At 47.4% G+C, this 106881-nt stretch overlaps 4 protein-coding genes across 6 annotated transcripts; 1 reads left to right on the forward strand and 3 right to left on the reverse strand.

The window, feature by feature from the left end:
* The first annotated feature begins 2763 nt into the window (after window positions 1-2763).
* Window positions 2764-15873, forward strand: LOC144094547 (uncharacterized). The gene is made up of 2 exons (XM_077628464.1): window positions 2764-2897; window positions 13563-15873. Exons 1-2 carry the CDS (start codon window positions 2874-2876, stop codon window positions 13953-13955), a joined length of 417 nt encoding a protein of 138 aa, XP_077484590.1. The 5' UTR covers window positions 2764-2873; the 3' UTR covers window positions 13956-15873.
* Window positions 15874-16195: 322 nt separating this feature from the next.
* On the reverse strand, window positions 16196-36488 carry LOC144136282 (beta-alanine transporter-like). Its single transcript, XM_077668502.1, has 10 exons — window positions 36302-36488; window positions 32086-32500; window positions 30045-30148; window positions 29168-29322; window positions 27393-27561; window positions 26587-26713; window positions 25662-25759; window positions 22476-22687; window positions 18517-18698; window positions 16196-17086 (listed from the first exon to the last, which is right to left on the reverse strand). Exons 2-10 carry the CDS (start codon window positions 32488-32490, stop codon window positions 16829-16831), a joined length of 1710 nt encoding a protein of 569 aa, XP_077524628.1. The 5' UTR covers window positions 32491-32500; window positions 36302-36488; the 3' UTR covers window positions 16196-16828.
* A 2351-nt stretch (window positions 36489-38839) lies between these two features.
* LOC144094467 (uncharacterized) lies at window positions 38840-51119 on the reverse strand. The gene is made up of 8 exons (XM_077628397.1): window positions 50984-51119; window positions 47785-47957; window positions 47070-47249; window positions 45357-45470; window positions 45010-45196; window positions 44323-44412; window positions 42364-42422; window positions 38840-39084 (listed from the first exon to the last, which is right to left on the reverse strand). The coding sequence occupies exons 1-8, from the start codon at window positions 51117-51119 to the stop codon at window positions 38878-38880; spliced, it is 1146 nt and encodes a 381-aa protein (XP_077484523.1). The 3' UTR covers window positions 38840-38877.
* Window positions 51120-56834: 5715 nt separating this feature from the next.
* Window positions 56835-95616, reverse strand: LOC144136283 (arylsulfatase B-like). 3 transcript variants are annotated; one of them, XM_077668504.1, is made up of 11 exons: window positions 95337-95616; window positions 94594-94725; window positions 89904-90063; window positions 85900-86009; window positions 82073-82183; window positions 77632-77757; window positions 72020-72146; window positions 63854-64150; window positions 60816-61006; window positions 57829-58083; window positions 56835-57117 (listed from the first exon to the last, which is right to left on the reverse strand). In XM_077668504.1, the coding sequence occupies exons 2-11, from the start codon at window positions 94690-94692 to the stop codon at window positions 56989-56991; spliced, it is 1605 nt and encodes a 534-aa protein (XP_077524630.1). In that variant the 5' UTR covers window positions 94693-94725; window positions 95337-95616; the 3' UTR covers window positions 56835-56988. The 3 variants fall into 3 exon arrangements, with proteins under 3 accessions (XP_077524630.1, XP_077524629.1, XP_077524631.1); XM_077668503.1 differs by having other exon boundaries at window positions 95273-95616; XM_077668505.1 differs by lacking the exons at window positions 94594-94725; window positions 95337-95616 and adding an exon at window positions 93303-93415.
* Window positions 95617-106881: the final 11265 nt, after the last annotated feature.

Genomic DNA, 106881 nt, shown 5'->3' on the forward strand with positions numbered 1-106881 from the left:
TCTTTCAATGCGCATGTATTTTGGCACAATGTAGCCAGTATTTTTGGGGTCACAGTGCCAAGGGTAACCACGTTTTCGAAATTCTAAAAACTTATATTAGTATTCCTAATTACCGGCTACAAATTTTATTGCAACCGGGTGTTTAAGGGTAATAGTTAAAAAGCTAATTATCAAACTACTTTACCGACTAACTACTTAACTTTGTTCGCCTGCTTTCTGATGGCCACCAACGCAGGTCTTACTGTGCTGCAGAAGCTGCCTTCATACCTCAAAAAGCCTATTTTTAAAATTTCTGGTTCACTTTCACTGAAGGAGTCGGTATATTGGTTCGTATTTGGTAAATATGCTGGCTGATGTCTCCTCGGTCAGCGCCGATTGTGATGCGGGGTGCTCTTTGTACGAAGAGATAACTCGTAGTGTTTGATATGCGGACCATTAATTTGTGATTCTTAAAGATCAACCTGACGTGATAAACACGGTATCGTGGGTGAGGTACTATCGGTTTTTAAACGACAAGGACTTGTAACATTTACCCACAAGTCATCACACCGTAATAAGTTGCAGTTTTTAGATCTTAACCTGGCTTTAACACCATGTCACGTATATTGCATATACAGGACGTTTCACCTAAGACTTTACACAACTAAAAAAAAAAGTCTTCTAGTTAGAAGAGAGCTTTTTCGGCGTAGCATTGTCAGCGGCGTAGTTATTTTTTAGAGAATGCCGGTGTAGCCTAGCCTCAGGGATCCGCGATCCGGATAAATGAGGCTAGGCTACACCGAAATTCTCTAACAAACGGTGATCATAATGTTCTTTACGGTCACAAGTTCAAATCAAGTGCTCTATTCCATATTGACATCTTTATCATACATGGCACGAAAATCGATATGGCTTATTTCGCCACGTAACAAGTTATAGTCAACCTTTGTAATAGCCATCCCACTGAAAGGTATAGAAATGAGAGGCTCAGTTTTGATGGAAACAAAGGTGCGTAAGTGGTCGGCCACCGGAACAGAAGCATACCAGTGCACACACCATTATTAACATTGCATGGGGCATGGTCAATAAGGGTACTTAACGTGTTAGAGATACGGAACAGAATAAGACAGCGCAACGGAACGAGGACAAGATAGAAGAAACGCGTAACACAGGACGGGCGTATTTCTTACGTGTTTCTTCTATCTTGTCCTCGTTCCGTTGCGCTGTGTTAATCTGTCTCGTTGAAAGCATGAACCAACTAGCCCACACCAGAATCCTCATAGAGATACGGGTAGGCTCTGTTATTACATTGTGTAAGTTGAAAGATTTCAAGAGAAGCCTGTATTCGTTCAAGGTACCGCCAGACAAGTCAATATTGAATTCTTCGACAACCTCAATGTGATTGCAGTGCATGCAGGAAACACTCACAAACACAGGCTCAAATTCCTTCAGAAACGTTTCGATCGAAGATCCTGGCGGGCGGTACACAACACTAATGACTGGTCCTCCTTCAGTCTTGGTAAAAAGTGTTTCTAGAGTTGCATTAGTAACAGATGCATCAATTATGACATTGCACACGATATTCTCTCGTACAAACAAGGCAACTCCGCCTCCTCGCGCACGCGAGTTCCGTGGTTGCAGCAACAGCCGGAAACCCTGCAAACTGACTGTCTCGTCAGTCTTCAACCATGTTTCGCTTACAGCAATAATGTCGATAGTAACATCAAGACGCGTGATATAGGTGGCCAGGGCATTTAGATTCCTACGCAGACTTCGCACATTGAAGTGGAAAACTGAAAACATTATTACATTCCTGAGGTTCAGCATATTGAAGGATAGATAGATAGGTGCTCAGCACGAGGACGTACACAATTTTCGCAAGGTCACCTTCACACTGAATGTATAGAACCGTGGAGTTTTCAGATTTCTGGATCAGAATCCGGTCCGGTGATATCCATGCGAACTTCAGTTTTTTCTATGTTTTCGCATCACGAGTTTCTTAAACAGTATCTTAATTTATAAGCGAAGATGCTCATTGGTGTAGATAGGGTTAGTGTTCTCCAGGGCCAGATGGCTAAGGACACAGGACTTACATGCAGTCTTTGAACATCCTGTGTTTGAGGGTGCGAGAGTTTTGCGTGAGTTTTCCGCTTCATGTTTATCGTCATCCGGAGAAGCTTTCCAAGCAATTTAACTTACGTCTCCTCATCATCAGCCTTATTACGCCCGCTTCAGGAGAAAGGCCTCTCCCATATCTCTCCAATTAACCCTCTCCTGTGCCAGCTGCGGCCACACGATCCCCGCAAACTTATTAATCTCATCCGCCCACCTAACTTTTTGTCGACCTTTGCTACGCTTTCCGTCCCTTGGAATCCATTACGTTACCCTTGACGACTATCGGTTATCTTGCCTTCCCATTAAATACCCTGTCCAAGCCCATTTCTTCTTTCTGATTTCGAGTCGGATGTCGTTAACCCGTCCCTGACCCACTCTGCCCTGCTCCTGTCCTTTAACATTACACCTATCATTTTCCTTTCCATAGATCGCTGCGTTGTCCCCAATTAAAGTTAAACCCTTTTCGGTAAGCTCCACGTTTTCGCCCCATAGGTTAGCACCGGCAAGATACAGCTGTTATATACTTTTTTCTTTAGACACATTGGTAGGCTCCCATTCATGATCTGAGAGAACCTCCAGTAACTACTGAAGAGCGCCTCCTACTCGCGCTCATCATCAAGGAAAGGAAAAGCCAGCAGATGAAGAAGAAAATTCGGGCGCCGGCCACAGCAGCGCTGTAGTAGCAGCTGAGCGTGCACAAAAGAAGGCGAGGATAACAATCGGCAAGCAAAATCTGCTGCCTCTGCTGTTCTCTTGAAAAGAACAGGAAGCAAGGCACCATGGACCCTGCCTTGGAATTTGCGGTAAGAAACTGGCATCCACCGAATATTCTGTCACGTTCCTGCTGCCTAACAGCATTGAGAGGCCTTTAAGAGCTTAGTACCTTGAATTTGTATCGAAGACACTGATACTTTCTTGTCGACGGTGGAGGCGCAGATTAGCTCATTAGGGAGCCCTAATATCGCTGATCCGGATTATGAGAGGGGAACTAACTAGAAGTAGAAGAATAAGAATGGGATGGAGTGCATATGGCATTGAGTAAAGCAGAAATTTGGGCGAGTCGGTACGTGCTCACAGCGTAACAAAGACTGCACGAAAGACGAACAAGCTCTTGTTCATCTTTACCTTCGTCTTTCGTGCAGTCTTTGTAGCGCTGTGAGCAATAGGTGCATATGGCAGTTTCTCTAACGAAAAGGGTTAAGCTCAAATTGAGGACAACGCAGCGAGCTATGGAAAGACAAATGATAGGTGTAACGTAAGAGACTGGAAGCGGGCTGAGCGGGTGAGGAAGTAAACACGGCTTAGTGATTTAGTAGTCGAAATCAAGAGGAAGAAATGGGTTTGGGCAGGGCATGTAATGCGAAGGGAAGATAGCCGTTGGTTCTCAAGGGATTCCATGAGAACGCAAGCGTACCATGGGGCGGCAGAAAGTTAGGTGGGCGGATGAGATCAAGAAGTTTGCAGGGCTACGGTGGCCGCAGCTGGCAAATGACAGGGTTATTTGGAGAGACATGAGAGAGGCCGTTGCCCTTCACTGGGCATAGTCAGGCTGATGTTGAAAGTCACTGCTGTGCCCACGAAACGCCTCTATGGAAATTTGGGACTTGGTATTAATACTAGAATTGGTGCTGCCTGTTTCTGTTGGGACATGGGTTCATGTAAATGTTGGCACGCTAGTATTAGGGCGCTGTAAGGAGATACACAGAGTGTCGATTAACGTGTACAGCGTTCTCTTATTCCCTGTAAATGCAGCCGAAGGCTCAGTGATGCATGCATCGTGGTCGGCCCTTGCGCTTCAGGCCCCTCAGCAAAATCACGACATAACCGAGAACATGTACTTGCGAAATTTTAATACGGTACTGAGGCGGTTTGACAGACACCAGCACAACAGACGGAGTTGAGCTTCCGGCTGTGAGCCGAGCAGCGCGGTTTCCCGCCGCTCCGGAAATTTGAGTTCCGCGTATGGTGGCGCGGGTTTGTTTGCGCAGGTTCGATAGGTGCGAGTGAAGTCCGCTTTGGGGTAGCCGCATAAGTGGCAGTTTGGTGTTTGGTAAGGTTGTGCGTCGGAAGAGCTTGAAATTGGCTTGAAATTGACGCCAAGCGACTTGCTTGGCCTGATTTAGTGTGTGATCAGAGGGAGGGTAGACTAGGCGCTATTACCGGTAGTGAAGGGTGCAACAAGGCAGGCTTACGGCCCTGACCACCGTATTTTGACACAATTTCGCGGCCTCCACCCGGCAAATCACCCTCATTTGGGTTCCTGCGCACTGCGACCATCCGTGGACCACAATAGACCTCTCCCTGCCGACGTCCCGGATGACGCTTCGAAGGAGGTGCAAAAGACGTGGCTTGTAGTGGTGTGGCGGCGTGGTGCAGTGGATTTGATGTCGTGTAGTGACGATTTTCTGTGTTTTTCTCAAAGTCGTTGAGTTTTCGCGTGGTGTAATGCGCTAGTGGAGTGAAGACGGCCAGCCGCATATACTCCTTCCGCTTTCCGAATAGCGAAAACCGCCCAAAAATGGGTTTCGGAGCCGTGCAAGGAGCAAAAGTGACCGACGTCAAGCTCTACCAGCATCTGAGGCGAGCATCTGATTGTAAGCAGATGTATTTGATTACCCATGCTCCCATGTACTTTTGTGTGAAAAAGCCAGCTCTTAGTTTAATTTATTATCGTCCCGAACGAATTGCGCTGAAATCATGACCGATCCAGCTGTTTAAGGCCCGGATGGCATGCGACTGCTGGAAGTAGTCTAAGAACACCTGGATAAGCATTTGTAATTCATTCCAGTGCGGCAGATCGTCTACAAGAAACTAGCTTCCGTCACGAGACCGCTCGCAGGGGTATGCCAGCACCTTGGCCGTTAAGTACAACAGCATTTCAACCATGAATCGTATAACATACTGCGCTTGGTCAAGCGTTGTCGTGTCTGAGTCGAGAAGGGGTTTCGTTTGCGTCATTAGTGAGTGCGTTCACTCAATGTTAGTGCGTTCTGTACGAACATTATGCCGTGTTGTGAAAAACGCGGTTAATTACCCTGCTGTTTTGCTTGCAGCCGGTTATGGCGATGCGCATCGCATTGGTTCCGCATTACACGTAGCCTGGATGATATACGTGCTAGCAATGGTATCATGTGTTCGTCAGTCGGAGGGCAATCTAAACGCGACGAAATAGAAGCTCCCATACTTGAGAGAAAAATCGGCCAGCCAAGCACTGTGCTCGTGCACACGCTGCTGTGTTCGCTCACGAGGACCCGCCTGCGTTTCGTAGGGCTCTGCAGTCGCTTCTGTGAAGAGCGTTTACGATGCATTAACTGGCGTCGAAGTCTGAAATAACCTCCTTGTCAACGTGTCGTTCCATTGCGGGGGCATATATGCTTTTCAGGCGGTTGGCGGGCTCTCAGTGCCTGCGCACTGCAAGAGTGAGGCTTGTTCTAACTAGGCGCACATAAATATCTCTGAAGGGCACATTTGCCTTACGCTTAAAATAATGTTTCCAGATTTCAGTCGCTAACAGGTCGGGTTACTGAAGCGTCTTATACTTAGGTCTTAATTAAATGTATTTAGTGCGCACTTTCAGGCAGAAAATGCACGTCGTCAGACAGCTCGCGACGCTCCGCACAGCAGGCAGACCGGACAGGAAAGGCTGCTTTTGCCAACCAAGCTTGTTTTCTTTCGGCGCGCCAACTTACCATGTGATCCCTTGACAGGGAGAGGCCTATCAGCCACGACTGCTGTCCGAGAACTCTTCAACCGGCCCGAGGGAGGCTACCTCCCGTTCGCAGCGCCAAGGAATGTGTGTTCACCGGCGCATTCCTGGGAGAATTTCGCGCTCGCGCGGGAAATGCTGGATCCTGTAGTACTACCATGAATCATTCATTTAGTGAACGCCCGGTGCGTTTGGTAATCAAACAGCGCAAAAATGCTAGCTACCAATATCGAAATCAACAGCTGCCCGTCGGCCCTGGGCGGTCCTCCTGACCCTCTTCCAAGGCTACTTCACGCGACGTTGTAGCTTATATGGGCAATATAGGGGACTTGTAGAACTTTTTCTCTACATATACAGAGCCCCACCAGCATGTATCAGCACGCTTGTCCACAGTCCACAAGATGCAACCTTACCCGTAAGGAGCCCGTCGGTGTAGCGACAGCTGCAGACAGACACGTATACCCCACTAACCTGTTGTACTCCTACATCCATCACTCCCCTAACCCACTGCGGTGACCTAACTTCGGAAAACGTTCCTACCTCTGCAATATGGCCTGGAAATGCCAAGCCATTCCTGATCTCCTCATTCCACCAGTACCTCCGAGGAGCAGCGGCTAACCGACCGCAAGGCCACTGGTCAGCAATGGCTGAGGGAGTGTGCGGTGGCGGTGGCCGCAGCGTATGGGGTCCCGGAGTAGGGGCACCCCCTGAGGGGGCGTTATTTTCCTTCCACAAATATCTATTTACTAATACTAATTTTCGTCTCCTCGGGCATGACGCCAAGCCACGGGCGCCGATGTCGCTAATTCAGTCCCAACGACCGTCATCTTTGTCGCGCACTAAGTGACCGTCACGCGAGGAAACATTTCTTGGCCCGTTTAAGCCGGAACGAACGTGACAATCTCGAAATCGCGCTAGACTGTAAAACATGTGTACGAGACCAGACGATGCAGCAGTCTGGGCGTCAGTACGTTTGAAGCCGATGTGACCAGGGTTGCTGCTCTTGCATATGTCTGATGTCATCGCACAACCCGGCTGTCAGAAATCGAAACCGGCTTCGCGTAGTTAAAAAAATGCTATAACACACTACTAACTGCCCATGTATATATTGCTACGGTTGTGCTTGTGCTTGGAACGCTCGTGCTTGGTGCGCTCGCGCTTGGAACGCGAAGAGGACGAAGTGCGTTTCTGCTGCTGGGCTTCGCGTGCCCGGTTGTTCGGCTGCGTGGCTGTAAGCTGTTTCCCTGTAAATATATTTTTCCCTTTTGGTGTGCACATCTTCACGTTACATTATTGGTGTGAGGTGCTGGGTACAGCCACAGCAAGCACGGAACTTCGCAGCGGTCGTCAGCTCGCCGGCTCTTCAACCATGACCAGCGAAGGGGCCGCTCCGTCGGCGTCCGCCAACCCGGCGTTCATCATTGCCCATCCGAGAGATCCTGGGACCTTCAACGGAACGGACGGCGTCGACGTGGAGGACTGGCTCGCAATGTACGAGCGCGTGAGCACACACAACAGGTGGGACCCGACCCTAAAGTTGGCCAACGTCATCTTCTACCTGACGGGCACTGCCAGGGTATGGTTCGAGACCCACGAGGATGAACTCACCAGCTGGGATCTCTGCAAGCGCAAGCTTTGTGACCTGTTTGGTAAGCCATTCGGGCGTCAGCTCGCTGCGAAGAAGGAGCTCGCATGCCGTGCACAAACGTCCACAGAGTCCTATGTATCATACATTCAGGACATATTAGCTCTCTGCATGAAAGTCGACGCCACTATGTCAGAGTGCGACAAAGTAGGTCACGTGCTCAAAGGCATCGCAGATGACGCCTTTAACCTTCTTGTATACAAGGACTGCGGAACGGTTGACGCAATCATCAAGGAATGCCGCCGGTTCGAACAAGCGAAGAGCCGCCGAATTTCTCCGCAGTTCACGCGGTTGCCGAATACGACTGCGACGTCGTCCTGTGTAGACCCGACTCCACCGAGCCGTCTGCCGACATCTGAGAGCCTGACACGACTTGTGCGCCAAGAAGTAGAGGCAATGTCCCCCGTTGCGTTTCATCCACCCGCAACAGACAGTACTCCAGCAGTATCCCTTATACAGGCTGTCGTTCGCAAAGAATTTGCCAATCTTGGGATTCAACCTGTTTGCTCAGTTAGTGCCCCATATGCTCGCCGCATGTCCCCGGAGCTCGGTTCTGAACGTGCATACTACCCTCGACGCAGCCGCAATCCAGATGAATGGAGAACACCTGATGACAGGCCCATCTGCTTTAACTGCTCCCGAGTTGGCCACATATCTCGACACTGCCGAAGCCGTCCGTCCTCGACCTACAGCCGCTACCCGCCGGGTTATGCATATTCCCGCCGCTCTCCCTCGCCTTCGGAAACGACCTCTTCTGGCCACAACGCTCAGACCCCGCTTACCAACCGTTCGTCGTCACCTCAGCGCCGTCGATCTCCATCGCCCCGACCTCGCCGCCCTTCGTCGCCGGCCCCATATGCCCGCTCCCGGTCGGAAAACTGATGGCTGCAGCGTCTGGGGGTGATGCTGCTCTGCCGACCCGACCAGAAAACCCTCCTTTAACTCTTCATGCTCATCGGAACATCCTTAACGTCGACGTGGACGGGGTCCCTGTTACCGCTCTGATCGACACTGGAGCGCACGTCTCAGTCATGAATGCTCGTCTTCGCCGTCGCCTAAGGAAAGTGCTCACTCCTGCCCCCTCAACTGTGGTCCGTGTTGCAGATGGCGGTATGTCTATTGTCGTCGGAATGTGTACTGCTCGTGTTTCAATAGCCGGCCGCCATACTTCTGTGCTCTTCACTGTCCTCGAACACTGCCCTCATGACATCATTCTCGGCCTTGACTTTCTCACCGACCATTCCGCCCTTATAGATTGCGCCACAAGCATCGTTCAACTCGCTCTACCTGTTCCTTCAGAGCCACCGGATCCAATTGTTCACCGACTGTGCACCGCCGACTTTGTCCGCCTGGACCCCGATGCCGCCACTTATGTCCGTTTCTCCTCGGTCCCGCCAGTTCCCGATGGTGACTACATCATTACTCCGGTTCCTGATGTGCCCTTTACACGCAGTGTTGCCCTTGCGCATACAGTTGTCACCATGTCGGCAAATCAAGCGTCCCTTCCGGTTCTCAACTTTGCCTCTTACGTTCAGCCGCTCCCACAAGGTATGTCGCTCGCCACGCTGTGCCCTGCTGCCGAATGCGTCGTATCGGCGGTGAGAAGCGTCCCACCCTCGTCGAACTGCCGCGACTCTGACGTCCCACCACCTGATGAATGTGCAAAAATGATTGCTGCTGACCTCTTACCAGGGCAAGCTCACGACCTTCGGTATCTTCTGTCGTCTTTTCGCGACATCTTTGACTTCGATGACCGCCCTTTGGCTCGAACATCTGTGGTCACGCATCGCATCAACACCGGTGACGCAGCTCCTATTCACAGACGACCCTACAGAGTGTCCAGTACAGAACGCACCATCATACAGCAAGAGGTGGACAAGATGCTCAGTAAAGACATCATAGAGCCCTCGTCGAGCCCTTGGGCCTCACCAGTTGTGTTGGTTAAAAAGAAGGACGGCAGCTGGCGCTTTTGCGTTGATTACCGGCACCTAAACAACATAACAAAAAAAGACGTCTATCCACTCCCAAGAATACACGATGCTTTGGACTGCCTTCACGGAGCCAAATTTTTCTCTTCAATTGACCTTCGGTCCGGGTATTGGCAAATCTCTGTTGATGACAATGACCGCGAAAAGACGGCATTCGTCACACCGGACGGCTTATATCAGTTTAAAGTTATGCCATTCGGTCTCTGTAATGCGCCAGCTACCTTCGAAAGAATGATGGACTCCTTGCTTCGCGGCTTTAAATGGTCCACATGTCTATGTTACCTCGACGATGTTGTGGTTTTTTCGCCCACGTTTACCACGCACCTCGAAAGACTGGCGAGCATTCTTTCTGTCTTCCGTCGAGCCGGGCTACAGCTCAATTCGTCGAAATGTCAATTCGGTCGCCGCCAACTCACCATTCTCGGACATCTAGTCGACGCTTCTGGTGTCCGCCCGGATCTTGTTAAAGTTAAAGCCGTCAAGGACTTCCCTATTCCCCAGTCGTCTACGGATGGGCGCAGCTTCGTCGGCCTCTGCTCGTACTTCCGCCGTTTCATCAAAAATTTTGCCGGCACCGCTCGCCCCCTGACCGACCTTCTAAAGAAAGACACCCCTTTTACCTGGGGCCCTGCCCAAGAGGAGGCCTTTTCTTCGCTAGTCGACTTACTCACCTCCCCACCTATTCTGGCCCATTTTGATCCGTCGGCTCCGACTGAAGTTCGCACAGACGCCTGCGGTTATGGGATTGGCGCCGTGCTAGCCCAACGTCACCAAGGGCAAGAACGCGTTATTGCATATGCCAGCCGCCTCCTTTCTACAGCTGAGCGAAATTACTCAATTACAGAGCGCGAGTGTCTAGCTCTTGTTTGGGCCGTAGCTAAGTTCCGATCGTACCTGTTTGGCCGTCCATTCTCCGTAGTGACCGATCACCACGCCCTTTGTTGGCTGTCTTCACTGAAAGACCCCACAGGCCGGCTCGGACGTTGGACGTTGCGCCTCCAAGAGTATTCTTACACTGTTCATTACAAGTCAGGGCGTTTCCATCAAGACGCCGACTGCCTGTCTCGGCACCCTGTAGAGCCGCCTGATCCTGGAGACAACGACCTCGGCCCGTGCCTCTTCGCTATCTCCGATCTGGTTAACATCGCGGACGAGCAGCGACAAGACTCTTCCTTGCGTATTCTCATTGATCGCCTCAACTGTGCCAGCCGAGATCCTTCATTGCAACTGTTCGTCATTCAGGATGGCGTCCTATACCGCCGCAACCTTCGTCCTGACGGACCTACGCTCCTGCTAGTCGTTCCCCAGCGTCTCCGTTCATCTGTCCTAGCGGAACTACACGACCTACCGACCGCAGGCCACCTCGGCGTCTCCCGCACATACGATCGGGTCCGACGCCGCTTCTTTTGGCCTGGTCTGTACCGCTCTGTTCGGCGTTACGTTGCCTCCTGCGACCTCTGTCAACGCAGGAAGAGACCATCAACGTTGCCTGCTGGCCTTCTACAGCCTATTGACGTACCTCTCGAACCATTCTACCGTGTTGGACTCGACCTTCTCGGACCTTTCCCGACGTCCTGCTCCGGCAACCGTTGGATTGCTGTCGCGACCGACTATGCGACCCGGTACGCTATCACGCGTGCGTTACCAACAAGTTGCGCAACCGATGTCGCCGACTTCCTATTGCAGAACGTAATCCTTCACCACGGCGCTCCACACCAATTGCTGACGGACCGCGGCCGCTACTTTTTGTCCCGAGTAGTTAACGATATCCTCCGGTCCTGTGGCACGCAGCATAAGCTCACTACAGCTTACCATCCCCAGACGAACGGGCTTACCGAGCGCCTCAACAGGACTCTGACCGATATGATATCCATGTATGTCTCGCCCGACCACCGCGATTGGGACGTTGCCTTGCCTTATGTAACATTTGCTTATAATTCGTCGCGGCATGATACCACCGGCTATTCTCCTTTCTACCTTCTGTTTGGTCGGCATCCTGCGCTGCCATTGGATACATTACTACCGAGTTCTACTGCCTCGACCACAGAGTATGCACGTGACGCCATCTCCCGAGCAACTATGGCCCGTGAAATCGCCCGAGACCGGCTCACCGCATCTCAGACCTACCAGAAGTCAGTTTACGACCGCCGGCATCGCCCAGTACACTATCCGCCGGGCTCACTCGTCCTCCTTTGGTCTCCTTATCGCCATGTCGGTCTCTCTGAGAAACTTCTACGTCAGTACAGTGGCCCTTATCGAGTTCTCCGTCAGGTGACCGACGTGACCTACGAGATTACACCTCTTCATGCTCCGACGTCGTCCACTAGCCCTTTGACTGACGTCGTTCATGTAGTCCGTCTCAAACCGTACCACACGCCTGCTACATCATCCACTTAGCACCGGGACGGTGCTTTTGCCGCCGGGAGTTATGCTACGGTTGTGCTTGTGCTTGGAACGCTCGTGCTTGGTGCGCTCGCGCTTGGAACGCGAAGAGGACGAAGTGCGTTTCTGCTGCTGGGCTTCGCGTGCCCGGTTGTTCGGCTGCGTGGCTGTAAGCTGTTTCCCTGTAAATATATTTTTCCTTTTTGGTGTGCACATCTTCACGTTACAATATCTTTCACAGTGTAACATTAATACTGGAGCAATACGCAACGTTTGAAACAAAGAACGCGAAAACCAGAAATTTCCTGACTTCACCCCTGTAATCTGGCTGCATTCGCTTGAGACCTCGGCGCAACAATTACCATGCTAAAAAACGCGGTAAAGGATCGTGTACTGTAGTCTTTACGGCCACCAAATGCCGAAAGGACCTGACAGGCTTTGCGTATCCTGTGGTTGCAATGTGATAATCTTTCTTTGCCTTTGTACTATAAAATTGGTGGTGAAGTTGGGTTCTGGAAAGATCTTGCTTCCGAGGATGATTTTCTGCTGATTTGCACGCCTTTGTTTGGGTTAAATAGTAGGGACTTGCGCCATTTAGGCTCAGTGGCACAACTTCTTCAGGTTTGCCTGGCTGGTTTGCCTACTCGTTGCATTTTCATGATGTGAAAACCAAATGCTGCCACTGGTCTGCTTTTTTTTTGTACTGTGCGCGAGAAAGAAATGGTAATAAAGAAATCGCGCGCAAAAAGTGTTGGCTCTTGCTCTAAAACTTCCATCTACTGCCAAGCATTGAAAACAGTCTAGTTGCGCCCCTCTGCGGTGGCTCAGTGGTTAGCGGCCGTCAAAAGAAGAGTCAAAGTGCTTGAGAACCACCGGGCACAGCAGGGTGTTTGTAAAGAGCCTAAGGAGAGTTCGTTTGCCAGCTTTAGCCAGTCCCTTCATAGGAACCGGGTAGCGCCGGTCTTCGGCATGATAGTGGTCAGTAATATCTTTAGAAGAAAAAAGACGGCTGTGATCTGGGCGCAGGTCCTCCCAAGGGACGCCTGGTGCCCGGTAAGTGAGTGCGCTGGCTTCGTCATGGGCGGCTTCGTTATCTGGCATGCCTTGGTGGCCGGGGACCCATATGATTGAGCAATGAGTTGGATCGCAGTCACGAGTACTGTGGTGTAGGGGCGAGACACACTAGGGGCCTCTCCCCGAGCACCTCTCTGTATATATAGCTAAATAAATGCTTTTCACCACCACCACCAGTGGTTAGCGAGCTCGGCAGTTCAGCCTCAGGACGGGGGTTCAATCCAGGCCGTGGCGGCCGCGTTTCGATGGCGGTGTCCTTCCGGAGCCCTTCACTACGACGTCCCTCAGCCCATGTCGCTTTGGCACGTTAAAGCTACATATACGGTACCATGTACCAAACCAGTCTGGTTGCCTCACCCGGCGTGGCCCTGTAGCTTCCAGTGCTCAAGGCGGAAAGCTGCATTGTAGGCTAAGGATGACTAATAACGTTAGAGGAGATAGTCCTTTAGGCATTAACTGCACTGCCACAGCCCCACGGCCCTCTTGGATACTAACTGCAAACGAGAATTCTTCGCGGATTAGCCTTTCATCTCGAGCAGGAAGTCTCATTTCACATAATTTTATTTGGGTCCGAATGCAGCCTCAGATGGTAACAAGCATGACGAGAAGTTTTTCGCTGCTTTAGATTTCTGATCGCAATGGTTTCGGTGTCTTCTTCCTCTCCTGCGCGCAGGCCTTCCAACACAACCCGGAGATCCAGTATCATCCGGGTGTCCAGGCACCCGCAGAAACCCACCAGAGCTCGCCTTCTCAGGAAACTGCCGTGAGCATGAGCGAAGGGTCTCGCGCTCGCCGAACCCCTTGGTGGAGGCGCGAAATTTTTTGGGTGCTGGTTGTCGGCGCCTGCATGATTGTGCTGATCGCGGTGGCCGCCTTCCGACTGCGGCCCTCACTAAGCCAATTTCACTTCCTCAACGTCACCACCACCACCCTCACCGGCACCACCACCACCACCTCCTCCAAAGCCAGCGTCACCACCGCTAGCTCCACCGCCGCCACCACCATCACTTCCACCGCTGCGACCGTCAGTAACTTCACTGCCAATGACAGCCTGGTGCTTTTCTAATGACGCTCACACGAGTGTGTCTTGAGGTCCTGACCGACACAGAAGCCTTCATACTGACCCAAACAGTTCGTGACATTGTCATCGCTATTGTGTGTTGTGCGGTGCATGTCCCCCGGCCACGCAGTCGCCACAGACGGTGGACAAGCAGCAACAGTGGGCGTATGGAATCGAAGCTATTCTGGAACCACTGCTCATACTGTATACCACAATTTTAAAGACAGAACTGTGCGAGATTGAACGGGCATTAAAATCAAATTAAAAACCAAAGCTACAAAGCTGTTTAGCTGGACATGTTGGAATGTACTTGTTGAGCGTATTTTGCTCAAAGCATGCAAACAGCAGGGGAATAGAAAACTGTGGGTCAAAGCACACCAGAAAAAACACGAAAGGAGGAGGATGAGAACGAACACCAAAAAAAAAAGATGGTCGATATGCGTTGGTCATTCTCTCTTTTACATTCACAGATCCCTAGGAGTGGTCATACCACTTCTGGCGCAGTGGTGCAGCGGTTATGCGATGCTCCACTGTCCTTATTTTCTACGGCAGGTGCTACCATCGGTGGGACTTGGGTTGCTTGGGTTAGGTTTCGACCCAGGTGGCTCCTCCCGAACGGTCTCTCGCGATTAATTGAGCTGCCACCTAACATGGTGGGCAGGTTGCTATGTATATATGCCCACCGAATAGTGGACAGGTGAGCAACCTGCACACATGGAATGGAATCGGCATTTGGCCGTCAGGCGTGGTGCAGGTGTTAACAAATTTGGTGAGGTTTAACTCTTCTAAACCTAGTTATACAGAGCGAAAGCAACGTTCCATTGCTCCTCGGTTTCAGCGGCTCGTTTAGCTCGCGTCGTTTACAGTACACCTTCTCGGCGAGCTATATCGACTGGATGATATGACGTGGCCTGATGGCGACGTCAGAGTTGACACACTAGGTCCGGCGCGCACCTCATTCATGGCGGAACTGATGGAGAAATCGCCAACGTAGCAACCGCTACACCCTCTCCTAGTCACGTGGTATCAACAGGGAAGCCGGCTAGCGCGCGGAGCTGCGCCTCTCCCAGCCTGCCCTCTCCTAATCATGTGGTACCACAGCGGCGGAGCCGGCGAGCGCGCGCAAGTGCGTCTCTGCTTGGCGAGTCACGTGCTTTGCCTGAGCTCCGGGGCCTCAAGGTCAAACGCGCATCTAGATTGATCTTGGGAGACATGGAGTAATAGATATTTTGCTCTAAATCGTGTGTTATTCCCAGCCGCTGGTAGGTTCCTACTGTAGTTCTGCTGGTTGAAAGCAGACAAAACACTTTTTTAAGTTTAGTAAATTGCTCGCAGCCTTTTCTTAGCGCGGCGATGAACGGCCTTTTTTTCCCTCTTTCACACTATTTCATCCAGAAATATTTTCTTATGGTTTTCAAGCGGGTGGAATGTCAAGGTGCTACAACATGTGCTCGCATAAAATATTCCATAAAATCAGAATTCTGGCAGTGCACATATGAACCGCTTTTAAAATATTGTGTGTCGAGTAAGTATACAACTCTATAGAAGGGTGATATGCTCCGAGAAAGCTGTTGAGACCACTGAGGACACCAGCTTTAAGAGCATTGCATATCAGTTCACTCGCGACACTGTTTCAGTTATGTGCATTCGTTATGCTATGAGACAGCGAAAAACACGATGTTGAAATTTTAGCTCCTCTTTTGTTCGCACTATATGGCCTGTAAAGCGAAAAAATATTGGGAGACAAAAGTCCAATGCAGGCACAGGCGGTCTACTTCTGGGACGCATACAGACACGCAGCTATTTAAATATGCAGCTTTAATGGTCTGCGCCCGTGTCGTCTTTCCTTTCTGCGTATCATCGTTGTCGAGCAAATCCTTAAAATGAATTTAAACCAACTAGCCCAATACAGCGAAATACAGAAATTAAAAAAAGAGTGTTCTATTTTTTGCTCCTGAATCTGGTAGCGGAGATTTGTCTTTATTTGACAATTCTCGTAGAACTGAGACCCTTCCACTTTTTTTGGCGCTGGGTGGACTTAAAATGGCTCAAATTTGCTACATATACGCGGGCACAGCTTGAAGGTAAACTAAAACAAGCGGCCGTTCCGCACTTTGACCCGCGGCCCCCTATTTCACAAGTGGCCTGAGAGGACTGCCACGATTTTCGGCCTTCCTCGGGCTGTAGGAGTGCAGAGTAGATCGCACTTAGCGGAGACACTTCAGCGCATGGTTCCACGGCTTGAGTAGCGTCATATTCAAGACGGCATGAATATATAGTCCACCAGGGCTCAGTCACTGAGCCAGTGCTGGAGATGGGATGGGCTTTATTCGCTTTGACGTAGGCGCTACCTTACGCCAGTACTAACCTTCCACGTTGCGCGTGTACAACGTTCTCACCTCCTACCGGCCGAGGGCGAACAGAACGTTTACATGTCACACGCGTTCATTAATCTCCTCTGCCTTGACGGTGGTTCTGGCGGTGCCTTAAAAGCAGTCGGCAATTTGCTCTCATCCTGTGGTCTTGCTTTCTGCAGAGCTCCAGCGTATGAGAGAGAATGATTGGGTTTCCTTCGAACAGGAGCTATGAGTCTACAAATAAAACCAGCATGACTTCTAAAGAAAGCTAAATGGCTGAGCAAAAATTAATCCTGCTCTCAGGATAGAACTTGGGGCTGGTAGCTGCCCAGAAGTGTCCCTGGACCAATCTTTTATCAGCTGCGAAGCTTACCTTTAGGAAATCAAGCTGGTTTTCACTTTGACTCCAAGGCTGCAATTAATTACATGAAAGAGAATTTCCCCCTTTCCTCAAGCTGCCTACATCTTGCGGGCTCTCCGCCAACCTAACGGACCACCCAACCTGTCCGCATGCAAGCCCCACTAATGCGGACTGACGCTGTCTATGGTGGCAGCCGACAGGGTGGACATGCTGCGCCCCCTTGAGTCCGTTCCACGGCGCTCCTTCTTTTGTGCCAGGCAGGGGAACCATGGCTTGGGCAGGTCGCGCATCGCTTCCCCTTCTTCGAGCGTCTCTGGCAGCCGCTGGTTGTTGGTTTCCGGCAGCGGGAGCGTGATCAGCGCCGACGCGCACGACAGACCGCCCAGGACAAACAGGGGTAAGAAGCGGCCGTAGAACGCCTGCCAAGAGCACACAATAAATTGGATCCGTGAAAATTACGGGAATGATACAGAATAGAATGAGCAACGGTCCATAAAGGAAGAATGCCGGGAGACGTCCTCGCACTAGAGATCAGTAGGCAGCCCAGTTCAAAGAGCCATAAAATTTTGTCAGTCCCAAAAGACAACAAGAAGAGCTATCAAACATGCAGAGCACCGCATGCGACATGCGTTGGTCGTGAGTTCGCATCCCACCAGTGGCGTTCGTCTCTCTTCTGCTTTGTGTTCAATAACATTTTACCTACAAAGATTACACTCTTAATTTCTCATTTTCAAACGCGACTAATAAAGAAAATGAGGCGTTCCTCTGTGCTTTCCTTCGTTTCAATGGCTCTGGGCTTCCTTTATATGTATGTCGTAGCAAAAAGCCCTTCAGTTCCCTATCCAACAGAGTTCAACACACACCGGAACCATGGATCATAGCGGATGTTTTTTTAGTCTGTGGTGTTCATCAGTGAGAGATTAATAAGCAATTATATTAAAAATAATTCATTAGAAAGCCGAAGAAAAACAACCACGTGCAGCCGGTGGGATGCGAACCCACGACCTTCGAAACTTTTAAACTTACCGATACGCGACGTTATCAATAAAATCTCGACACTCCGCGACGCGCGTGCCATGCGACAATCTCAGCCCCGCCCAGTTCTTCACTGCTCCCCATTCCTCGCCGCTTCGCTGCTCCAGCGCGGGCGGGGCAGAAACTGTCACGCTGTACGTGCGTCACGAAGTGTCGTGATTTGATTGAAATCGCTCTGCGGCCTCTCCGACAAGCGCGCGGCTTTTGAATGACGAGAGATATGGATATCGACCAAATTATACGAGCCACAGAGGCGAGGGTAATCGCGTATTAAAAAAAAACAATAAAACGAACCTATTATGGCTGTTACTAACGGCTGGCTACAAATCTCTGATTTCAATCAGGTGGCTGTCGCTAATATTTAGAATGGTACCTATTTTAATTTAGTTAACCATTTTACTAGTTAAATGATTTGCCTGTTTTTTGACGTCTGGCAACCTTGGTATTACTATGGTGCAAAAAGCTTCTCTTTACCTAAAAAACACTATTTGTCAAAATTAGCGGCCGGCTTTCCTGAAACAACTGGTGTATATATACTTACAGAATGAAGGGGTTTCTACTTGTGCAATTATTTCGGTTTATTCAACAGTTTCGGACGGTGGATCTTCCTTCATCTGGGTAAGAACTGCATCTTATGTCGCCTGTGCTTAATTACTGTAACATTAAGGAGGAAATACCTAAGGTAGTTAGAAGCAAAAATTAGGAACCTTCATAGAAGTTGAAAGTTTGTTTAAAAACACAAAGAAAAAGCCATCAGAACTGCACCATACACTATAATAAATGGCTTCTATCATAAACACATGATTCCGCTCACCAGTTGGACGACCTGCGAGCTGAGGAATTTTCCAAGCGATCCGAAAGCCTGCCGGATGGATAGGGCCTGCGATCGTATTTCAGTGGGGTAGATCTCTGCGGCGTACAGGTAGCCGACGTTGTACGCGGTGGTAAGCGCGAAGCGGCCAAGCATGAGGACAGCGAATATTGCTGCCGATTTTCCTGAAAACAAAAAACAACAGCGAGCAAGGACTTTCCGGGCACTGCAGAAAGAACGAGCTAAAAGGAAAAAAAAAGGCTAGTGGCACAACAAACAAAACAAAGAAATCAATGAACAAATAAATATATAAATTTGCATCGAACAATGGTTATGCTGGGGGCGCGATCAAGAAGTTAACGAGGCCGTTGGTTTCACAGGGACCACGCATCCGTTTACATTTTTGCCTGGAGCAGCAGAAGCGAAAAAAACGGGAGCAAAGAACATAGATTGGCATTAGCATTCACATAATGTTCTCTATCTAAAAGCGAAACGAAAAGCGTAGGCATATTTCAAGCGCAAATTATATGCGAAGACATAACTGTATCAAGTGTTAACACGAAAAGCGGTTGCGCATGTAAATTGTATGCTTTAAAGTAACAAATGAAAGCATCATCCAACCAGCATTAAAGTAGCGTACAGTGGTATACAATAGAAAAATAAATGACACAAGAAAAAAATCTATTTCAAGCGAGGAGTACCTGGGCTAAACGGCTGTAGCGCATTGTTGGAAGCATATCTGAAGCACTGCCATTTCCAAGAACGGGCGACGTAAGTGTGTCATTGCAGACGTGTGCTGTAAGTAGTGTGCATTTACTAACACTGGTAACTGGTGTCGTAATCAGTAATGACCAGTATGGCGCGCAGCGACACTGTTTTGTTTAAATGCTTTGTGTTGGTCTGCAGTTTCTTCCTGATGTCTTCTGGGCATCTTTCTTTGATGAATGACAGGATGAAGGTGCATGTACAGCTGACTGATTGGCACGACAATAATTGGTACGATATTAAGTTGCTCGAAAAAACCTTCTTTGGATGAGTCACAATGGCTGGTTGTTATCATGCACAGTGCCTTTTTTGCAGGACCTGTAATTGATTAATGTTTGTCAGTGTTGTTTCACATACAAGCAAACCTTAATTTCAATGACTAGGAAAAGGGGAGTTGTAAATTAACAGCTTTATTTTTGAAGCAGAATGTCACTGAATTTCGTTATCACACTGGCAGCTTTGGAAAGTTTATACCTTAGTGTGGTCCACATCTTCAATCCGCGAGAAATGATAGTCAAGGTGACATTTAGCGTATTTATGCCCAATACGCACCGTTAGTGCTGAAATCTGGAAACACGTCTGCAGCAGTTTGTTTAATTCGAAACACCAGCCGCCGCAGTGGCTCAGTGGTTACGGCGCTCAGCTGCCGGCCCGAAAGACGCGTGTTCGATCCCGGCCGCGGTGGTCGCATTTCGATGGAGGCGAAATTCTAGAGGCCCCTGTGCTGTGCGATGTCAGTGCACGTTAAAGAACCCCTGGCGGTCGAAATCTCCCTCACCACGGAGTCCCTCATAGCCTGAGTCGCTTTGGGAAGTTAAACCCCCATGAACCAAACGAAACCAAACCTAATTCGAAACACTGCAGCGAAAGACTTTTTCGTGTTGATAACTAAATAGTTGCCACAGCCTAATTCATCGAGATATTGAAGAGCGGTGTTGTCAGTCTGGACGAGTTCTTGGTTAGCAGGGGCGCTAGAGATAGTGTGGCATCATTGGAAAAAAATGATAAAGTTTACTGTTGAGGTGATCATAGTCAGATCATCGATGTAAACACTGAAAAAAGTGGGCCAAAATTTTTTACTTGAGGTATTCTGGCCAGTAGGAACAGGAGGAAAACTGAACTGTGTTTTAGCAGCCGTTACACACTTTCTGCGCAATACTAAGTAGCTTTCAATTAATTCTAGAAGGATTACACTCAAATACTGTCGATCGAGATTTTAAAGAGTATTCGTGTTGTTTATTCTATAAGGTGCCTTAAAAAAAATTAACTAAGATTCCCCAGATAAGTAACCTCCATTAAAAATTATGTTGTGTTATCACTTCATTCGAAAAAGCGCATGAGTAACGGGACATGCAGATGAAGCACCTATTGAGCTCTAGAAAAAAAACTGAATATTTCTGGCAAAATGCTGTCAGTGTGGTATATAATACATCTTTTAAGTCTGAAAAAAAATGTTACGGGTCTTATTGTTACGGGTCTGTAATGTGAGGGATTGTATTGTCATCACTTTTATGTATAGCGCTTATTTCCGCTATCAGAAGTTTCAGGGGACCTCCCTGAAGAAAAACAAAGATTACACCTATGCGTTCGGAAAGCGTTGTTGAGTCTTTGCATGCTTAACAGATTGTAGATTAGGTTAATTGTAAGTATAACAATTTGTGTTTTGAGAAATCTGGTATGCGGAAAGCATTTCTTCCTTAGCACACTGAAGATGAAGCGTGTGCTGTTCGTGGTCGGGAAGATCGTTATCAGGAATTTGGAACTGCTACTGGCGTGCACGGCAAAACCTTGTGGCCTATTGCGCTTCAGTGAAAGAAGTCGATATTTTTCGGTACAACTAATAATGCAGATAATGGACGGGGTTTTCTCGCATGATTCAGCTCTGGGTGGTCTCCCGCACACGTCAAATGTAGGAGTGTTTTGAATAAATGTGCGTCTATAGAAACGACGAAACGACCTTTGACGCGACAAATACACGAATACTGAGCAATGTACATCTCCGGTCGAGTTTTGTTTTTTTTGCGGGTTTAAAAAGATCAGTAACTGGACTATTAATGTTGATGCCATGTTTGTCGAAACAAACAAAAAAATTGACGAAAACTAGCATTTTTACAACATGGTTGCGCCATCGCACGCTGCGGGGTGCTATAAGCCAGTGCGTTTCACACGCGCGTATAGGCAACGCCGTTTCCGAGTTGTCTAGCGCTACGCTTTACAGATAAAGAGGTTCTCATATCTAACCAATTCTACCGCGGTCGTTTATTTTTTTCCAAGCAAAAAAAAAAATACAGCTATTTGTTTGTTGTCATACATGGTTACGAAACAAGTGAACTAGTCACTGTTCCGAATTCCTGGTGTCGATTTCGACATTGTGTACCTAAAAGTATTACCTGCTAAATTTGCCCGAATTCCTGCCCATCGTAAATATGCAGCAGTGCTATAGTTACTCGTGTTCTGTACATTAAATTAACAACACGAGTGCCCCTTCAGTGCTTGAAAAAGATGTCCAGCACCCAAAACAGCGCGTCGAAAAATGCGCTTCCACTACCAAACGTGATACCATTTCTGCAGGCCGTATTCTGAACAAAGTGATTTGCGTTGTCACCTGCCGCCTATTGCTCTGATGGCAAAGGCATTGATTTTTTTTTTATTTTGGTTTCAAGCAACAGTAGGCATCACGCTGAGCTTAAATTTTAAGCACAGGCTAATATGTCTGCAGGTTATATATGCATAGTACATGCTTATACGTGGTGAAAGTGATTTTGAAAGCTGATTTTGGATCATTGCGCCTCCAATATAGGGTGTGGCACACCACTGATACGATCATAAACACGCCTCTTCGGGAAGGATCATTATACTAAATCGGTCGAAGGATGTGCAAATCCGCGAACACTTTAGTTCAAATAAAAATAGTTCTCTAAGTCTCTTTTCGCGGAATTCGCGAAGCTTGTGCGGTTCATATTTGCATTTAGAACATTTTTCCACTTCAGTTGACATCCATCTCATAATAAAAATTTGCCCTCGCTTCCATTAAATTGCCACCAACACGCTTGTCCCGATCTCTTCCAAACACCGGGCACACCTTGATTACGCTGACTAGTCCGTGCCTTCCGGTATATACAGCTGGGCGCCATATGTTCTCGATCGAAACGCGCCATACACGCGAATACCTTGCTTAGTTTAGTCACTCAGCTCACCGTAGAAGCCGGCCACGCCGATGTAGCAGAGCGCGGCGAGGCCATAGGCGCACACCATGCTAGGTCGCCGGCCCCACTTGTCGGCGAGCGGAAGGGCCAACGCAGTGGCCAGGATGTCCATTGCGTTTGTAGTCGACGTCATCACGAACGGGTCGTCGGTCGCCGTGGCCGCGTACAGCTGACCCGCCGAGTACGTCAGGCATGACATCAGCCTGCAGAGAAAATTCGTTGGTCGTGTGCGCTGCCTGCGAACCAGCTGCCCATTGCCTAGTGACAATGTTCAGCTGGAGAATTCTCAAGGTATGCTTTTCACGCTACATAACAACCGACCAACAAATACAAAACAATAACGACGAAGATTGGTTGCGCATGTCCAACGAACTTCAGTGTGAAAGAGAACCCAATATGAGGAACTCAGCCAGCGATTGCTCTATAATCATAAGAGTCAAGCACAACTTTTTTCTCTTTTCAAAGTATTTCTGCTCCGGACGTATAATAAGTAAAAGACACTTTGAACTTTTATGTCGGCATAAGAACACAGTCTATTATTTTATGCAAACTGACTCTGTCTTTTCGTATTGGAGTTAACACTACTATTTTCTCGAGTGAATGAGAGCTTGAACTTGAGCTCTGAGAACATTCATCTATCATATTTCTCTACAGTGCGACGCAAGCACTCATTATTTATAACACTGCCTTTTATTAAAGCACTTTGCAGGCTCTAAAATGCAGAAAAAATGCTCAACACTTCCACACCTACTCGCAAAGCAGGTCGAAATTACCGCGCATAACCCGCTCTTTTCAGTAGCGCACAAACACGAGGAAAACTTTTCCCGCGTCAAGCGGGACTTGAATGGAGAGTTTCTCTGGATGATTCGTTGGTTTCAGCACGTGGTAATCGCGTGCTACACGGGCATTCATGACGAAATCACCGCACGCGTCAGCGGCACGCATCGGCTTTAGCGCTTAGAAAACGGAGATGAATATTCCAAATAGGTCTCTCCCTACCCTCTACGAAGAAGACAAGTCCACTTGTCGAAACGTTGGCAAGCACCCTGAGTCTTTCCCCTTCCTTCTTCACTTCGTGATTATCAAAAACCATCTGCCCAACCTCTCTCTACGATACCCTGTACGACGTTATTCCTGGAAGACCACTTTTCCACGAGCTGAAGCCCATGGGGGCTGAGGAAAAAATGGGCGCGAGTTGGCAAGGGGTACATATTCCGTTGGTATACGAATATTAAGCCATGCATGTGGCGGTCGGTGCGCGTTTTGAAATTCCCCTCAACGCACACCGCCTGAGAAGAAACGGCAGCTATATGGTCCTCGGTATACACGGCGGCAGATAAGCCTGGTGGCATGCTGTACTTGCGGTCAAGGACGTGCGCCGCTGTAAGGAACTAACGCCTATAACGAATAAATCGCGAGGTCCCATCCGCTCCGTTGCAACGAGGCTCACCGGTGCTGGCAGAAGAAAAAGCAATGAACTTTTTCTCGTTATGTACTTCAGAGCTGTCAGCGCTCTAAATGCTCAGCCACAATGCAAATATTCCTATTAAGACAACAGTAGTAATGTGCACCTATCGCAAAAGTGAGCAAGTAGTCTTTTCGCTGATAATTGTTCCGTTTCTTCTAACGATCGAGCAACTAGAGCTATATGGCAAGCACAGGCTGGGTTATTCAATTTGGAGATACTAGAGAGTTACAGCATATCGTTACCGTGTTTACGTTACCGTGTTACCGGACGCCGGACTTTCCGGTTAGCGCGGCGCACGGCAGAAGACGTTTTAGCGTACCGTCTCTCCCGTAACGATTTACCGTAAGGCTAAAACGAGTGATGATGATGGCAGATGCCCAGCTTTTAATGAAAAAAAAAATACGGATGCATTGCAATCATTTCTATGAAGTTAGATGCTACCCTTTAATAATCTTTTTCTCTGCATATAAAGACGTACCGACTACACTTAAGCTAGCTAACAGCCGACTCAGCGGCTTTTCAAATGTGCCCGTGAAGCTAGACACCTTTGCCCACCCTGGCCAGTAGACAATTTCACTACGTAGACCTCAGTAAGCTTGCATACACAGCGCACGTTACGTTGCAAGCGCTGTAAAAAAGCACAACTACGACACCTGTTTGCCGTGTTACATCGTCGCTTCTTGGCGTGTGTGGATGTAAACACAGTGGCGCCATCTAGTGGCAATAAGTTAAAGCGCGCCGACTCCGGGTCGGAGAAACTTTTTATTTTCTGCAATTATGATGAAAATAGTAAGAGAATTACCCTTTTTTTTCGAGGAAGAAAATCGCTAAAATATAGAAAAAATGTTAAAGCTGGCAACAAACTGAAGAGCTGCAGTGTAGGGGTTGTTATTTGGCTATGCACACTACATATAGTGACGAAAGAAGAAGGCGCCGACCAAAAGAAAAGACAGGATGACGTTTCGGCTCCCGCACGGGAGCCTTGTTCACAATGAGGCATAACGTAGCTTCGTCCTTTATTTATACACGGCGCATGAGCGACTACAGACACCTGGCGTAGACATATAGTCAGGCTTAACTGCTCAAAAATCGGCAAATGATATCAAAAACATGGCCTAGTTGTTACTCAACTTCAATGTATGAGTGAGAGTTTGCAAATTAAAAGCGAATTCATTCATGTATAGCGAGAAATGGCGCCGAGGAACGCGGCGGCGGTGCTGTATTTGGTCCGAAGAGGCCGTGCAGGGCGCCGCCATACTTGTTTACGAGCGAACGCTAATTCTCCGCAACGTTAAAAGAGATTCCGTAAAGTGCTTGCGGACCGGTAAGTGGCGGCGCATGCTCAGACGTCGCTTGCCGGGCCTGGTAAATGGTAACGTAAACACGGTAACGATATGCTATAACTCTCTACTAACGCGATACCTCCTTGTGTGTAATTGTGTTACTGCTCGCTCGGTAACTAATACAACGATAAGAGAAAATAACTGCGCTTCGCAGCTCATGAATTAAACTTTTGTGGTTTTTTTCACGCGAAATTTAATTTTTTTTACAATTTTTTTTACTTGCCTTAAGAGAAACTACGTCAGTGCATATGACACGCCACTGGCCATTGGCAGCCTTAAGAAATCGTCATTTTTTTCAGCTTTAAGGACAAGGGCACGCAATACGGTGAAAGAACGCAGCTCGTGCCTGCGCTTGTTTCAACTCACCAAAGGAAAAGAGTTATTAGGAAACTCCTGCGCAGTGTGGGATACCGGAATACATCCGTTGTAGATGACCTCTTGGAGGCATCGCCCTTGTTCGGCAGCTGCAAGATCGTATGTCTCTGTAAGTTATGTCTATGCATACTCAAGAGACAGGCATCAAAAACATTTGTATGGTGGCATCTTAAGTCACCCAAGACCGACTATTTGTTTCTTATTAGAAAGTTGAGCAGCGATTAGTGTGCACTCATGGGAGCCGTATTTTATTCTGCGACTTAAAAACTCACTTGTGGAGTCACCTGCGTAGCTATTTCCAACCAAACGGTGATCCTTTTCCGAAGCAGAAAACAAATCCGCCTGTCTTTTCAGTGGCGACAGAAACCACCGAATTAAAAAAGTCAAATTTTGTCTTCTACGTGTACTCTTCTAAGTGAATGCTGCTAATCTGTTGCACTTAACCCCTTATTGCATTGCATCAGACCGCAGCGGTGGCGAAATGGTAGAGCATCCGCCTCTCATGCGGGATGTTCGGGGTTTGATCCCCATTGCTGCCTGATACCCACCGGTGACACAATGTGTACAAGCTTTCCCCTGATCCGGTTCTCGGCTTATTTAGGGTGAAATGCTTGGAGAAATGAGTCTTTGACCCCACCTTGAGCAAAAGGAAAATACATTGGGCCATGGGGCTCTCTGTCGACAGATACCCTTGCGCCATAAAAATTCATCATCATCATCATCATCATCAGCAGCATTGTATTGCAATATTATGTTCTAATGCAGCAATTTGTTTCCAATTAATTTTCGCGTGCTTCATTGCTACTTCTGTCCTTTCATGCTCATCTGAGCGTTAGCGGTGAAATAAAAAGAATGGGGCTCAAGTTGCCTCTATATACTTGCAAGAAAGGCACCCACTGTCTTAAGAGCCACTAACCTCGAGAGAGTCGAGTGCAGAGCTTTCCACCTGCTTGCCGTTAACCCTGGCGACACGCAAAAGGATATTCTTCGCTCTGTCCGTTTTTCCCTTCGAGAGCAGCCACCGCGTGGATTCAGGTATAAAACTGCGGATTACAAGGACAAGTGTCAGCGTCAACAGTAACGTTATTCCGAGTTTGTAACAGCCACTTGTTTTGTATAAAAACGGCATCCATGTATCGTTTTGTGCAGAACAATAGTATGTGTACTCTTTATGCGCTGTTCAAATATGAATCAGCACTCTTTATGAAACAAAACAAAAATGTACAGTTCTTTAAATGCCTATTATATGAAGCACGCCATCTGTTCCCCGCTGATAAAAACAGCGCAGGTGCACCTTAGGTTTTACTAGTCAATAATAGTACGAACTTTATGGCCCACATTAAGGAAGGATATTCAAGTCTATCCATGCGAATATTGGTTAATGTTAGTTCTCTTTACTTGTATTAGCTAAGGTGCACTAGCATATTTTTCTTTCATAGACATTGTGCAAGCTTCACTGTCACAGCCGGACTTTTCAACTTCTCGGCCTCCATTATGGCAAAGGAGAGACACCGAAAGCGCTCAATGACAGACATAGCTCTTTCTCATCTCGCTGCCAGTAATTGCTAACAGTGGCGACCCTGCCGAATAGCAGTCAGCGTATCGCGTTCCACGCGTCACATACATCGAATAGGAAGGAAGGGTCAGTAAGACCGTCGCAACCCCCCCCCCCCCTCCACCCAAGAAAAAAAAGAGAGAAAAACACGCGAGTACAGCGCTCACATGGAGACCACTGGGCCGACGAGGCAGGGTAGAACCACGACGGCGTTGAGGAGGCGCCAGTGCGCGAGTGCGTAGGCCACCCACGGCATGCAGACGCCCAGCACAGGGTAGGCGAACCGGAAGGCGCTCAGCACCAGCATCCGCTTCTGCGCCGGCACGTACTCCAGCGCTGAAAAAAAACCACGCTGGCCGACCTCAGCGCCATTCATGTGGCTCAGCTCACGGCAGCAGTGATGCAGGCTCCTTTGCTAAAGTTACTGGTGCAGTAGCAGTGAAATCTATTATTCATCAAATACAGAGTCATACGAAACTTGTTTTCAAAGCTCTAAATCTTGCCTAATATTTCAAAGCTGTTATCTTCAGTTCGAGGTACGTGTTCCAATCTCTTAAGAGGCTAGAAATGACCGAGTTGGTTACATGCGCTTCCTTCACAAGAAGCAAGGAACGGTGATATAGCAATACTGTCTTATAAAAAAAAAATTTAAGCTGTTCAAGTTTTCTGCATGAAGTAAAGATATGATCTACACTCACTGAAACTTCAAAATGATCACATATAAGCTTCCCGTCTTTTATTATGAAAAGTTGTGTGTGTAGTGTACACAGAGAACTAGAATTTTATAATGCGCACCACGTGTTCGTCTAGTACGTAGTCAGTACAAAATACCCCGAAGAAACGCTTTTTGTAGAATGTTGGCTGCAACTAAGGCTCATCCTAGCAACGGCAATGAAATGACATCTTTCGAACACGTGCCAGCAATAGTGATTCAAGGGCGCATCACACAGCTTTGGCTGCTGCAGGAGGCTTTCATGGCCACGTGCTGGCAGCATACTTCGCGTTCCGCATAATTTCATCAGTTGCTAAACTGACGACCACTTAAAGCCCTAATTTTTTAAGCAAGGTATTTATATAGTCCTATTTGTTTATTCGCTCAAAGGAATGTAAATAACTGTAAGGAAAGAACGTTACTCAGAAAAAAACAATGCTCGTTGACACTTGTTCCAGAACGCCTGTTCGTTTCCGCTCAACTTTCTTTTACCTTTAGCTTATTTTTACTTATGCAGATACAGGCATCATGTTAAACCTATTCTCTATTTCTTTCTCCGTCCTTTTTTACCGAGCAATGTCTCAGGAAGACTCCAATTATGCTGTAACATGTATATTTAAAAAGAAAGTTGTCACAACAAGAAAAAAAAACTTTTCCTGACGTCGTTAGCCGGAACTCTATAGGAATCAGGCTGCCTCGACTTCCTGCATCGTCAGAACCAGAACTGTTTGCATTTTGCTTACTGTATGCAAAAAAAATCTTTCATATAGTCGAATAAGAACAAAGATATTTAGCAGAGCGGTGAAAATTTGTTTTTTTTTTTGTGCAGATCAACTGGAGCGACGATGAAACGAAGTGAAAAGGAACTGACAGTCATCGTCATCATCATCACGGTGCATCCCAGTCGTGCACACTGTTCCTCAAGGTTGCTTAGAGTGAAAACAGCCCTACAGTAGCTCATCCACCAAATTAGCGTCGGTAAGTGTGATCTTTCTATCTGGCTTCGTAGTAATTGGCCAAAAAGTGGAAGTTGTAAGAATACGACTGTTGCAGCGACAAACCAAATAAAATACTTTGCTCACTGCCATACGCGTCTAATGCTCAACATTTAAAACAGAATTGCTGAAAAACGTACTCGACAACCACAGCGCAGCCATCAGGCGCTGCTATGCCTTTTCCGACCTCTTGGTAATTTTTGAGACCCTGTACAACCGAAGACCTGGCACTCACCAAGAACGAAAGGTATGATGCTGATGGAGAGGAGGACGCCTCCCTGGATGATGCGCGTGACTAGGAAGAGGTAGAAGTCTTGCGCGAAGTAAGTGGTCACGGCTCCCACGCCTGCCAGGACGTAGATTGTAATCATCACGGGAACACGGCCGATTCTGCCGGAAAAAATGATTTCCATGCAAACGACACTGACTCGATGGATGTCATCATCAATTAGTTCAGCCGCTCAAGAGTCAATTCTCCCCATACCAGCAAAGTGATCGAAGAGTTGCGTGTTCATCAAGCAATCGCTGAAGAGCAGTCTTGAAACTGAATGATAACTTTGTTGACCACTTGCCACCTTCGTCCCATGACCTCATGACGTCATCACAACCTGCTATGTATGTGTTCGTGAGTTGCACCTGCTACAAGCAGGCTTAGACAGACAAACATCGCCGAAATCAGAGAGTGGGGGTTTTAGCGCTATCGAACGAAAACATTTTCTTTTATTCTTTGCTCGCGTGACGTTCTTTAAATGAGCGGGTGGATAACGAAACTCCGCAGCCACTCTCTGTACACCGTGCAATCTTTAATAACATGTGACGAAGACGTGATCAGCAATTAATGAATTTCAAAATGTATCCCTGCATCACCGTATTTCCACGACTGTGTGCGCTGTTCGATTTTTCAAAAGGAAGCACAAGATGTAACTTTGGTTACCTGCGACGAAATGGCTGATACAAATTAACGCAGGGGCTATTAAAACGTATTTTCGCCCAAGTCGAGGAACAATTACATTTCGTCACAGTATGCAGCGTGGGCCTCTCAGTTGTCGAGGTTCTAGAACGCTGCTGCTTTGTCAGGTTAAAACGTCGAGGCAAAGGCGAATAACACTTACTTGTCGCTCAGAGCACCAAACCCAATGACCCCGATCGACATGGCGCCAAAGAAGATCGAGTTTGAGACATACGCTTTCCATGTCTCGCCGCACACCCAATCCCTCTGCAAGGAATGAGGGAGAACATCCAACATGGAGATCGCAGGCTTAGTAAACGTTGGATACTAAAGGAAACCAAATGTCTGTGGTAGTCGTGAGTAAGTTTGTTGTAACAGTTTTTCTTATGTGGGGTCATTTACTTTCGGTTTAATTCTGGAAACGATAACCGTTTTTAAACAGGCCACGAAAAGGGACCTCGACCGCATGCCAGCCTTAACCTTTCCTCAGTCTGTTTATGGTATCCTGAAAGATACAGATGCAACCAGTGCTACTGAAAATGGTATGAAAGGCACATGCAAGACAAAGCGGGCGCAGATTCTGTCTAGCATGTGCATTTAATGTCACATTTTAGTCACACTGGTTTCTTCTTTGCAACATGAACTAATCAAATCAAAGCAAATCAAATCAACCCATTTGCCACGTATAAATTTCCAGTGGAGGGGATCTGCAAGAAAAAGTTTCCCTTGGACCGCTTTATTGGCCCACAACACCCAGTTTGGCACAGCGGCAGCGTCCGTTGCAATCGCACGCGCACATTAAGGAAGATAACTCAGAATACAGCGTTACAGCACAATAAGGTCACTCATAATTGAAAATTTAAAGCCAGAACAATCATACTGAAACAATATTGTATACAAAGTAAAAAAGGAAAGAAACTCCGACACACGCACACACACACACACACACACACACACACATGAAAACATCCAAACGTCACAAAATAAACTAAAATACACTTGTACCAAGCACTTTATCTTCTAGTTGTTGCTTCTTCTGTTGAATGTCAAGTTTGCTGAATTAGAGTACATTATGCAGTACGAAATATTTTTCTACTCTAAAGGAATCAAGGAAACGCTAGAGATTAAACTGTCATGATTCACTTTTAGCCAGTTCTGCAATGTAATATTTTTTTCTCTCTGCATAGTTAAAGAAATAGCACCATACGGAGGAGGTTTAGTGAACCACATCTCACCAACGTGCGTTTCGTGATCAAATAGCGTTTTGATCTCCACTATCATGACTCATCGTCTCTTTTGTTGCTACGACGGGCTAGCCATTCGCTTACCACTGCCAGGGGAGGAAGTGTTGTGATATTACGTGTGAACTCCTGATCTGAACACGACGCCGTAATACGTATTCGTATTTTCCCTTACATTATGTGCAGCTGGAAATAGGATAAGTGCGCTCACCCGGAAGCTCCAGGTTTTTCTTTTTTTTTGTTGAGCTTCAAATTTCCGGCACTTTGTTTTCTTCGGTAAACTTACATTTTTTAGGATCTGTGAAGCAAGCTGATCACAACGATAAAAGCATCCACTTAAAGGGCCTCTATGTCTTCTACACCAGAGCAATCTCAGAGAATTTGTTGAGCTTGTTCGCCTTGTTCTCGTGCACATAGTTTGCTCAGCGCATTCAGAAACTACATGCTCGCCTTTCCGTCTATCACAGTTTACACAAGTCCTGCACGTAGCTTTGACTGTGCAGATGTGGCGACTACTGGCAGCATAACCTGGGTCATGGGTGATCACTGGAGATACATTTGTAGAAGCCTAAATATAAGCTATTGGGTCACAAGCTTAGTGACGCTCGCCTCTGCCAGATACGTTGCTTGTTATGTTACAGACATGCCTTCTCACTGTGAGGCTGAAGAAAAGGGGAGGAGAATGGAGATAAACTGCTGGTACAGCCACACAGTGTCATTCCAATTGCTTCCATAACCACCGTACCGCACATGTATTGTAAACCTTTGATGAAGCGCCGACTACGCCGGCATGCTCCGTATAGCACTTTAGATGCGTATGGCGTTCTCGCCACCCTTCTGTCAATGCGTGCTTAGGATAAATTTGCAGCAATGATTTCACGACGCCGCCGCAGCCGTCAATGTCATGCCTCATACGCATTAGTGTAAGTGTTTCACAAACTTTTCAAACGACTTGGAGCCCACCTCGGACACGACGGTCGGGTAGATGACAGAGTGGTCGTAGTGCCAGCCGGACTGGCAGGGCACCACAGGCAGCAGCTCCCTGGGCGGCAGGGTCTCGTTCGGTTGCTCGCCGGGAGACCAGAGACCTTGCAGGGCGGTCCAGTTGAACTCGTACATAGAACACTTGCTCCAGGTCCCGTCCTTCTCGCGCGGTACTCCCAGTTCGCGCGCCTCCTCTCGCGTCAGGTTGAACAGCTCCTCGAGCTCTGGCTGACGGCACCAGTGCGGAGGCTCGAGCAGAGTGAAGATGTGCGCGAACAGCGGGATCACACGCATCGGAGCCACGAACACCACGAGGTACAGGATGAGAAGCCACTGGAACACGCCGAAGTCGCCGACCAGCTTGAGTGCCTCTTCGAACAGCATTGTTCAGCTCCTGCGTTAGCGTGGGTTACAGGAAGGCGGCCACACCTTAAGCTTTCCATCTATGACACTTGATTCGCCGAGTGCACGACAGTGTGACATGGGTCGCTTAACGTCCCGAAGCTGTGCGTGGGCTATGAGAGACACCCTCGTGGATGGCATCGCAATAATTTCGACCATCTGGGCAACGGCATCACACAGCTCAGGGACGATGGCGCGAACTTGTGCTCATCGGCCGACCACCATAGCCACTGAGTCGTCGCGGGGGATCGCGAGAGTGAAACTTTAAAATGTTGAAGGGAACGCGGCCAGTGGTCCGCAAGAAAAACCTGCAGCACAGTCTTACACAAGGCATGAAATCAAACTTGTGTAAAGTCAGTGTCCTCCGCGACGCAGCGCGATGTTCAGTGGCGGTCGCTTGGAGTCCTGAGCGTTGTGCAAACAGTGACCTCGTTCTCGTAGCGTCTGGCGCGTCTGAGCAGCACTTCCACTCTTTCCGTCAATCAGCGAGCCCTTCGAGCTCCTCGAGGAATGGAGGTTAGAATATGGGCACTGAATAGCATTCTCTTGGGTTCGGAGGAGGACGGGGCAGCTTCAAGTTTGAACCGACTACGCTGCTCGTTATCCCGCAGAAAGCTACAGCAGCCGTTGTGAACGCAGCCTTCCTATTTGGTGCGGTGCATGCGCTCTCTAAATTGTGGAAAATCAAGCTTTTAATTTTTTTTTAGAGCTAAAGCTGTCTCGGCTTTGATTTAATCGTATTGCCTGCATTTTACCGGTGAGTCTACAGTGTCAGCCATGAGACCTCAATTATATAGGTAATTAATTTAATTCAAAATAATTATTAAAGCACAATCTAACTTAATTCAAAATAATTGCCACTTGCCAGTTGACTTGTGGCAGGTGGCAAAGTGGGGAGAGTAAAATACCCCTGTTCACTTTTAGAAGAGAGGGGGTAGAAGAAACGGGCGACAGGGAAGAGAGGTGGGGCCTCGTGGCTTGGAGGGTTGTGGCGAAGGTGGAGGAATGCTCAGCCGGAAGGTGGCTGCCCCGGGAAGAGCCCAGAGGGCCGTGGGAGGAGAAGGTTATTGCGAGGGCGGAGGGATGTGCAAACTGGGAATGGTTTCACGACAGAGTGCAGGGCCATATGGCTAAATCAGCTCTATAACAGCTTTTGCTGATTCATGCGCTAAGCTGGTAAGCCTATCTCTACAAATGTTTCGTTCTACAGGTTTGCCGCGTCTTTGAGATTTGCTTTTAAAGATAACAGTCGTTTATTAACTCAATTCTTTTTTATTTATGAGAGCACACGTAGGGGACGCATTTCTTCCACGTCTCCCGCATTCTTCTGCACTGGAAATACCGAAATCGCAAGATAGATGGTGAGGTAAAAAAATGCCTCGCCTTCCGTTTGGTGAAGAAGTGAGATACACAGCTGTGCTGTTTCCCATAACACAAAAATTCACCGAGGCACCTAATTCCGTTATGTGCTGGCAACGCGATGACATTAGCAGATGTTTGCGACTTCACCGGAAGTGACGTCATTATTGCTCTGGGGTATTCACTTCCTTCCAGGAGGGTGGTGACATCACTACTCTCCAACCAAGGGGCTAAGTTTATGACCGACGACGGATTTTGGCACCATTGAGCTTGTAATGCTATCCAAGCAATAAACGGTCACTGCCTAACTTCACCGACCAGCGCCATAAAGTGCGCGTACTGTGATAAGCGAGGTTATTGGCGATTTTCGAGAAATAAAGGTTACACCTCGGCGGGTCTACGAAGTAGTCCAAGAAGGACCGGTGCGCGCAGAACCATGTCGTTAGCTACCTTGTCTGAGTGGTTCGCCGACATATTAAGACACTGTTATCACTTTAGGTATAAAGATATGTCTTAGGAACGCTGTTACATAAATGTTTGAGTGCTGAGATAAAAATGCTGCTAAGTGTCACTGATGATTTTTCTGATGCGAGAACTATAGCGAGAGCACAGGAACAGGAAGTTTCCACGCTGTAACGGAACGCTTGGAGGACCATGACAGCGCAGTTATTATTAAACACTCAACTTATATTTCAAAAACAGATGATTGGCCTGGAGTAGGGGGAAATACACATATACGAGGCACTTCCTGTTAAGAAACGCCTGAGTCCACACGTCTCTGAGTGCTTGACTGTCGCTGCAGTTGTATGACTTATTACGGCACGCGTGTATGGTATTATAATCCTTTGTCATCCATTGATAAGTTGGGGTGATATCTATTTCAATCGAATTCTTGAAGTCCAGGATACTTGGACATCAATTTTAATTGTGAGGCAACTGCGGAATATTGTAAGGTACTGTTATTCAAATATTGACGTTAATGGGTCATTCTTGCGATGCGTAGCAAAATATTTTTCTTAAAGTTCGTCCGTCGCTAACATCGAGTAGCTAAGACTGCCACAGAAAACCAAAGGCGAACATTTTTGACGGCAGAAAAAAAACGTTAGTAGCAAAAAAAAAAATGCAAGCCTGCCGATGAGAGATCTGCGCATATATTGATTTTTGTAGTGGAATATTACGAAAAATGTGAGTTCACAAATAGGTTGGCGTTACAAAATGCGCTTGCGTAGGATTATTGGGTAAGTTTCATTGTGATGCTTCGTGTAGCTCTATTCCGTCGTGGTCTGGTTGTCACTGGAATCAGCCAGCCAGACGGGTGGATGGACGGTAAGAATCAAATTGAGAGCGCAAAGAGCGGTTAATTGCCCCGCGAACACAGCGCGTGAAAGAAGGTGGTCCCCCTGTTCTTACTTACCATCTATAGAAACAGTTAGAAGCCGATATTCATATTTAAAGTAGCACATAGTTAAAAACATTGCATAGCGCGAGAAAACGCAAAAGGGAACACTTTTATCAGCAAAAACTGAGGCTACAGTGACTGGCAGACTTTTATTAGGTGTTTCATTGAAAATCGATTCTTATCGTTTATCTGCTAAACTGAATGGAAGAAGTTGGGTCTTTACTTTTTTTTTCTTTTTCCCATTTAACAAAAGTATGCACAGTCGATAGCGATTTCATCTTTGCCTCTAGTTTATTTCTTTACACCCTCGAGAAATAACGTTGTTTGGATCACACAATGTTGCAACCATGGTTACAGAAATTCGACTTCATGAAATTTAAAGACAAACAAGATTCCAACTCGGCTGACCCCACAAGAAGCCCTCCGTAAAGTAGTCGGATTGGATCGACTGAGGCGCCCCCTCTATGTCCTCAAAACTGCCGAAGCGAAATGCGTTTCTGCGGCGTTTCTAAGAGGCCGAGCTGCACATATGTCTTCAGCAGATATCTCCAGTGAGTAGTGAGGGGTTATTGTCGATGGCAAAATAATTCTTCTGCAGCCAAAGCAGTAATCTTAAAATACCCTTCTTGTAACGCTTTGCATGAATATTTATATAAAAAAAGTCTCACATACCAGACTGCTTCAAGTGGTCTTCTTAGGACTTGATATTTGTCACGAACTGATGGGTTAATTCGAAGTTCGTTTATCCAAGTCGGAGCTCACTGTTCCATAAGCAGAAGCGGAGAGATAAACTTGTCGAGACATAGAGCCAAGGGTGCTTCTTGCGTTTTCAAGTCAGTCTGCGGCTGGCAGTTTTTTTGCACCGATCTCCCGCCCGTGTCGAGTTGCAGCCGCGTGCGTCCGGATTTTCGACGTAATCGAATAGCCCACGTGCACTGCCGGGAACGCGGATTTTCGCACGCGCTCTCATCGTGCCTCAGTGCCTATTTTGGCGTTATAGCGGGGTTACTGGATTGCGAGCATACCACTACTTACTTGAGCACTTTTTTCTTGGCGCCAGACTTGTTGGCAATGTGCAACAGCCGCTCTTGAAAGCCAGTGGCACCTTGTAGTGCCCGTGTATGCACACGGGTTCTTTTTGCCAGAGCAAACGCACCGCCGTTCTTTCACGGCTTGCTCTGCAGAAGAGGTTCCACTCCTTACAGTGGGAGCTTCATCGACGACCGGGTCTCTCGGCCGATTGCTTTACTGCTTGCATCGTGATAAGGGACACACTCAGACGTGGAGCGTGCCGAGTTTATGGCGGTTATCAGCCATGACCGCACGCGCACAGACGGCCTCATGCACCGTGGCACGAGAGTTCATTAGGCAGCGGCGCCACCGAAGGGAATTACATCACGGCGGAATTGGGCGGCTACTGCACCTCAACAGCCCGTGACTGTAGCGCCACCAGCGGTGGCATGCGCACCATGCACTACCTTTCATTGTCTTCAGTAGCGGCTCTGCTGACCGGCACTTTACCTCAGCGCAATGGGAACCCAGCTTCGGACGGAAGGTTTGTGACTATAGGTCTTCTGAGGTTTGGTATGAACTTGTTTTCACTTGTTAGTGGCTAGACAGCTTTTTTCATTCATTTTCCTCCTTTTTGCGTTCTCTCAGAATATGCGAAATAACAACTTTGTGCACCAAAAGTTTTGAAATCGAAGTCCTTTTTTAGGTGCCCGCCTGAAGCGCTTAGAAGTGCTAATAAGTTATTAGACCACTACGTCAATGGCGAAAGGGATTATTTGCTGCTTTCTACCGGGCTCTGAAGCACACAATGCAAATTTCATAACTGCTTTACCAGAAGCGTCACTGGAATTCGTACACAAACAAATATTTCGCACTAAAAAATTACGTCCTATTCATGCCTTGCCCTCGAAACAAACACTCGATAAAGAACAGTGCACTGGAGTCGGAAGCTTTCCGAGCTGCGCAAGGCATCTTCACTCCTTTTGCGCTGACGGCGTCATCACCCGTTCACTCAGATAGCGAGATGCCTCCATCAAAGCGCAACTTTACGGGCGACTGTCTGCCTCCCATAAAGCGAATATGACAGACGGCACAGTAGCACAGTGGCGTAAAGGGGCCGTTGGCAGGTGCTCTCGCTCTTTGCTGCCCCCGCTTGAGTATTGCTCCGCCGTCCCACTCGGACTGCGCTGCTCTGCGGGGGCTAAAGATGACACCGACTGACCAGATTCACAAAAACTTTGACAAGCAGAGACGGTTTGCGAAAATGCAGCCCCTGCGCGTTTGCGAACCATGGTAACAGGAGACACCACAAGCAAAGCGTCGAGCAGCGACGAGCTTCTTTTTACATGGCAAGAGCTTGTGAGACCCTCTCATTACCTGATGCCGGTTCCACAAGTCACTGTGCTGTATAGTTTTTAAGGGACACGGTCTGGGTACCCTAGCTTACGCTGTACGACCTTGTTCGCTTTTTATCTTTTTTTGCGCACGTGCGTGTGTGTGTGCCTAGCAGGCAGGCTCATTCCTTCCGCTCTGACCCCTGCCATTCTGCCTGTGGTTCCTCCTCCCGCACTGCAAGGCTGTAAAATGGATTTTACTTCCCGTTAACTTCTCACCTTTTCTTCTTCGCCATCTCTTAGGTTTTCTTCTTCAGCAGCACTAAATCTCAGTGACGGGCTGTCAATATCGAGTCCGGAACCTTCATAAAGAAAACAGCACTCAGAGAAAGAGAGAGAGAGAGAGAACTTTATTGTCAGGAAGATGATTATCTTCTTGGGTTGCTTCAGCCGCTCCAGGTGGCTGGCAGATTCAGTCTTTCGGCGGCCTCCTGTGCTCTTTCCGCGGCCCTGAACTGACCGTCCGGGCAAGTGCAATTACTATTGCGTTATCCAGACCAAAAATTTTGGCACCGTGGTGCAATTTGTGTGAAGCTTTATATTGTTTGTTTGCTCATGCTCGAGGCCACCTCCACGCGGATTTACCACTTTGTGACGCGAGCAACCAAATTTATCTGGAATGAATTCAGCCGATTGCAACTGGTTCTATGTTATTCGAGTTTGCAGTAGGCGGTTGCCGCAGCTTATTTCGAAAGTTGTTCGCCAGCTTTAATTTGAGCGCGGCCGGTAGCAGCGGCGATTCTGTTCTTCGACGATCGCCGAGCGTAATTGTTGTCACCACCGCGTTACTATATCATATGGCATGCCGCCTTTGGGCACATCGAAACAAGGGCCGTGAACATAAATATAGCGCATAGAGGAAAGAAGCTGCGCCAATGAAATGTATTTGCCAGTCCATGCTTGACATCAGGCAGCATAATTCTTGAATTTTTGTGAATTTTTACCCCTTCTATACCATGCTACCATTACACGCATGTCGGCTGGAAAGGTCACTGATATGCAGTGTTCTCTCTAAAAAAACAGAGATTCTGGCAAAGGCTAGCTCTTGGTTCCTAGTTCGGCATTTCGAATGTGTCCACCTTCTTTTTGGAAGTCTTCAATTTGACAGCCTTTACACCGTTAGCACAGGGGATCTTCAGAGTCAGGGAGCGTTCTAGCGCCGGTCCGGTGGCCCACAGCGCCCGATGTTGGATGGTGTGGTCTCCGTTAGAACTTATTGAGGGCTTCTGCTCCGTTTCGCTGTTCTCCGGTGGCGGTGCACTGCCAGTGCAGGTGCCTCGCGCACAGCAGCGCCACTTGTCGGCATGCGGCCCAGTCCGTGTCCTCAGGAAAGAGGCACGTCTCGCCCGAGGGCGTGGCCACGGCACGCGCTGGCTTGTCTCCTTCAAGTCTCTCGATCCCGCTGAACAGCACCTGCCGCGCATGCGACAACAGCGGCCCCTGGAGAAGTGACGCTTTCTCACAATAATACTTCTTTTCACACTCTGTCCGCTCAGATTTCCCCTGGAGACAACGACTTACCAACCGTCCTCTGTCATTTAGTACGTGCACTGTTCTGGAACAGTAACCGAACGAACCCACAATTACGGCAAGTGCAGGGGAGTCACAACCAGGCCTGCAGCCCTGCATGATACAGCGAAGAGGTCCAAGCATCACCAAGGCCCGGGAACATCTTAACAAATGATAACCAGCTGACTGCGTTATCGCCTTTCAGGTGAATTTATCTTACGAAGTAGTTAGCGGTCCGTCAAAGAAATAAGCGAAAAGAAAGAATGACACGGTACACCACTGAAGCAATTCAGACCGACACAAAAAGAGCGACTACAAAATGACCAGGTATAAAATCCAAACATATCGCTACAGTTATTCCTCCCCAACACAATGATGGGCTCTGCTTACGTATTTACTGCCTGCGCAGTACTGAAAATTGAAAATTGCTTTTGAGGAAACGAAAGGCGCATTAACTGTCTGACTTCCTGATGGACGCCTTAACCGAGTCGTGAGTGAGGGGAGGAAGGTGGGAGTGAAAGAGAAAAGAGAGGAAGAGGTGCAGTAGTGGAAGGCCCGGGAATAATTTCGATCACCTGGGGATCATTAGCGTGCACTGACATCGCATGACATCGTGCACCATGCCTACGCAATATAAAAAGCGGGTTCCTGGACGGCTACATAACGTGAACAGAATATTGCTCTTGCGTCTACTTATGCAAAAAAAGTGCAATTTAACACTTTAGTGCGACTCAGTTCAAGCCGACTCAAACGCGCTCACTAAAGCGTCAGCCACTGCTTCTATCTAGCGTGCTCAACGTCAACACAAAAAACGAGCCTTGGCACAAATTACAGGTTAACAAACTCGACTTTTTTTTCTTTTTTTAGAAGAAAGCGTGCCGACATGGGGCAGTGACGGCCCAAACCAAATTGTGCTTTGAAAGAACGGAAACTTTCCGATGAGTGGCAAAAAAAATATATATCATTCAGTGAACAGATATATTTACGACGATACTTCTACGGTGGACCATCGGTGAAGTAAATAGACTCACCGTCGCCATCGTAGTAAGCCATAACTAAACATTTGGCAAACACCTGCTTGCAAATGAGAATATTACTCATCTGTGCCCCAGAATGGGAGGTGGAGGAAGCAGGAAGTAAATATAACCTTTATTCAAGGCCACGACTAAGGCTCAGTCAAAAAGCGCTCTCTGGATGGCATACCATAAGCTCACCTCTTCGTAGTAATGTCGTCCGAGTGTACATTGAAGCCTTCATTAAGCGCGCGGGACTGCACCGCGGTCGTCGCTGTTACTTATTTGGCCTGAAGAGAGGTTAAAAGTCCGAGAAGGTTTCTTTCTTCTGTATCCTCGTTACGGTATTATCTCGAGAACTCTCAAGGCAGCCACCACGACCGCCCGCACAGTGGATCGAAAAACCAGGGATAATTCAAACTGAGTAAACTGAGATCGTTTGCTCAAATTGAGTAGCGAGATTAAAGATGATTTACAGGCACGCACTAATGGAGCGAATGTGAGGAGATATCTGTTTTCAATACCGCCTGCGCATACAGAGTCAAGATGTCGCGCCTGAAAGGAATTACCGCATGAGGTTTTGACGGAGTATTCCGACCTCAGGTTTCTGCTCGTACCTTGCGCTGTTTCTTCACGCAGTCTTCAGCGAGTTTCTCTGGTTGCCAGCGGATGGTGAAAAAGCGTCGGCTGGGTTGGCACGCTAGCCTCGTCGGCCTTCCGAGCAGCCCCTCATGCGCCTCCTGCAAAGGGACGCGAAGAAGCTGACTGAACATCTAAGATACCGTATCGAAATAAAAAGGAAAATAAGAGAAGGTTAGCAATAGATTTCCTGCAAATGGCACTACTCGAGTGAGCTCCGTGGACTTCCTTATACGTACTTGCGAAATAGTTGCGCACTTTTTGGAAGTAACCTTAAAATGCTCCAGTTTACTCGCAGAAAATCACACCTTTAAGTCTGCATAATTCTCTTTTACAGTGTTATCTGTTACTAACTCTTACACTAGTTTCTAGGCGTCGTTGTCGGCGTTGGCGTCCGCACCGCAACCAGCCACGCTGATTGGTCAACACGCAGTGGGATCACGCATGACTTCACTACAACACGACATGAGAATCCGAAGAAGACATAATTATTACCCTTTTCTACGCCAGGTATGGCAGAAGAACTTTCGTGTTACTCAGTTTCTTAAATTTTCGGGCATACAGAACTAGTGGCGATTAGGGCGCCAAGAGCCGCTGGTCATGCTCTCGCTAGAAGCATATACTCTGAAGTCCATACATTGCGCTTACTGAAGTACCCCATAGCTTATGTCGAGTTATGCTTATTGTTCGTATACAGTATTGCTTCAATAGACACTCGAGGCCTAGACAACCACGCCTGCGTCACAGATGTCGCTATCATTTCCTCACTCCGGTAGGAATGTGGAAATTCTGGACGTCCTTTAGGACGGCCAGCTGGCGATTCTGTCACATTGATCACGTGTTTCATGCCGCATACAGTTTTCAGCGCTACAGATAACTAAAGGGTTGAACGTTGAAAATAAGTTTTATGTGTCGTCTCTCCTCGCGTGTTTGTGTTCAGTCCGGTTATCCTGGCAAAATTTTGGACGAAGTGAAGCTGCACGAACATGTCCTTAACTGCAAGGAAAAGAGAACCTTTAGCGAGCATTATCAGCTTGTTGTGGAAGTTAGACGAGAACTAAAACTGCATTGCACGGCTGCACTGATTTAAGGAGATTATCGAAATGTTTAGCGGACGGCCTACGCACGAAAGCGATGAAAACATTTTACCAGTTGTCGTTCAAGAACTGTGATGCTCGCACATTTCGGAGGTTATTAACTGAAAGCTGCATAAATTTTGAACGACGGCGCGGAATGCCAAGCTCTGTAGCAGTTGTAACGTCTACACGGCCTCGTGGGCTGCGTAAACTACACCTCAGTCGCACTATTAAAACTAGATCGTCTATGAAAATGTGCTTATGGGTGGCTCAGTGGCTTGCTCTCAAATCAGAAAATACTTTAATATCGTCAGAACTGAGAGCAGAGTGTTTCTGAATTGAACTACAAGCATCTCCTTGCAGTCAAGTAATATCGAAAACGTTGAGCTGCGAAATCTACTGTATTCTACTGAGACCACGGCTCGCAGTACACCGTGTTGCCGTTGCACACTTACCTTGCTCGTAGTGCGAATGATGTCCAAACAACTGCAGCCTTGAGGTTCTGCTCTGTCGACTGCGAATGCAAAGTACAACGATACGGCATGTGTAGGAAGCTCTAGCTATCGTATGCCTGCATTCAAAAAGTGTGGGCGATGAAGACATCATTTGATTTCATTCCCTCACATTAGCCAAAGAGCGACGTTTGAAAAATAAATATTGAGCCCATGAATGAACGCGAGGCCAGGTAACCTAGGGTGAAACACTTGCTTCGTTTCATTTATCCAGCGGGACAAGTTGCTTCGAGCGCCATTGTTGTTGTTGCGACTGATGCAAGGTGTCTCAAAGCTCCGTAGTGGGAAGGCAGGTAAACGTTGAGGGGATCTGCGCCTCAACCCCGCACATTGCGGAAGTTTGACAGGGACAAACGGAAACGGCATGAAGCCAATGAACACAGTAACCAGAGCTGATTCACGATTGGCTTTTTGTTTTCAAAACACAAACTTGTACACAACAGTCAAGCGAACTCACAAAAGCCTCGCGCAGAGCACATTCAATGTGTGTTCTCTTATGCATCCTCATCAGGGTCAGATGTGGGAAACCCGCCCTCCGAGATACTCATAAGACTCTATCAGGATGCTTAGGGAGTGCACGCTGACTGTGCTGTGCGAAGGAACGCGAGGCCCTTGTAAGGTCACATGACTTCTGTGTATAAATCTATGCATTCCTTTAAAAAAAATTCAATTGTGAATCAGCGCTCATCTGTCTTTATTTATTCTCATTTTCCGTGCTTGACCGGGTCCTGTCTACGATGAACAGTTACCGACCAGCCCAACTCTCCATCCTACTTAATTTAATAGGTAGTTAACGACGAACACACCATCGCCATCGCAGCTTACCATTAGCAAACTCTTCACGCATTCCGTCATCATTTCGCAATTCATTTCGAGCAGCAGCTAGCGCCCGTTAATCGCCGTACCATTCGGTTAAGCGCCTGTAATTTCACTGTGGTCACTGAAATTGAACAGTGACTCTTCTTATTTCTTTCCTGCAAAACTGCGGGGGTACCACTACTACACCGAGTTTTTGCATTGAAGTCGGTCTTGGCTTTGGTCCTGTAGTGCAGCAGTGCAGATGGTTCGGAAGAGCGTGAAAAAGTCGGTCAGCGAGTGAGCTCATCCGTTGCCAAATGCTTTACTTTTCAATTTTCGTTCTTTGCATTTTATTTTAGGTACCATGTAGTGCCTGTTACACAAATACACTTTCGTGAAGACCGCATCTTCACACGCTCTTCATTAGTATCACCGCTGCTTCTCAAAACCAATAATCGTGGATGAATTCCTGTGTGATCGGTCTTTATCTGCTTGCTTGCAAACGAATAAAAAAAGAGAGAAAAATGATTTCAGAACAATTTGCAATGCCTTCGCATATGTTCGTTGCTTAAACTTGCGAACCCAAGCTTGCATGAAAGGGTCGACTTCAACAAAAAAGTGCGCGTTTGTAATCATAACCTTCTTGAATCAAAAGCGTCCCCACATACTCGGGCAATCTTAGACTCCAGCTCTTCACATATGTGGCAGAAACGAGACGTTCATAAATTTTTAAAGCCAGATAAATTGGTTTTTCTTGCCTCGTAACATGCAAAGCAGTAGACTGCAATGTGCAGAAGTAGAATATACAAGACTTCAACGTCCGCACGAGCGCTTAGTGGAAGCGCGCGGCCAGATGCGAAACCAGAGAACCCGCTTACAAAGATGGCGCCTGCTGGCCAGCGGCACCGAGCATGGCCCCGAGTGTAAGCTCTCCGCATCTCCTTCTCTATGTCGCAGTAGGAGCTTAGATGACCGCCAGGTGCCGGCAGCGTATGACTGCGCCCGAGTCACATGTGAAGCTATCGCGTCGTGCCCTAGCGGCGAGATTGTAGCACCGTCAATGGTCGCTCTGCGCTACCTCGGTGGCCTCACATTTACGCTCACTTGGAGAAGTAGCGGGCGACCCGATGCCTTGCTTGGGGCTGCTTTGCAGGATCACGTTGGAACGGCTCGGCCGCCTTTTGCTCTTGGTGGCTGCGCAGAGGTCACACAAGGATCACATTGAGAGAATTATACCAAGACAAGTAAAAGTAGTTTACCTTTAATTTGCAAACGGGTTTCAACATATTTTCATGATTAGCGACATTGTAAATCGCAACGGGATTGGCCCTGACAGTGAAAGAAGTGCAGAGCTCGATGAATAAAGAACGTATACCGACGAATTGACAAAGTATGAAGTCTCTTCATTCACTATGCCCACACATACCTATCGCAAGGGCGCTTTTTGTTTGTTTGTTAGTTTGTTTGTTTGTTTGTTCGGTATGCGTGCATGCGTACGTGTGTACGCGTGCGTCTGTGTAGAGGGGGTGCGTGCGCATATAAAATGCTAAATACAAAACATGTCGAAAAACAAGATATATTTTTTAGTCAGTGCACAACCATCAGCGAGGTGAATCATTTGGAAGACATATATTTCGAAAAATATTTAGCTACGCTTTCAGGTAATTTTAGCGGCCCTGAACAGAAAAAGGGTTCGATGTCTTCAAGCATTTAGAACCAGAAGTGAGTTAAGCTGCGTTTAGGCAGTGGCGTCTCGTTTCTATTTCATATGAGCACCACTTCGGGCGTTACCAGGTGAGAAGATGAGGTTCGGGTCTAGCGTGCAGCGCGGGACGAATCCCAGCGAAACCAGGAAGTCGACCAGCTGCTCGGACACGAGGCTGGGGTCGCGAGGCACGGCCGCCGTCACGAGCCGGTTGGCCTCCCGGAAGTACTGGAGCAGGTCATGCACGTTCTCCGTGTACTCCTGGTATCGTTTCTGCAAAGACGGTCCCCACAACTCCTACGCTGCCTTTTCTGCCTCGAGCATGGCTTTCGGCAGCATTTACTGAAGCTTATTCCATCCCCACCAATGTGACCTGTTGCGAGTAGAGTTGTTTCCAGGAAACGTCGTGTAATTTTGTCGTTAGTTCTGTCACCTTTGTCTTCGCGGTGTCCTTTTCGTCCCCAAGTTTAGACGTCCTGGAGCGGGATGCAGGGAGGCCCAAGCGGGTCTCTGGCACACACAGGCTTAGCGCGAACAGGCACGGCCACTGCTCAGAATACGCGAGAGAGGCGAAGGGCACCGGTGAGGCGGGCTCTCGCTCTTTGCGCAAAGCAAGCGCGACAGTTGCGAAGGTCCCTAAAGCTACGTAGGAAGCCTCACCGAATGCTCGCACATTCTCTCTTGGGTGCTCATCTTGAACAAAAGTAGAATGAAATATTTTTTGCTCTCCATGGCACCGCTCTTGCTTCAGCACCTTACTATGGGAGTATGCTCATTATTTGCTTTTCGATAAGCACAAAGATTAATATGGAATAGGAAGGGTTCTAAACTGGTTGCGAGATAAAAAATTGCAAGAAGGCAGACGAACACGACGAATCAGTGTGATACTGCATATTATCGCCTCGTAATCAACTTGAAAGGAAGTCATTTTTCATACTACGTCGTATGAACAAGTCCTGCCCAAGGATTGTTTGATAAGCGCATGAATAATTACAGAACTGATGTGCTGTTTACTGCACGTTTATATCTCCCAGTTCCCGATGTCATTCGGCAATACTATACGCGGGGTACAAGTTCCGTTCAGCGCCATATTTCCTCGCCTCACCACCCACTTCGTTTTGTGCTGCTTTGCCAGTTGGCACTTGAGTTATCTTGAAGCAGGTTTGACTTCTAGTTACGCCTCCCCTTAAATGTGAAAAACTCATTCAAAGTTTATTGAAAACTTTTAGTTCACCTCACCATGCCCACTTTACTGCCCGTGAAACTGGCTGCAAGCGTGAAAGAAAACTTTCTACAGCATATAACGTCTAAAAATTTGTTCGCTCCCCCCTCTCCTTGTAGCGCCGGGAAGTGTAAACTTTGTGCTTGGGTTCACTAGCAATTGGTCGAAAAGAAAGATTAACTTAAAATAATACAGCTTTTTGTCTATGTAAAGAACTTAGAAATTCTTTAATAACTGCCACATGCTCCTGTAATGCCGAGCATTTACCTGCAATAACTTTATGAAAGGATTGAAACGCGTACTGTTAAAGGTACACCGAGGAGAAATGCATCCACGTATTTTTCTCAGTAAAGCTATCGTCAGGCTTTTTCCAAGTGTGTGCACGTTTTTATGGCAACAAACGTCATACTTACGGCTTACAAAATGGTATTTAAAACTTTCCTCACACTCGATTCCAACTCTTGAAGTCTGCCGCGAAAAAGACTCCGTGATAGCCGCTTAGAAGGAAAGGGCGGCGTAGCGGTGCCTGTGAGATCAGCGTCCGGAAATCGATGTCAACGCACACAAACTACTTGCGAAATCGTGAGGTGATAAAGTCACCTGTATTTCGTTTCCTTTGTCTCTTCTAGCTTACAAAAGCTTCTCTTTCGGCGATAGTTGCCGCATCCTTTCGGTACAAGTAATTTGTGCTCAGTGTCCCATTTATAGAGTTTAGTCATCGCACAGTGAGGAGAACCGTGGCGTAGATGGGTTTAAGAAACTAAATCGGCATTTATGCCGGGCACTAGCAAAGCTAAGCACGAAGTTCGCATTTGCTGGCATTCCCGTGGTGGATGTAATGTTCTCCAAGGAACTTTCAAAGTCAATGGCTCCCTTTTTTCTCTATATGTCAATTTGTGAAACTCTATGCACCATAGCACATGCCTGTTTCTCGAAGAGCTGCATGTCGCGCTGGCAGCGTCGCAGTTGCCTCTTGCTGGGTAGCATGTAACGCAGGTTCGGCACAGGGTCGGCAAGGAACACGGCACCCGGACGCCATCGCGAGTCCAGCTCTTGTCCCAACAGTTCCAGCAAGAGCCACAGGCTCACCAGACTGGGGTCACCCTGGGAGATCGGTCAAGCTCACGGTGGGAATCATTTCTTGCCGTCTCGTCTGTATTCTCGCGCGTCTACTTCAGCACAAATACGTGTCTGTTAAAGAACTCGGCGCTTCTTCTATGTGGTGAACTACAGACATAGATGAGTCAATTTACAACCACTGAGAACCGTGAACTCTAGCAAGTCTCTAAAAGAGGCAGAGAAAGTCTTGGGACACGAAGAAGTGCAGCCTAGCCTGGTGTGCTTGGCTTCCGCGGCTTTTCTTTACGACAGGTCTTAACCCGGCACCGTCTTACTCTCTTCGAAGAAAGATACAAGACCATGCGCACAATGAAAATGAACGTTGTGGCAGTGCCGAAAATCAAGGCCTGTCCGAGGCAGCATTCTTATGAAAACATTGATTCTGACTCTTCAAAAAGAGCAGTCCTTTGTTGACTACAAAACCTCCCTTTTAACAATAGCCTGGTCCGCATACTAAGAAATGAAGTGTCTTCCTCAATGCCATCGTGCCGGAAACAGGTCCTGTTATGTGACCACTTACCTTGAGCATTTCCTCCACGCGCTGAGCAGTTTCCAGGGGTGCTGTGTCGTAATTATCTAAGTGCAGGTGGCGAGCGAAATACGCCATAACCAGCTTCTCGGCACTGATCATTTCGAATCCGAAGCAGCCCGCCAGGTCGTTCACAATCTGTCCTTTGCGGGAGCCAGGGCCACCTGCGAAAATGCTCATTGCTCAGCCGTGATACTTGCTTGAGAAGGAATGACAACAAGAAGTTAATAAAGACTGATCATCTGATATAAGCTTAGACTCTGTGCGTTCTAAATTTCCGCCCATATCTTTCACTTTAACTTGGTTTCCCGAAGCGAGACTGGCTATTGGTCATTAACACCGGAAATTCGCGTTCCATCATCTCCATCAGGACAATTTATCTACTTTTTTTAACTACCACTGTTATGCACCTTTGCGGGTGTAACTAGCTGGTGCACACTTACAAAGCAGAATCCTGCTATAAAATGCTCGTGGAATGTACCATCAACGAATTGCGGTCCTCTTAATGTGTCAAGGCAGAAGCTCGAGCGAGTTGGTACAACATTCTAAAGAAGGCTAAACCAGCGCAAAACACGGGCCGAAGGAAGAAAACAATGTTTTCTTTCTTCGCTGGTTTACCTTTATTTACAATGTTGTACCAACTTGCCCGAGCTTCTGCCTTGACACAGTTAATTTCTAGTTCTTTGGACCATTTCCATGATTGTGCAGCGTGCTATAAGTCGTTTTCTTCCTTCGTCCCCTGTTTCGCGCTGGTTTACCTTTCTTTCTCTTAATGTGGTTCCACGGTGAAAAATAAGTGTGGCTTCTTTCGTGTGATTCACTTCCACATTAATGTGGTCCACGCGTATGATGCACACATCACGAGCTTATGTACGCGTGGCTTCAATATAGAAGCTAACACATCATCCGCACTGAACCAATGAGTACAAATTAAATATGAGTGAAGAGCAGTTTTTCTCCTTTGTTATCAATACTTCTCCCTTGGACGGATAAAGCCATGAGGCATTTTCAACTTCAGTGCGCAAGTATCTACAGTAAGCTGGTACACAGAAAAGGTTGAACGGCGCAACATGAAGTTCTAAAACTATGTATGTTTCTAACTAACAAGGCCATGACATGAATAAAAACAGTGGAAGCCTTGTCGCGCATTGAAGCTTTGTCGAGAATTGAAGCCTTGTCGAACTCATTGAAGCTGGGTCGACTTTCTTCAAAAATGGTCATCAGAAACTGGGCGAATCAACCTACATGCAGAGTCGACGTATTTCAGAAGTGTACGACCTGTTTGTGAGATCTCCGACTGATGGCATTCATTGCGATTGCATCGTTGTACAAATGTTGCTTTTAAGCGCTTACTTCATTGACACCTGCTAGGCGCGCGCACCACGTTGTTGCGCGCCCAGCGCCACCCGCGTCAGCCATCGGTGAGGGGTCCATACCATCCTCACGTGCCTCGTGCCAGTTCCCTCTCGTGCTTGATTAGCGAAATTAACGCGGGAAAGAGCCGCAGTGGCAGCTGCACTCAGTTAAGGCTCGTCCCGCAGAAGTCAAAGGAGCCGCGTGTCCTCCAACTGATGCACGCCGCCGCGCCGGTACCAGCGCGTGCGCACCGCGGGGGGCGCGGCCAGAGGCACCTGGCAGGTGAAGATCTTGCGCAGCATGAGCAGACCGGCTCCGTCATACGCGCATGCGCACAGGCACGCGGCGCATACGCCTAGGAAATGTCCATGAAGCCGGGTTTTTGCTGCGCGCGCGCCACGGTGCCTTCCTGTTGGGGGTACGATGAACCGGAACCACACGTGACAATGGTTCCGGAATCATTGTTCGCTTGAGACGGATGCCTCGAGCTTTCGAATTCCAAAAATTCATATAGAATCGAATATCGAACACTTTACTATTCTATCGGATATTCGCAATTGTGTACAAAAACAGCGTTCTTTGCCTTATGTATTGGAGCTGCCTGAGATTTATTTTCCAGCCGGCTGATGCATTCACAATAAACCAAGGGAGCTACACCAATTCGGAAACAGATATTAGATGAGTAGCAGGTTGGCGGGGAATTACCAGCTGCGTGATTGTAATATGAAGTTGCCAAATATGCAGTGCCTTGTCCAATAATGCGGCAGATACTGCTATTGTACCCGTTCCTTCATTGTGCAGGCGGTTATCACTTGCTTATCGTTGACAGCATAATTAAAAGATAATTATCTCCCCAACCACAGCACGCGCGATGAGAGATGCTCCAATGAAGGGCTGCGAGGTAATTTTGGTCATCCTGGGGCTTTTTAGCGGGCTTTGGAAAAGTGCTACACGAAAGTCACCCGCTAAACAGGAGAGAGCCAGCTTAAAGTTAACCTAGTGTAACACGCGGTGGTAGTGTGTTATATTCTCCAGCTTGGCAGTCGCGGTATGAACGGAACTGCGACAATTTTTTCGCAAAATCAATGACACGTAGAAATTTTGAGGACAGCATTGAAAAATGTTCCCTACCGGCTCCATGGCTCATAGGAACAAAAGACAGGATTGCAAGTGATGCTGTGAATACGAACCGTTGGCGCAGCAAGGACACGTTCTGTTTTCCTTTATTTATTGAACGTAAAAATATTTTTAAAAAATGCGCCATTTTCTCGTCGTGAAAAGTAAAGTGGACGAAGCTAGCGCTACGGTGTATTTGACGGGTGTAGTGCCTGAGTAATTATCACATTCTGGAGTCGAAACAAGTTTTTGCACCAGCCTAAGAAACATTCTCCACGTGCCTTTGTCTGATACAAGCAGAATGGAGACCATTCGTGTAATTCGCGTGCGACGCAGTCAGAAAAGTAAGAATATGGTTCTCGACTGCACATGATGCATGGCATCCGCACCTCAGCTTCCATCGCAGAGTCGCATAAAAGCTACAGCCGATTCATGCCAAATTTAGTATGGTAAGCTAATGAAATCAAAACATACTTCTTCGCTTCTTTTAATGCTAAGCACCTGTTCGGCGCATGTGAACATATCAGCAAACACCCGTCTTTGATAGAAAACTATGCGGAGGTTCGCGGTTCTTTACGGTCATCATCTATGGCTCTGTTCACGTGCAGGCCTCCGGTGCCTGAGATTGCATCCACGATGCTTCGGAGGACATCACTCTCTTCTCAGAAATCCTCCGCGAATAGCTTTCGCAGTAAACGATGTCGACCAACCGACTTACCGAAAACAAAGATCACCTTCTTCTCCGACGGAAGTGCCGCCGTTGCACTCACTCTGCTGCCGACGACCAAGTCAACCAGCGGACCTGTTTGTCGCCGACGGGCGCTGAATGGGACCCTGAGCGCTGCGCACCCCATCGACACCTTCCCTGTTGCTCGCTCAAGCGACCCCGACACTGAGGACCGCGCCGCGCAGGTGAAGCGCTTGGCCTCCCGGAGGCGGCGCCTTGTCGTGCTGCTAATGGTCAGACGCGTTCGTCACGAAAGTGCTGGGCGGCACGCCATTTGATATTATTTTTAGCGACGCGGGCGCTACTCGCAGTCGCGGTTATTCGGTGACCAAGTGAAATCAGAGAACTATTTTCGCTGCGCTGTAGCACAGTGAGAGCGCTGTATCGACCCAACATTTTCGAAAGAGACACGGAAGCCTTGTCCGCCCGATTCTGGACCCTTTTACATCCCCTTGGTTAGCCCTGCCAATGCCCACCTGACGTGGCTCGCCTATTACAAGCACAACGGGAAGGCACGGCCTTTTAGTACAAGATGCAGGTGGAATCTTCCATTTCTTTCTTGGCACTTGCACTCTTGCACCAACGATTAAGCATCAGACACTTACCTGTTCAAGTTGCCTTGTTTCCTCAGTGACCCACTGAAGAAATGAGTAAAAGTTAGGTCGGAGCATCTATCATTCGTTATGCGTGTTTTTGCTGCGCAAATTCTAATATTTATCATCAACAGCCAGACTACACCCTAATTACGGCTCGGGTTAATCGAGCAGCTTTCTTCAAAACCCTCCTTGGGCACAAAATGTTGGAAGAGGTGTTTCACGCGACAACGCTCAGCTCTGCGTGGGACCTCTCTCAAATTCTGCTCAACCGAAGCTCTGCGTAATCTTGTGCAAAGATAGAAACACCTCAATTGCTTTGATGCACAACTTGCAGAATTGATTATTTTTTCTCTTCATTACCCAATACACCACATTTATCCCAAAAAGTCAAATTTCAGAAGACCCCAAACAGTCATTGGCGTTTCGTTTCCTTCGCCTGTCTCGCAGTACATGGCCTTGAAGGCGTGAACACGATGAGAGAAAAAGGCGACTACTCGCGCACGATCTCGTAACATTAGATTAGTTTTCTCGCGTTGGTTACTTAGCAAAGACAAATAAAATGGGTAGACACTCAAGACATTTGTGCATGAATAAAATATTGTGTGTACCGCGTGTAAAATGTGCATGTAGCTGCATATAAACTATTCGACGATGCCTTTCCTGTTATCCAAGATGGGGACTGACGGCGGAGATACCTTTATCATAGAGCTGTGATAGTCGGATCATATTTCCAGTCGCTCTCGGAAGCACGCTTGCAGAGAGCGCTTGGGTTAGTTCGTACTCTTTACAGGCACGGTCTTGGACATGATTTCGTGAAACCGCATGCCTATGCTCCGTTTAGACTCCGGATCCTCTTGGGGCAATGACGCGGAGTTCCGGTCGCGCCCTCTAAGGATTCCTCTGGGCAGCTCGCCGTTCACAGCGCAAATTCAATGAGCCACCATTCGATCAGGTAGAGCTCGAAATAGTGCATTAATCACGCAGTGTGAACGACTTTGCGCATGGATTTGGCGCACCGAGGATTGTCGCTGGAACCAGGCCTGAACTGCGGCAGTGATGATGCGAAAAATCCGATCCTCCTCTTGTATGGGCGCAAACCTCCAAGCGTGCTGTCGAGTAGAAAGGGTCTAGTGTAGTCTAAACGGCGACCCACACCGAAAGTCTTGTAACAGTAGCTTGGTTTGGGCTAGTTGGTAACAGTTCTTAGAAAACATAGCGCAAAAAGGACACGGACGACACAGAAGTGGACAGGACAGGCGCCTGTCCTGTCCACTTCTGTGTCGTCCGTGTCCTTTTTGCGCTATGTTTTCTAAGAAAGTCTTGTGTTGGGTTACATGTGGAATAACGTGGGTTCTCGATGCACCAGCCTTGTAGACAACCGGAAATGACCGTTCCCTCCAAAAATCTGGGGCAAAGTGCATCCCGCGTTTGGTGCAGCTCCGCGAGTTTTTCTTGACGCGTTTTCTTCACTTTATGCTTGCTGTGGAGCCTTTCGGCAGATACTGTAATGTTTGCGGTGCCTGCAGGGTAGGAGGTGCGTATTGCGTGGGCAGAAGTATTTCCCTTCGATGGGTGCCACGTGGAGGATCGTTGCCGCAGTCGAAGTCATAAGCACATCACTTGCCGCATACGTCGAAATCAATGTATTTCTGATTTCTGTCGCACCCGAGGCAACAAGCTTGCGAGGCTGAAATGAGTATTCTCCTTCTTGCAAGAAGGGCTCACAACTGCAGATGTTTCTTTGTCTTCGGCGGCAGTGCCTTCATTGAACTTATTAATGGCGCGTTCCTTCGACAGTTTATCTGCCGGTTCGGCGGTCGGCTGCGGTTCCTTGCTAATTGCGTTCTCGTGGCGAGGCGTCTCCTTCCAAGCCATGAGTAATTGAGGCAGCATTTTGCCAAAGTTTTTTCGCACTAGGTTCGGGGCGGTAGGCAGTGCTGCGTTGCCCAGGCTACCGTGCGTGCCGTGATGGGGTACGATGCTGCGTAGGATTTTTAGCAGCGGGTGCTTTGAGGAAAGCCACAAGAAGTTGCTGCAGCCCTGGCGTCCATGCATCTGTGACCACTAGAGCCCGCCCACTGCTTGCATCCCAGGACAGCCTCCACCAGGGCTTCTCTGTCTACTTCTTCCACCGAGGCCACACCGCCAATAGAGGGCACAGCCCCATTCGAGAGGGACCACTCTGAGCCCCTCCAAATTTTTGCGACCATGGCGAACCTTATTAAAAGATGCCGCAGGCAAACGAGGTGGTTTTTGGGGAGCGGTAGGAGTCCCATGAACACCGCATTCATGCCGCTCTCCACCCGGCACCTGAGCAAGAACTTGGCGATAGGCAGCGACAACAGAGGTGTATGTAGCAGCTTAAGCCACTCCTTCAGCACAGCCACCAGAGTGTTCGCGGCAGAAGGCTCGAACTTCTCCCTTTCGGTGTCCAGAGATACAGCGTGCTTCACAGAAATATTGAACACCCACAGCCTTTTTTGAGGCGTGTTCCTTCGAAATAGCCACGCCCTCGATGCCTGTAAGAGTAAGTCTGTCGCTGACTGTTGCAGGAACCGCGACACACGGTGTCTTGGTTCCTGCGACTGCTGGCTCAGCTGCACCCCGAATATGGGCAACACATTAGGTTGCCGCGTCGTCAACGTTGCTGGTGTTATCTTGATCCTGGGCGGCTTTAACTTGCAGAGTCGAGACACCGCCAGACGTTTCTTCTTGCCACTGGTTTGAGGATGTCTTGGGGTGGGCAGGATTACCTTCGATGGCATTTTTTTTTTCTGAACGAAAAAGTAGCGTTTTGTTTAACTCGGCGGCTCACTGGCAACCTTTCGTCTTTTCTCTCGCGACACGCAGCCGCCTTTAGAACCGCCAAATAAATATTTTGGTCGTGGCAGGCGTGCCGTATTAAATCATGCTCGTTTTCGAACTTCAGTCAAAGAAAAATCTGCGTAGAGTGCATTAGATAATGAAAAACAAAAATTAGATTATGTTGCTCTAGTCTTCATTTACTAGCAGCAGCATCGTGAACACGGAGCTATGTGGTGAATTGTAGCCCCACAGCAGTTCTGTTAGCGCAGAAGACCTGGGTACTAGCGAGCAGGGGAGAGCCTCTGGCTTGAATTAGGCTGTTCGACGCGGTCAGCGATACATGCCTAGGCAGAGAGTTTGAACGCAATCTTGAAGTTGAACTACGTCCTGCACGCGTGATGGCGAAGAAAACACGGGCAGCAGGTAAGCTGGAAGCTTCTCCTGGAAAGAGACTGACGCTGCACGAAGATGAGTAAAATCTCCGTCGGGCACTAAGGTGATAGCGTTGACGGCAGCGTGAGAAACGAGCGCCAGTTAATTCTTTACGAAAGACGGACTGCTGTGACGTAGTAGAAGCCACGGCACGCTGGCCGAGAACCACATCCGCGTGCCGGTCCAACAACAGGTATTCGCTCTGGCTCTATTTCTTGCACCGCAGAATCATTGTGTTATTCCTCCATTGTAGCAAGGAGGATGGGACCTTCGCTCGTAACGCAGTCATTTCAAGGCTTCACGCATACAGACTTTCTTTATGCTTGGGGTACAGCAACGAAGGTAATGCTTGTCCCGCCAGAAGCTTTTCCGCGGTTGCGAATATCTTCCGATGTTTCAAGCTATCGTAGCCGTCAAAATGCGCCCTAATTTCGCGCTCGTCCACAGTTATCACATGACACATTTAATTGGAGAGCTCCATAAACGCATCTTCATCTTATTTGGCTGCGAAAACCCACACAACGTTCGAATGGTACTTCTGGAACTGGGTCACTGTTTTAACTACCTGTTTCAGAATAAGATTTTTTGCAGGCAAAATAAGAGTGCTTGGCAGTGTAAAATGGGCGCCCTGTGTAAAGAGCCGCGTTAAATTTTTGTAACAACTGTTTCGTTCCAAGCAAATTCATAACGTTGCAGGAAAGGGGAAGGCAACTTGGAACCAAGAAACGCTCTCATTTGATTAGCAACAAAGGGTACTGAGTTTTCAGTCGCGGGTCTGCGCTTTTTATGCCCTCCTCGTCCCTGTATGTGAGTGCGCTTTTTGATAATGTTTTACCGACTCGCCCAACGACGCACTCTATTAAGCTTTCATTTGACGGGTCGTGATTGCGACGTACCAGTCCCAGTTTGTAACACAAGAGACCGGCTGCGGCAACTTCAGTTGCTCTTCGCGTCCAAATAATTAAGAATACTTGCAATGGTTAAGTGAAACAAGGCGTATCTGGCACGTGCGTCTTACAGATAATTAATATTTTAAAAAAGTGCTGGAACACCCTTTTCATTACCATAAACGCGACTTGTTGCTCCTGGAAGTGCGTGACATGCACGCCTAAAATGACGCCAAAAGCGAATCGCCTCGTGCCGTTTTCACTATCGCACGCTTGCCCCACGTAGCGATCGACCTCTTAGATCCTTCATTTCAGACCATAGTGCTAATTACCTTATCTGGTGACGTATATGGTACCTTATCTGGTGATGGAACAAAGGGTAGCACTAGTACTGTCAAATTCACCCTCGTCTCAGCCTGCGCCATTGCCTCTGCGGCGGTCATGTTCGTCGCAACACGCTAGAAGCATTCACCACCCCTCCATAATCTTTATCGCCAGCCCGGTTAAGTACTACGTGCACTGTAGGAGCCTGCTACTGGTTTCCGGCGTTGTCTTTCGCCTGTCGTGGCCAGTGTGTACCTATACCCCTGCAAATTCCTCTCTCTCCCGCCTCCATTCACTCTCCCAGGATGTCTTGTTGTATCGCATGTCCCGCTTCTCCCTTTTTTCTTGACAATTGCCGCGCGCTTCTAATGGTATCGTTAGCCTTTTATCCTAACCGCAAAATATCTTGGGGCGAAATGGCGCTAATGTCGCGAAAACGCAGAACAAAAAACTTTTTCAAGGCTTTCAGCAACGTAAACTCAGGAGGGAGCCGAAAATCGCTTTTCGCCACTTTCGTCCATTCTCCCCCTCCATCTTTTAAACAACACGCTGGTGGCCCCTACTCTCCGCCTGCATGGACATGAGACTTTTCTGCGGCCAGTGGCATACACCATTTTGGGCTGCCATGCGGCGCTTCACCCGACGAGCTCGGAACAGCTCCGCCATTCAGTTATAGTGTGCTGTTCTGGAGGAAATGGAGGCTGGCGGCAATGCCATTGGAGAGTCGCTTGCCATTGATTCAGCGTCGGCGCTAGGGCCCAAGAAAGAACTCGCGGGAGCTCTTCTTCATTTTCGCTGTACATAGTTTTATTTACAGTTGACATGTAGCTTCATAACACATATTCCAGTGGGAAGAGGCACGGAAAAAACTTTGGAAAGCATCCGGCTTTCTTGACGTCTCCGTGATGGCGGGGGCTTACGCAAAAGTAGTGCTGGGCGAGTCCTGCCGGCTTCAGACGACCCAAGGCGCCCAAATTCCATTGTTGTTTTCGGGCAGTCCCCTGGGGTCTAGCGGGACGACGATCGGCGGCCTCGCTGTTTCGGCGTATGCAGTCAATTTGTCCACCAAGAAAGACAGGAGCTGGAAGCGGAACGAAACCTCAGGTTAACAAAAGAGGCGGTACCACCGAGAGTCCACTGACTTTGATAGCGTGAAAACTGTTGTCCAGTCAAGCTTCACGTAATATAATTTGTGACCAATGAAGCAAATTTCAGACATTCACTACGCTGCCGGAACATGCATTACTTCTGTTGTGTCGCCACTATGACGGGCTTTTGATGAAGGTAAATTTTCTGGTTTCTTCTTGTGGTTGTCTCAAGAAATGATCACAGAACTGTCAAGTAGGTTTCGCAAGTGTACAAGCAAAAAAAAAAGAATAAATTCTTTCCTGCTAAAAAAAAGTCATTACATATTTTGCAGAACATTCATTCAAGTAGATATCCCTAGCTTCCTTGCGAACGTAAGATTTACGCTCAACGCTTGATTTAAAAAAGCTCAGTCGTGGCTTCTACGAAATAGATTAAAATCTTTGCTAATATGGAACAAGTTGGAAGAACGGAAAAGGTGGCGCCGAACGCAATGCACGCCTCCGTTCCATTCCCTTCTCTCCATCCATCGTGATCTCCGTTTTCATGTATATTATTTTTCGTCGTGGCAAGAATATGCAGCCGCAATAATGACACTGCGCCTATCCAAGACCAATTCAGAACCTAAGAACACCGACCAAGCAACATCCTCAGACCATTCCAAAATCTTCAGTCCAAGTGAATCCAGTCCAATACAAGCTCTCACCGCCGGCCTCTTGTCAGCCAAGTTGCGCAGCTCGCAGGGATCAGCGGCGAGGTCGAAGAGGTAGTACTTCTGGCCCGACTCGAAGTTGGTGTTCTGCTCGCCCTTGCATCCGACGGTCGCTGCGATCCTCCATATCTTCTCGTAACCGCGCTCAAAGAGCCGTGGGTCGCCGTACAGACGGCGGAGCACGGCCGCTGCTGTGCAGTTCCGTAGAAGCACGTCCAGGTCACGGTACGGCCGGCTTCCCCCGATCACCTGCGTCCCCCGGTTGCCATCACTACACTTCCGTGGTCGCTCAGGCCACGCCTTTTCACGAACTTCCTTGGAACTCATCTCAGCCTTTCAGAAAAATTTCAAATTGCTATCGCAACGTTCGTGTAATTTTGAGAGGGCTGGCCAATTCTGTGAGCAGCTCCATGGTTGGCTGCTGCGGACGTTATAACGAAGGGAAACACGACTACAAATAATCTCGCTTACGCCAGTCAGCACTGTAGGTGCTGTAAGTGCGGCTAAACTCCAGTAGCGTTGTGAACGCTACCGCTGGCGCCAGTGAATCGTGGATTGAGTTCGCAAAGCTGGGACCACTCGCCAGAAACATCTTCCAAGGACAAAATTCATTCGAGGATAAAACAGACGCTAGTCTTCACATCAGCATTGTCACGTCCCTATCAACTGCGTCGCATAAGTCCGAAACAATGGTCCGCACTGCTTTCTACGTCTTCTCCAGCGATAACGGCGGTGTACGCGGAATGGCAGTTAGTTTTCTCTGTGACTAACACACACAGAAAGGTATTTATAAGCTGTTTTCTTGTCCGGAACTCGGTAGATGCAAAGTGCTAATGCTTAAGCCCGAGACTGGCTAAAGCCCGGGTGTACACCGAAACGTAAAGAATATCAGCCAAGCCGCACTCAAGAAGACATCTCAGCTGAACGCGTGTTTTCTCTACAACCAAACATATGAAGTCGAGCCCACAACATAACGGTCGCGCAGATAGCTTTCGTTGAATCCGAGGTTTGCTGTAAGTGGACTTCTCATATTATAGCCAAAAATACAGTCAGAGAAAAGTAGCATTAATTTCTCTAAAAATTCTGCTATGTGCGTCTGCTTCTTTAAAGTAGACCCTATCAGGGCGCTCTCCATGCTGTCCAGCACGGCCATGCGCTCCTCGTCGAGGCTGCCAACAAAGTGCTTTAGGGACGCGCTATAAATAATCGCAAGTTCAAGCGTTCACGGGTATAGGTGGGCCTCCTTGTCATCGTCTTAATCAGAATAATGATAGTCGGGGAGTACCTGTATCTTGCCTACAATGGTTTTGCTTCGTATGAGTATGTCTGGGTGATATTAGGGTCTCACGGGGGCTAGGGAGATGTTCTTCGGTCCTGACTCCTGCAGAAATCGTGATGAACGCCGGTACGGTGAACATAGTGTTGTGCGCGTGTGTTTTTATCGTGAACTATTCACGCGTGCAACCTGTGCATATGTATTACTGTGTAAATAGTTATTGTGTATATTAACTCTCCCCCTATCCTCTCTTCCTGTCCCCTCACCTCTTTCATTTCTACATTTTGCCTGCTATCCTTTATTTCCGGTGCCCCAGCTCACGTGCTTCAGTATCGATGGCAGATGCCGGGGCTAGGAAAAATCGTTTCCTTCCTTTTTATTATTATTTTAATAAAACCACTTCATCATCATCATCAGAAAGCGTGAGCGTTTCGTTTCGGCCACAGGGCCAAGCTTGCGGCGCCTCCTTATTCGCACTGACCGAGCGGTGCGGCTACGCTCACTCGTTGTATCTAAGTCGCATTGCCATTGCCCTAGTACATATTTTGACGGCAGCGCAACCATTGGTCTTCATAACCGAGCGTTTGTTATGACTGCGGCCATTATAAGTGGGCTCGACTCTACTGCGTTACGCTCATTTATAATAGACTCACTGCATGATTTGCGGCTGCTCCCGCGATACGCTCCCGCGGTGAAACATTGCACATGCGCAGATCACGGTGAGGGCGCCAGATCGCGCCTGGCGCTGGCCAGGTACGCGCAAGCCTTGCGCGTCGGGACCAATCAGCGCGTGCAACTGGCGGCGCGCGGGAGCGGATCACGGTAGCTGCCGCGGATCGTGCTGTGCTAAATCTCTGTTATGATGCTTTCATTGCTTGCCGCTTTATCATGTGCATACTTATCTCGTCTACCCAAGCATTACGATATCTTAGCGGACATAACCAAGTTAGCTCTCTTTTACGTGCCATATGCACGCAGTTCAGTCCATGTTTATTCCATTTCTTGCGGAACGAAGTTCACTGAATTTTGGAGACATCGGTGCTGCTTTAAAAGTCAGTACGTACTGTTGCGGACAAAAGTTTGCGGGATGCAGATTCGCAGGAAAAAAATACTTCTGCGCGGTCCAGCAAGGAAGCTTAGTAAAAACCATTGAATTACATCGGCACTTCCGTGCTCCAGTTAGTGCGAAAATGCCAGCTGTCTGATTAGTGAGGAAATGCACAAATAATTTCTTTCCTTGTTTCACATCCCGCAAACTTTTGTCCACGACTGTACATCGATTCAAACGTGAAATAATGACGCCTGTAGTCCTTCAGTGCTGCATCTCAAAAGAAGTAAAGAGAAGCTCACGAGCTTTGGGAAATACAGAGAGAGCTCGAGGTAGCAAAAAGAGCCTTTCTTAATTTAGAGGGCCTCCTTGCATACCCGGCGCGCCCGGAGGCAGTGCATAGTATTTAAGATTACAATTAAAGTTGCACAGAAACGCCCTTATCTCTGAACCAGTGGGTATTTCCTCGTGTTGACGACACGAGCTCAGTCTCGACAGCCGCCATCCCCGCTGCCATTCAAAAGGGGCAGAGCTTGGCGTCCCTAATGAAACACCATTATTTCCAACAGAACTTAACACCCTTTCCTTTTTCGTTTCAGACAACTATTCTTAGCAGCAACCTTATGGCATGCCAAAGGAAAAGAGAACTTGATTGACCTCATAGCGTGTATCAAACGGTGCCCCAAAGCTTCCGACCAGCAGCTTATAATGTCCGTAGCGAATAGCCGAGTGGCCAGTGCCAGTGTCAGTGTCGTGGAGCAGCTCGAAGCGGGGAGACAAGATGCCCTTAGACAGGGCTTGCCACATGTCGACGCCATCCAATGGACCAAGGTTCTTTACATTTCCCCCTGAAAGAGATATCAATAGCGAATAATTTACGATATAACTAAAAGTCGTCTGACATCTTTTAGAACAGCAAAGTCCAAGTATTTCATTCAGAAGTATAATTTAACAATGTCTATACACTAGTTGACAGGATTCTGGTCTTGCATGAACACTGGGCATTATTGATTTTCCAGAACGTTTTAGAGGACATTCCTACTGCGGTACATTCGTGTTTCTGAAGGCACTCTTATAACTAAACTGCCGAGGGCTGACCAAATATGCCGGGAAATACTTCCATGATCCATGTCACAGTTGCCAGTTCATGATCTGATGCAGAGACTTAAGATATTGGTTAGTGAGTTTAACGTCAAAGATTGGCACGCGGGCTACGACAGGTGTGGTACAGGAAGTCTCCAGATTCATTTAGACCACTTGGTGTTCTTAAACGTTCAATTACATCGTATAGTAACCGGACGTCTTTCATTTCGCCTCCATGGAAGCACGGCTGACGTGGCCCGAGTGAACCAGCGTCCTGGGACTTGGCAGTCGAGAGCGCTACCCAATGGGTTACCCGCTGCGAGTCGCAGAGAGACGAAAGGGTTACGCACAACCTTGCCATGGCCGGACTTTAAATATTGCCAGACTTCGTAGAAGGAGGACAGTTGAGCTCAGCTGGCTTCCCATATAAGAAACTTGCAAACAGCACGGGGTTGTGGTAGCCTAAGTGTGCCGAAAAATACTCGATTAATGAGGCGTAATGTTTGGTTTGATTGTCTGGGGTTTAATGTTCTAAAGCAACTCAGGCTACGAGGGATGCCGTATTGGAAGACCGGACAATTTCGAACTCCTGGGATTCTTTTACGTGCACTGACATTGCACAGTACATAGACATCTAGCATTTCGCCTTCACCGAAATTCGACTGCCGCGGCCGAGATCAAACCCGCGTCTTTCGGGTCAGTAGCCGAGCACCATAACCACTGAGCCACCGCGGTGGCTGAGTGAATGAACAACAGGCGTAAATGAGGAAATCGGCGTTTTCTGTATTGAGAACTCAAAATTAGTTTGCCTGCCAGACCACCTTCAGCGTCGGATGAAGAAGGCAGCCGATATTCCTTAAATGAATTCGCTAAAAGGCCACAGTAGAGGGTCATGTTGAAATTGTTATTGCTCGATGTCACAGTTTGGCCCTATGCTGTCCATGGCATGACATTTCGTGCTACTAAATATAATCCACTAACATCTTTTTCACTTATAGCTGGTGTTTAGAGCGATCTCACATTGCCACGTGCTAACATTGCTGGGCAGCTCATCGAGTCCACTTCTCACAGAACACCTCTTGCCCGACTGCAGCGGGAGGCTATTAATACCAATTGCATGTACTGCGGAAAAGAGTATGAAAACAGCCACCGACATTAGGATGCCCCGGAGTGACGCTCTCTCTATACCCGCTAGTGCGTCTTTGTCGCTAACGCTATACAACATCCACTGCGCAATCTAATTGCGGAGTAGTCACACGCCATGACCGCAAAGCCTTTACTTACACAGGGGAGCGCGCGCATCGAGGCACCCCAGTGGTGCTTGCACCACTTTGCACTATATAAAGCTGTACGGAGCGTTCGCAAGTGGTGCATGCACTAGGGATTTGCTCAGTGTGGTGTGCAAGGTTACCTGCTTTGAGGAGACATAGGTCCAGGACAGACTGCTAATCATACTAGATGCAAAGCAACTGCAAAAGAAAGCATACAGACGCAGACGGGTGATAATTCTAACGCATTTTCACTGAAAACTGAAAATTGAAAATTTGTTTTCAATTGGTTTTGAGGAAAGGAAATGTCGCAGTAACCGTCTCGCATATATCGGCGTACACCCAAACCACACCGTAAGGGAAGGGATAAATTAGGGAGTGAAAGAAGAACGAAAGAGGTGCCGTAGTGGAGGGCTGCGGAATAATTTCGACCATCTGGGGATCTTTAGCGTGCACTGACATCGCACAGCATACGGGCGCCTTTTGCGTATCGCATCCATCGAAATGCGGCTGCTGCGGTCGGGCTCATAATGTGGATTCTGCGATCCAATAATTTTTTTAAACTATATATTTTATGACTCCCCTTATTACCATCCGCTAGAAACTGTGCCTAACTGGTTCTCCCCCGCCCTCAGTTTGTTTAATCGTAATCCCTTCCATAATACCTGCATACACTTGCAGATCTTTTTAACATGCGTTTCCCGTGACCCTTTGCTAAGCTGGATTGGGAGAGAAGAAGTTGCCACTAACTTCGAACTCGTCAAGCAGCTGAGAAGCGAAAGAACGCTATTTGTTTCGAGCACTTCCTCTATCTGATGCAATCAACTCTGACCTCTAAGTGAATGTAGAAAGTACGACCGAAATGTTAATTTCTCCATCAAGGCATTGACTCCTTAGTTTTGCAGCACAACCTAGTCAAATATGTAACTTGTACTTTGCGTATATTTCCGCCAGAGCTGCACGCGAATTGTTTTTTTTTTAAATAAACAATAAGGAGAAGGGATTATTAGTGCTTGCACCAGTGCCGGCGAAAAATTCCGGTTTCAAAACCCCCCGACCATTTGTGATGAACGCAACTACGCATACATGGGTGTGACGGCGGCGTCTATGCGCAAGTGGTATTATTAACCTGAGGGCGAGTCTCGAGGGCGTTGTCAAAAGGTACATTTCCAACTGATGTTGCACAGCAGAGTTTCAGGCTCGTCATAATACGTGGACACATACTTCTGTGACGAGCGTGAAACTGCGCTTCCATCGATCTCTAAAGGCAAGAACATTCGCGCCGAAGTAATGTGCTTCTATATTCTTTTAACATTTGTCCTCATGGGTGGCTTGCGTACTTACCTGCAGCTGAGTAGAGTGTGGGCAGCCAGTCGGACACGTGCATCAGCTGCGTGGAAACCCTGCGGCTGGCTGCAAGGCGCGGGCTCCAAATGAAAGCAGAGGCGCGGATGCCACCTTCCCAGAGTGTGCCCTTCATGCCACGCAGGGGCCAGTTGAAGCCTCGGTTCGGGTTGTCCAAGGTGTAGGGGTGGCCGCCATTGTCCGTGCTGAACACTATTACCGTGTCCGCTAGCATCTGGGCCTCCTCAAAAGCTTTCAGCAGTTCCCCCATTGACTGGTCCAAAGCATCCACCATTCCTGCACAAAATGCATAGCGCATCAATGCACATCATGCATGACATGCCTTGCAGTAATTTATGTGATGTTTTGTATTCATCATCTGTTTTTACAGTGACAACTGTTAAGCGCCTGTTGATGGGTTTCACGTCGCGGTAGCATGTCTTAGTCGTCGGTGCGTTGCCATGGGAACCACTTGGTGGGTGGTTACCGTGAAAAGTACGACTTCAGCGGAGAAATGCGTATCTGGTCGGTGGTTACCGGTGAAGGAGGAGGGTATCGGGAGAAGGGCGGAATCCCCAACCGGAGGACGGTTACTGCCGAAGGAGGAGTGTATGGCGATAGCTTATGGCGCAACCGGTCGGTAGTTGCAGCGGAAACCACCTGGAGGGTAGTTTCCTTGTAAGACCGAGGAGAGCTACCATGGAAGGAAGCCTTGTGGTGAAAGCGTAGGAAGGCGGAACCGGAGTGTGGTTATCCTGAAAACCGTTAGAAAAGAGGTTACCGCAGACGGAGGGTGGTCCGGCTAGAGCGAAGGAATCTGCAACCGGAGGATGATTACCATGGTAGGGGGAGGGTATGGAGAGAGCATAAGAAGGCGAAACCGGTCGTTGGTTGCCACGCAAATCACCCGGGAGCTAGTCACCCCGGAAGGACGAGGAGGGTTACCATGGAAAGAGGAGGGTATGGCGAGAGAATGAGAAGGCGCAACCGGTACGTGGTTGCCATGGTAACCAACCGGAGGGTAGTTACCCTATAAGGAGGAGGATGCTTACCGTGGAACGAATTATGGTGAGGGTGTAGGAAGGCGTACCATGGTAACCATCTCGAACGTGGTTTCCGTGGAAGGAGGAGAGAGGGGATGACAAGGACGGAGTACTGTAGCGCGGTCCATTTGTGGCAACTGCTGCGAAACGCGTTGCCCAAGGACAGGATCATCGGCGGCGCTGCGCTTATTTAACGGTGGACTAAAGAGGGCACAAAGACGAGAAGCGACTATGTGTGGAAAACGAAAAAGAGAGCTTTAGAACTATACAGATGTGAGGTCGCTCTCATATTCTCTACCACAACGTGTCGTAAAGTGTAGATACCTTAACATCTGTCGCTAAATATCGCGTTAAACAGCGGTAACCGCCTGTTATTTATTGTCTCCTTTTATTCACCTCCTTTTCGCTTTATTTCCGCCTTCCATTTCTCAAAAAACTGCATGTGCGTTATTAGTTTGCTTACAAAGTAGCATGAAAGCTACAGCGAAATGTTTTACAAGTATTCGCAAGATTTACTGTTTCCTTTCAGGAACCGACCTCTTCTTTGAACTAAGAGTCTTCTAATGAAACTCTTGGCCAGCCCGTTCATAAAGCCTTAAATTTCGTATCGTCAGAGAAAGAGATAGACAGAGCAGTGAAAAGGCAGGAAGGTTAACTAGGCAGTGCCCTGTTGGATGAAGGGAGCGAATGAATTAGATAAAAAGAACGGAAGATCAGAGCACAGTAAGGAACTTGTCCGTGGGAGCCATTACCCCGTGAGGACACAGAATACACGCAGACAGTCTACAAACAGCAGCTAAAGCCTGTATCTTTTAGGACATGTACATGGAGGCCCCTTTCCAGCGATGCTAGTCAACGCCACACGATTATCAGAGTTACAGTATTTATTGCCAGGTAAAAACATCACTGCTTTTTCTCTTCCTTCTTAATTCCTCAAAAAACGCTTTGTAAACCAGTGTGTGCGAAGCGAACTCTCATCATATGTGGAGTGTATACTACACATAACAGTTGTCTAGTATGAATTTAGAATTATTAATGCCGCAAATGGCAAGGTTTCTTTATGATATCTAGCAAAGCAGAGAAAAATATTTCATAAAACAGTCAGCTTGTAGCACATCTTCCACCATTTCATTGCAGACAGATTTAGCCTAGATATTTTTTTTCCGAATTTTGAAGGTAATCTGCATTTACAAAACAGAATGTCAATCCACGATCTTTCCGGTGTTCATTTGACAGATTCTGGCGCTTACATGTTACATTTTTAACCACTGTGGCAGTTGTTTTATAGCAAAATTTATTGCCGCAGGGCATCAATAATGGGTGAAGGTGTGATGAAATACGTAGTAGTGATTAAATGAATAGAAAAAGGCTATCTGATTTGATGAAGTCTAGTAGAGAACGATGGTACGGTCTCTGCGTCCAGGCAATACATGAAGCAGGATTGCTTGGTGAAAGACCCGCTACCTTCAGGTGTCGGATCCTTGTAGGCTTGAGAGCTGGGCAGTCCCACAGCAAGTGATGAATGCCGTCTTCAATGTCCTCGTGTTTACATATCGGACACCCTGGCTGAGGAAACAAATATCGGTACTGAGGCTACTTCCGAGTGACGGCAGGTGTGAGGGCAACCCCGACCCGGATCCTCCTAAGCGTAACTTCCTCTACACGGGTAAGACCGCGGGAGAGGGTTACCGCACACAGAGGGATGAGAGCACGTTTGAGGCGCCGGAGAAGTTCCTTTCTTGATGAAAAGAGGGTAAAATTGTCCAAATGAAAGAGCCGAGGCAGTGATGAGTCTGAATTCGCAAGGCGGGTCGCTAAATCTGCCTGGCTTTGAGCGGTCAGCAGATCCCGTGGGACCCACTCAATACGTACTGGCTGCGGGATGCATGCCTCGAGCCGGTGGATGTCCTGACATATCGTGGGACAGCGGCTAACACGTCGTAGCAGCCGGACAACTTGAAGGGCGTCAGTGCGGATGGCAACACGGGCCGTAGGGAGCATAGTTATGTCGGCCACGAAGCAGAGTGCTTCCTGACCTGACGCGCCCAGCACAAAAGGACGAAGGGGCTCTGTAAGCTGAAACCAAGAGGTTTGATTCAGGGCAGGTCTGCACGGGCAGTAGATAGCTGTTGTTGCTTTGCAGTCTTGTATGCTTGCGTCTACGTAGACAACAACGGATCCTTCAGGCGGGCAATCATCTTGTTCCTCAAATTTCTGGCGAAGCACAGATGCCGAATTAGCAGATGTTGGTCGGCGATTATATGTTGGCTTGTTGTCGCTGAGCAGTACAAACTTCCATGGGGGAAGAACTGGCGTTGGCGGCTGAAGAATGGAGTGTGACGTTGCATAAGTCCTCAGTGCATGCGTGGAGTGCGATAGACTGGCCTTAACGCTGCGCGCATCACGGCGCTGCTGCATCAGCTCATCAATGGTATTGAGCTGCGCATTCTCTTGTAAAGCTATGACAGGTGTGATGCGCGGAAGGCACGTAATGGTCCTCATAGCCTCTCGGTTCACGGAATCAAGGCGATCCCACTGGGCACTTGTAAGATGTTGAAACTGGGCTTGATAAACAATACGTGGCTGCATAACTGCCCTCCCCAACTGCCATGAAACGAAAGAGCATGCGCCACCCGTTTTAGGAGCAATTCTTCTAATCAAACCCAAACTCGGAATAGCTTGCCTTTTTGCCTGAGGAAGCCATGCAGTCGCTGATCCTGATTGGTGGATCATTAAGCCAAGGATTTTTACACTCCGACTTTCCTGTAGTGGGGTGCCTGATAGACAAAGACGGTTAGACTTGCAGCAAGTTTACGGCGTCCGTAGCGGTTGGCGACTGACGTGTATGTTGTTTTATGCACGGATAGCTGAAGTCCGATGGATGATGCGTAATTAGAGGTAACATCCAAGACAGATTGAAGGGTAGCCTCTTGAGTACGGAGATCTTGGTGAGTAATCCACAGCGTGATGTCATCAGCGTACTCAAGAAATTTTATGTCACGGATGTCATGTAAGTGCCAAGTCAGCGAGATTAAAGCAATATTAAATAACGTGGACGACAATACTGATCCCTGGGGCACGCCGCAGAGAGCAACGAATGATCCGACCGCTTCGCCGCTGAGGCGTATCGCAAATTTTCTGCCTTCCAAAATTATTCGACAAAACTACGCACCCTCAGAGGGAGATGAAGCATGCCAATGGATTTCAGAATGGCTGCATGACTGATGTCATATGCCTTTTCAACGTCCATTGCTAAAACGGTACGCACATTGCAGCTGCGAGTAGATGACAAAACTGCAGATGCAAAGACAGCCAACCCGTCCTCTGTACCAATATATGGACGAAAGCCGGTTTGTGCGGGGTGACAAAAACCGTTCTGCTCTAGCCACCACGACAATCGTGTGGCTAGAATTTTCCCCGCCAGCTTGCACAGCGTAGGAGTTAAGGAGACAGATCACAAGTTTGCAAGGTCCGTCGGAGGCTTTCCTGGTTTCGGGATAGGAATCACGACAGCGGATTTCCAGCTCTGGGGCACGACGCCATCCAGCCGTATTTTGTCTATGGTGTCTAGTAGTTGAGAGAGTGCAGCGCTACTCTGGTTTTTGTACACCTCGTACTGAATATTGTCGGGGGCGGGCGCTGTTTTCCGCTTCGCATCATCTATTGCAGCCAGCAACTCAGGCATAGAGAACGGACACGCAATTCCATCTGCGTCGACATCAGACGGCATTTGATATACATGCGCTCGGATGCCTGCCATATTTAAACTAGCGGCTGAAAAAACACAGCATCGTATTTTGGGAAAAGCTTTCGCGCTGCTTCTTTGGCGAAATCACCTGGCGACAAGTTAGCCGCGAAGCATGCGGTTGCTGCAGCGTCAGTCTAACGGCAACCGTGTTCCATTGTACGGAATGTTCGCCAGAGAGAGGCATTCGAGGATTTTGCACAAAGTGGTTCGCACCACGCAAGCCACTGCCGTCGAGAGAGGTCGCGTTCATATTTGCGCGCCTTAGCTGTAAGATACTGCAATCGCGCACCAAGTGCCTGCGACCAAGTAGGGTCTCGCGTAGCAGCCAGCTCGGCTTGACGGCGTGCCGCCCACAAGTTAAGAAGGCCGAGGTCTGGAGCCGGTCGATCAACATCAGTCCAGATGGTAGTTGTAGCACTGTTGAGCGCTGTTTGTATGCACTCTACAAGAATTGGCGAAGAATCTGAGGAGAGATTGTCCAGACAGGAGCGAAAACTGTCCCAGTTGATCACAGAACATTTGTAGCGTAAAGGTCGGAAATGTGAGGTGTGAAGACCGATGATGCTAGGGTGATGATCACTTCCCCAGCAGTCTGGCTCCATAAGCCAGGAGGGAGTACTCGGACCCGACCAGCACGTCAAGTCTGGAGCATAGGAAGCACTTCGAGTTTGACGCACTGGCCGTGTTGCTGTCCCAGGATGGTTGAGCAGCACAAATTGGGCATCTGTGAAGGCGTCCCGCACACGTCTGCCACGAGGGCTCGAAGTGGGGTACCCCCAATCCTGGTGAGGGGCGTTAAAGTCACCTCAGACTAAAATTGGACACCCGGTATACTGCCGACGGACACTTATTAACCAGCCAAGATTAATACGGGAGGAAGCACCACCGGCTGGTCTAACGTAAAACGAAACGACCATAGTGATTTCCTTCTTAAATTTTGCAGCCACTTCCACTACCTCTTGATACGACGTGCACCGGTTTTCGAGAGCAAGGCGTACATGCGGAAAACGTGAGTCCACATACACCGCCGCCTTTCCCGGGGGAGCAGCAGTTTGTACACGACGGTCTATCATTGAAGGAGACATGTAGGCCCTGAAACCTGGAATCGATGGCGAGGCGTTTGTTTCCTGTAGCAACATGGCCCATAGCTGGAGCTTGCGAATTTGTAGTCCAGTCTTGAGCTCTCCCACCTTCGTTGAAATGCCTCTGCAGTTCCACTGCAGCACACCAGCACGACTATAACTTGCCATTTCTAGTTACTAGCCCAAGCGATGTAGAATCACGGACGTCAGGCTGTACAACTGGTTGACCATAAACCGGAGCAAAGAAGTCGCAGAGTTGTCCAGTAGGATTGCGTTAATCTGGGAAGAGGCGGCAGGAAATGACACTCGAGGGCGGCAGGAAGGCGATGTTACTGCGCCATTGATAGATGTGGCGGAGGTTTCTGCTGCCCGTCTACGTCGAGCCAGCAGTTCACGGTGTTGCCGGAGCTCGGTGAGCTCCACTAAAAGACGTGCGATTTGTTCGTCGACTGCGGCCATACCGTCCTGCGGTAGTTTCAGGCACACTGCGCTGCTTTGCTGGCTGTTTTCGGATGCGTTCTTTTCGCACAGTAGCGTTAGAAGACTGCTGATCTGAAGGATCACGCGAGGTGTGCTCAGGGAGCTCCGGCCACTCATCGTCATCCCACTGGAGGGCTGCGAACCGATTGGAGGTCTGCAATGAAGTTATACTGTCTTGTATTGGTCAATGCTTAGTCATGCGACGACGAGGCTGTTGTGTTGCCTTTTGTTTTGTCGGACAGCCTGGAGATGTTATCTAGTCGTCGTCGGATTTACAAAGGCCGCATCGATAAGCCACTTTCCCTTCCGATGTACTTTCACCGGCAGCAGTGAAGGGGCAGGATTTTCGCATATGTCCAGTACTGAAGCAGTTATAGCAATATGCCGCACTTAATTTATATGGCCGAGGCCGTAAAATACAGCCATAACAGTACAGACGGGCTTTTAGTGTCAGAGGGCCTTGCAAGGTGACCATGCAAGAGCGCCCCTTTCCCATGCGTCGGTCCTGGATGACCCGGTGCGTAGGACAGTACAGCTCACGCTGGAGTGCAGTTTGATTCTCAGTGATATCGACGTTGTAGACGACGCAGCGCTGCAAGTCGGAGCCTTCAACTAAATACACTTGTACTGGCACTGAGATTACGCTTGTTAGTGGAATACTGGTGAGCGTTTGCAGTCGTTCTACGGCAGTCAGAGCCGGAAGCCACACTGCAATGGTGTTAGACTTTGTCCTGGCTGTGAAGCCCCGAAAACTTTTGGTTCCGAGGCACGCGTCCAAGTTAGCTTGTAAAATCTTGTTTGGTATATCCGTGAGGCTTTTGTTGGCCAGTGATTTAATGGTCACTTTGTAAGAAGACGATCCGGGAGTAGGCTCCACCGAGTTCCCGATCGTAAGACAAGTGCGCTTACCTTGGGAGCCATCACTTGCCGAAGATGAAATCGGTTGGCTGTCGTTTGAGGGACGCTTGTGAGTTGCGCGAGGGCACTTTTGCAGGGGTAGAGGTGGCGATAAGTCCATTGGAATGCCCTGTTCATCATGCCGTGCGGGTTTAGGCCCATCCGGAAGTGTAAAGCTGATGGCAATTGGCCCTGAGGGCAGATCACTTACGAGCAGTTCGGCATTCCGGGAAGGCAGGAGGGGTGCATCTGCCGATGAATAGGCAGCACAAAGCTGGACCTGGCGCCGCGGATCATGTGTCGACTGCGTGGAAGGTGCTGCCACGAGAGACGCCTTCAGAGCTACCTCCGCTAGCGTGGCAGCGGAGGCACTAAGCCTAGCGTCAGTGCCCAGCTCATCTGCAATCATGCATGGTTCCCAGGAGGCCTCAGACGTTGAGATGTCTGGAGCTTCTTCAGAAGGCGAAGATGCACTTCTATTCAAATAGGGCGCGTATTTACGTGGATGGCTAGGTTTTTCTGAAGAGCGATGTGCAGCCACCTTAGCAGGGACACACTTCTTCTTCCACCCTGGATTGTTCCCGTACGCTGTTGTTCTGTGGCACTTGGTACGAAATTTTTTTCAAGGGTTTTAAAAAATTGCCTCTTGGGGTTTTACGTTAGAAAACTTAGAAATTGGCTTTCTTGATGCCTGGATATAATATACAGGTGGAACGGTGTCCGTTTCGAATCGAAAAGAGGAATGGCGGCTCACAGAGTTAATGGATGAAGCCTCGGTAGCACTTATTGCTAGAAATAATTCGAATTAAGCATAGTTTTGAAGCTACTTGGTGAAATAATGCACATTTGAACGCTTTATCAGTGAAAACTGCGTATTTATGTGCGCAATCTCACCTGGTACAGCTTGTATACGCACCTGCGTAGATGGTCCTCTCTTCATCCCCTATGTAGGGAAACTTCGCGACGTTGATTTCAGGAGCTTCCAGAAGTGTGGGCGCGTAGATGCTGTGGGTAGCTTGGTGCGCCAGGTATAAAAACAGGGGCTGCAGAGACGCGACAGTTAGTGGTTCGTCAAAAATGGTTTCAAAATGTTTACCCTCCGTTACTCTTCCACGGCGAAGCCTCCAGAATGAAGCCATCTGAACCGTTTATCCTGTTTTTACAGGTTTTCCTGTGCCGTGCTTCAACTTTGGATCACGCCTCGAGTACGTGCTTTGTCGCTACAAGCTTTGAAGATAATCTTTTGCTGCTACCTGTGTGGAAAGCTGCCACCTGGGACGGACCTGCGCACGTGTTCCCTTCGACGGCTACTGCGGCAATCACTACGGACAGCACCAGCTACTTAAGCTCAGTCGACATCGAGCCGTACTGTGGGCACGGCGAAGCCTCCAGAATGAAGCCATCTGAACCGTTTATCCTGTTTTTACAGGTTTTCCTGTGCCGTGCTTCAACTTTGGATCACGCCTCGAGTACGTGCTTTGTCGCTACAAGCTTTGAAAATAATCTTTTGCTGCTACCTGTGTTTAAAGCTGCCACCTGGGACGGACCTGCGCACGTGTTCCCTTCGACGGCTACTGCGGCAATCACTACGGACAGCACCAGCTACTTAAGCTCAGTCGACATCGAGCCGTACTGTGGGCACGGCGAAGCCTCCAGAATGAAGCCATCTGAACCGTTTATCCTGTTTTTACAGGTTTTCCTGTGCCGTGCTTCAACTTTGGATCACGCCTCGAATACGTGCTTTGTCGCTACAAGCTTTGAAGATAATCTTTTGCTGCTACCTGTGTGGAAAGCTGCCACCTGGGACGGACCTGCGCACGTGTTCCCTTCGACGGCTACTGCGGCAATCACTACGGACAGCACCAGCTACTTAAGCTCAGTCGACATCGAGCCGTACTGTGGGCACGGCGAAGCCTCCAGAATGAAGCCATCTGAACCGTTTATCCTGTTTTTACAGGTTTTCCTGTGCCGTGCTTCAACTTTGGATCACGCCTCGAATACGTGCTTTGTCGCTACAAGCTTTGAAGATAATCTTTTGCTGCTACCTGTGTGGAAAGCTGCCACCTGGGACGGACCTGCGCACGTGTTCCCTTCGACGGCTACTGCGGCAATCACTACGGACAGCACCAGCTACTTAAGCTCAGTCGACATCGAGCCGTACTGTGGGCACGGCGAAGCCTCCAGAATGAAGCCATCTGAACCGTTTATCCTGTTTTTACAGGTTAGTAAGCATGTAAAATGTTTTAGAAGTGATGATAGGTTCATCATTGTTCTGCCGTGCCCCGCAGTGTGTGCTGATGTTGTGCTGGAGTGTATTTCAATGTTGTTGATGCTTTCCGGAGATGTTGAACTAAACCCTGGGCCAGAAACTGTCGAGCAAATGTTTAGTAAACTCATGAAAGGGCAGAAAACTCTAATGGAAGATGTCAAGGAAATTAAAGAAAATCAGAGTACTCTTTCTAAACAACTAGAAAAAGTCAGTGCAAAGATCCATGAGATTGAAAATACTTTAGTGAATGTACTTAAAAATGAAGAACGACTAGACTCGTTGATACAGAGCATGGCAGCCACTATCCGTTCACAGCAACAGAAAATAATTGAGCTGGAAGATAGAAGTCGCCGAAATAACGTTCTTGTGTTTGTCATAGCCGAAACAGAAATCGAAACCACTGATGATCTCAAGAAGAAAGTGTTGCATGATGTTTTCCATGAACGCCTTGGTGTTGAAGTTAACACAGTGGAGCGGATACACAGACTTGGAAAGAAGCGTACGGACAAGGCGCGTCCAGTGATACTTAGACTTTTTGACTACAACGAAAAGATGAAATTATTTGATAACTGCCAGAAATTAAAGGGCAGCAAATTTTCGTTATCACATGATTATTCTCAGGCAACTTTGCAAAAGCGTAAGAAACTATGGGATAGTGCTAAACATGAAAAGAACAATGGCGCAAAGGTTCGACTCGAACGCGACAGGATTTTCAAGAAGCTTTTTTCTGGGATGACGAAAAGAACGGCCTTACGAAGGCAGAACGGCCGCTCGTAACTGATAGCGAAACAACGTGACAGTGTGAGACGGAAGAAAGGAATTTTGTACTGATAAATATCAATGCGCGCAGCCTCCTGAATAAAACCGCTGAACTCGAACACATTATCATGATTCATCAGCCAGATGTCATTGCAGTTACAGAAACGTGGTTGCGTCCTGAAATTGCTGACAGTGAGATTACACCGCCTACATATAGAATGATTCGGAAGGATCGTGCTTCACATGGTGGTGGTGTAGCCCTTATTTTTAAAGAAGGAATTGAATTTGTTCCCATGAAAGATTGCCCCAACACAGAGAGCATCTGGTGCAGGCTAAAACTTGGCGTTCCTTTCTGTGTCATTGCAGCGGTTTATAGGCCCCCTAACGCCCCTGTCATATTTCTTGAGTCGTTGCAAGACTATCTTTCTAGTAATGTATCTGCGAATGCAAGAGTAATCATTGCAGGTGATTTCAATTTGCCGCACGTGCGTTGGGAGTCGCTAGACATAGATACAACTGATGCTAAAGACTGTGATGCCTTGCTAGACATCGCTTTTAATAATGATCTAACACAAATTGTTAAACAAGCAACAAGGATAGGAGCAACTAGGGAATCAATATTGGACTTGGTTTTTATAAGTAGTAAAATAACCGAATATGAAGTGTCTATCCAGGAAGGGCTTTCTGATCATAAGCTTGTCTTAGTCACCCTAAATCAACTTATACCACCAAAACATGAAAAAAGGCGGACTATTTTTGTTAAAGACTTTTCAAGAGCTGAGGATGAAAGCATTTTAGACTATTTGGAAATGTCTTTGGGCTCATTTGATGTGCAGGATGACGTCAACACATTGTGGACAAAGTTTAAACGCATTGTCAACTTTTGTCTGAAAAATTTCGTTCTCCATCGAATTAAAACTGTCAGAAAGCATAATCCTTGGATGAGTCGTAAAATTATCCAACTAAAACGCAAGATAAAACGTAGAAAACGCAATCGAGAAAAGAATCAAAATGAAATTTCGCGCCTTTCCTTGATGCTTAAACAGATGTTGATGACAGCGAAAGAACAATACTTTTCTGCAAAGCTAACAGAATTTATGAAGACTTCCCCACAGCGTTTTTGGCGTCACCTTTCACCCTCATATGAACAAATGAGGTTTATTGAAGTGGATGGTCATGTTATTGCTGATCAAGCAGAAATTGCTAACAGGTGCAATAATTAATTTCATTCTGTGTTCAGCCACCCTATATCTCCGCCTGAGAACTCTAGTAGCGAAAAGTGCATACCGCCATCAGACATGGCAGATGTCACTTTGTCTGAGCAAGGTATATTTTCCCTCCTACTTAATTTAGACACGAAAAAGTCCTCTGGTCCTGATACTATTCCTAATGAGTTTCTTAGACGATATGCGGAATGGGTATCTAAATATTTACTAATCATATTTAAGGCATCTCTGGAGCAGCATTCTTTACCAAAAGATTGGCTCCAGGCTAGGGTTGTACCAATACATAAATCTGGAAACAAGCACATTCCCGATAATTACAGACCCATTTCTATCACTTGTGCCTGTTGCAAAATACTTGAGCATGTCTTGGCAAACTGCTTATCCGACTATCTAGAGGGCAACAAGCTAAATCCCAATCAGCATGGTTTCAGACGGAGGTTATCTACTGTTACCCAGCTAGTAGAAACGGTACATAATTTTTCTGAAGCAATGAACAACAGGGATCAAGTGGATGCAGTTTGCCTGGACATGTCTAAAGCATTTGACCGTGTCCCACATGATGAACTTATTGATAGGCTGTTCGAACTTGGCATAAACACAAATATTGTACGGTGGATACAGGCTTATCTAACTAACAGAACCCAGTTCGTGGAATTAGATGGCGCCAACTCAGACGTCCTGGGAGTGCCCTCGGGAGTCCCTCAGGCGTCTGTGCTTGGTCCCTTGTTATTTTTATGCTACGCCAATGATATTGCAGTATCTATTCCGCCCCCTGTTAAAGTCCGGCTTTTTGCGGATGATTGTTTAATTTACTCTGTTATTTCAAACCAAGAAGACCAGTTACTATTAAATTCGGCATTGAGCACTATCCACCAATGGTGCACATTATCCAGAATGGGAATCAATTATGCAAAAACTTCATTTCTTACAATTTCCAATAAAACGAAAAATATATTCTTTTGATTATGAAATAAACGGGCACTATATAACTCGAGTCGACCATTTCAGGTATCTAGGCGTCACTATAACTTCAAATCTAAACTGGCATACACACATCAATAACATATGCTCAAAGGCCGAAACAAAATTGTGGTTCATAAGAAGAAAACTGAAGCTTGCTTCCACAAAAGCAAAACTAACAGCTTATCTCGCACTGGTACGACCGACACTGGAATATGCAAGCGTAATATGGGATCCACATCAGAAAAACCAAATTGACAGGATAGAAAAAGTTCAGCGAAGGGCGGCTCGATTCATTCTGTCCAAATACAGATCTACAGATTCAGTGACGGACATGCTTCATGAACTAAACTTGCCTCAACTTTCAAAGCGAAGGAAAGTTGCCAGGCTGAAAATGTTTTATCTGCTATATACTAACCACTTCAACTTGAACATAAGCGTTTACATGACACAGCGTTCCTCTAGAGCTGTGAGATCTTCTCACAAAGATCAGGTCACACCCATGACGGCCCGAATCAATTCATTTAAATACTCCTTCTTCCCCAGAACCATAGATGAATGGAATTCCTTGCCCCAGGACCTTTTACAAGCAGACAATCTACACCAATTTGAAACTTATCTGTCCCGTTATTTAAGCCTATAGAAGCCATTTGTCTTTGCTGTCAATCATTATGTTCTTCACCTGCGGTTCTAATCCTCGGTGGTCTGAAACTGAGTGTATTATTGTCAGGCACTTGTGGCTTTATCTGCTGGCAAAATAATTGATGATTTTAAGTTGTATAAATTTTGTACTTGTGGCTTTGTGTACTTGTGGCTGTATGTACGTATTCAATTGTATGCATCCACCCTGTAACGGCCTTACGGCTGACAGTATCAATAAATAAATAAAATAAATAAATAAATATGCACTCTTTTTAGCAGCGGAAAGGAAAAAAAAATATGTGTAGAGGAGGTGTGACGAACGGAAAAAAACTGCAGGTGGCAGGAATAAGTGCCACATGTGCTTCCGGCGTGTCTAAACGTGTCTCTCGAGGACGTGGTGAATCGTGCGCAGAGAGTGTGGCTATTTGTGTGTAACGAAATGGACATATAAAGAGTTCTTGGGTAAATGAACTCGGCCTGTCATGAAATCACGTCATGCTCAAGCATTTCCGTCGGATCGAGCCATCGATTGCCTCAGATTTTTTTTAATCTCAATTTTGGGATCTAAATGAAAGCCCTTTGCGTGCCAAAGGTCTGTGTCTGGCTGTCAACTGTGCTCAAGAACCGATCGGCAGAGATTAAGAAGTGAAAACGACACGTTTGCGCGCTTACCTTGGACGTGTTCCTATTGACAATAATAGACTTGGCTTGCTCTGTGAAGGCCGTTGTCGCGTAAACTTGCTCATCGGGAACGAGGGGCTCCGTGTTATTCCAGAAATCTAGTCCACGGGAAATACCCTGCGATAACCAGAAAATTCAAGCCGCTCCTCAAAAAGTGGCACTCTGCTCCCATCGCACTAGCCTTGCTCTCTTAATCTGCCCCATTTTCCCCTCTTTTAGCTTCTAGGTTTCACAGTCCCATCTGTCCCATCTCCCTGTCTCCATCGCGCCACTTTGGAACACTACTACTGTCGACGGCAACGCTAAGGTAAGCTCTTCGAGCTATTCGCTCTTTGTTTATGCATTTTTTTTATGTTCAGCGATAACGCATGCATTCATGCATCTCTACTTATAATACACAACAGAGAGCTGATAAAGAACCTTTTACAAGCTGCCCGCTTGAGGGGCACACGCTTTCGATAAGTGCGGCTGTTGGAATTTGTCTTGTTAAATGCCTTACTGAATTGTAAATAACACTTTTGTGGATAAAAAGTCAGCCACAAGCGTATACATCGCCGTTCTGTTTTCAGCGAGGTTTGCACTTTCTTAGAAGTATTAGTAGTTGTAGTAGTAGTAGTTATAGTGGTAGTGGCAGTAGTAGTAGTATGGGACTTTATTCGGGCACAAGATTTGGGCGCCTGAGAAGTCGATGGTCTACTTCACGAACAGGCGCTGTTCTTCTTTACCTTCAGCTCCAAGCCAGACCCGCCACGTCCTGACAGTGTGGGAGGGAGTGGGGAAAATCCTGATTGCAGAGTAACCGGGTAGCTGATAAGGAGTGCGAGATGTAGGCATAAGGGCCAGGGCAGTTGGGACATAACGGATCGCTGCGAAATTCGTACAGGTAACGCCATGCAGGTGTGACAAAAATGTTGAGTTGTATCTGTCCAAGGATGTAGCCTCCCGCAAACAAAAACCAGGATGGAAGTCAGAGTAGACTTCACGTTCAAGGTGGAGAGCACTGCATTTTTTTTAGTGCGCTAGCACTAGGTTCGCCAAAAAGCCGTTGTCTGTTTTTTTCCGTATGAAGCCTGCTTCTGCCAGGTGGCCGACCTGTCACGGTGCTCAGGTGGCAACCTTGCCGCCGTTGTCTATTTTTCTGTATGGTACCTCCGCGACCTGGAAGAGCTGGGTGCCAACCACCTCGGTGGCAGGTGGGCCACTTATGTCACGTTACCTTGTAACGTCATAACGACCTGATCACCAGATTGTGAAAAAACTGTCCACCGTGGAAGGTGGCAGTTCAATTTATGATTATTCATGAAAGGTTGCCTAGGAAGAGCAACCTCAGTCTCACAAGCCCTACCGATGGTAGCACCTGCCGTTGCAGGCAGTGGTGCCTTGCTTAATCGCTGCACGACTGCGCCAGGAGCGAGAAGAGGACTTCCAGGGATCAATGAATGTAGAGAATGACCAGTTCTACTGCAGAAAGTCTAAAATGATGCAATATCACGTAAACTTAAATCAAGCAGAACCATAGGAATTCAAGATAAACCATGAAAAAATGAGGGCCAACCGTGCTAGCGCATGATAATTCGTGATAAGGCCCAAGTAAAACCGCCCGTGATTTTTTTTATTGTGGCGCGAACGGACAGTCTCGGCACACACTCCGAGGATCAGCGGTGCCCGAATAAGAATTTCATGGGCAAGGTAGCGAGCCAGCTCATTGCCATCAATTTCCCAGTTCCTAGGGATCCATCGGAGGAAGACGGGGCAAGGCTGCAGCAACGCAATTGCGGCCTCGAGCTTGTACATGTGGTGAGAGTGTTTTACATTGAATGGCCCGAATGGCTGCTGGGAGTTAGTGTAGATCTTATAATGAGCCTCAGGTGGGAGCGAATCAGAATGTTGAGTGGCATGAATGATGGAGAGGACCTCGAGCAAGAGAAAGTATGGGGTGCGTAGGAAAGGACCGCTAGTGTGAGTGATAGGGGTAGAGAGAAGTTGAGAGAGGACCGGGATGTCGGAGCTGCGAGAAGCCATGTGATAGACATACGTATCATCCGTCACTCCATGAGTATCGAAAGGGAGGACTAAGGTGAGAGGCAGCAGCATGTCAGCGGCCAGCATGTAGGACCGGAGACATACTGAAGGCACGAGGAACTCTACGAAGTTTAGAAGATTCCGGCGTAGAGAGAGGGGCGGCTGGATGGTACGAGTAGTAAGTAGCCCGGTTGAGAAGTGAGCGTCCATGAGCTGTACCGGAAAGGCGATCCACTTGCCGGCCGCAGGTCGCCAGGAGGGTGAAAGACACCAGTTTCATAAACTGTATCGGTGGAGGCTGTTATGGGAATACGAAAAGCAGCCTAACAAGCGTGTTCATCTGGGTCTTGGTGAATGAAGTAAAGAAATTCGTCAAGGGCTAGCCCGTGAGCCAGTTGACAGGCGTGCGCTTTACGGGGGAAGGAGCCCTGCCTCACAATGCAGCGCGGTAAGTGGATGACAGAGTGACAGGTAGAAACAGCCGTATGGATAGCCCGGATTGTCCTGGCGACGTGCCGATGCATGCCAAGAACGCAGCAACGAGAAAATTTGGAATAGCGGAGCGGGCCAGGGTTAGGGTGACGAGTGAGTTCTGAGCTCGTTGACAGGCACAGTCCGTTAAAAGTAGTTGTTCGGACTTGTTGGGCGTGGGAGAAATGCCCTCCTAGTCAAGACGAGAGGAGATTGTATCCAGGCCGTGCTCGAATGTGTCTTACACATGACCAGAAGAGCCTTGCGAAGTCTAGTGTTTGACGGAATCCTGTCTGGCGAGGAGGGAGCATAATAACAGAAAAGAGGAGCACTTGCCAAAAAGAAAAAAGGAAAAACAATTGACGTTTCGGGGCCCGTACGGGTTCCTTGTTCACAATGGCAGCGGATGGACGAAGGTGGTGACTTATGTACGGTGCAGGTGACGTAATGAGCATGCGTAAATGTCAGGAAGATTATTCCGCGTTCGGTTCAAACCATGTGGTGTCGTTTGGATATGAAGTGATTCTAGAAGTAAGCGGGACGATAAATACTTCTCCGTCGCGATGACTCAGGCGTTGTTCCAATCGATGACATGTGATGCAGCTTGATAGTGTTCAGCCAAAACATTTTCTTTCGTGCGTCCTTTGGCATCGTCATTTTGATGTTGTTTTAAGCGCCGTACGGGCCCCGAAACGTCAATTGTTTTTAATTTTTTCTTTTTGGCAAGTGCTCCTCTTTTTGTTATTAAGAGCGTTGCGAGCACCACAGTGTGATTTAATCAGCAGAGAAGGAGTCTGCATCGGTCAGCATAGAAGAAGTGAGTACAGTTTCGGTAGACCCTATGAAGCGCGCAGTGATTATGTTGGCAGTGTCGGTCTCGAGATATTTCATGACATTGGCGGTGGAGAGGCCGGACTCGACGCAATGAATGGCACCGAGGTAGGGGAGGGTGCGGTTGACATGGTAGGTGTGGACGTTGACCAGCTTACAGCTGAGATTGATGCGGGTAATGTGCAAGATAAAGTTGGCACCAAGATCTCGATGGGTCTTGCGGAAGGCCAGACTCTGGACTGGCTTGGTATCGAGGTTGATGTCATACAGGAGCGTTCTGACAGATTGGCAGCCTTGTTGATGATCTTAAGCACGTCTTAAGGCCGGGTGGTGGAAATAAGAGTGTCAGGTGGGAGCTGGAGGCCCACCGAGATCATCTACAGGCGGCCATGCAGGAAGCACGGACGGTTCACAGCCATCGACCGGGGAAGGAAGGATATCCATAGGAGGATTCAGATCGGTTGTCGCGAGGAGAACCAGCGGGTTGACCAAGGATCTTTACATGTCCTTACAGACAGAAGCCGATTCTGTAGAAAGTGGCGGCGTGGAAGACGGCAGCGTTGGTAGTTTAGGCGAGAGCATCCGAGTGAGCGGCGGGGGAGTCGCGGCGGGAGCATTTGATGGAGATGGAGCTGGCGGAGCCAGTGCTTCGTCAGGCATGCCGGCAGGCTGAAGTGGCGTCGGTAGGTTTAGCGCGGGGGACTTATTTATTTGCCTATACCTTCGTAAGGACACCCATGGAATAGACGTTCCGTGTGAGGATAAATGAGTACGAAAGGAAGTTAAATAATACGTGCAACCACAGTTTGCTCTCGAGTACAACAACACTTACGGTCTTTGATACACAACTTTAGCGTCAAATTGTTGTTTTTGCGGAAGTTCTATGGCACATGGTATACTATACTGAACAAACGCCAAAATGCTCACAGCGCTATTTTGATGCTTCGCCTAAGGGAGAAGTTGCAGCGATATTCATTTACTGTCGCACCCTTTGAATACCCTCCATAACTTGTCTCGTGCTGCAAGTGAGATTGTCTTACTTACGCGTTGCCTTACTTACGGACAGCCTCAATTTGCAGGGTCCGGCAACACACTAGTGCGCACTCACCTGTTCCATAATTCCTTTATAGTAATCGTTTGGCCCGTTGTGCAAGCCGTAGAAGCTATCGAAGCCCCGAGACGTGGGCGTATAGTCCAGGTTGTGGTACCCCAGGTGCCACTGACAAGAAAGAAGAAAGGTGTTAGCGTAGGGAGCACTGAAACGCGCACATAGCACTCTCAATTCTTTTTTTTTTTTTTTTATTCGAGAAGTGTGCCATGAGGCATAAGTTGAAAAAGGAAAGGGGGGAAGGAATGCACGGGATTGAAAGTTAAAAGAAGGAGTGAAGAACCGTTGCGCTGAGGTAGTCGCAGAGGTTGGTAATCTTAACCTTTTAACGTACATGATCATTTCTGAACAGAACAGAGGCACAATATACAGTATCTAAGAATGCCCATCAGTAGTTAATTTATACATCGAGAAATCTTGAGCTCGAAGGGTTGGTTACCTATGGAAAAAAATTACTGGTATAAAAAAATGATTATTGTTCGACCTCTACGCAGGTTGTGCACTCAACAATAAAACGAAGATGCGCCTCCAAACGCTGACCTCATAAACGCTGATTTCACAAACGCTGAATACACAGAGGTCCGAGGAAAACGCTCGGACACTTGGTTCGAATACTTTTCACGAGCTGCAGCCTCCAACCTGACTAAGAAACGTATGTTGTATGAAACAAGAAATCTTATGACACGACCCACAACCATTTACGATGAACGGTTGCGTCACAATTTTAATACAAAAATTGGTTTTTGAGTAAAGGAAATGGCGCAGTAATTGTCTCACATTTCGGTGGAGAGTTAAACCGCGTCTAAAAAGACGATTTAAGGTCTGGGAAGACTCATAATTAAAGGTGTATATGTCGTCGGTTCGAATCGTCGGTTCGCGGTACGATAAACAGTTGCTCATAATTCTGGTAAGAATGTAGTCGGGAAAACTGGCGCCACAATGAGTTCAGCAAGTGGGGGGTATATAAGATGATCCGAATGTATGTTATTGTCTGAAATTGCGACACTCGGCTTGCTGTTTGCGTCCTGCGGCCGCTTGATGACGTCACGCTATTTTTTTGCCATCGCTGGGATTTTCTGTACCATCTGCTAGTACACACACACTAACACACACAAGGCGCAGGATTGTCTCGTAATGGGGCTAGTAAGGCTTTAGACTCAAAAACAAGTGAAATGCAGCAGATATTGCTGAAAAAATATATAACTATTGCCACTAATGTGGTTTTCTCTCCGCTATACATATATCACAGTCTACTATATTGCACTTTGACTAGTAATGGAGGTTGCAACAAATTGTCCACGTCCATGAGGAATATTGTAATTGATTTTTTTTCCTTCAGCCTGAGGGCGTCCAATTCCAAAGGTAAACTATATCGGAATGTTGGGACGGTTGATCCAGGCAAATGGACGCAACAGGGAAACGATAAAGAAACTCTAAGCCTGCGCTTAGCAAACCATTAGGCTCATCAGAAGGATCGACAGTAAACGATCGTGAATGAAAGAAGCCAGCTTTGCAAGACTAGTCCAGGCCTTCGTCATAAGTAGGATCGCCTACGTGACCACCTATCTCAGCCTCAAGCTGTGCGAGAGGCAGAAGATCGAGGGTATCATTCGAAAATGTGTCATCCAAGCGTTGGGGCTACCAATAACTATCAGACTAATGATCTTAGGGTTTAACAATATGTTGGAAGCAATCATAGAAGCCTGCCTGGTATCGCAATACGCAAGAATCGCGAGCAACGCCACCAGAAAGCATGTTCTAACGAAGCTAGCAATCGGCTACGATGGACAGCAAGACGTCAAGGCCGACCTGCCGTGGGAGGTGCGGACCCGCCTTCCCCCACTACCGTGAAACATGCAGCCAGAGCAGCACAAAACGCGGGGAGAGAAGAGGGCTGAAGTTCTGGAGAAACGCTTCAAAAATTCACAGTACGTGGTCTATGTGGACGCCGCCGACTACGGGGACGACCGACTGAGGGATGGTCGTAGCCGTGGTGAACGCGGATAAGGAACTTATGGCTAGCGGATCGGCCACAACAGACAGGGCAGAAATGGCGGAAGAATCTTCAATAGCGCTTGTGATAGCGAGAACAATAGCCAAAATCATAATGCGCCACTCCAAGCCGGCCGTGAAGAACTACGCGAAAGGAAGGGTATCTTCTGAAGCACTAAGAATTTTAAAGGCCTGCCGAGACGACAGGCCGATGCAAATTATCTGAGCTCCCGCGCACGCCTCCCTAACTGGGAACAAGGCGGCTCACGAATTGGCTGCCGGTTTTACTTTCCAAGCCCGTGTGCTGCCAGACCCATTCACGGGACGCGACCGCTTAGCCAGCTGTAGTGAGATTACACAACAGTACACAATGGGACGAACCAAATACACACCTGCAGACCCCTCGTTAGACAAAGGTCGGGCAGCAACATGGCGTCTCCTGCAAACAAACTTATATCCGAACCCGGCGGTTGCTTGCAGCCGTTACTATCCGGGGCAGTAGACTGACAGACTGCCAAAAAGAGGGCTCATCTCAACCATATGAAATGAGGATTCCCACAGGTGCACCTGAAGGTCGTAATATTAGGACGGTAGGACGACGGGAGACCCTACTACTCCGCTCTGACCCACAGATTCAATTACGCATCGTCCGGCTGGCCGAAGACGCCGTCGGGATCCAAGGGCTCCCAGCCGTCGTCCAGGCAGGAGGGGGGGAGTTGTTGGACAATAAAGCTGTTCCATCCATCTTCACTGAAGCTGTCAGACCAGAGCCACATAGCGTATACCCCCGACAAAACTCATCAGGCAACAGTGTTTGCTTTTCTGGAATGGCTAGCGCAAAAGCCACAGACAACAGCCATGTAGTGGAGCATTCAAGACACCCTTTAAGCTGCAAACCTTGAAGACTACATGAGCACAGTTCTGGTAGGCTACCAGGTGTTCAAAATTATTCTGGAGCCCTCCACTACAGCTCCTCTTTCTCTCTTTCTTCTTTCACACCCATCTTCTTCGCTTCCCTCAAGGCGCGGTTGAGGTATCCACCGAGAAGTGAGACAGTTATTGTGCTATTTCCTTTTCTTAAAAAAAAAGAGAAAGAGCACGATAGAATTCAACATTTTCTATTACTGGAGGCGGGGCTCCGGAAACCGCGGGCGGCGTCATTGCTGCCTCGGCATGCACGGCGGCTACGACACGCGTCTGATATTTTCATTCCTTGTTCCCAGCTCTCCCCCCTTTCCTTTTAACTGCATGCGGGGGTGACTGTGACTGCTTTGGTGCCAGTTGAAAAGCCAGCGTTGCCTACAGCGTGATACAAGACACGAACGCTACGTAAGTGCCATTGTTTTCCACTCTCCCGGCCGACCTGAAATTACAAACATGGCGACCTTACAGCTGTATCGCTGTAAAAATGCTATTACTTGCCTGAATCAGAGCATTGGGATGATACGTGGCGAAGCCTACACCCAGAAAGATGAACTGAGCCAATGGACGGTCTAGACAAATGGTTCAGAATGTTACATTCTCACAAACTGGTTTCACTGGTTTGTGAGATTTAACGTCCCAAAGCGACCCAGGCTATGAAGAACGCCTGCAGTGGAGGACTGCGTATAATTTACACCGTCTGGGATTTTTCAATGTGCACTGACACCGCACAGTACACGGGCGTCTAGCGCTAATTTCGCCTCCATTGAAATGCGACCGCCACCGCCGGGATCGAAATCTCGTATTTCGGGTCAGGAGCCGAGCACATTAACCACTGACTGGATTATTCGCGGATGTTTTCATCCATCAAAATCACTGGCAGCGGGGCTTCAAGAAAAATCTGTGGTCTTTACCTTTCCTACAAGATGAGTTTCGTAGCCCAGGTCTTTGAGGTGTTCGGGCATTATCTTGTATTCTAGAGGAAGACCCGTCGGCTCCGCACCCAGCAGAGGAAATTCGATGCCTGCAATATATCGCAAGCAAGTGATCATAACAAACGACGAAGTTTGTCTTACTGTGAGCTAATAAAGGATCAATACTCTTCATTTTATTGCTCTGGCGTATATATATATATATATATATATATATATATATATATATATATATATATATATATATATATATATATATATATATATATATATATATATATATATATATATATATATACGTGTGGCTAACTTCTCGAGAAGAGTTTAGCAGCGCCGCAATAATTTTCGCAATCGCGAAAGCCGAACGCAGCATTTTTACGGAACAGTGCGAACATGAGCTGGATAGACAAGAGCAGGGACATCAACGCTAAACGGGCTTCTTTGTAATCCTTCCCCGTTTAAACTGCGCCAAAAGCCACAGAAAATGGTAGGTCCTGCCAGCTGTATACGCAGCCTCGTGCCCGCCCACTGCATAGGACAGCCTTGCATAAATTTGCCTATTTCATGCAGCTTCACACAGCGCTGAAGAAGACACGGAAGCAGCCTCAAGATGTCGGGAAATTCAACATACACAGAAATTCTTAGCAAGCGGAATTTTCAAAGAGAAATTGCTTTTATTTTTATTATTTTTTAACACTGCAACCCCACATTTTGAGGGTTTTAACAAGGTGGCAGAAGAACAATCTATAAAACAAAATAGAATGGCAAACCACAAATAAGTAGTTGCAGATTGAACCAAAATTAGCAACGACAGAAAACATCTGTATCAAAGAACATTCCCGAAGAAGGGAAGCAAATGATGTCAGTGATGAATAAATAACTTTAATGTCACTAAGGTTATTCCAGGCAGTTGCGGCATACTTGAGAAAAAGGATACATATAACAGTTATTGCACGTCTGAAATGTAGTTATTGTTAAGGCATACCTTTGCCCAGTAGCTTATCCGGTTGAGGAGATTATTTCGGAAAGGTCGGTTTTACAGTGGCCTTTAATTAATTGAAATAAGAACCTAAGTCAGCTGAGACGATTTCTTTGACTTACCTATTTATGGCACGTTAGCTCTTGTTAACAAGCCAGTAACTGATGCTCGCTTAAAGTTGTTATAAATAAATCTTACGCCATTTTTCTGTAATTTTTTGAACTTATCAATGTTAGTTTTTGCGTAGGGTTCTGAGATAATAGATGCATTATTGAAAGTAGGAAGAACAATTGATTTATAGGCAGGACGACGAATTGAAAGAGTAGAAAGCTTTAGAGCTCGCCTCAGAAAAAAAACAGCTTGACGTTTGCAGTATTAGCTGTACAGTATATGTGTTTCGTCCAGCTGATGTTACTGGTGATCCACAGTCCGAGATATCTAAGTTTCCATTCCAAAGAGATTTGTACCGTTAAAAGTGTAAACTGATTTCAAAGAATTTATTTTATGTGTGATTTTTATCAAAACGTTTTTTTTTTAGAGTTCAATGAGATTTGCCAATATTCGCACCAAGCGGTAATATCATGAAGAGCCCTATACAGCTGACATTCACTGACATTGACATTCACTGACATTCATTGTACAATGAATCTCATTAAAAAACACAGAATCATCAACATAAAGTTTCATTTTAGCAGGAACATCCTGGACAATGACTTATAAGTAGCAGGAAAAGGAGAAGACCAATTACCGAACCCAGGGGAAAGCCAGAATCTGCAGTCACATTGTCAGAACAGTTTTCGCTGATGGTCACGTACCGTTTCCTATCGGTAAGATACGCAGAGATACATTTTACTAACTTATCGCTTTGAAGTATATCGTGTAATTCGTAAATTAACTTTTTGTGCGAAATCTTACCAAATTATTTTCAAAAATTCTTGGATACTGCTTCTGTTTTCCTTTATTCATTAACGCAATTTTTTGACATATCTTAAAAGTCCACTATACCAATCAATATATTCGATGATCTTTCCTCGGCAGGCTTGCATTGTTTATTTCTATTAACGTTTCTGCTATCGTCATAAACGTCCCTCATCGGTTTTGTATGGAAGTCTTAATTACTCGATGCGAGAAAAACTTGAAAAGAAAAATTTTGCTACGGATAGGAATTCAGTATTTCTATAAGAGTACCTTTTAATATTCAGCAATAAGGTGTGATTTCGGGATAGTTGGTAATCCATTCTTGACAACTACGCGCTCAGAAAACAACGATGGCGAAGACGAGAAGACGCAGGGTAGCGCTTGTCTCTGTCTTCTCGTCTTCGTACTCGTCGTTTTCTGCGCGCTTTGTTGTCAAGAATATGCCACAGTTGCCTCGCGGCTGAAATCGATGCCCAAGAATCCTAGACTTGTGTCTGTTGAAGTGAAGCCTCCAGCTCAAGCGAGGGGCCTCCGCCATTGAGAAGCACCACTCACCAGTCATCTCCCCCCCTCCCCCTGCTCCTAGTTAGAAGGCTGCCCGCACACCTACCGCCAGCCTCGATCCCCTCCGCCCACCTTCACTCCCCAGAAAAATGCTTTAGCACAATTTTCGCCGCAGATGTCTGTTCGTAGCGTAAATTTTTTCGCCTTATTGTACGGAGTACCCCCACCATGAAAACAGCTGAAGCTATGTAGCTTGGATGGCTGAATTACACTAAACAGCTGCGTGGTATACTCACAACCGCTCGACGCTCACTCTAATTTCCTCCCTGCAGTTTCTCTCTCGCACTTCCTGTCCGTTAAGTTCACGCACTGACTCTTGACGCATGGCCCTTTTCCGGACTCGCTCAATAAAAGATACAAGCTTGGGGAGCGTTAACGCGTGGCTTCTTGCCTCCGTTCTTTGCCCTCAACCATTTCCTGCTGTGTCGCAGTCAGTGTTTTTAATAACGCGTTGAGTGGCACGTGGCCCAACCTAGCACTGTGTCTACGTACCCTTCTTAACTGAAGCGTGTTCGAACAAAGAACTAGGTGCGATTACCGTCCACCTGAAGGCAGTCATCATGCCGAAAAAGCGAGATGCGTCGCTTTTTGAAATTTTTGCATTCTAAGAACAATTCACGCTGCTTCGGGGCTCGAAGATCATCGCCGTACGAAGGCATCTGTGCTACCGAGTGAACTAGACTGACTACCAGATTGGCAACCCGAGTCTCAACCAACCGCCTGCTCGAAGCGGCAAACGTTTGGTTTTGGTTTATATCTAGGGAATACATTGTCTGGGAGAATTTCAGAGAGGTAAATTTACTATTGCTGAATAATATGAATGAAGCTCATATGTACATTTCATATATTTCGTCCAGGTCATGACAGAAAATATTTTTTTGATTTTGGTTACTGAACGCCCGCTTGGGCAAGAAGAATGCAGTTGACGAGGATTGGGCGATTTGGAGTAGATGCAAGTTCGAAAAATTCAACGAGAAACACGACGAAGAAGAAAAGGAGGAACACAGCGCTCATGCTGTTCCTAATTCATTTCTTCTTATTTCCTATTTCATTTCATTCCCACTTCATTTCTTATGTGATTATCGCCATGAGCACTACAAGTTTGAATCCCTTTGCTAACCAGCGAAAGTTTTCATTTTGCCTGGGCTTGCTGTTTTGCAGAATTAAACCGGTTTAATAAACCTGCCTGATCTCGCAGAGCACGTTCTTTTCCTCCGTGGTCATATTCGAGTGCTGCAGTTCTTCCTTTTAAAAGACTGCCGGATCAAAAGTTCCCAGACCAAATGGTCTGCATTTGAAAAGTACAGTCATGCACTTGCAGTCTCTATGAAGCCACCAATATATTAAGGCTTGAGGACGAGGCTCCTACACACCCCCCAGAATTTTTAGCTCCAGGAGTGTCCTAAATTCTCCACCACAAGACTCAAAAGCAGACGCTGTGACCTGGGAACATTTGGCGGACCCAATATTTTCTGCATTAACGCTCACACAAACCGCATAAGGCCGAGAATGGGCGGTAGCTGACCGTTGTGCGCGGGGTAGAGGCCAGTCATGAGGGCACCCCTCGAGGGCGAGCATAACGACTGAACGTAGTAATTGTTGAGCAGCACACCCGTGCTGGCCAGGGCGTCCAGGTTGGGAGTCGGTATCTGTGCCGACCCGTGAAAGCTCGTGTCAGCCCAGCCCTGCGAAATGCCAAATAGGTATGTTCCATTTTGTTTCTGCAGAGAAACAACTGCCAAGAATATCTACAGGCGCGGGCTTCCTACTTTGGAGGCGTTTATCAAAACTTTAGGATCGATTGAGTGACATGGGAAAATTTTGTGCAAAAAAATTGCAGCCGATTTCTGTACTTGGGCCAGATGCGAATATGTTCGGTAGCGGGGTGTTTTTCGCAATTTTTACATCATTACACATTGCTGCTCTAAGGTGTTGTCATGGTGTCTTCTTTATAAAAGGTCCAAGAGGCTAACCTGCCATCTAGGCCACTTGACCTTGTGACATTGAGAAGAAAGCACTATAAACCAGAGGGGGAGGAGGAGGAAAGGCAGGGAGGTTAACCAGACGAATAGCCGGTTTGCTACCCTGCGCGGGGGAAAGGGGTGAGGGGAGAAAAAGAAGGAGAAAAGACAGTTGCAGGAAATTAAAGTCACTATGAAAAGTCACAGCGTTCAGTAAAGTTACAGCCTATCGTGCAGGCCAGAAGTCCTCAAATAGAGGCGTAGTGCCGTGGAGGCCTTCACCGCCGACGACCGCCGCGGCGAGTGGCCGAGAACCTTCGTTTCTGTCAGTGGGCGCAGGTCTAGATGCTCCAGTGCTCGACAGAAACCAGAAGTTATTTACTCAAAAATTAGGCTGGTGCACGCTTAAAAACATTGCAAGGGTTTACTGACGTTTCGTCGTCTGAAGACTGGTCTCCAGTCGAGGCGTCAGTAAACCCTCATGTTTTTAAGTGTGTATGTATGGCGGAAGCCAACAGTAATCGAAACTAAGGAGCATAGGGGATGCTTGCTTTTAAATATGTGATGTTCTTCAATGGCAGAATAATAGGGTAATTATTTAAATGCAATTTATTAGAAAGCAGAAGAAAAACCACATGCCGCAGGTGAGAGTCGAACCCGCGACCTTGGATCGCAGGCTTGTAAGCCCATTGTAAGTAATATCCTTATCAATGTTTACAACTTTGTAAACCCGGTTACCGTCAACTCTGTGGCCAAAAAATTTCGGTGATCGAATTAATAGTTAATTAATTATAGCCAAAAATGTGCAAAAAGTGGCCGTGGCTAGGGCAAAAGTGGCGACAAATTTGAAACGCCGGAAATGTAGCAACACGTGACCGCCAAATTTGAATGTTTGGAACGAAGCGTGGTGGGAATTAGGTGAATTGCACGAATTCTCAGGTAAATTTGGGCAATAGAGCCAAAAAGGAGTTAATAGAGGTAAAGAGGAGCAAATAGCGGCGACAAGTGCCGAGGAGGCGTCAGTGCTTTAGCATTGCTCCAATGCGGGTTACCACAGTGATCTCAAATTTTCTCACAAATTTCATTCCCGAATCGGAGATTTTGTTGTGATAAATATTAACCTGACTGCTTTTCTTTGAACTGCTTCAACTTTGGTTATATTTTTATTAGTGTAAAGGAACCGAGAGACGTTAGATTATTCAAGAATTGATGTAACCGAAGCGCTGTAACTGCAGTAATAAAGTTTAAGTAGGGGCTAATCACAGGCATCGTCTAATAGAATCTTTAGAGCAGGTGAAGTATTCCCGTCTACGTAAGCGTTCCATCTTAGGTCACGTGTTATTAGTAGGTCGCAATATTTATGTTCAGTGACTGAAGCGAGTGGTATGTAATAACTAGTGTGCAGAAAGTGCGATTTATGTTTCCTCCTTGCTACTGTCATAGAAGCAGATTAAGTAGAGTTGAGTGTCACCTCCCACTCGGCGCGCTATTTTGTTCTAGTTATAACCGCATTATTAAGTTTTTCGTTACCATCTAGTGTTCATTTACAGATAACGATGCATTCGTTTGGTACTGCTATATGTCAAAGTAAAGATTAGCCACTAAATCGTTGATGAAAATTCGGAAGAGGATAACGGCCAGTGCACATCCCTGGGATATACCAGGTGCAAAAAGAACTATATGGGAAGCTTGATGATTGTTTTCTAGAAGCTGCGTTCAGTGTTGTAATTCCTAATCCAGTTAACTATAAATCATGACTTTGTGTCGTTTCTACCTTACTAATTAGATTATTAATTGTAACTAGATTAAATACCTTCAAAAATTTAATAGCATCCCAAAATGCCGCACCTATATTGAGAGTCCTTTTAATAAATGCAGGAAATAATTATGAATAACAAAACTGGAGGGGACACTTAAGCTTGCATTAACGGTATGACGCGATAGCGTAGTGGGTTTATTCCTATATATGCAGATGGTCATTCTATACTTTACATTCATAGATCCCAGGGAGTCCTATACCACTCATGGCGCAGTGGTGCCGCTGTCAAAATGTACTCAAGTATCTTAGATACTCAGCTGTTCTTGAAGATTGGTCAAATGTTAGTGCTATATCAGCTCTGCTTCGTGACTTGTGTATTGGAATAATTCTTGTTTTTCCCATCTTACAGGGGAGGCTCATGTTTTTAGTGGTTTATTAAACATTATAATTAAATATTTAGCCGCCAATACGGCGTATTTCTGACGATAGAGTTTGCAATCTTATTTTTGTCCTGGTTACACTGTTTGTCCAGATTTAATAGTAGATTGAGTAACCAGCTCCCATTTACAGTTAACAGTTTAATGTGCTTCATTGTGCGAGGGCTTAAGTTAGGAAGTTTGCCTTTATCGCTAGTAAAAACAGCCCGAAAATCATGATCCAATGAATTGGCGAACTCGAGGCTGGGTTATCTCTATGCCCTTTGGTGTAGAGATACCTCCAAAATATTGTTTGTGACATCCTTATAATGTTATTTAGCGGATTAGTAAAATTAGCAAAGTAGGATTGTCTACCAGCATTTAATGGACATTTGATGCTTTGTATGGCAATAACAAGGTGGTTTGTTGTGGTCGCGCAAGATTTTAAGTTGAAAGATTTTTGAGCAGATAATATTTGCTTTATTGTGTATGACGTGACGGATAATCTAAGTGATAAGTATTTTTATTTCTTCTTTCCATGTGGTGGGAATTTAAGAGCGCAATACGATTCAATTAGTTTAAAGTTTTCGCCTAATTTGATGCCACTATAAACTCCTCATGCAAGTTCTTTGAATGCGTTAGACTCAAACAAAAGACGGCCTATACTGCTAGCATCGTCAGCCTTAGTGAAATAAAGGTTATAGTTTGTGGTCGCAGGGAACAAAATGTGCTGCTGGTGGGAACGCTAGATGAGATCAGTTATAAGGGGCAAAACATGCAAATAGTACCCATAATGGGCTGACGAAAACCTTGGAAGAACAGAGTGTGCTGTTGTTTTAGTAGGTGCTTTGAGAAATTGATCACAATGTTCTTTTAGAGCGCAGCTGTTAAGCGCCCGTCCGTGGGTAGAGCTGCGTCGCCGCTGTCAGTGCAAACCTAGGCAAACCATAAATAAATAAATCAAAATAAACATTGCGCTGGGATCTGAACCCGCGGTGCAGTGAACAGATCAGCTTCGATGGTCACTGCATGAGAGCGCTAGGCTGTCCCTGCAGCCGATAACGCCTGGTGTTAAACTGCAACACGCTCTCGCGTTGTGCACTGCACATCGTCTTCTTCTGCTATTCAACTAATACTGCTAACCGAATATATGCACATTTTCGCTCACTGTGCATTGCACATGGTCGTCTTCAACTTATACCGCTATCTAAATAATATAGTCAATAAGTTTATTTTCCTGGTTCAACTGGAGGTTTCCTGGCTAAACGCTGCATGGCAGCTTGACTGGGTCCAGGAAACCCCTACAAGAAGTCGCACACGAGCGGTGCAGGAAATTTTCAAAACCAGTCACACACACGTACAGTAGCAGATTAAATGGAGAAAACACTCGACACATATATATATATATACACTGACTCGAATAATGTTAAAAAAATTAGAACACTGAAATGGTCATACATATGTAGAAAAAAATGCATTAACACTCAAGCAAACGTTCAACAATCAACAAGGGGAGACATAGAAAGACATTTGAACAAAATATTTCCACTGCACAGCTTTTGTATATCCCGCGGTATGTTGATATGTGTTTAAAACACCGGGGAGATTATAAGACAACATTTGTCATTTATAATCAGTGCGCAAACAAGGTATGCTCCTTGAGTTAGTACTTCTTGTATGCATGTTATCACAACGCAGGTCCAAAGATGTTAAGGAAAAGTAAAAATTGACAATTGATGCCGTGGATCATCGCCAGACGTGCCAATGACCCAGAAAAGCAAAAAAAAAAACGAGCCTACAGAGCCTGAGCCACCGACAAAGCTGAGCTCAAATTTCGCATTAGGAAGAATCGTAATCGTCCTGTGAGCGCAGTTCGCAGTGTGTTGCTTGGAGGGGACTTTCAAAAGCCGCACACTTAAGGAGATTAAAAGTTGATGAATAATTATGGGAAGTACAAGATTTTTTTTTCTCAATATAACCGTCGTGTGTGCTTTGAACTGACAAAGCTACGTCGACGATCCGTTTTCTTTTTTTTTTTCTAGATATAGTCAACAAGTAGGGGGCATGTAATCGACTCACCAGATCGTCCGCCAGCACAAATACAATGTGCGGTGGGCTTTTCTTCTTTGCAGCACCGGTAACGCATACCACCGAGATGAAAAGCAGCCACAAAAACATCGCCGGCAGCCGAGCGCAACCAGTGAGCGCGTTCTTGAAGCCAAAAGACAAATAAAGAAAACTATTCATTGCCACGGAAGCGACAAGAGTTTCGCAACATCCTCTTCCAGTGCGAATCTTGTTTCCACCTCACGTGTCGCGCGTGCATTTGGAAACAAGCAGACAAGGTGCGTGCAACGAATCTCCCAAGCGCAATTTTATTTTAGAGAAATAAACTGCGCGAAACCCAGCCCATAAAGTCGTGTTCTGCTAAAACATTGGGAAAACTTGGAAAATTACAGGAATTTTCTCAATGGTCGAGTCTTTAGCGCTAAATTTATTCTGTCTGTGCCCACCGTTCGGTCCCTCCGAGGGTTAACGAAGTTAATCATCTGGAAAGCTGCTTCCTAATTAGCTTGTACTATCATTGGTAACTACCTTGCACCTATGTACGAGCCCTCGCTAACGTCATATTACTTTTACAGGTGAGGATCATTGCGAATTTTGTCACTAACTGACGCGCCTTCAAGATTCCACAACTGCACACAATATGGGTGAAACTGTGCTTAAGTATTCCAGCGCAGAGAACTTTTCCACGTACCTTTTCAACGCGCATCGACTTAGCTGCGGTTAGCCGCAAAGTCTATAGAATTAAGAGTACGCACCTGGCAACCAATTACTGCGTACGGCAACACTGGCGTGTACAGCGCAGTTATTGTTCAAGGCTATATATGAGGTACGAATTCACCGGAATAGGCACTCAAACATCCTCAGCACAGGAAGCACAAAACGGAAATCAGAGCTTCGCATCCACATCGACGTGCGATTTTCCGCCGTCCCCGCCTCGCAGTGGAATTGAAGCATACAGGACACAGGGTACGCTGACGGCCGACATGCGCTCACCAAGCTCGTGTTGTCGACGGCGGCCTGGTGCAGCGCACATGCGATTTATCAACCATCGAGAGAAGTGCAGCGAACGGTGGAGAACGCGTGTCACAGGTGTCGGCAATGTTGGCGGGTTTCCGGGACATGCCACGAACGACACGCCCATTCAATGCTTCGGCAATGCCGCCGACAGGAATATTTCTTCTTTCTTTTTTCTTTTTTTATTTTTTTATTTGTTGCTTAGACGTTTGCCTAAGAAGGGGCTGAGGCTAAAGGCACAATGTTGCCTGACAGGGCCTCAGCCCCCTACTACATGACAAACAAACATACAAATTACAAATTATAACAGTCCGGCGGGCCGGTAAAAAAAAGTAGGCCAGATGTAAGCGTTATACAGAGGAAAATACATACGAAAAAAAAAAGACAGAAGCGCGTGACAAAAAATTTGCATAATAAATGTACGATGAGTATATAAATAAGAAACAAGGACCAAGACATACATGAAACACTACATCAAATAACAAAGTTCTACTTAAGGCTTGTTCTAGCCTACTGAAAAACAAGACATTATGTACATATAAACACAAAAAAGAGTACAGAGAGGCGAACACAGAATCAGTAAAAAAAAAAGAAAAAATAGACCACAACTTGCTCGCATAAGAAATTTTAGCGATTGCTATAGGTGACATCGCTGCAGAGAAGAGCTCCCTTACATTCGTTTTTGAAAGTGGAGAAGGGTTTACTGTAATTAATATTTATATCTCTTCTATTGAGAATTCTGATAACTTGAAAAGAAAGTGCTTGACGACCATAATTTGTCCTTATCCTCGGCATCTCTATTTTCGGGTCTCTGATAGCGTACAAGTTTATTCTGTCTGTGGATGTGACATACAAGCGATTTTTATGTATCCATCGTAGCAACTTAAAGTAGTATACCTTGTCTGCCCTCAGCATATTGTACTTTAAAAAAAGTGGATGCGTTCTTAGTTCCCTATTTTCGCCATGATAATTTTCGCATATGCGTAACACTTTCTTCTGTAAAGTAATTAATTTTTTGTAATTAGTTTCAGTTGTCGTACCCCATAACGAGCGAGGTTAAATGTCCGAAGGCGCGTGCAATGCTAATGCTGGCCGTGACGAGTACTTAGGTGAAGAGCGCGTAGGTGCAACGGAACAAGGTCTGCAGCACGGCCTGAAGCTCCGTGCAAGCTAGAGCACCGGATACAATAGGCACCGGATACACAGATGTTTTCGCAGGTAATAGGAACTGACCTACGCCAGGCATCGCGTTCATCCCACTGTTCACAAATGCAGGCTTTTTTTTAGCATCCTCTGCAAGGTGGAATTGCCATGCACAAGTGTGTTTGGTTTGGTTGTCCATCATCAGACTGTCAGATTTTTTTATTTGAGCATGCCATTGGCTCGCCCTTTTGCTTTCAGGATAGGGGAATGAATACACGCCTGTAAGCCTCTTTTACTTAAACTGCTCACCACTTGATTTGAATTCCATTGCATTTCACACCATTCTTTCTCTTATATTTCTTTTGTTCGTTTCGTTATTTACTCTCGTGAGTCATTATTACCAACAACGATGCACTACAACAATCATTATTTTGACGCACATATTTTCGACGTCGGTACTGGTCTCCTGTAAACACGCTGGTATGTCCTAAATGATACCTCTTGCTCTTTTCCTTTAGTAGTTGCTATAGTGAAATTCCTCTTCCTAATATCTGAGGACAACTTCTGTCAAAGCTTCGCTGGAACGTGCATGGGAACTTGAATGCAAGGAGGCAGAAATAATGTCACATAGGGGTGGAAGAATTTTTGAACAGTGAATCAAATATCCTTCTCTTCGATTCGCTGAATGAATCGATGTTAAGAATTATTCGAAACTATATATATTCGAATTCGTTATGCAGGTCTCGAAAAGTTTTCGACTAACTGAGACGAGGTTCAGACAGAGCGCGCCGTAATTTTTTGCAGCCACTCTTCCAAAAACAGGACCCCCTCGACGCCACACAGCGTGCTACAGCAGTCTTTCTCTGCAGGAAGGATAGTTCAGCGCATCCGTGTGGTCCATTCATGTGGCGGCATTCTTAATGCTCGTACCCTTGAAGATTGGGTGACGCAGCAGGGTTCAGCCGGGCTTGCAAACACTGCCTTCATGCCCGATATTGAGACCAAAGTTCAAACTTCCTCTCCTCTCATTGGCCGAAGCTTGGTGCTAGTTCGCTGGCCACCGTCATCAGTAGCAAAAGGCAATATTTCTATGCGTGGGACATGACGGTCATAGATTGACATACTGATATCGTGTTGCACATCTCCTGGTGGAAGGAGACTACTGTTGCGTCTTGGGACTTTCCAGCTTTAATTTTGGGAGTTAGAGCGCCACCGCTAGCACTACGCTGTTTCGCATGATTTTTCCTTTTGTACGAATATTCACGAAAGTAGCGAATAATCACGCACTTATTCGATTCGGTATTTTGACCATCCGATTCGTATTCGATTCTATTTTTGGCTACACTATTCGTATTCGAATCGGTAACAAATCTACATGCTCGCATTTGATTCGGTTCCGGAAAAGTACTATTCGGGCATACCTGCTGTCAAGGCTTAGAAATTTTATGCCGCAATATATTTGACAATCTCAGTTATTAACTTTCTTCTGGTCTGAGCTATACTGAACTTCGTGTGGAGCATCGTAACATTCACGAATAATAGTCGCTTTGGAAACGCACTCTTCTGTAGACGCGCGTCTCTCAGAGCACGTCCATATTCAAGAAGCTTTCAGAACTGTTTATAGCAGAAATATATTTCAACATTGCACATAACTTCACTAAGGTGACATGAATTGACTTAGAACCCTCTTTTGTGTAATGAACTATAAACGTCCAAAATAATTTATGCGCCAGAATTAAACTAACCGCCACGTATACATAACAGACATACTGGTGATCATTTCACAGGGATTTCATACCGGAATTTCATACCGAAATTTCATTCGGGAATTCCATTCGGGGATTTCATTCCGGGATCCCATACCGAGCCCTTGCGCTCTGCAGACGAACGTCATAGCCACTAAGCCGAAGCAACGAGCGCAATGCCGAGGAAATATGCGAATGATTTGTTGACGGGATAGGCACGAATACTATGACCGTCATATTGTGCATGTCCATCTGCTGCAAGGATTCGCAGGTGTGGTTCACGCTGGCGAGGTTGGCCACAATCATAAATGTGTGCCTGTCGCGTGTTCTTAACTACCCAGAGGTGTGTGTGTGTGTAAATGTCAAGTAACCATTTTGTCTCTGTCGCTCACGGCGATCTAAGTGAGCTGAGGTGCGTCATCTACAAGCAACAGCTTCTCTTTTCAAACACTGCACTACTTTATGGGACCCGAGGTAGCTGAGAAGACCGATTGAGAAAGCGCTTGTTACCCCAACGAAATCATACACGTGCCAAAGGGCAGAGAACTGCAGTCACAGGCGCCAGCTGGCCGGAAGCTTGATTCATTTTCCATTGTGGTCGCCTTCCGTTTGACAGGACAAAAGGTGAACTCCTGGGTTAATAGAGCGTCGGAGTAGATATTAGATTTTTTTTAGGCATCAACACGGTTAATAAAGCGTCGACATTAGGCACGTTTATTTTGGCGCATGAAATACAAACAGAGAAATTGAGGCTAAATGTTGCTGGCCCCCTTGCTGGGTTGAAAATTACAGCGCAATACAACAAATGTATGTGAGATGGACGGGAGACACGCGAGCACCTGTGCGTTTCCTGTTATTCTCAGTCCGTGCATAGTGTTGTGCTGAATTTTAGAATCACTTCGCACCAACTCGCCAAAGCAGTCGTATTGATTAACCTTACTAGGGGTTTAGCAAAACGTTGAGTTGGACGAGTTGGGGACGATGCAGACTGGTAAAACAGCGCAAAACCTCTTGAATAAAGCCCTAGTTGTGAGTCAGCGCTTGTCCCGTGTGTTCTTTTCTCCTGATTTATTGTTTTTTGTGCTGTTTTACTAGCGTTAATCTGTACCAACTGGCCTGTTCAACATTTCTTTAAGCCACATTTCTTGTGCAAGGGGCTCTGTTTGCTCTGGAATCCTGGGGTGTTCTCTCCGCTCATCGCCATTTGTGTCTGGTAAGCCAGGAAAGCACCTTGGTTTTCTGGGCTCTTTCCTACGACAGGAAACGTGTGGGCCGTTTGTACCGTGAGTGGTGTGCCACGTCTGATCAACTCAGCGAGTTCCTCTGAAACATCATTTGTCCTCTACTACAGACGGCAATAGAGTGATTCCAAGAAGGCAAATTTTTGACTTTTGCTCATCAACACATCCAGGCACACAGTAGTAATGTAGTCAAGCTAAGTCCCAAGCACGCCTTCAAGCCCACGCTAGACGCAGCCTAGAAACTTGTGTCAAGGTCAGTCGCAAGAAAAGCGTAAGATATTGAAAGGTCCCGTTGCATTACACTGTGTGTGGAACTTCTTGAGCGCACAAAGTCAAAAACTGTAAAACCCAGTTCAGTCAACGCCATATAGTCTAGTGGATGCGTTTTAATGAGTTCAGAGCCGTTTTATCGGACGAAGAAGGTTGCTCTACCATCTTTTCTAAAAGCCAGTGTCAGAAAAAAATTCTGATGACCATTGTGAAGAACTTCGATGTTCCTCTTTGAAAGAAGCTATAATAAAAAGCTAGCTATAGCTTTTCTCAGCGGCTTTTACCTTGAACGATTGTGTACACCGGTCAGTTAGGGCAAGAAATTGCTGCTCGAAATCTTTTTCACTGCAAAAGCCCGTAAGGTTGAAGTTCTGTTACGGGCCATCGTGTCAGAAAAAGAGTACGTGGCAACACCAAGTCTCTAGACACCTGCAACGACATCTTTCACCCTTGGAGACCCTCTAAAGATTTCCAACTCGACTTTCCTAAAGGATCAAAATCCAAGTAACTGTGTGGCCTACGGTGTCGACATGGCAGCCTTGTATTGCAGCCTCCCGCATGACTGCCTACTGAAGGGTTTAAAAATGTGCATAACAGAAGATAATGGCGAGATGCCCTTGGTCACAAAATGTGTACTGACGGTTGAACGTTTCGTAATATGGAAAGGCAAGCAGTATTCACAGAGATCAGAAGTATGTTTCGGGTCCAGCTCACCCTAGTACTTACTGAAATTTTTCTAATGTGAGTTGACAAGGAGCTTGAAGGCAGCTTGTCAGGACTACACCATAAGACCATCAGGTATGTTGACAACTACCTGGTCAGGAGTAAAACCAGTCAAAAGACGGAACACAGCGAAGAGACGAGGCACACACACGACGACTGGACGAGCAACTGTGCTTTATAGAAGAAAACAGTCTCCCAGGAAAAGTGGCAAAGTTTGCGCAGCTCAGTTAACAACAATCTACATCTAAAGATAAGTTGTGATCTAACGCCGTTGCCAAAGGGAGCTAAGTTCCTTCTGCATGAGGTAGATAGAAGGACTGCTGATGCAATCATCTCCTTGAATACTAATGAGGAAGGCTTCGAGGATTTCGCGCTCAACTTTACCCTTGCCTCTGCCGACAATACTAACATTGGAAAGTAGCGGGTAGCAACCGCATTCCCGGCAATGCCGAGGCAAGTTAGCGCCGTCAGTAGGGGACAGAGAGTTGTGGTGTTCTCCTAGTCTGTCATTAATACATCGGCCTGTTTGCCCAATGTACATTTTTTCGCAGGTCAACGGAATTTTGTAAACCGCACCTATGGCACAGTTTACGTAGCGGTTTTCATACTGCGTCGAACAAACCGGCCGATAAGTCCTGCCACGTGCAACGCGTGAGCACAGGCGTGAAAGCTTGCAGGGAGCTGAAAACACAACATTGACGCCCTGCTTTCCCGCGACCTTTTTGATGGTGTGGGCGACTTTATGCACATAAGGCATGACTTCAAAATTTCTCTTTTCCACTGTCTTTGGGTGAACCCTTTTGACGTCTCGAACCTTTATCTTTTGCAAGAACGTTTCGGCCACTGCCCTCAGAAGTTATTTTGGAAAACCGGCCGCCTCCAAACGTTCATACTGGATATCGAAGCTAGTCTTCTTGCTGTGATGGCAACTCTTTTGCAGTGCATTACGGACGCAGTTAGTAGCAATCCCCCTCTTGACAATCTTGGAATGAGCTGACGAGTACGGTAATAAGGACTTCTTAGTTCTAGGCATGAAGCACCAGCAAACATGGCCATCGCCACGAAACGCTAATTGAAGTTCTAAAAATCTAATCGAGTGGTTAGCGGGTAATTCATATGTAAAACTGAGGACACTCGAGCAAGCTTTAAAATCTGTCAAAATCTGGTTTACAACCACATGCAATGAGTCACTGGGTGAAAGATTCTAAAGAATCAGCAAATCATCAACATATCTAAAAATTCTGCACACATGTTTGTCAAAAAGAACGCCTTGCAACGTGTTGTTAAACTTTGCTAAAAATATATGGCACAGTACTGGTGCTACGCTTGCCCCAATACAGATTCCTTTTTTCTGGACGTACATGCCATCCTTAAAATCAACAACTATGGAAGAAAGATAAATCGTTAACAGCTCAAGGAACGTATCCGCAGAAACGCCACTAGCATTTTGAAAGGCGACTTGACCCTGCTGTTCAATCAGCTCACGCACCGCAACAAATAGATCACCATAGGGGATGCTGTAAAACAAGTCCTCAATGTCAATGGAAAACGCACTGTTGGCTCCAGGGATGCCTTTGTCCAGAGCTTCATACGTTCCTTGAGCTGTGGTAACTGACAAGTTCTCCGGCACCCGGTTCCTTCTAGACACGGGCACGGAAATCAGCGTGGTTCCACCGACTAAGGCTGATCTTTCCAAGTCATCAGGGCAATCGTTCCGTGCTGCCAACGCCTCGTCTATACCCACGTACGGACTACGATCTCTCACCCTCGACTTCGGCCTTCGCCGCACTTTTCGATCGGTCTTCGTCATCGCAGACGTGGTTCACCCGATCATCGGCTCGGACTTCCTCTCATGCTTCGGCTTGGACGCCAGCGTGCGGCGTCGTCGCCTTACCGACAGTCTCACTCATCTCTCCATCTCGGGAGTCTTGTCCGACCTTGCTCCCATGGGCATCCGCACGCTGATACCTTCCTCTAAGTTCGAAAAAGTATTGGCGGATTTTCCGGAGCTCACCAAGCCACGTAACCTCACTCAGGCGCCTAAACATACGGTGACACACTACATCGTCACCCGGGGTCCACCCGCAGCTGCTCGACCGCGCCGCCGCTTGTTTGGAGACCGTCTAGCTATCGCCAGACGTGAGTTCGACCACATGCTGCAGCTCGGCATTATACGTCCGTCGTCCAGCGCGTGGGCGTCTCCACTGCATCTAGTGCCCAAGCGTGATCCCGGTGACTGGCGTCCCTGTGGCGACTATCGGGCGTTGAACGCCAAGACTGTCCACGACAGCTATCCGCTGCCCCACATCCAGGACTTTACGTCGCGCCTCACCGGCTGCGCCATTTTTAGCAAAGTTGATCTGGTTAAGGCGTATCGCCAAATTCCCATCGAACACGCCGACATACCTAAGACCGCCATCACGATGCCCTTTGGTTGGTTTGAATACGTGCGGATGCCTTTTGGACTACGCAATTCGGCTCAAACCTTCCAGCGGTTCATAGCTGAGGTCACGCGGGTCTACCGACTGTATTCGCGTACCTTGATGATGTCCTCATCGCCAGCCCTACGCCTGATGATCATGAGCAATACCAGCGTGCTTTGTTCAAGCGTCTACCGCAGTACAGCCTGGTTGTGAATGCTTCCAAGTGTGTTTTTGGTGCATCTGAGCTCGAGTTTTTGGGTCATCACATATCCTCAGAGGGTATCCGCCCTCTCGCGTCCCACTCCAGACCATCGAGAATTATCCCCAGCCTACAACACTGCGCCACTTACGACAATTCCTGGGGCTGGGGAATTTTTCCAGGCGCTTTATCCGCATTGTGCAGAGCTGCTTCACCCGCTCACCGACCTCCTGCGGTCAAACGCTGGCCCGTCCTCCGCCATTTCTTGGTCATCAGAAGCCCATGCCGCCTTTACTGCCGCAAAGCAAGCAGTCGCCAACGCCGTGCTTCTTGTCCATCCGCGCAGCAACGCCCCTACGAGATTGATGGTGGATGCCTCCAGCGTGGCCGCCGGAGCCGTCTTACAGCAGTACATTAACTCCTAGAGGAGACCGTTGTCTTTTTACTCTCGGAAGCTACTTCCTGTTGAGGCCCGCTACAGCGTCTTCGGCGGAGAGCTCCTAGCCATCTACTCCGCGATACAGCACTTTCGGCATTTTGTAGAAAAATGCCAGTTTCACGTGCTGACCGATCATAAACTACTGGCATGTATGTTCCGCACCAACTCATCGAAGTACGTGTCACGCGAACTCCGTCAGCTCGCTTATATCTCGGAGTTTACTACCGACATCCGCCATGTGAAAGGTGCCGCCAATACCGCCGCTGATGCTCTCTCTCGTATAGCCGCGGTAGACACTCCATCTCTCACTGTCGACCGGGCGCATTCTCTTCCACCCAGCAGAATAACCATGAGGTCGCCGCTTTTCAAGAGAAACCCCGTTCTCTCCGACTACAGCTTGTGCCCCATTCCTGCTCGGCTGCGCCCTTGTGGTGCGATGTGTCAACGGACTTTCCCCGTCCTTTTGTTCCGGATTCACTACGTCGCCCAATCTTTCATTCTCTACATGACATATGCCACCCAGTCATTCGGGCCACTCAGCGCCTTCTCACCCAGCGCTATGTTTGGCCCGGCATCAACGCTGATGTGCGTGCTTGGACGCGCCTGTGTCTGTCCTGCCAGGCAACCAAGGTCTGTCGTCATACCAAGACGCCTTCCCAAGCCTTCCTACCACCTGGCCGTCGTTTCGACCATGTACATCTCGACATCGTGGGCTCTCTATCCGTGTCTCGAGGCTACCGTTATATCTTGATCATGGTCGACCGCTTCACTCGCTGGCCGGAGGCAGTCCCCATTCCTGACATCACCGCAGAGACTGTTTTCCGCGCCTTCATTTCTGCGTGGGTATCTCGATTTGGTTGTCCTGGCACCGTGACAACCGGCCATGAACGCCAGTTTGAACCCTCCCTGTTTGCTTCCCTTGGCATCCTTCCTGGCATCATATTCTCGGCGCCAGGCATCGCCGTACCACTGCATAACACCCATGTGCCAACGGCATGGTGGAACGTCTTCACCGCCAACTGAAGGCCGCCCTAGCTGCCCGCCTCAATTGCGCCATCTGGGTCGACTCCTTGCCCCTTGTGCTCCTAGGTCTAAGGGCCGTCATCCGGGAAGACTTACAGTGCTCAGCTGCAGAGCTGGTGTATGGCAGTGCTGTGCGTCTTCCGGGAGACTTCTTTACATCACAGCAGCTCCCAGCCCAGCCCCAGGAATTCCTTCAACGCCTGCTGGACTGCGTTAAAGACCTCCGGCCTACTCCACCGCGTCCGTCCCGCCACCATGCCATTTTCGTGCACCCTGACCTGGCCACTTCGACCCAGGTTTTTGTGCGCCGCGACGCTGTCCGAACACCACTAACACTGGCCTGCGACGTACCTTTCCGCGTTCTCCACCACACCCCAAAAACCACCACACTCCTACAGAACGGCCGCGAAGAGACCGTCAGCCTAGACCACCTTAAGCCGACTTACGTGGAGACCGCACTGGAAAGTCTCGCGATCACCGCCTGACCTAGTGCTCCAATGCCAGCGCCGGCCCTCCGTCCGTTTCGACTTCCAATCTAGGCGGGGGGCCCTGTAGCGCCCTTCCTTGGGTGGCGCCGGGAACCCGGATAGTGCGCTCCACCCGGCGAAGAAAATTAAGACGGCACCTGGCCGTGGCTCGTGCCGCCACTGCTCGCAGTTCTGTTCTGGCGTCGGTTCGCAGCAGTGGTCATGTTCCTTCACTCCTGAGGCGGCATCCCGTATCAAGCTTACATAGATATGCCCATCCATCCAAAGGATGAGGGATTCAAAGTCAAGAAAAGGGGCGGCGTCGCACACCGATAACTTCGTTACCTTTCAGGGATGGCGGTTCAGTGTTGCAGTTAAGCTTCGAGGCGCCAACTGAAATATCTGGATTTCCGATTACGCTTCAACCATGATCATGTATGCTTGAAGGTCGATGAAGGCGCTTTCAGTTCCCACTCAGGCCACTAAAGATTAGTGCCAAACTGCACTTTTAGTTTCTGCCGGCGAAATGCATTGACCAAATCTTGGTTTCATGGATTTGGGGTCAGTTTTCAGTTGTTTGTTTCGGATTAGGAATCCCGGTACGAACACTTTGTAATAACCGGGATGTGCTCTTGTTGCTTCACTGAGTAATGCGACAGGCCACTCAGAAAGCGCAGGACAGTTGGCATGAAAAGAAAAAGTTTCAAACCCAAAATACATGAAGTGTACCCCTGTAACTGTAAGTATGTAGTTTTTCATCCCGTATCAAGCTTACGCAGATATGCCCAGCAATGCAAAGGATGTGAATTCAAAGTCAAGAAAAGGGGGCGGCGTCGCACACAGCGTTAAGTTAGTTACCTGCAGCACGTGGGTTCAGGGGCACAGCCAGGGGGGTAGCTCATGGGGCTTCAGCCCCCCTCGAAATTTTTTCGTCATGTTATGCACCGCCGACCAAAACAACTGGCGCTGGAAATCGTGCTGGATTTTGTCTACAATGTCTTTTTCACGCTCGAAAAGACATTTCGGCGCGAACATTGCGAACTCGGGCTGTATTTCGTGGCGATTAACGCCTATGCACCTGGAGTCACATAATGCAAGGAGCCCCATCCGAGCACACAGTTTCATGGGCGTTTCGATGACGAGCAGGCTCGTCGCGGCATCTCGCGGCAGCTGCGCAATCTACGGAGCGCATGAATTTCAATTCCGATCCCCAGGTGGTCGAAATTATTCCGGAGCCCTCCACTACGGCACCTCTTCTTCCTTTCTTCTTTCACTCCCTCCTTTATCCCTTCTCTTACGGCGTGGTTCAGGTGTCCAACGATATATGAGACAGATAGTGCGCCATTTCCTTTCCCCCCAAAACCAATTATTATTATTATTATTATTATTATTATTATTATTATTATTATTATTATTATTATTATTATTATTATTATTATTGTTATTATAAACTTTATGGATATAAATTTCTTATAAATTTTGTCCTTTGGTTCGCGAAGCAGCAAAACCAATGCGAGTAAAAGGCTCTGTTCCTTCAGGACCATAAACGCGTAATTAGGAAAACGTATGACTACTCATTAGCCTTTAAAGCACCAGAAAAGTTTACCGTTTAT

Source organism: Amblyomma americanum, chromosome 6 (assembly GCF_052857255.1).
Source record: "Amblyomma americanum isolate KBUSLIRL-KWMA chromosome 6, ASM5285725v1, whole genome shotgun sequence".
Classification (NCBI taxonomy): Eukaryota; Metazoa; Arthropoda; class Arachnida; order Ixodida; family Ixodidae; genus Amblyomma; species Amblyomma americanum.

Bases quoted from the DNA above. Each gene is read 5' to 3' on its own strand.
- LOC144094467 (XM_077628397.1), bottom strand. From the start codon at position 51,119: ATGGGGTGCGCAGCGCTCAGGGTCCCATTCAGCGCCCGTCGGCGACAA. The intron at 45,197-45,356 runs GTGACAGAACTA...CCGTCTTTGCAG, and splicing joins AGGACACCGCGAAGACAAAG to AAACGATACCAGGAGTACAC. The intron at 39,085-42,363 runs GTAAGTGTGCAA...CATGCGCGGCAG, and splicing joins TCATTCGCACTACGAGCAAG to GTGCTGTTCAGCGGGATCGA.
- LOC144094547 (XM_077628464.1), top strand. From the start codon at position 2,874: ATGGACCCTGCCTTGGAATTTGCG. The intron at 2,898-13,562 runs GTAAGAAACTGG...TCCTGCGCGCAG, and splicing joins ACCCTGCCTTGGAATTTGCG to GCCTTCCAACACAACCCGGA.
- LOC144136283 (XM_077668503.1), bottom strand. The intron at 72,147-77,631 runs GTAAGCGCGCAA...GCGTCTCTGCAG, and splicing joins TCAATAGGAACACGTCCAAG to CCCCTGTTTTTATACCTGGC. The intron at 57,118-57,828 runs GTGAGAGCTTGT...TTCCGCTTCCAG, and splicing joins TGGCTGACAAGAGGCCGGCG to CTCCTGTCTTTCTTGGTGGA.
- LOC144136282 (XM_077668502.1), bottom strand. From the start codon at position 32,490: ATGCTGTTCGAAGAGGCACTCAAGCTGGTCGGCGACTTCGGCGTGTTC. The intron at 27,562-29,167 runs GTGAGTGCCAGG...GTTTTTTTTCAG, and splicing joins CATCATACCTTTCGTTCTTG to CGCTGGAGTACGTGCCGGCG. The intron at 22,688-25,661 runs GTGAGTTGAAAC...TTTTCTCTGCAG, and splicing joins CTAATAACTCTTTTCCTTTG to GCTGATGTCATGCCTGACGT.